Genomic DNA, 119,374 nt, shown 5'->3' with positions numbered 1-119,374 from the left:
CAGTTTGTGCCTGTGTATTGGCGCACCCCCGTCTGGCTGTGCACTCGTGCACGGAGGTCACTTACGCATGCGCACACACGAGGGGGAGCGGGGAAAGGCATAATTATACTAATACTTGAACATGCAGCCACACTCGGCTCTTTATGGACGCTTAACTCCTTTTTATTTGTTCAGCTCATTTGACACCAATGTAATTAGGGGCCCCCTGAGACAGATGAAGGGCAGACAAGCAGGGGATAAGTCCATCCAAAAATAGAAAACGAAATGTCTGCCCTATATGTTTCAATTGGTAGGCTCAGAAAGAGTCCTGTGATAGTAGCATGCACCACTTAGAGCTCACTTGTCACGAACTACACATAAAACATTTTTTTTAAAAACATACCTTCAGAATAAATATTTTTTTATTTTGTTTATTTTCATTTTTCAAAATAACAAGGTGATGAAAAACGTGTTCAGAGACATCATCGTTTGAAAATATATATCACACAAAATTACACTAACAATTGAAAAAAATACAGCGCCCCTGGGCACCCTCTCATCTATCATTCATATTTACAGACTCATTCCACTAAACCATACTCACACATTCGGCTCATCCATCCGCATTCGCACAATCCAAGGACCTCACAGCCTATCGCAGACAATTACACTGAGGTTGTCCTGTAATATCCTCTCAGCAGCTTGCTGGGGGGAGATATGGTCTTTTTCACAGGACAGATATTCACCACGCCAACGCGCGTTTCGGTGCCAAGCCCGATCTGCGGCGGCACCTTCATCAGGGCATGTATGCGAAGGGGGGGGCCACCACGGGGCAATTCAATTTATTGGAGCCGTGCCAGCTCTTGAATTTTGAGTGGCACCGGCTGAACACTCTTCGTACTTTTGGTGAAAAACCGTCTATTTAGTTGAACAGTAATGCACATTCATGGACGCTCTACGAGCCCTACGATACACGGGCTAATTTCTTATAACACCTTCCAGCTGTTAATGCAGTAAAAACAGGCACTGTTCGGGCGTATTTCTGGCTTTATAGTTTTTCTTTCCCAGCGGTCGACCGTCGTCGCGTACACAGAGGGTGTGAGAACCCAGTCGGAGCGGGCCAACTTCATTCAAACCCGAGGATCTTCGGGTAATCTTTTCCGCATCCGATATAATGTCCGTGGCCGTGGTAGTCCGGGCGTTCAGCTCATTTGACGTCACATGCTCCTGCGGCGGCGGCGGCGGCGGGGGGGGGTTTGATTATTAATTAATTTATTTATTTATTTATGCATTTTTCTATAGTGCGGACTTTACCCGAAGGCGTCAGAGCGCTTCACAAAAGGAACAGAACTGATACATGAGAACATTACACAGGAACCGATTACAAAATTAGATGTTACATTACATACGGTAAAAGTGACAATTGTGAGCAAATAAAACACATGAGGTAGTAAAAATTGTGAGCAACCAAAAATACATGAGGTAATAAAGAGTGCACAAGAGGAAAAAGTGACAAGTGTGCAGGATATAAGAGAAAACAAGGTATAGTTAGAGGTATAATACTGCAATATGAGCTAGACACTCAGGCACAAGAACAGACGTTAAATAGGCAAAGGAGGCCCTTGTGCAAGTATCTAAGGCAGGTAGCAAACCGTGTGTTACAAGGGCCAAGTGGTGTGTGCATGTTACACAAGGGCACCAAACACAAGTATATGGAAAATACTGCATAACAAAGGCAGGCATTCCAACCACAAGAACACACTGGGAAGGCACTTCCATCGTCATGGAGAGTAGAGTTTTCAGTAGTGGGAAGTCTTCCTTCAAATAACAAAGAGGACGTGAATTACTTTTGGAGGTGTCTCTGGAGGAGGAGAACTTTGAGGTCCCTTTTGAAGGCCTGGGAGGGGGCAGTGGTCCGGAGCTGAGGTGGAAAGGAGTTCCAGATTCTCACTGCGTTGCCTGAGAAGGATTGGGCCATCGTTCTTTCCTTCTTGAAAGTGGGAGGTTCAAGCAGTAGGATCTCCGCATTGCGTGAAGGTCTAGCGCCTCCAGAGAGTTTCAGTTTATTCGCCAGGTAGCGAGGAGAGGAGGAGTGCAAGGCTTTGTGGGTGATATAAGCGGTCTTGTAGAAAGCTCTAGCCTCGAAGGGATGCCAGCGGAGGGTGGATAACATCGGTGTGATGTGATCGCTTCTTTTGGCCCCATAGATGAACCGAGCTGCTGAGTGGAAAACAGACGTAAGTGGAGACAGGTGAGATTTGGGGAGGCCAGTAAGAAGAGAATTGCAGTAGTCTAGTCTGGAGAGGACCAGCGATTGTACCAGGGTTATAAGGTCCTGCTCCGGGAAGAAGCGACGGATTCCCCAAAGAAGGCGCAGTTGGTATCGAGCAGATTTTGCAATGGAATTGATGTGGGGAGTTAGATTGAGTTTTTTGTCTAGTATGACACCAAGGGATTTTGCGTTGTCAACAATGATGGGTTTATTGTTTAGTAGATTCATCTGATCCATCCACGATTGAACCGGGAGGAGAGAGTGAGGAGGAGAAGAGGAGGAATTCAGTTTTGGAGGGATTCAGAATCAGTTGATGCGTTGACACCCAGTTTTGAATGGAGTCGAGAGTCGAACTTAGGATGGAGAGGTCATGAGTGGAGGCAACCTTGAGGTAGAGTTGAGTGTCGTCTGCATAGAGATGATAGTGAATCCCGGATTTGCTTAGGAGATTTCCCAGTGGTTCTAAATAGAGATTGAACAAAGTGGGTGCAAGAATAGAGCCTTGGGGGACACCTTGACCTACCGCCACAGGAGAAGAAAGACTGTTCTCTATTTTGATCATATGAGATCTGTCCGAGAGGAACGATGCAAACCATTTAAGCACAGTGCCCTCCATGCCCATTCTCTGTTGAAGAATATTGAGGAGGGTATTGTGATTGACAGTGTCAAAGGCTGCAGACAGGTCAAGGAGAATTAGAAGAGTTAAGGTTAAGGTTTCGAGTATCTCAGAAGCCGGTTAGCGTATCTAGCATCAGAAAGGGAGATTTGAGGACTTTTCCATCCGTTTTATCATTTATTTATTTGTTATTATTTATTTATTTATTTATGCATTTTTATATAGCGCGGACTTTACCCGAAGGCGTCAGATCGCTTCACAATAGGAACAGAAATGAAACATAATGAGAAACATTACACAAGAACAGATTACAAAAGCATACGTTACGTTACATAAGGTAATAGTGACAATTGTGAGCAAACAAAATACATGAGGTAGTAAAAATTGTGAGCAACCAAAAATACATGAGGTAGTAAAAAGTGCACAAGAGGAAAAAGTGACAAGTGTGCAGTTACAAGAGAAAACAAAGTATAATTTGAGGTATAATACTGCAATAGGTGCTAGACACTCAGGCACCAAAACAAGCGTTACGTAGGCAAAGGTGGCACTTGTGCAAGTATCAAAGGTAACAAGCACTGGCGTTGCCAATAGGTCTCGCAGTAGGAAAGTTGGAGCTATTACAATTGCAAATAACAATGCCTTTTATTTTTGTTTTCATTTTAAAAACATAAAGGGCTTTGTCATTTACAAAACCAATAGCTCCAACTTTCCTACTGCGAGACCTATTGGCAAAGAGTGCAACCGAGGTTACTGAATTTTATTCACAATTTGAGTTTATAATTGATATGTATGTTTCCTTAATTGTGCAACACTTGTTTATGAAGGGCATCATGCGCAACTACATATATTAGTTCTGTTACATATGTATTTGTTTAGGAGACCCAATTGTCTAATAACAAGGAGTTACTGTTTAAACTTATCAACTATTGCTTTACAGACGTTTAAATTTATGTAAGTAAAACGTGATCAACATTTCTAATCTTGTCTGGTAACCCTACTATGGTAAACAAAAATCCTAATATCGTCCCCATGCCTTACATACGCACGTATCAAGAGTAGCTCGTGCTGTATTATCCCTAATGAAAGTAAACAGCATTTGTAAAGTGAAAGTTAAGAACAGGCTACTAAGAGAGCAATGCTTCTTGCTAAATGAATGTGTCTATGTTAACTCTGGGATTACAAAAGATCACGATAACATGTTTGTCACTTGAAGTATGTGTTGTTGTGGTATACGGTGTCCAAAATGTCAAACATGAGGGTTTCTGTTCAAGGCACGGTGAAAGTCTGGCCTTACTATGGGACTGTGCACTTTTTTGCATAGCAAACTTCGTGAGCAACAGAAAGAGCGACCTTTTTGGCGTTTTATATTTTGATGTAGCTGTTGTTTCAGAGCGTTGGGAATCAGGGGTCGCATGCATCTCTGGGACCAGTGAGGCCAGCAGGAAATGCACTGAGTTTTGTGTACTTGTTAGTTATGTTTATTGTTTGTGCTCAAGATCGCAAACTGTCGGGAGACTTCCGGCTTTGCCACCCAGGACAGGCGGGATGTACACAAGTGTGAAGAGGTGTCAGTGTCACTGGCTGTAACTTAACTATCGACACAAACAAACTTGGTAGTGCGTAACCTAGAAGCCGTGGGAGCCTCGAGTCAACAACCGGATGAGGCATAGAACACAACACCATCTGTGGCCAGCTCAGTGAGGAGAGCTGCAAACTGCCATACCAGGGACGGTAAATACACACCAGATATCATACCATGGACTGTACCCAATCAGAAGGAGATGCCATATGAGGATGAATGCAGGCAGAGGATACACAGGAAGGGGGGAGAATCCGGAAGAAAGAGTCGAGAGAAGAGAGACGGGGAATGGGGTAGACGTGGTATGGGGAAGAAAGTGGCTAAAGGAAGGAACGGCATTAGAGTGCATAGAAAAAAAAGTACGGCCGGCCAGCCATGATTAATTAGGGGAGGAGAAGCCGCAGAGCGCACGCTGGGCGAAGCCCTTTGATGTGCTGTGCGGCCGTAAATGCAATTAGGAGGGAGGGAGGCTGATGCGGCAGCCTGTGGTTCGACTGCACTTGTTTTTTCAGCCATTTCTTTTTGACTGGACAATCTGATTCCTGCAAACTTATTAAATTATATACTGCAGTTGAAGTCTAAGTACTGTAGTAAACACCATCCCTTGTTTTAGAAAACAGACATGTGTAATGACCTGAGGGCCATCTTATGACAACTCTACACATGTGGACTTTTTACATTTGTTTTCACCACCTGACTTTGCCAGCTGAGTACCGCAGTTTGGCTGTTGTCCACTCTATGTACATTTGGGGATTTTAATAAAATGGATTTGTTTACCGGTAATATAACTATACTTGGTATTCTCCTTGTTTCCATTTTTCTTCAGAGCGGGGCCTCATTACCTGAGCGAGTGCCAGGCGAGGTGAGGCCACTCCCAAGCAGATTTTGGGTGAGTGATTACTTAGAATAAATGCCAATGAGCAATGTCTCGCTGGAGGTTTGATGTAAGCCTACAACTTGTTTCTCTCTTTTACTCCATGTGTGTGTGTATATATGGTTGTGTTTATTTCAGGAGAGGTGCTTTGATATCCATGACACGTGGAGCCACAACTCAACAAACATCTGAGTCGGTAGGTCATCCTTGCATGGTATGTAATTTTTCACTTTACATTTTTTTGAGTACTAGTTGCAGTAGTGTTTTAACCATAGGTCCTGAAGAAAGCCATTCACGGCTGAAACATGTCGACCAGTTAAGATCAGTTAACTTACCATCAGGATAGCAGTATTTGCTGGAATTCTATCCACACTCTGCTTTTTAACCCTTGTCACCATGGTGACCGCCAGAATAAAAGTTACATTCAGGCACCATGTTAGTCAATTTTAATACACTTTTTTCACTAGCACTCACTTTTTGAGCACTGCAACAACCCTGCCCACAGTCTCTACTTTTCTGGCTTTTTTCATCACTGGTGGATCCGGTACTAGTAAATACTCACAATACTGTAAGTGAGTTTACCAGTGGATACCAGTCTGCTATTTCTACATCCCAGATGATGACATTCCGCCAATGGGTGGGCTGATGGGGTTTCTTCTCTCACTGCCTGTTAGTCTTTCTATATATACACACACGGTTCAGAGGAAATTTGACACTTTCCTGTCCACATAGACCAATAGCACCCTCTTGTGTTTTTTGTACTAGTTAGATTTGGGGATATGGTGCTCTTTGGTCAATAATCCTATTTCCCCTATAGACCCCCCTTCATTTCTGTGTTTTTGTTATTTTTATATATAACCTTGTGTGGAGTTTCCTTTGTGGTGGGTCCGGGGTGTTGTTGCTGGGGTGCGTGCGCAAATACTTAACTTACATCGCCTCCAAGTTTAGCCTTGCTGCTCGCGCCACGTTACCTAGAGGGTGAGCAGGGGTTATCTTGGCGTGTAACTCCCTTGCCCTGACTTGGGAGTGGTGGTCTCTGACTGACTTTGCCGAAAGCCCTGGCCAGCCAGGGATCCCATTTCTAACACCGGGTCTACCGCCTATCGACCTTTGGGCTAGCCGTATTTCACCCTCACCTCCTGATAGTAGAGTGATACATCCCCTTCACATCTGAGGGCTCTTCACCTCCAGTTCTAAGAGGCCGAGTAGTATTCATACCAGCACACCACCTCTTCACAAAAACTGTTCAACCAGGCCCACCAGGAAGATCCACCGTTCACTGCTCCCCCCTTGATCCTCGGGAAGGAACCACTATAAGTCACAGCATGGTTCATTTATCCACAGTTTTAGGGGCCCCCATCGTCTCTACGCAGGCCTAACAGACCGGTTACCATACTCCAGGAGACCTCCCCTATGTGCACGGGTAGGTATCCACACAGCTATTTTCTGCCAGGAATGGTTATCAGGCTCCACCTTGACCTCCTCTGGTCAGCCCGCACCTTAGTGGCAGGCCACCTCCCGTGGCTCCATGCTACTTCAGCCTGGATTCCAAAACCTCCTGTTGGGCGGTATCTTATCTTCCCGGGGTGTTTCATCCAGCTACTACCCAGGATTTACACCCAGGCCTCTCTACTGGGCCCCTTTCATGTTGCGGCAAGGCGATCCGGCCTCCCGAGATCGGAGCGTCACTACGCCTCCATCTGTCTCACTGTCCAAGGGAGGGGTGGGCCGAATGCAGCCCCCCCCCCACAGCATACACTTGTGGCGCTGTACCTCCAGCCTCCTGGTCCGGCCCCAGTCACTCCTCACTTCATGCGAGACAGGCAGATTCCAGGGCTCCGCTAGGCCCAAAGGCCGAGGCCTTGAATTATAGCCGCTGCCAGCGCCTCTGGCAGGATTGCGCCGCACCCCAAGAGCGCCTCCTACCGCCATTGCTCAAGCTCCACCGCACCTCCCTGCCCACCAGTAACGCTCTGGCGGGTCGCAGCACCGCAGAGGGGCACGAGATATCCCACCCGGTGGCCACAGTCAGCCGACTCAGGCCAGGGCCGCCATTTTCTGTGAACGGAGCTTCTAGGCTCAGGCTTCGTCTGCCAGCCACCACGCATCAGGGGGCAAATCTGCTTCTGAGATACAGAAGGGGGGTCTGAGATGCTATGCCCCCAGCCTCCAGCTCTCTGCACTCAGTTTCGGATGGATTAAAGGTCGATAAACAGCCATGGAAGGGCCGGAGCACGCTTTGGCAGCAGTCATCGCTGTAGGCTGCAAGCCACGCCCCCTAACCTCTCCTCTTTAAAAGCCACTTTTAAGGATGCAATAGATGATGCAATTGATTCAAGCATGTTGTACTGGAAAGTTCAAGCTCAAATGTGATGGATATGCAAAAATAGACCAAAAAGAGTATGTGGTATGCAATGGACTGCAAAATGGTAGTAGTGCACATCAATCACTGTAAGTCAAGTGCGAACACATGTCCTATCCTCACCACTGACAACCAATATTAGAAAGGGGGGACTCTAGTTGTCAATGGTTTGCACCTTGTCCAAGTAGGAACCCTTCCTTCTAATCAGGACAAGAGAGTTACACTCCTAAAATAACCCCTGCTCACCCCCTTGCTAGCTTGGCATGAGCAGTCAAACTTATCTTAGAGGCAGTGTGTAAAGCATTTGCACATAACCTAAAGTAATAATGTGTAAGCACTAGAAAAGGACACCACAGCAGTTTAGAAAAATATCCAATATTAAATAAATACTCAAAACAAGACCAAAAACTATAAAAATCCACAGTGCAGTTCTTAGAAATCTTCAGTTATCATCATAACCCTGAAATAAAGTTCCTTGAAGTTGATGGCTCCATCCAGGGCTATCACGGTGTCGTGAAGAAACAAACCCAAACAGTTCTGGCTGAACGCGGCGTTGAAGGTCAGCTACGGTGTCTGGGAGACCTGCAAAACAGTACCTTTAGAAGGGCATTGGCAACCTCTTGTTAAGCTTCCAAAAGCACGGCGTCCTCAGGCATTGGTTCCAGAGGTCAGGTCAGGAGTCGTCGGGCCCTTGAAGATACACGCATTGCAGATTCAACTCCTCGCGGTTGAAGTCAGGAGCGGTAGCGTCTTTGGGCGTCCGGTGCAGCGGTGTGAAATGCAGTGGCGTACGATGCCCTTAGGTTGGAGTCCGAGCAGCTTCTGGATGGTGGCATCAGACGGGGGCCTCCACGGACCTCATCCTCCTCGGGAATCTGAACTTCCACCTCGAGAACAAAGACGACCCCCACTCCACCACCCTTATTGACAACCTAGCCAACCTCGGACTCAGACAACTCGTTACAACACCCACCCACTCCGCCGGTCACACGCTTGACGCCATCTTCTCCGCAATCCCCAACATCTCCTTCAACCATACCACCGAACTCCACAACCAAGCACAGCACAACCAAGCACAGCATAACCAAGCATAGCGTAATAAAGCACAACAAAACATAGCATAACAAAACATAGCATAACAAAAAATAGCATAACAAAAAATAGCATAACAAAACACAACAAAACATAGCATAGCATAACAAAACATAGCATAGCATAACAAAACATAGCATAGCATAACAAAACATAGCATAGCATAACAAAACACAGCATAGCATAACAAAATACAGCATAGCATAGCATAACAAAACACAACATAGCATAGCATAACAAAACACAACATAGCATAGCATAACAAAACACAACATAGCATAGGATAGCAAAACTAAACAGAGCATAGCATAACAAAACAAAGCACAGGATAGCAAAACAAAACATAGCCTAACCAAACATGGCATAACAAAACATGGCATAACAAAACATAGCATAGCAAAACATATAATAGCATAGCAAAACATAGCATATCAAACACAACAAAACATAGCATAGCAAAACAAAGCATAGCATAGCAAAACATAGCATAGCATAACAAAGCATAACAAAGCATAGCATAGCATAACAAAACATAGCATAGCATAACAAAACATAGCATAACAAAACATAGCATAACAAAACATAGCATAACAAACATAGCATAGCAAAACAAAGCATAGCAAAACAAAGCATAGCATAGCAAAACAAAACAACACAACATAGCATAGCATAACAAAGCATATCATAACAAACACAACAAAGCATTGCATAGCATAACAAAACAAAGCATAGGATAGCAAAAAAACATAGCATAGCATAACAAAACAAAGCATAGAATAGCAAAACAAAACATTGCATAGCATAACAAAACATAGCATAACATAACAAAACATAGCATAGCATAACAAAACAAAACATATCATAGCCTGGCAAAACATAGCATACCAAACACAACAAAACATAGCATAACAAAACATAGAAAAACAAAGCATAACACACACAACCACACAAACACAACCACACAGACACAACCACGCACACAGAACCACAACCACACACACAACCACAACCACACACACAACTATCTATCTATCTATCTATCGCCCTCACTCTGTCTATCGATCTATCGCCCTCACTCTATCTGTCTATCGATCTATCGCCCTCACTCTGTCTATCTATCGCCCTCACTCTATCTATCGGCCTCAGTCTATCTATCTAATCGCCCTCACTCTATCTGTCTATCTCTCGCCCTCACTCTATCTATCGGCCTCACTCTATCTAATCGCCCTCACTCTATCTATCTATCGCCTTCACTCTATCTATCGCCCTCACTCTATCTATCGCCCTCACTCTATCTATCGCCCTCACTCTATCTATCGCCCTCACTCTATCTATCGCCCTAACTCTATCTATCTATCTATCGCCCTCACTCTATTTATCTAATCGCCCTCACTCTATCTATCTATCAATCTATCAATCTATCTATTGCCCTCACTCTATCTATCTATCTATCGCCCTCACTCTATCGCCCTCACTCTATCTATCTATCGCCCTCACTCTATCTATCTTTCTATCTATCTATCGCCCTCATTCTATCTATTTATTTAGATACTGATCGCCATCACTCTATCTATCTGTCTAGCTATCTATCGCCCTCACTCCTATCTATCTATCTATCTATCTATCTATCTATCTATCTATCTATCTATCTATCTATCTATCTATCTCGCTCACTCAATCTCTCTATCGCCCTCTATCTATCGCCCTCCCTCTATCTATCTATCGCCCTCACTCTATCGCATCACCACAGCATCACTCAGCACCACCACAGCATCACTAAGGGGCACAACAACATCACTATGCGCTACCACAGGATCATTGAATGCCACAGCATCACTAGTCGCCACCACAACATCTCTCAGCCCCACCACAGCATCAATCTGTGCAACCATTTACCAACAACTGGGTCAAATATGATCTCTCAATGTTTCAAGCTTTATTACAAATGCCACAAAAAGAGGTTAGTATTTCACTTCTGTTCTTGGATTTTCGTCACAATAAAATACACTGAACATATTACAAAAAGTTATTTACAAAAGTTTAAGCTATTGCCATTATAAATTACAATAACTTTTATTTAAGTATTAATTATTAAAAAAATTAAAAGCCATTGTTATTTGTAATATCAATAAATCTAAGTCACGTGAATACAACACATATTGCATTACAAATGCTATAGGTGTCACAAGTTATAACTATTGGCATTGTAAATGACAAAGCTATTATTTTTGCTATTTTCAAAACCAACACATATATAAAAAATGTGTCATTTACAATACCAATAGCTCAAACTTTCCTAATGCGAGACCTTATGCATTGCAAATGCTTGTCTGTATTTGGCATTTAGTCGGTTTATTGGAAGTAAACCAAGACTCTTGCCTCAGAATGTATTTATTGTTGAAGTGAATGCTTACAAATTAAATCCTCGTTTCCCTGTGACTTAGGAATATAAGGTCACCTCCCTGGGCACCATAGAGATGTATGAGTGGGAGTCCCACAGGTGAGGGCCAGTCTCTCCCCTGAAAGTGTAGTTATCCTCTTCTCCACCGGATGTGATTTCACGCTATAGATTAGTGATGTCAATGATATTTTGAAACCCTGAACGCCAGATCTCTGCAACCCGCCCTTTCACCGCTTGCCTCTCCATTCAGATCCTCCTAGTTATCAAGCCAGATAGACATCCACCCATTCATCCACCACCATTTCACTCATCCTTTCATCCACACAACCACCTTTCCATCCACCACGCATAGAATCACATACATCCACCTATTCAGCTCCCCGCCCACCTGCCCAGGTATCACATCCCCTACCCAGGCGTCCTTAAACGAGAGAAAAGCTCCAAGTGTCAGGCATTTGGTTGTAGAAGTTACTCGTGGGGGAAGGGGCCTAAGCACTTTGAGCCCAATGGGCGTTGCACAGCGTGTGGTTGTGTTTAGTGCACGACCAGCACGTGCCGTGTGCACGTGGCTTGTGTTTTGGGAGGTCAGGCTGTGGATGGGGAGGGGGTGGCCCCCAGCTGTTCCTGGGACTTCAACCGCTGCCGTGGGGAGTTTCAAATCAAAGAACATATTATATAGTGCGCATGCGTGCAAGGACACGCATGCGCACTAAAACGGCAGAACACCGGGGAGCTTAAAAATACCTGTATGAAGCCAAAAGTACATTGTGCGGTTGCGTAGGATAGTGCGCATGCGCACACACGAGGGGGGAGCGCATACAGACGGGGAGCAGGGAACCACGGAAAACCGGCACGTTTGTGAGACAAACGTATGCGTGGCTACTGTCACGTGGATCCCAATAACCGTTTTAGCCTTGTTGTGAAGGACGCGATACTCTAGCCCTTACGCGTTGTGCAAGAGCAGAGACTACTTTGGCATCCATCTTTGTGAGGGAGGCGGCCTGTTATTTCGGTGAGAAGACCAACCTTTCAGCGGCCATCTTTTTGTGTGACGCCTGCCTCCCCGGCCGCCATCTTAGCATGAGGAGCGCGGCCGCTCATCTACCACCCAAGAAGCCATTGTTATGCGGGGCGTGCGACGCTGCGACCGGTTACCGTTAGACAGAAATGAAGGACTTCGACATCATATCAGATAAATGCGCCGGTTATGGGCGCTCCTGGAAACGCACGCACGTGAGTGTGGACTATCTGTGGATCAGGCTTCATGGGGGTATAAATGGGGAAGTGGGGGTGATAAAGATAAGAGATGAAAAGTGACTCCCGGTTCTCTTCTCCTGTGACGATCTGCTGTTCTCTTCCACCCCGCCTACATCTTTAACTCCCTGTTCTCTTCTCATGTGCTGATCTGCAGCTCTCATCCACCCACCCCCTTCTTTAACTTCCTGTTCTCTTCTCTCGTGCTGATCTGCTGTTCTCTTCCACCCCACCTCCTTCTCTTCTCCCGTGCTGTTCTGCTGCTCTCTTCCACCCCACCTCCTTCTTTAACTCCCTGTTCTCTTCTGCTGTGCTAATCTACTGCTCTCTTCCACCTCACCTCCTTCTCTAACTCCCTGTTCTCTTCTCTTCTCCTGTGCTGATCTGTTGCTCTCTTCCACCTCACCTCCTTCTCTAACTCCCTGTTCTCTTCTCTTCTCCTGTGCTGATCTGCTGCTCTCTTCCACCCCACCTCCTTCTTTAACTCCCTGGTCTCTTCTCCTGCGCTGATCTGCTGCTCTCTTCCACCCGCCTCCTTCTTTAACTCCCTGGTCTCTTCTCCTGTGCTGATCTGCTGCTCTCATCCACCCCACCTCCTTCTTTAACTCCCTGGTCTCTTCTCCTGCGCTGATCTGCTGCTCTCTTCCACCCGCCTCCTTCTCTAACTCCCTGTTCTCTTCTCTTCTCCTGTGCTGATCTGTTGCTCTCTTCCACCTCGCCTCCTCCTTTAACTCCCTGTTAACTTCTGCTGATCTGCTACTCTCTTCCACCCACCTCCTTCTTTAACTCCATGTTCTCTTATGCTGTGCTGATCTGTTCCTCTCTTCCACCCGCCTCCTTCTCTAACTCCCTGTTCTCTTCTCCTGTGCTGATATGCTGTTCTCTTCCAACCGCCTCTTTCTCTAACTCCCTGTTCTCTTCTCCTGTGCTGATATGCTGTTCTCTTCCAACCGCCTCTTTCTCTAACTCCCTGTTCTCTTCTCAAGAGCTGATCTACTGCTCTCGTCCACCCGCCTTCTTCTTTAACTACGTTCTCTTCTGCTGTGCTGTTATGCTGCTCTCTCCCACCCACCTCCTTCTCCAACTCCCTGTTCACTTCTCTTCTCCAAGGCTGATCTGCTGCTATCTTCAACCCGCCTCCTTCTCTGCCTCCCTGTTCTCTTCTCCCGTGCTATTCTGCTGCTCTCTTCCACCCCACCTCCTTCTTTAACTCCCTGTTCTCTTCTCCTTTGCTGATCTGCTGCTCTCTTCCACCCCACCTCCTTCTTCAACTCCCTGTTCTCTTCTCATGTGCTGATCTGCGGCTCTCATCCACCCACCTCCTTCTTTAACTACCTGTTCTCTTCTCTCTTGCTGATCTGCTGTTCTCTTCCACCCCACCTCCTTCTCTACCTCCCTGTTCGCTTCTCCCGTGCTGATTTGCTGTTCCTTTCCACCGCCTCCTTCTCTAACTCCCTGTTTTCTTCTCCCGTGTTGATCTGCTGCTCTCTTCCAACTGCCTCCTTCTTTAACTCCCTGTTCTCTTCTGCTGTGCTGATCTGCTGCTCTCTTCCACATGCATCCTTCTCTAACCGCGCACACACACATACAACTACACACACAACACCACACACACAATCGCACACATAACCACATACACAACCACACACACAATCACACCCAACCACACACACACAACCACACATACAACTACACACACATACAACCACACGTACAAACACACACACACACACACAACCACACACATCTATCTATCGCCCTCACTCTATCTATCTATCGCCCTAACTCTATCTGTCGCCCTCACTCTATCTATCCGTCACCCTCACTCTATCTGTCGCACTCACTCTGTCTGTCGCCCTCACTCTATCTGTCTCCATCACTCTATCTATCTGTCGCCCTCACTCTATCTATCTGTCGCCCTCACTCTATCTATCTATCGCCCTCACTCTATCTATCGCCCTCACTCACTCTATCTATCTATGGCCCTCATTCTATCTAACTATCTATTGGCCTCACTCTATCTATCTATCATCCTCACTCTATCTATCTATCTATCTATCTATCTATCTATCTATCTATCTATCTATCTATCTATCTATCTATCTATCTATCTATCTATCTATCTATCTATCGCCCTCACTCTATCTATCTATGTATCGCCCTCACTCTATCTATTGCCCTCACTCTATCGCCCTCACTCTATCTATCTATCTCACTCTATCTATCTATCTATCTCTCTATCGCCCTCACTCTATCTATCTCATTCTGTACTCCACCACTTGGTCTTCTAAAAGTACAGCCCTGCCATCTTACATGCCTTCTCCAAAGGTGCCAGGATACAGGAATCCTGCAATGATCTATCATCTCCAATGTTGCCTTCAGAGGTTTCTGGGAGAGGGGATCTTTTAAGTGGATGCAGTTTGTTTTTATACCTGACCCACTCCACAGTGTCAGAAATGAGGCCAAATTAAATGCAGGGGTGCAGGTTGTCAGCTGGTCGCCATGCCTGCTTCCAGCAGGCAGGTCATAGCTGCTGAGTCCGCCAGTGGTGCCAGTCAGCAGTTATTATGGACTGCATGGCCATACGATGGGGGTTTCAGGCCAGTGGTGGATTGGATATGTGTATAGCCGTGCTGTCCTTGTGGTCCTGTCTTTTGCTGTGCTCTGCCTGTTTAGCAGAACACAGCACCACTGTTTGTAGATGGACATTTCTGAGAGTTTTCATTTCTATTACCTACAAACATAGCACCTATATTAGTAGACTGCAAGTACAACCCCTGAGTTTGGTTGTGCTATTGAATGGTCAAAGATCCTCTGTTCAATGGTACTCATTTTATCGACCTTAGAAGGATGAAAAGCTATGTAAACTCATGTGGAATGAAACAAGTGAACATGTGAGTATAGGAGAGCAAACACAGATCCTTGGAGTAGGCACATTAGTTCCTTTGGCCACCAGTGTAATACATACCTGTTACCATACCACATGTCCCAGTAAGATAACGGTGTTCGGACAGTGTAGTGACACACACAGTAGAGTGTTTTACTGCTACTGCCTGTCTTCAGAGCAGCCTGTGACCGAAAAGGGGGCTCTCTGTAAGCTCACTGACTCCTAGCAGTCACTGCAAACCATCCCGAGTGCTCGGGTGGCAGCTATATCAGCTATATAAATATTCCATTGCCACTAGTTGACCCCGTAATACTCCGGTCCTAATGGAGCAGAGCCTTTGAAAGTCAGCAGGATAGTATGATATTGACAGAGCTCTCCCTGCCAGTGCACCTCCCTGAGCCCGGTGCAGCTGACCTGCTGTGGCTGCCATTAATAAATACAATTGATGCCTCATCGTTCTGAGCTGCCTGTGCCCTCTGCCTTTAGTTTACTGTGTCGCTGAACTGTGCAGCCGCTGCCTGGCTCCCTTCTGCTCTGTTTTCAGCTGCATGCCTTGGCTGGCAGCTATGGGGTTAACGCTGCTCAAGCAGGAGTAGTGTTCGCCGCCGGATCTTGAAAGCGCGTGCGTGCAAAAACACGCATGCGCACTAAACGGCCAGCAGAGTGGGGAGCTTCAAAATACAGGCAGCCAAGACATGGGCTTTCCACGCATGCGCATAATTATGCGCATGCGTGGAAACGCGGGGGGTGTAAAGACAGATGGGGTGGCTCTATCGATAGTACACCGGTGTACTATCGATAGAGCCACCCCATCTGGCTTTACACCCCCCGCGTTTCCACGCATGCGCATAATTATGCGCATGCGTGGAAACCCCATGTCTTGGCTGCATGTATTTTGAAGCTCCCCACTCTACTGCCCGTGTACTGCGCATGCGTGTGATTACACGCATGCGCTTTCAAGATCCAGCGACGAACACTCCTCCTGCTCGAGCAGCGATAACCCCATCGCTGCCAGCCAAGGCTGCCGCTGAAAACAGAGCAGAAGGGAGCCAGGCAGCGGCTGCACAGCTCTCAGACACAGTAAAATAAAGGCAGAGATCACAGGCAGCTCAGAACGATTAAAGCATTAATTGTATTTATTAATAGCAGCCACAGCAGGTCAGCTGCACCGGGCTCAGGGAGGTGCACTGGCAGGGAGAGCTCTGTCAATATCTAGTTCATAAGCTTTTATTCGATTTGCACATACAAATCATACAAGCATAATAAAATACATAGTTCATAATATTAATATACAGTATTCACACAGATAATACAAAAAGGAGAGTAGGAGACATATGAAAAAAGCTAGTGGGCAACAGTTAAAAAAGTTTTTTTTTTTTTTAAAACAACTGACTAATACAACGATATAAAATGTTCATATGTGTACAGACAGGAAATCAAAAGATTTATCATAACAAGTAGAGTTTCCTGGCAGCTGTACTTTCCGGCATAACAAATCTGGGCCACTTGGTCTGGCATGGAAGGGTAAGTTTAGAGTAAAAAGAGGGACCATATAATACATGCTGTGGACATCGACATATAAAATTATTCCATATTTACAAAACTGTTTTAAAACTTTTGTGTACAGACAGGGATGTATAAGGTAATAGCAACACTATACAATTCCTGGCAGCTGTACATCTCAAGTACAGACAGGTAAGTATAAGAAAATTTACAGTACTATACTTTTCCTGGCAGCTGTACATTTCAAAATATAAGTAGCCAAAAAGAAACAAATATCCTCATTCTCCAATGAGGATAGTAGTGTCAGTGCAGTCTTTGTGGAACGGGTATTGTACTTTATAAAAATAGGCTTGAGGTATTTTACCCTAAGGAAATGGAAAAATTTACAAAAAAGTAAAAATTGGCAGCAACTCTGGCGTGAAGTACTATCACACGGACCGGGTGTCTCAGATCTAACTTTCTGGTTTGGGAACGCAACAAGATGGTGGACAATACCCAGTCTGACACGGGTTAATACAAATTGGTGAGAGGGACGAGTCACGTTCACAAGGTAAGATTGAAGCCCCGGAGTTAGTTTCAGGTCCTTATAAAACTTTACGGTGGCTAGCTTACCGTATACTTTATCTCGCTCTGCCTTTTTGAAGTTTAAGAACGTGGACTTAATTTCTTTTTTAGGGATAGAGACTGCTTGCTCAGGATCAAGTAACACATCAATATTAAATAAAAAGTGATACCAGAAATGAATGTATCTCAACCACTGTATACGTGAATAGTGGTCCAAACCTATACAGTCAAGAATAATATCTTGAGTGAATCGAGTCTCTGGCTTAGCCCAAATAGAACGCCACAGTAAGAGTGGCCGAACGGCTGCTAAGTCAGATATAAACTCGATTCCAACCTCATCATGAATCAATTGAGTAGAGGCGGAGGGAGGGACACATAACAATCTCTTTAAAAACTTATTTTCATCCATTTGAAGGGATGGGCCTTCACTGTGGCCCCATACACCAGCCCCGTACAGTGCAGAAGAGACACAACGAACTTTGTATATATTAATCATGTCTGGGATGCTTCTCGAACCAAGTTTAGTGGCAAATCGGAATATGCTGCTGGTGGTCCGTAGCATTTTCAGTCTGATGGTATCAAATTCAGAAATCCAAGTCTCACTGTTGTTATATGTGATTCCCAAATAGCAAAAAGTTTTAACATGTGTCATTTTATCTTTGTCCAGGAAGAAAGTATACTTCGTCTTTTTTGCCGCCTGGCCGCATGACATGACATACGTCTTAGATTTATTCACACAGAGCCTCCTTTTTTGAATAAACAACATAAAACTATCGATTAAACGCTGGAGGCCAATCTGTGTGCGAGATAAAAGAACAGCGCCGTCCGCATAAAGTAAAAGTGGGACAGGTTTTCCTCCAATCAAAGGGGCGTCTGCTGGAATGTCAACCAGGGTACGGTCAACTCCATTAATGAAGAGGGAAAATAAAAGAGGGGCCAAAACACATCCCTGGCGGATGCCCCGTGAGACTTTGAAGAAAGGGGTGCATTCGCCTAGGGTACCATAGCGGACTTTACAGGAGAGTTTTTCATAAAGTCTGGCTAAAAAATGGACAATTTCCCTCGGTGCCCCAGAGTCTAGCAAAACCTCCCAAAGAATAGCATGGTTAACTAAATCAAACGCGCTGCTCAAATCAGCAAAACATAAAAAAAGGTTACCATTTTTGGCCACAGTATATTTGTTGATTAAAAGGTCCAGATTTACACATTGTTCCGAAGTGCCCATGCCTTTCCGGAAACCATATTGAACTCTAGTTAAAATATTTGATTCAGTTGCCCAAGTTTCTAACCTTTTAAGCAGAATCCTACTCATAACCTTTACTGAGGCATCCAACAAAGATATCGGCCGGTAATTGGAGGCCTCGGATTTGCTACCTTTCTTGTGTAGGGGAATAATAACAGATTGGCCCCAGGAGGGAGGGAAATTAGCTTCTGCCGCGCAGTTAAAGATCCTCACCAGAATGGGGACCCACAAATACGGTTCAGCTTTTAATAGGTCAAGCGGGACCCCATCGGGGCCTGGAGCTTTTCCTCCTTTGCTATCGGAGAGCCCTTCATGACCTTCTTCTAGTGTTACTCCCAAAGGGAGGGGTGGCCAAGATGTAGTCTCAAAAGACGGTGACTCGAGGGGTAACCCTTCTGGGTTGAAAATGTTGGAAAAGTGGATAATCCAATCGTTGCATGCAACATAAGATGTTAATTCCGGAGTGCCGTCTTTGTTGAGAAAAGGGCAATTAATTGTTTCCCAATACAGTTTGCAGTTTTTAGTCACGGCTGCTTCCTTTAGCTTGTCCCAAGCCTCACTCTGTAAGACCTTTTTCCTGTTGTTAATTGCCGTTTTATAGTTGGACCTAAGTTGTTTTATTCCCTCGCTATCGCGTGGTTTAGTGCCTAATGTCTTCTTAAGTTCCCGGAGGGCAAGTATACAGGGTTTGTCAAACCACCCCTGCTTCAGACCTCTGTTGGATGCCGGGGCCCTAGTAAAAATACCTTCAATAATACTATTGATGGTAATAAAATGTGACAATAGGGAATCAGGGTTAATTTCATTATTTAGACAGGAACTAATTTGAGTTTTACAGCTGGTTATAACCTCCTTCTGTTTGGCCTTGGAGTTAATTCCAGTCCATCTGATCCTTAGACCGTTCGGTCTAATGGGTACTAGGTCGGTAGAACACTGTTCACCTGACACTAAGGAAGTACCATGCCCTAGGAGGGTGATACAAATGCTGTTATGGTCACTGAGACTTTCTTCTTTAACATATAAATTGGAAAAGTCTCCACTACTAGACAACAGAATATGATCTATAAATGACCCCGCATCCCTTCCCATAAAGGTAGGACACGTAACTGCCTGGATGTTTTTGTTACAGTTTAACAGGGTCAGGTCTAGCGTGGTTAACATATTGTTTAATATAGAACCATAGTTACAGTGTGGAAAGTGGAGGAAATCCTCCCTCTCTCCCAATCCCCCCCATTGGTTATGCATAGCTGTTCCAAGACCACAAGGGTTCCCATTGGACAAATAACAAGGCTGTAGGTTAAAGTCCCCTGCCCAAATAACCTCTGCCTTTCTTTTCGAAATTCCCACAACCCTAACGATTTCTTTTTCAAGGGGTGGTAAAATATCTCCTCTGGTGGCATCGAAGATATTGTTGTAAAAGTTTACTATAACTAGATCAATACCTTTTCTGCACTCAACCCTCACTACCTGGCTGTGGGAGCCAACTGTCGTACTGCTTCTAACTATACAGTTACTCAACTTATTGGACAGGAGCAACAGGAGGCCCCCCTTGGCCCTGCCTGAGCTGGATTTAATAGCTTTAAGGCAATGCGATGAGTATCCTTCGATGTTAATATGGTCCAGACACCAGGTTTCCTGGAGTAGGATTAAATCAAATCCCTCCCCAATAAACCTGGACCAAAAGGGTGAATCTATTTTTCTAGCAATGCCAGCGATGTTCCAGGAAATAAGAGTAAGACCAACAGGCTTACTTGTGTCACCGGTAGCCGTCTCCGGCTGGGTAGCACAAGATAAGATTGGACTGACTTCCTGAATGCTTACAACTGGGCCTGGTCTAGGGGCGTCAGTAGATATACTCGCATCAGGACTGTTACAATAGGCTCCTTTACAAGAATGAGTATTTGGAGTGATACTAGTATGGTTATATAAAGGGGAGGAATCTGTGGGACTTCCCTCTTTTTCCATAACATATCGTCTGCCCGCCAAATCAGCAATGGGTATGCAGACCGGCGTACAAATTGCTGAAGCTTTGTCCTTAACAGATAACTGGTGATCATAGGGTAACCCAAGCTGCTTGGTAACAGGCTGACTAGGGAGTAATGGAGCACTATGTCAGTCAACCATCTCCAGACAGTCATACCTGTTGCTAGTATGAATGCCTTGCCATCCGTTCCCCGTGGATTGACCTTTATTGGGATACCAGGGACGCGATGGCCAGTCCCTATTCCTGTTCTTTTGTGTCAACCAGGGGCCACCATAATTCCAGGGTTGTTCATGGGGGATTACCCAATTGGGAGCTAGTATTGGAGCATGAAAATTTAATAATGGTGGATAGAAAAACGAGAGCCTATGGGTATCAATTCCTCCTTTCTTCTCCAGCTCTGGCCAAGAACAGATATGATTCACCGAGGATGCGTCTACGCAAGTGACAATGACGCAATCCCCCTGAATACTCTTAGGACTTGCCCCCACCCATGGAACCCTACGGACAGAAGATATTCTGCAGGTATTAGCAGGCTGTAATGGCCTGTTGATGCTAAGCCATTGAAGGATTTTATTCAAAAGGGACCAGGAAGGTTCATCGTTACCTGCTGGGAGTTCCGGGACTCCCGTTAGGATTACCGTGAATGGAGAAACCTCCGGTGGAAGATGTACCGGACTTTTTGGCCTGGGCCCCCTCTTGGCATCTGTATGGTGTGGTTTTTGAGTGACCACGGGTTTATCTTGGGGCAGCTGCAGTGACCCCTGTGCTATGGTGACATTAGCAACTGGGGGTATAACTGCAGGGGTAGATTGAATAGAGTTTTGCTGACTAGTTGTAAGTGGCTGAGATAAAGGCTGTGGTATAGGTGTAGCGTTAGATTTAGAAAGTACACTCTTATTCGGGGCAGAGACTAAGGTAGTGGTGGAAAGCTCGTTAGTTTTTGCCTGTGCCATGGATGTAACCAGCGGTCTGGATAAATTAACCGGAGTGGACCCTAAGCTAGTTGTAGTTGGTACCCCTCCTGTTTTAATAATACCCACCCCGGACTGATTGGGTATTTTGGAGAGGAGAGTAGCAAGTTGCTTTTCTATTGCCATAATGCTCTTCTCTAAAGGTTGAAGATGGTGTTTTAATAGATCCCTGAAACTAGCAAGGAGTTGTGATGTGTCACTGTCTGGCGGGCTGGATTCACCTTCCGAAACATTAACTAAATTAGAACCTTGTGGGGCTTGTAGGACCGATGCTACGGAGTTATTACTGAGAAGGGCAGTTTTAGATGGTGGGACACTAGGCCCATTATTAATGCTGATGATATTGGGGTTTGATTTAGTACTCCCCTTCTTATACTCATCAGGCTGCTTCGGAACAGCACCTTCTCTGACCCCTCTTAGCTTATTGACCTGTGCTAGATCCTGAGCCGGATCTTCAGATAGAATATGCTCAAGGTCAGGAGTTGTCTCGAGATTCTCCGTTAGGTCCAGTTCCGATGACAAGTTGGTAGCTGATAAATCTACTGCACTAGGGATAGAATGTACTTGTGCTGTGGTGCCGGATTGTATTAAAATAGGAATTGGGGTAACTGATGGTAACGGTGTTAGGGCAGTCGCTATAAGGCCCAGAGAGGATCTCCGGGCAATCGCAAGGTCCTGAGAGACCCTTCGTTCTAAAACAGCGATATTCTGATTAATGGCCTCAGTTGTTTTAGAGATGAATAAATCGATAGGGCCAGTAAATGAAGCAGCTTTAGAGGCGGTTTTACTTCTTGTGCCCCTAGTCATGATTATAACAATTTTGTTCTCCTAGTTGAACAATCAAAAGACCAAAGTCAATAGATGGAAGACAGTACCTTTGGGGCTCAGCCCGGGGAGTGAGACGAAAGGGGGGTGGCCCAGCCCAGCCTGGATCTGTCTGGAACGGGCTGAAACGGGCCCGCCCTTGGCCCGGGCTTCTCCCGGCGTCCCGCGAGACGGGGGTTACAGCAGCTTTATGCGCCGCCTGGCGCGTGATTGACGCAGGAAGCGTCTCCGAGGATGCTGGGAGTTGTAGTGCGGTAGGAGCAACCAGCGCCGCACTCCGCTCGGCGGCCGGACCCGATGATGGAGCTGGGGTCTGGCGGCGGGAGGCGGGCGGTCTAGGGCGCAGAGTAACGAGGGTTACACTCTCCTTTCAACAGGGTGACCAAGCAAAGTGAGCAACAAACAGCGGTAAGCCTCTTGGTAATTCCCCCCCTCGACCGGGGTTACAGCAGCTTTATGCGCCGCCTGGCGCGTGATTGACGCAGGAAGCGTCTCCGAGGATGCTGGGAGTTGTAGTGCGGTAGGAGCAACCAGCGCCGCACTCCGCTCGGCGGCCGGACCCGATGATGGAGCTGGGGTCTGGCGGCGGGAGGCGGGCGGTCTAGGGCGCAGAGTAACGAGGGTTACACTCTCCTTTCAACAGGGTGACCAAGCAAAGTGAGCAACAAACAGCGGTAAGCCTCTTGGTAATTCCCCCCCTCGACCGGGGTTACAGCAGCTTTATGCGCCGCCTGGCGCGTGATTGACGCAGGAAGCGTCTCCGAGGATGCTGGGAGTTGTAGTGCGGTAGGAGCAACCAGCGCCGCACTCCGCTCGGCGGCCGGACCCGATGATGGAGCTGGGGTCTGGCGGCGGGAGGCGGGCGGTCTAGGGCGTAGAGTAACGAGGGTTACACTCTCCTTTCAACAGGGTGACCAAGCAAAGTGAGCAACAAACAGCGGTAAGCCTCTTGGTAATTCCCCCCCTCGACCGGGGTTACAGCAGCTTTATGCGCCGCCTGGCGCGTGATTGACGCAGGAAGCGTCTCCGAGGATGCTGGGAGTTGTAGTGCGGTAGGAGCAACCAGCGCCGCACTCCGCTCGGCGGCCGGACCCGATGATGGAGCTGGGGTCTGGCGGCGGGAGGCGGGCGGTCTAGGGCGCAGAGTAACGAGGGTTACACTCTCCTTTCAACAGGGTGACCAAGCAAAGTGAGCAACAAACAGCGGTAAGCCTCTTGGTAATTCCCCCCCTCGACCGGGGTTACAGCAGCTTTATGCGCCGCCTGGCGCGTGATTGACGCAGGAAGCGTCTCCGAGGATGCTGGGAGTTGTAGTGCGGTAGGAGCAACCAGCGCCGCACTCCGCTCGGCGGCCGGACCCGATGATGGAGCTGGGGTCTGGCGGCGGGAGGCGGGCGGTCTAGGGCGCAGAGTAACGAGGGTTACACTCTCCTTTCAACAGGGTGACCAAGCAAAGTGAGCAACAAACAGCGGTAAGCCTCTTGGTAATTCCCCCCCTCGACCGGGGTTACAGCAGCTTTATGCGCCGCCTGGCGCGTGATTGACGCAGGAAGCGTCTCCGAGGATGCTGGGAGTTGTAGTGCGGTAGGAGCAACCAGCGCCGCACTCCGCTCGGCGGCCGGACCCGATGATGGAGCTGGGGTCTGGCGGCGGGAGGCGGGCGGTCTAGGGCGCAGAGTAACGAGGGTTACACTCTCCTTTCAACAGGGTGACCAAGCAAAGTGAGCAACAAACAGCGGTAAGCCTCTTGGTAATTCCCCCCTCGACCGGGGTTACAGCAGCTTTATGCGCCGCCTGGCGCGTGATTGACGCAGGAAGCGTCTCCGAGGATGCTGGGAGTTGTAGTGCGGTAGGAGCAACCAGCGCCGCACTCCGCTCGGCGGCCGGACCCGATGATGGAGCTGGGGTCTGGCGGCGGGAGGCGGGCGGTCTAGGGCGCAGAGTAACGAGGGTTACACTCTCCTTTCAACAGGGTGACCAAGCAAAGTGAGCAACAAACAGCGGTAAGCCTCTTGGTAATATCCTGCTGACTTTCAAAGGCTCTGTTCCATTAGGACCGGAGTATTACGGGGTCAACTGGTGGCAATGGAATATTGATATAGCTGATATAGCTGCCACCCGAGCACTCAGCATGGTTTGCAGTGACTGCTAGGAGTCAGTGAGCTTACAGAGAGCCCCCTTTTCGGTCACAGGCTGCTCTGAAGACAGGCAGTAGCAGTAAAACACACTACTGTGTGTGTCACTACACTGTCCGAACACCGTTATCTTACTCGGACATGTGGTATGGTAACAGTTATGTATTACACTGGTGGCCAAAGGAGCTATTGTGCCTACTCCAAGGATCTGTGTTTGCTCTCCTATACTCACATGTTCACTTGTTTGATTCCACATGAGTTTACATAGCTTTTCATCCTTCTAAGGTCGATAAAATGAGTACCATTGAACAGAGGATCTTTGACCATTCAATAGCACAACTAAACTTTGGGGGTTGTACTTGCAGTCTACTAATATAGGTGCTATGTTTGTAGGTAATAGAAATGAAAACTCTCGGAAAAGTCCATCTGCAAACAGTGGTGCTGTGTTCTGCTAAACAGGCAGAGCACAGCAAAAGACAGGACCACAAGGACAGCACGGCTATACAAATATCCAATCCACCACTGGCCTGAAACCCCCATCGTATGGCCATGCAGTCTATAATAACTGCTGACTGGCACCACTGGCAGACTCAGCAGCTATGACCTGCCTGCTGGAAGCAGGCATGGCGATCAGCTGACAACCTGCACCCCTGCATTTAATTTGGCCTCATTTCTGACACTGTGGAGTGGGTCAGGTATAAAAACAAATTGCATCCACTTAAAAGATCCCCTCTCCCAGAAACCTCTGAAGGCAACATTGGAGATGATAGATCATTGCAGGATTCCTGTATCCTGGCACCTTTGGAGAAGGCATGTAAGATGGCAGGGCTGTACTTTTAGAAGACCAGGTGGTGGAGTACAGAATGAGATAGATAGAGTGAGGGCGATAGAGAGATAGATAGATAGATAGATAGATAGATAGAGTGAGATAGATGGATACAGTGAGGGCGATAGATAGAGTGAGGGCAATAGATAGAGTGAGGGCGATACATAGATAGATAGAGTGAGGGCGATAGATAGATAGATAGATAGATAGATAGATAGATAGATAGAGTGAGGGTGATAGATAGATAGAGTGAGGGCGATAGATAGATAGATAGATAGATAGATAGATAGATAGATAGATAGATAGATAGATAGATAGATAGATAGATAGATAGATAGATAGATAGATAGATAGATAGATAGATAGATAGATAGATAGATAGATAGAATGAGGGCCATAGATACATAGAGTGAGTGAGGGCGATAGATAGAGTGAGGGCGACAGATAGATAGAGTGAGGGCGACAGATAGATAGAGTGAGGGCGATAGATAGATAGAGTGATGGCGACAGATAGAGTGAGGGGGACAGACAGAGTGAGGGCGACAGATAGATAGAGTGAGGGTGACGGATTGATAGAGTGAGGGCGACAGATAGAGTTAGGGCGATAGATAGATAGAGTGAGGGCGATAGATAGATGTGTGTGGTTGTGTGTGTGTGTGTGTGTGTTTGTACGTGTGGTTGTATGTGTGTGTAGTTGTATGTGTGTGTAGTTGTATGTGTGGTTGGGTGTGATTGTGTGTGTGTGGTTATGTGTGCTGTTGTGTGTGTGGTGTTGTGTGTGTGTAGTTGTATGTGTGTGTGCGCGGTTAGAGAAGGATGCATGTGGAAGAGAGCAGCAGATCAGCACAGCAGAAGAGAACAGGGAGTTAAAGAAGGAGGCAGTTGGAAGAGAGCAGCAGATCAACACAGGAGAAGAAAACAGGGAGTTAGAGAAGGAGGCGGTGGAAAGGAACAGCAGATCAGCACGGGAGAAGCGAACAGGGAGGTAGAGAAGGAGGTGGGGTGGAAGAGAACAGCAGATCAGCAAGAGAGAAGAGAACAGGGAGTTGAAGAAGGAGGTGGGGTGGAAGAGAGCAGCAGAATAGCACGGGAGAAGAGAACAGGGAGGCAGAGAAGGAGGCGGGTTGAAGATAGCAGCAGATCAGCTCTGGAGAAGAGAAGTGAACAGGGAGTTGGAGAAGGAGGTGGGTGGGAGAGAGCAGCATAACAGCACAGCAGAAGAGAACGTAGTTAAAGAAGAAGGCGGGTGGACGAGAGCAGTAGATCAGCACAGGAGAAGAGAACAGGGAGTTAGAGAAAGAGGCGGTTGGAACAGAACAGCTGATTAGCACAGGAGCAGAAAACTGAGTTAAAGAAGGAGGCGGGTGGAAGAGAGCAGCAGATCAGCGCAGGAGAAGAGAACAGGGAGTTAAAGAAGGAGGCGGGTGGAAGAGAGCAGCAGATCAGCACGAGAAAAGAGAAGAGAACAAGGAGTTAGATAAGGAGGTGGGTGGAAGAGAGGAACAGATCAGCACAGGAGAAGAGAAGAGAACAGGGAGTTAGAGAAGGAGGTGAGGTGGAAGAGAGCAGCAGAACAGCACGGGAGAAGAGAACAGGGAGTTAAAGAAGGAGGTGGGGTGGAAGAGAGCAGCAGAACAGCACGGGAGAAGAGAACAGGGAGGTAGAGAAGGAGGTGGGGTGGAAGAGAACAGCAGATCAGCACGAGAGAAGAGAACAGGAAGTTAAAGAAGGGGGTGGGTGGATGAGAGCTGCAGATCAGCACATGAGAAGAGAACAGGGAGTTAAAGATGTAGGCGGGGTGGAAGAGAACAGCAGATCGTCACAGGAGAAGAGAACCAGGAGTCACTTTTCATTTCTTATCTTTATCACCCCCCCTTCCCCATGTATACCCCCATGAAGCCTGATCCACAGATAGTCCACACTCACGTGCGTGCGTTTCCAGGAGCGCCCATAACCGGCGCATTTATCTGATATGATGTCGAAGTCCTTCATTTCTGTCTAACGGTAACCGGTCGCAGCGTCGCACGCCCCGCATAACAATGGCTTCTTGGGTGGTAGACGAGCGGCCGCGCTCCCCATGCTAAGATGGCGGCCGGGGAGGCAGGCGTCACACAAAAAGATGGCCGCTGAAAGGTTGGTCTTCTCACCGAAATAACAGGCCGCATCCCTCACAAAGATGCCAAAGTAGTCTCTGCTCTTGCACAACGCGTAAGGGCTAGAGTATCGCGTCCTTCACAACAAGGCTAAAACGGTTATTGGGATCCACGTGACAGTAGCCACGCATACGTTTGTCTCACAAACGTGCCGGTTTTCCGTGATTCCCTGCTCCCCGGCTGTATGCGCTCCCCCCTCGTGTGTGCGCATGCGCACTATCCTACGCAACCGCACAATGTACTTTTGGCTTCATACAGGTATTTTTAAGCTCCCCGGTGTTCTGCCGTTTTAGTGCGCATGCGTGTTTTTGCACGCATGCGCACTATATAATATGTTCTTTGATTTGAAACTCCCCACGGCAGCGGTTGAAGTCCCAGGAACAGCTGGGGGCCACCCCCTCCCCATCCACAGCCTGACCTCCCAAAACACAAGCCACGTGCACACGGCACGTGCTTGTCGTGCACTAAACACAACCACACGCTGTGCAACGCCCATTGGGCTCAAAGTGCTTCAGCCCCTTCCCCCACGAGTAACTTCTACAACCAAATGCCTGACACTTGGAGCTTTTCTCTCGTTTAAGGACGCCTGGGTAGGGGATGTGATACCTGGGCAGGTGGGCGGGGAGCTGAATAGGTGGATGTATGTGATTCTATGCGTGGTGGATGGAAAGGTGGTTGTGTGGATGAAAGGATGAGTGAAATGGTGGTGGATGAATGGGTGGATGTCTATCTGGCTTGATAACTAGGAGGATCTGAATGGAGAGGCAAGCGGTGAAAGGGCGGGTTGCAGAGATCTGGCGTTCAGGGTTTCAAAATATCATTGACATCACTAATCTATAGCGTGAAATCACATCCGGTGGAGAAGAGGATAACTACACTTTCAGGGGAGAGACTGGCCCTCACCTGTGGGACTCCCACTCATACATCTCTATGGTGCCCAGGGAGGTGACCTTATATTCCTAAGTCACAGGGAAACGAGGATTTAATTTGTAAGCATTCACTTCAACAATAAATACATTCTGAGGCAAGAGTCTTGGTTTACTTCCAATAAACCGACTAAATGCCAAATACAGAAAAAACAGCACCTTCAGTGGCAATGGGTCACCTTGTTGCAAACACACAGAGGCCACAAGCCAGCGTGAATGGCGAATACGCCGCACTTCAGGCCTTGGGGGCCGTTAGGCCTCTGGCCTCACAGTTTCTTCAGTTACCCATCCAGCGGTGCACAAACACGCCTCCCCACGAATTCATCCATCAATTCATGCTCCAAGCACCCACAGTCAACCATCCATCCATGCATTCATCCATCCACCCCTCACACAACCATCCCCAACCCAGCATCCATCCATCCCCAACCCAGCATCCATCCATCCCCAACCCAGCATCCATCCATCCCCAACCCAGCATCCACCCATCTCCAACCCAGCATCCAATTAACTCCAACCCAGCACTCTGAAATAAAAAAGCGACAAAGACTCCCATCTATCCAGTGGCTATTGCAGCATGATAACAATCAGCGCAACTGCCTGCCTGTAGCTGTCAATACATAGCCCCTGCAGGGCGCACCAGTAGGAGACCTCTGATGTTGGTGGTTGGGGTCTCCCACGGATGCTGAGGGCCCCCCTGACATTGAGAGTGTGTGCCTCGGAATATACCCTGACTCTGGGAGATTCAGCACGGGCCGACCTGAACCCAGCTGCCTGACCCTAAGATGGCGGCCATTGTGCCCAGGGTTCATTGCGCCCAGGTACCTGGGACTTGCCTGACTCTAAAATGGCGCCCAGACTTCAATTTATGACTATGAGACCCCATCTAAGCTTGGAGACCGTTTACTCTACCGTCTTGGGCCCCCACGAGGTTTTTTCACTCCCACTGATGATCTGCCAGATCTGACCCGCTTCCCAGCTCCCTGCCCCCCCCCCTCCTTCCCTCTTTCCTCTTTCCTCTCCTGGGGACTGGTTTCTTCTGTCTTGGACTTTTGCAACTCTAACTATTGTAACCATGTGCCCTTTACCAAAGCACTCCTTCTCCCCTTGTTGAGAAGGGATCTAACATTTATACCCTGGAGTATGTAGGTAAAGACACTCGGGATCCAGACTCTTCTCCTGCTACACCTCGGCGACGGGAACTTATACTCGGCTGGGTTATTGTCTCATTACCCCTGAGCTGGCACGGCAGGTTAGGGAGGTTTCCTATCTGGCGTGGTATGTATCTGACCACTCCCCGCTTCTGGTGTGCCTGGCGAGGGGCCGCTGTGGAGCTTATACAGGCAGTTTATTTGCTGGCGGTGTCCATCATGGCAATGAAAGTGACCATGCCCCAGCATATTTTTAATAAAGCACTAAAAAGAATACATAATCACACTCTAATAATTTATTTTTCAAATGTTTTCAAAATAATTTTCACTGAAGTACAATATTGTGTTCTGGATATCAAAAAATAGAATTTAGAATAATCACCACAAAATCTGATATTACAGTAAACAAGTTGTAAAAATAGTTTGAATATATCAAAAAATAATAAATGTGAGCACCACAAACACCGATATTACAGTAAAGAAGTTGTAAAAATATTTCCAATGTATCAGAAAAAATAAAATGAGCACCTCAAACAACGATATTACAGTAAACAAGTTGTGAAAATAGTTTCAATGTATCAGAATAACTCATTTCACTTCACTGAGAAGGTTTCTTTACTTCTCTCACAGTTCTGCAAACTGAGAACACAGTTGAGATCTTGGTCATTATCAGTGTAAGCATCTGTTCTTGGAATGTAGAGCTGTGGATTCACATGTGCCCTCCCACCTCCCCCGACACCTGTGGTTGTTGCAGTTGTTATTATTTACTTAACCTACGCATTGACAACTCTGTACTACACTTATATACTGCATTCTCAACCTCTTGCGGGAAAACAGTCTAACAATGGAATTGATGCCCATGCGCACTATCAACAAAAGAAGGAGTCACCTAACCTCGTGACTGGAAAGACTTCTTCAAAGAAAAACTACTTTTGAACATCCGTAACCAAAACTAGATGGCACAATTATGCAAATCATGTGATCTACAGCTCACATGCGAACACATCTTTACCGACGGTAAGTAACTTGTTCATTAAATACATTTGCTACATTTGAAAACTTCTTGATGTAACAAGGATGTTGCATCTTTTCGAATGCATTCAATATGTATCCATCTGCAGCATTGTTTACATAGTGCCTGTTGGAAAGATAGTAAAAAAAATATTTATTCACTTTGCATTGTAAACAGGTAAACATGTTTTTTTTTCATTTGTAAACTGAAATTAGTTTTCAGAGTTTGTGATAAAAATCTGTAAGAAACTGCACTTATTTGAAATGGTCAACCATAGTTTGTGACTGATATCTAAAGCAACTTTCACATAAAGTCACTTGGTTCATACTTACAAGGTCCCCAGTGCCAGTGCTCTTTCCTAGCATGGTAAATGCATACTTGTTCCACATTTCACACTGTCCCCAGTCAGTGGCAACAAGCTCAGAACCTACTTCCACCAGAAAATCAGATCCCTCTACGTTCCTCCAACCTTGCAGTAGCCAAAACCACGCGCGTCCACAGAGCCAGAGCAGGAGCAAGATCCTTCTCCCACATCGCAGCCAAGACATGGAACAACCTACCACAAGACCTCAGACACGCCCCCTCTTTGAACACCTTCAGAAAGACCCTCAACAGTCGCCTGGCACAGCACTAAGCCGGAGAGCCACAGTTAGGGGGACAGAGCACACAAGCTCAAAGAGGCCCTATCACCCGCAGGACACGGGGCAGCCAGCACAGGTGTGTGCTGATTTGCGTTGGGGCGAGTGAAGAGATTGTCGGCCCTGAGGACCTCCGGAGAAGGCTCTTCCTGGGTACTACGAGAGTGAGGGGCTGAGGTGGCCGGGGTCTGGAGTAGGCGCGGTGTCAGGCTGGAGACAAGGGCTGGGCACAGTGAAGCTGGGGCCCCCCGCAGAGGTGGCACTGTAGCTGCAAAGAGCAGTGCCGAGCCCAGGGCCCAGCAGAGCAACACAGCGGAGAGACGCCCAGCCACAAGTAACTGCCGATCCCGTGCCCAGATACATTGGGCCATTCAAAGGCGCAGCGCTGCAAGCAGAGACTGGCTAGAGCTAACGAGAGCAGCAAGTGGGGTGGCAAGGGTACCCCATGACGCCGTGATAGCACCTTAGAGGAGCAAGGGGCACCAAAAGCAGCGGGGGGTCGGAGGCAGCAAGGGCCAGCTCTGCCTGGGGAACGACATGGACATGGGTGCAGCACTAGAAAATGTCCTCACGCATTCAGGCTCCTCCCCTCCCCCCCCATAGACATGGGTTGGCTTCATAGGCTCAGGTCCATACTGGTAATGGAGCGCATCACTGCTACCTTGAACAACTCCACTGACACCTTCCAGAAAATTTGGAGCCCATTCCTACACCTTCTCTCAGCTCAATTTCACGAAATTACCCTGCCTCAATATCTGAGGATGCTGCGTCTGCCGCAGCTATGAAAGGACCTGCCCACAGCCTAAGGAAATGGTTGAGGGCTCTGGGACCATTGTAAAGGTACTCAATGAAGACCGTTCAGGGGATGCCGGATGGAGAGGGGGTTGTGGGGTTTTGGTTCTCAACAGGGGCAGCAAATAGCACGATGGACTCTGTTTGGGATCTCTTAGTGCTTTCTTCTTTTTGGACTGTCGGTTACCGCTATGCCTAGCCTTGCTAAGAGGCTGTCTTTGCAATGTATGAGTCACTGTATTACGATGATACAATTGCCCCTGTGGGGTTCTTTGTTTTTAGGAAAACAAATAAATACATTTAAAATTAAACGGAAATTTGAAAGTATCTTTAGCCAGACCTCTACAATTGTTCCTAATAAAAATAATTGCGTATATTTACCATAATGTTTTCCTGACCTACGTCGGAAGTTATTTCGTTGCAGACACCGCAGAAATCTTCGACAGAATCTAAATGTAATATTGAGGTAGATCAGCACATCTTAGCAGGAAAAGTAAAAAACGTAAACTTATCTCTGGGCATCTGGTACATGTTTCTAAGTTTATTCCTGAGACTTGATATTGCTGTGACAGAGTCACAACTGTTAAAAACTCTATTGGCAAGAAAAATGACCTTTTAACATACTCAAAAACATAATTGCTATACCGTACTATATGTAATACTATGTACAAAATGTATGCTGTGTACTTTTAAAAACGTTGAAGAAATAAAAATAGCTACCAAAATCATCAAAACATTCTGTTGACCCAAAGGCATGACACATTTATAAACATTGAGACATGAAATGTTAAACTCAAACCTGATGACTCCATTAGATCCATTGCAATTTTGAATCTAAAATCCTCCATAAATGTAGAATTTATTAAAATCTCTGGAACTGGCTTTTGACTGATGTAAAAATCTGCAAACTGAGAACACAGTTGAAAGCCGCGCTTGGGGGGCTCAGTGACTGCGAAGGCTGGTTCTGGATAACTTAGTGTTGGCACTGCTTTGACTGCTCGTTTTTAGAGCTAATTGAATAGAAATCAGTGGCGTTATTTTTAACTACTGATTTGAGAGACTTGAGACTGTTTTTGTTCTGAGAACTGCCTATTTACAAGTACCACCATTAAGATGAAGCGCAACATATTGTTAACAAAGTGATTATCGTGCAAATGCCTGATTTACTTGCTGAAACTAGATAAAGTTATATATTTTTATAAAAATACTTACCTGTGTGGTCTCAGTTTGTGGTGGATTGGGGATTATTGTTGTGTTAAGTGCAAATGTTATCCACATTGCCTCTGTTTAGCCTAGACTGCTCGCGCCATGCTACCTAGAGGGTGAGCAGGGGTTATCTCAGAGGGTTATTCCTTCACCCTGACTAGAAGCAAGGGTCCCTACTTGGTCTAAGGTACTTACCTCTTCCAACTAGAGACCCCGGGTTCTAACATTGGTAAGCAAGTATTTCTATATCTGCAAAGTGTTGATTCAGACAGTGGCCCATGTGGCCCTGTCTTGTAAATAATCCCTTGTGAATATTGCTGTGCCAGTTTGCACAATGTACATGTGTGATTTCTATCGGATATGTTTTGACAATACAAAAGTTATTTTAATATAACCTTGTGTGGAGTCTCTTTTGTGGTGTACCTAGTATGTTGTTGCTGTTGTGCGCTGACGCAAATGCTTTACACATCGCCTCCGAGTTTAGCCTAGACTGCTCGTGCCAAGCTACCTAGAGGGTGAGCAGGGGTTATCTTGGCGTGTGACTTCCTTGCCCTGACTAGAATGGTGGTTTCTGCCTGGCTTTGGCATCAGCCTTAGCCTACCAGAAATAGCCGGTTCTAATCTGCCGTTCCAGGCCTCCATATGATCCAGCCACCACTGCATCTCCGACTTCGCTTCCTCCGAGAGAGGAATGTGGTCAGAATAACGAAGGCCCCACTGAAGATGCAGAATCTTCAGACACTGCAAAGCACGGTAGTGCAGTGGAGCCGGAAAAATCGCCTGCAGGGAAGACGCCAAAAGACCGACAACTCGTGCTAACGATTTCAATGACACTGTCGGACTCGAGATAACGGAATTCAATTCCCGTTTGATGGATCGAATCTTCTGACGAGGCAACAGAAGTTGACAAGTGAGGGAGTTGATCTGGAACCCCAAGAAATCTATCACTTGAGTAGGATGCAGTACGGATTTGGGAACATTCACTAAAAACCCGAGGGACTGAAGAAGGTCGACAGTCCACTCCAGATAAATCATCAGCTTGACAGGGCAATCCGCCAGAAGGAGGATGTCGTCCAAATAGATGATCAAGCGGACTCCGCGACTGCGAAGTGACTCCACAACTGGACGTAACAGTTTCGTGAAGCACCATGGTGCTGACGAAAGGCCGAAGGGTAGAACCCGATATTGGTACCACGTCCCGAGCCACTGAAATTGCAGAAAGCGGCAATGGGGAGGGAAAATTGGAACAGAGAGGTAAGCATCCTTGAGGTCCAGACGGACCATCCAATCCCGTTCCCGCAGGAGATCCCTCAACAGATGGATGCCCTCCATCTTGAAGTGACGGTAAACCACTCCCGCATTGAACTCCTTCAGATTGAGAACTAACCTCGATCCCCCTCCCTTCTTCTCCACCAGGAAGATAGAGCTGGCAAAACCCTGAGGGTGACGCACGGTCGGCACAATCGCCCCTTTCAATTCCAGAGACTTGAGTTCCTCTGTGACGAACTCCTGACTTTGTTTTGAGAAAGAAAGGGGAAAAGGAGTATGGGACTGACCGATTGGCTGATAGAACTCGAGTTTGAAGCCCTGAACTGTCTCCAGCACCCATGCATCGCTGGAGATTGATCGCCAATTGTCTAGAAAAAGGCGAATCCTGCCCCCCAGAACAACACTGCATGCAGGAAGAATTCTTACCTGAAGTGGCGGAATCGTGATAACCGCCGGAGGAGCCACCGGAACGTCCTTTTTTATATTGGCCACAGCCTTTTCTTGAGGGGTAGAAATTGGAACGCTGGGTGTAGCCCGAATCCTGCTGGCTTCCTCGCTGGGACTGACACCCCCTTTGGGAGGGTTGCTGATGACCACGGTCGGAGGAACGTCCCCTACTTCTTCCGGCCCTGGTGAAAACTGGACGGTAGGTCCAGCGAAGAGAAGCCTGGGCCTTATCCAGGCCACTAAATGTGTTGACAAAATTGGTCAGTTCCTTTAAAAATGGCTGGCCGAAAAGCAAACCCTGGGCAGCAGGGCCCGATTCAGAGGGTGCAAGTTCTGCTAGCTTAGGGTCTAGCTTGAGCAGAATGGAACGGCGCCGCTCGCTAGAGAGCGCACAGTTGGCATTGCCCATCTGGCAAATGGCGCGCTGAGCCCATTCAATGAGTTCATCGGGGTCCACCATCCTGGAGGTACTCTTAGCAAGAAAGCCAAGATCCAAAATCTTGGTGAGTGGCCCCAAGAGATCCAGGACCTTGTCCTGGCAGGCACGCCAGGACCTGTCAAGACCCTTCTTTGGATCCTTCGCAAATTTTCGTAAATAAGTTATCATGGTGGGATCCACCTCAGGAGTGTCTGCTAGGTGATCCGCCAGATGAGGCCGGGGGCATTCGGAACGGAGGCGGGCACGTACCTCCTTCTCGAATGGCTAACGGATGTGTTGTTGAACCTATTCCGTCACTGCCGGGGACGGTAGCCATGCAGTGGACTGGGGATGAACAATGTCCGCAGGCTCGAAAGTGAGCACTGGAGGGTGAGATGGTGCGTCAACAAAATGCTCCTTATACTTTTTCTTCTTTGGAGGAGGAGGAGCGGGATCAGAAGACGAAGAGGATTGCTGATCATCACTCTCGACATCCTCCACAATAGTAGGAGGCTTGGCAGAAGCCAGAGACTGCGCCAACTTTCTGAAGTCCGAAGCATGTGGATTACTTGGAGAAGAAGATGAAGACTTTTTGGCCGCAGGGACCCAACCCTGCTGTTGGGCATACTTGGTCAAGTGCCGCTTCAGAGGCGTAATTGCGCGTACAAGCGCCTTGTTCATGGAGTGTTGCACTCCTCTATCAAGAGCCTCCACAAGATCCTGCTCCAGGGAGTCAGGAGCCTCTTCCTCAAACTCACCTTCCTCATCATAATAATAATCAGTCATGATGCACGTGAAACGTGAAATATGCCCACAGAATGAGGAAGGAAAACAATAGTGAAATGCCAAAGGCAAAAGTCACAGGGGAGTGAAAAAACCCTCACAGCAAGCTGAAACAGGTGAAAAAACACTGCCAAATCACATTAAAGAGTGGAGGGAGGGCTTGCTGTCATACAAAAACGTCACTCTAGGCAAAGCCTATGCGTATTATTACAACCGGGGACTTCTGTCAGACTCCGGCGTCAACGGGGTTAAAGCTGGAGGCCGTGGGCGTTAACGCCGCAAGGACGTCCTTCTAGATAAACTCCGGTGAGAGAAAACACACGGAGCGCCGGAAATGAATGTGCGCGCATGCGCGAACACCGGCTGCCGTCCAGGAAGCAGGACAGCTCGCGCGAGCAGCGCGAGGCAGTCGAAACCCCAAACTCCACTCCACACAACAAAAGGGCACCGGCACAAAGCGTCCAGCCCTCGGGAGGAGAAGCACTCGCTCCCAACCGCGTCACGCCGCCCGAGGAATGTGGAACCTGGAAATAAAGAAACGCGGCGAAAAGCGCAAGCAGAGCGCTAAGTACAAGGCACATAAATGCAGTAACAAAGCAAATTAAGCAACTACAACAGTAAGGTAAGGGAAGTAGCACTTAACTGGCTGCGGAGCAGCAAAGAAAAAGGAAGTGGGATTGTCTACATACCTATTTATAGTGCAGACTCTATGGTTATCACCCAAGTGTTTCTGGGTAATGTGGTTTTTACATGGCTGCTGGGCATTTCTAAATAAAGAAATGTGACTAGCATAATCGGAGCCTCCTGTTCTGAAATAGAATGAGTTAGTAAGAGGTCACATTAGTTGTAATTGGTGTGCATCAATATGACATCACATCTGGTTGACAGCACATGTAGGTGCTAAAACGCCCATGGTTCAACATAAGCATAAATGTGGAAAACATTTAGCAGCACAAAACAAATTTAGGTGCTAAATCACACTTGGTGCAAAGTAAACATGGTAATATTCCATTTAGAAATAAATTCCCTAAAAATGTTCAAAACCAACCTGGTTCAACAGGAGTGTGGAATACTTCTATGTGCACAAAGACGCCTTGATTGCAGGACATGGGCATGTTGCTTCATTCTACATGCACTGGCCATTGGAAGCGCTCAAAAAGGCAAACTACCACCTATTAGCCAACTGAAAACTGTAAGACCGAACTATTCCTCTGCTCAGTCATTGTTCCTCGTGCACTCGGAGCTGCGCATGCTCAGTCATTGTTCCTCGTGCACTCGGAGCTGCGCATGCTCAGTCATTGTTCTTCGTGAACTGCGAGCTGCGCATGCTCAGAGCGCAGAGCGCTTCGAAGGCTGTTCGAACGCGGGCAGGCGCTGCAGAGCTGCCGAGGACACACACTCAGGTGGATATTAAGAGTTGTATCAAAGAAAGCAGAGATAAGTGGATGGCTTCCAGGCGCTTTGGGTGCTGAGAGCGAGAGGGGAGCGCCTGGAGGCGGCTGATGACGTCAGTATAAGGGGGGGGCGGAGTGGAGATGTGCGTGGGCATCACGTGTCTGCATAGAAGGGAGGTGTGTGCCTATTTTATTTGAAAAGTTTTATATAGCGCTGGCTCGACCCAGAGGTATCAGAGCGCTTTACATGATCAGGATAGGATAAGGCAAACATGGTATAAAAAGCACAATAACAAAGTAAAAAAACAAAACATAATTACTAAATTAAGGAGAGATGAAACAGGATTGAAGCAATATAATACAGGTAATATAGGTAGAGTGGAATTACAGGAAGAGGGCCATATATTACTGAGACAAATACGCTACGGTGAAAAGAGATCAGGAGTCGGGCACAGGTTAGGATCCCCAATGGTAGTTAAGGAGGTGGGTTTTGAGGTCTTTTTTGAAGCTGGCGTACGAGGGGTTGCAGCGCAGGTTTTTCCGGAGGGTATTCCAGATATTAGGGGCATTTCCAGAGAAGGAGCGAGATTGTGTGGTTTCCTTTTTATGCAGAGGAGGGATTAGGATCAGGACGTTGGTGCTTCTCAGAGGACGAGTGGTACCAGCGATGAGGAGTTTCTTGGAGAGGTACTGCGGAGTGTCTTGGTGGAGTGCTTTATGAGTGATGAATGCCGTTTTGTAAGCTGATCTCCCTTCTATAGGGAGCTATTTAAGAGATTTGAGAGCTGGGGAGATATGATCGAAGCGTTCGCAGTCTGTGATGAGCCTGGCTGCAAGGTTGAGCACAGCTTTAATTGGAGCAAGGTGGATATTACAAAGTGAACACACCACAAGAAAGTTCAACTTCTTTATTGAGGTATGAATCAACGACATCCATAGCCCTGCCAGTCAGGTACAACTGCAGGAGTGCATCTTAGAATGTTGGCAGTGCCAAGGGTCAGCCCAACAGGGGCAAAAGGGGAGGGGGGAAACGGAAGGTACCAGACTGACATTTAAGTAATTACAACAGTGGACCTTGGGGATTCCGTTGAGGATGGCGTTGCCATAGTAAATACGTGCATGTGAGGTACCCTGGAGCAGCAATGTGAGGAGGCCTGGGGCACTTGTACCCTGGAAGGGCATGCGAGGAGGCCTGGTGCCCTTGTACCTTGGAGTGGCATGCGAGGAGGCCTGAGGCCCTTGTACCCTGGAGGGGCACGTGAGGAGGCCTGGGGCCCTTGTTCCCTGGAGGACATGTGAGGCGGCCTGGGGCCCTTCTACCCTGGAGGAGCATGTTAGGGGGCCTGGCGCCCTTGTACCCTGGAGGGGCATGTGAGGAGGCCTGATGTCCTTGTACCCTGTAGTGGCATGTGAGGAGGCCTGGGGCCCTTGTACCCTGGATGGGCATTTGAGGAGGCCTGGGGCCCTTGTACCCTGGAGGGGGATGTGAGTAGGCCTGGGGCCCTTGTACCCTGGAGGGGCATGTGAGGAGGCCTGGGGCCCTTGTACCCTGGAGGGGCATGTGACTAGGCCTGGGGCCCGTGTACCCCCGAGTGGCATGTGAGGAACCCATGGAACTGACTGGTGATTGCTTGCCTATGGTGCAATAACAGGAGGACTCCAAACAGCAGAAAGCGTCATTTAGAGGTGGCAGGTAATGGGAAACCCCCGGAAACTGATGGCTTTATAATCTGTCTACCACTCAGCACTCCCCCAACCCATCCTCATTCAGAGGTTGGGTACATCTCTGTGTTCAAAGCTGAATCTACAGTAGCTCCACCATCATAGAAGCTTTGCGGGAGGCCTGTGGGGCATCAGCTGCTGCATTACATAGGAATGGAAATCAAATCTGCTCTGGTTTGCATCCATAATGCAGTACATGGTGGTGCTGGTCATTCTAAAATGATCTACAGCTGCTGACTTTGGCATTGGGAACAAGGTTCGAGTCTCGGCGCTGCCGGCTCAAAATCCTGTGATTTTGGGCAAATCAGTTCATCTCCATGTGCCCAACAAAAAAATGAATTTGTCCTTGTAATGTAACTGGTCGGGTTTGCACCATATAAATACCTGCAAAAGAAAGCATGGGCTGGGCGAAAAGTCCCAGTGTGTTTGGAACACTGGCTGAATAGCATCAAAGAGAGAAGAGGATGTAGCCTAACGGTTAGGGCGGTGGACTTCAAATCTGGGAAATCGGGGTCGAGTCTTGGCAACGACACTCAACATCCTGTGATTCTGGGCAAATCACTTAATCGCCCCGTGCCTAACAAAAATGAATGTGTCCTCATGTAACGCAACTGGTGCTCGTGTAAAGTGCTGCGATACCTGATTTCAGGTCAAGTTCGTGCGACATAAAACTTTGAGAAAGAAAGAAATAAGGCCCTGCCTAAAACCTCCTTCACTCTGGGGTCTCCTGAAAAAGCCAACCAGATCTCCACAGTGAGCGCCCTGGCACAGTAGTGCAGTTGAGTGACTTGTGAGCCTGCCAGCACTGCTTTACCGCACACTGCAAGCCATGAGCCTATGGGAGCACAGCGCACGACACTGGCGGTGCTCTGCCACACTTGGTGCTGTCAGTGACATCTGAGACACAAGTAACAAGAGATTTCAGTGCAGTAATGCGGATTACCACACTGAAATGCATTAGTGTAACACCTGATGTATGGTACTTGGCTGGACTGTATGTGGAAAAATAAAAAAATATATAAAACAGGCCTCGAAGGGACAGCAGCAGAATCTCCAGTGAGCTGATGTGAAATGTCACCCTAGTGAGAATGGTGTCCGAACTTACACATTCACTCAATCTTCCACCTATGCATTCCTGGTAGGAGCTAAACACCTCTTCTAGACCTATGACTGTAACCTATATGTCACTGATGCCTTAACAACTCATGTTTTGTGAGCAATGAAATGACAGGATGCCTGTGGGTTCCACTGGTGGGATTGAGGTACACAAAACAAAAAGACTAAAGGAGAAAATAACGTGGAGGAGGCTGCATACTCCCAGCAGAGACCTGCTGTTACGATATGCATCCACCGGGCTGAGGATTACCCATGGTGCCCCATAAGGAAACTGAAATCTCACGCTGTCGTGCTTGTGTTGGCCCCAAAATGTGCAGGGGCACCACCGACGTGTTTCAGAAGTGTTGTGGGGGGCCTTCGGAGGTGGCAGCAGATTCTCAGATGTTTTGAGAAATTGATGTCTCTAAGTTTCCTGGGCCGTGTGCCCAGGATCCCAGGAGAGGGTTACCATGATTGTATGCACTCCTTGACCTTATGCGTTTGTGCTCAGGCTCTAGAGTGTGGAGATCTCTTGTAGTTGGTCCCATGACCAACCGTGTCTGGTGGCTCAGTGGACTAAAGCAGCCACTGCAGGGGCCTGTGTTCGACCTCATGTTCACAAGTTCAAATCCCAGCGGGTCCACACAGCCTTTCATCCATCTGAGGTCGATAAAATTAGTAACATTGAGTTGGGGAACAATAAACATCTGTTATTCAGCGCCAAGAAACCTACGGGTAGTTGTGCACTTTACAAATACACCTGTTATGTTATGACTGCAGTGACATTTTAAGTTTTTTTATTTTTAAGATTTTTATTTTAAAAGTTGTCACCGGTATACCCAGCTTTACGCCCACAATCCTGAGGCCGGCAGCTTGTCAATGTGTAGCGTTCTACACAGCTTCTTAGCCCACATCCCAGAGGCAGGGCAGCGTCACAATTAAGAATCGTTGCTCCCATCTTTCGTGTCAGGAGCGTACTCTGTGCACCAGTAATAGGAAGCATTACACAAATTTTATAACAAAGAGATGTCAACTCTGCCCACCACTATCAGTACTCCCACTTCGTTCTTCAGCCTATGACCATGGAGCCTATCCATCGTGGCCCAGCTAAACCTCTTCCCTCCTAATAGTTCTCCCCGCTATCGTCTAATTACCATCTAAGTCACCTGTGCTGTCCATCAATCCAAACACCTCCCATCGCCCCGCAAGTTATGTGTACCCAGTGTTGAAAGAGGACGCCGTCTACTGATAGACGGGGAAAACAGTCCCATCTTCAATCTCTGTTGTTGTCTCTATTGTGGTATCCTCCCCCTTACTGTTCAAATATGTTGTGTATAGCCCCCAGAAGTTCTCCGGGCCAACTCCTGGGGGGAAGCAGTTCGCTGAAGGTTTCTGACTGCATGCAGCAATAAAGAATATCTTGTGACCACTGGGACATTGTGGGTAGGGGGCCCCTCATCCAGAACATAGCTTCTCTGCGTTTTGCCATCAATAAGCCCATGTCCACCAGTCTGCGAATTGCCATTCGGCAGTGCTTTGGAATATCCCACTAGTGCCACGGCCGGGCCGATGGGAACCTCCGAACCCACTATTGCGCTCAATTCACAAAATACCTTTCCCCAGTTCCACGCCAAGTGCAGGAAATCTGCTGCCGGAGAGTGACATCGATCACACTTCGCCTCCTTTCTCAGCTCGTATCTGTGCAGCCTTTCCGGTGTGTAATACACTCTGTTGTTACAGCAATAGGACCACATGGCGTTGTCTATCGTCACGTCCAGATCGCGCTGCCAGGCCAGTCTCGCCTTCGTATGCTGGTTTGCTCTGTGGGACATTGCCAACTTATAAATATTGGAGACAAGTTTCCGAGGAGATTTGGTTTTAATGAGGTACGTCAGTTCCCGCACCTCCGGGGGTTCGTCCATGTCATCCCCTAATTGTTGATGCAGTCCCATGCGCACTCTGTGAAACTGGAAACGTTGCAATATTGTAGGGGCTTCCACTGTGGCCGAGATCTCGTCCCACGTCTTTGCAATACTACCCAAGAACAAGTCACCGGCTTTATGTTTGGCTAACGCGTGCAATGCTTGTGTGACCCCCCCGTCTCTACAGGGGGCTAGCCAGACCATCCATTGTACTGGCATTTTCGGGGAGTATAATAATGCCCCCGCTTGCTGCTGTAATAGCCAAAGCCACACATGCCTTGTTGTGTTGAGAGAATCAAGTATCCCTGTTCTACGATCTACTGGTTCCAAGATAACAGCTGGTAGTGGGAGAGGGTCAGCGAATAACCTCTCAAGCCGGAGGTATGGAACGTCTTCCGCTCCATGTATCTGCGCTCCCTGTGCGGCTCTGTAGTAGAGCTCCAAATCAGGCGCTCCAAGCCCTCCCAAGTGGTACGGAAGGGTAAGCACACGCCATTGCACCCGCACCTGCCTGCCTGCCTGCCCAAGCCAGTCGTATTAATGATTTGATAAGTCTGACGAAAAAGGAGCATGGCAACACTATCTGGATGTTTACAAACAGAAATAAGAACCTGGGCAACACTATCATCTACATGATCAAGACCCTGCCTATGAGAGACAGCAGCAGGTTTCAACGTCGTCCTCTAGTTTGGCTACCGCCGTACCATAATTCTCACGGAACACTATGTCCGAATCAGTGTGTAACCTGATGCCCAGGTATCTCACAGAGTCATCAGTCCATTGTAGAGGGTATTCCATCTCGAATTGTTTAGTGGCTATGGTGAGCGGAAAGGCTATTGATTTAGACCAATTGACCATGTAAATGTAAATGTAAATGTAATGTAAATGTAAATTGATACTTGTATAGCGCACTACTCACCCGCAAGGGTCTCAAGGCGCTTGTACGAATACCGCTGTGGAACCCATCCTGGCTTTCCCTGTGAGGTGTCCACTCCTGGGCACCCCCAAGGTGGAGGCCAGGCATCCTTAGCGTTGTTGGGGCCGTTGTGGAGATTAGGCAAGCTATTGCCCAGAGTTGCAGAGCGGGACTCCATGATTGGAATAGGCACCGAGGCGAGAATTATCAGGTCCGTGGAATTTTGAGCCCAAGACCCGCCGAGGCGGAGAATTGAACCCTGGTCCCGGGCTAGACCTCTGCATCAGGGTCTGCCGCTCTAACCATTGAGCCACACTTCTCCACTTTTAACCCCAACAATGCTCCGAAGTGTACCACCTCTCTGAGGACCGGGGACAAATTACTTTCTGGGTCCCTCACATATAGCAATGTGTTGTCCGCATACGTAGAGATTACAATGCTATAGGTCGGAAATTGAACACCTCTATGACCGTGATATTCACGTAACGCACATGCCAGAGGTTCAGCGACTAAGGCGTACAGCGTCGGAGACAAGTCCCTCTGGAGATAGGGATGGTTCCTGTAACCAGATTACCCAGCCGTATTCGGGCTGGTGTTGCATTATACAACACTCTTATCAATTGCAAAAAAACAGGACCTAGTCCCATTCTTGTCAGCACTTGCCACATAAAAGGCCACTCCGCAGAGTCGAAAGCCTTCTCCATATCTAAGAATATCGCAATGGCCTTCGTGTCCCATCGGACATGCTGCATAGTGCTGAATACCGTCCGTAAGTTGTAGGTAAGGTTCCTGTCCGGGATAAACCCTGCCTGTTCTGGTGCAGCCAGCTCTGGGGCTAGCAGGGCCAGGCGGTTGGCCAGTACTTTGGCGAACAACTTGGTGTCTACATTTAGCAGAGACAGCGGCCAATAAGAGCCGCACTCCTCCAGGGGCTTACCCGGCTTCGGAATAGCCACTAGTATCGCTTCTCTCATGGTTTGCGGCATCATACCTGTCACACAAAGGTCGTCGAACAACGTAGTTATATGGGGGAGGAGTATGTCAATGAAAGCCTTGTAAAAACCGACCGTAAGACCATCCGTCCCTGGGGCTCTAGCCGACCGCATCACCGCAAGTGCTTCCATGATCTCATCCCTTTCGATGGGGAGCATGAGGAACTCTCTATGTGTATCGGAGAGGAAGGGCAACTTAATGTGCTCCAGATAATCTAAAAGTTTGTCATCCATGTTCGACGAGCGGGATGCGTACAGCTCCGAATAGTATTGTTTGAACCTTTGTGCAATGTCCCCATCTTCCGTAAGGTCGCCCCCTTCTGAGCGGATTGCAGTTATCAAAGTTTTACTGCGTCTGGATTTTAGCATATTGGCTAGCACCGATCCCGGCCTGTCACCCTCCCCATACATGCATGCCGTGGCATATTTCCCCCTATGCTTCACTTTGCTATCCGCCGCTTCCTGATACTCCTTCAGCAAGCCGTTCATTGCATCTGCTACCTTCTCTTCGTTCCCTGCCAACTGTCGTGTCTCCAGATCCCCTATTTCACATTCCAAGGTCGTTAACCTCTGTTGAATGGAGCAGAGCACCCCACTTCCCCCCTCAAATTTAGTTAACTGTGGAGGTGTTTACAATCGCAGGCAGCGGTCGCTCTTTATACTCTTAACTGCCAAACACAGGTATTGTCTCAACCCGATCTCTGCCCACCGCTTTATAGCGCCTGCAGCTCACAACATAGGCTTCCCACAGCCATTTGTGGCCTGTCGCTGTTATACCTCTGATCCTCACCAGTGGCGCACATTCAAAATTACTACCCTGAGATTGCGTTGCAGCTAAGGTATGATCCCTGAGTTAATCTCTTAAAGCAGTGCACTAAATCTCAGCGGGCGCTCCCAGCGCGATTACATAGATAATAAAGGCCACCAACACCAGACTACTGTCACCAGCATGTTCAATAACAACATATTTCCCTGTGCCCCCCTCCCCCCGCCCCCACAATACTTATCAGCGCCGTGTGAATCAATGAGTCTCAGTCCTGCTCTTCCAACGAACCACCAGCTGCCTCATCCAGAAGTTGTCATTCCGGGCTCCGTCTGTGTTCTTTGGGCCAGTCTCTCATGGCCTTCTGGAGAGCCTTCGGGTCAGTAAAAACGTGAGAGCACCCCTGTTTGTTTACCCGTAGTTTGGCTGGGTACAGCATGGCGTAGTCCAGGCCCAGGTCCCGCAGCTGTTTTTTCTTGGTTGCAAATTGTCTCCGTGCCTCCTGCACTATTGCGGTAAAATCTGGAAAAAGTGATATAGACGATCCCTCATATGTTAGCTCTTGCTTGTCCCTCGCCGTCCGCAAAGCAGCATCTCTGTCTCAGTAGTTCAACTGCTTCGCTATTATCGGGCACGGCGGGGCTCCGGTACCAGTCGGAGAATGTTGAAGAATACCTCTGCCCCCAGAAGGCTCACCAACAGCTTCTCCACGAATTGTTCCATGTTTCTAGTTTGTGTCAATTCCGGCAGCCCCGTGATCCTTAGATGGCAGCGTCTCGAGCGGGCTTCCAAATCCTCTGCCTTATCTTGTAATACTCGTATGACCCTCCCAAGCTGTTTATGGCCAGTATCTAGCATGGATTGTGCGTCCTCCACTTCTGTGAGTCTCCGTTCAGACATGTCTAACCTCTCAGCATGTTTGTCCAGCCTATTTCCCATTCTGTACAAGTAAAGGTACCAGCAAGGGTTTTATTTCTAATCAAAAGATTTCAGCAACAAAGGTCTATATTAATAGGACTCTTGGACTGAAAATATCAGTTGCTGCCGTTGTTTTATCTCACCCAGTTGTTAGTGAGTGAACCTCAAAAGCTACCACACTAGCTCTAAGGAAGCAAAACAATTCAAAAATAAGAAGCAACACAAACATTCATATTTCAAAAGACTTATTATTTATATCTTTGAATAAAAATTGTCTATTGTAAGGGTACACAATCAACTAGATTAATGCCAGATCTTTGGTATAAGGAAACAGACATTCATTCCATTTATACAAAAGATAAAAAATCCAGTCTGTATGATTAATAACTGTGACTTCTTGTTAAAATAAACAGTAAATCAGATGAAAATAAATGTTATTAAATGCAGACATGGACTGGTATGTCGACGTTTCGGTCTTTTGCGGTATTATCCCAAGACCATCATCAGGACGAAGGGTTTATATGGTATAGTTGACCCCTAGAAGATGACATAACATAACATTAACATGCTATCTCCATATGTGTTGCTAACATGATAAAATCTTACACGCTATTACATTTAATATATACACGTTCCAAATCAAATGGGCATATTGTCTCTAAAGACATAGTTTAAAAACCTATATTGATGTTGGTGTGGCGACAAAAATAACTGACATTTTTGGTTTAAGTTTGGTCAAACAAAGCTCTATTGTTTTAAATAAGATCAATTGTTTAAACTCAATTGTTTAAACTCAATATTCTACTCACTTGTAGAAATTATTACACTGTGTGACTTTATGGAATAGATCAATTGTAGTCGTTGGTGTCACACTATAAAAAGGAACAGAGGTAAATTCATTTGAGATCAAGGACTGAAACTAATCACTAATCTGTTTCTTGTAAAAGCAAATTTATAGACTTATTGCCCTTGGAGATCACAAATATCTCTCTTTTACAGCGTTATGTCACAAGTACAAGGCCGGGTTATAATTCTTATAACGGAATCGAAGTTCAACTGTGAAAATGGATGAACAACGAGGATTTAGTGGAAACATCAAATGTGTATTATGATTCATGTTTTGGTTTCAATTGTTTCTATCTTCATAGTATACGGAGAAATATCTACCAACCGGTGTTACCACGTTAACTTCATACGGTTGCTCAAGATGTGCAAATGTTGCGTTATATCATATGGTTGAATTGTTAAATGTTCGGATGGGTACGTCATACAATCAATGCACCACATCCTCGTTTGGTTTGATCTAGTAATTGTTACTCATTGATGGCATTAAGGCTATATCAACCAACTGATTTGGACATCATGTAGTCGCTTATGGCGTAAAAACACTACATTATTTCATACTGCCAGACTATCTCATTGAAGTTCATTGGGAAGAGGCGATATTATTTCTAACCAAGTCGATGTAAAATCTAGTTTCTATGCTGAGGCTTGAAAATAATTCCCCATTGCATAAAAGCGCTGCGTTGTGATATATAGACAAATGATCAAGTCGATTTATATTTCATGTCTTCAAATCCTTGTATCACAGCTCTGTACTCACAATAACAAGGTTTCCTAGTTAGGCTAAGAAATCTTTGCTTAACTGGAGAGAAACGAGAGAAATCACTCCAGAAATCGATAAGCTATGTAGATTTACGAAACACAATGAACTTCCATAGGGGAAGACTGTAATTACATCTAGTTCTACACAAAACCGCACGTCGTACTTACTTCTGAAGCTTGAAATGGAACGAAACGGAAAACGCTGCCACCGTAATCTCTGGTAGGGGGTTATCAACTAACTATACATGTGACGCCATTTTTATACTTCACTTCTGCGTTATGAGTAACGGTTACTTCAGTGACAGATATATCGAATGCTGTGTGGCAAAAGAAAACGGTGGCCATCTTAAAACGACAAATGGGCAAGTTGCTGAAATTAGGACAAGCCATGATGTTTTTGGCGTAAACTTAGTGACATCAGCCGAGAAATCTGTTACATACTGACTAACAGTTTAATTTAAAAAAAGGGGGGGGGCGTTCTTATAATTCAATATACTGACATGAATTCGGACATGCTTGTATGTATTGAAGAAATTAATTTGAACATGCAATATAAAGAAAAAGACATGTTTGTAATTGAATCTTGATGAACTAGTGCAAGTTACGATATGATTACATTCTCGTGTACTTGCGCCAGTTACAACATGTTTGCATGTACTATCGAAAGGATTTCGGAACTTTGAAGACGCCATTTTGGAGTGTCTCATTCTTATAGGTATATATAACCTTGCTCAGGGAACCTAACTGATTTTGAAGGGGTATTTCAATTGTTCATAGAAAGTTTGTAAGGCTAAAACCCTGTCCATATCAAAGACTGTTCTCATGAATATAATGATAATTAAACACCCAGAAATGTATATACATATAGTCGAGACACGTCTATCGCTAATAAAGCGTGTACAATCTAACTGTGTGATTAATAACCCTATCGCTTTTTGCGTTGATACACTCTATTAGGTGAATATATGTCCCTATTGTAACAATTAAAAGTTATAATCAAAATAATACTGTCCCATACAGATGCGCGCTCTTTTCAACATTATTAGATAAATCTTATGTACATACAAGTAAGGTTCATAGTTACATTTTTGGAGCGAAAGGGAGTTCTCATGTAATAAGATTTACAAACAACAAATGACATTGTGGATCTAGGTCAAACAAGCAAGTGTGTGCCATTCTGTGGAAGAATTCAGACCGTTTTTTATGCTATTTGTAGATTCAATCCATTGATTTTCTCTCAAAGTCAGGAGCTTGTCTATATTTTGTTGTCTAATGGTAGGTTTTACCACCTCTATGACCCACCATTTCATCTCTCTCTCAGTGTGTTTGAGATGTAGAAAATGCTCAACCAAAGGGGCATTCTCAATTTTACACCTGATCCTGGATTGGTGTTGTAGAACTCTTTGTTTTATCATCTGGGTAGTCTTTCCAATATATGTCAGGCCACACGGGCACTGTATACAGTACACAACATTTTGTGTCCGACAGTTTGAAAAATTCTTGATCTTAGTGGTCTTACCATTCAATTCAAATGACTTGATGTTAGAGGTAGTGCCACAGGCCATACATTTGTTACATTTGAAATGCCCTGTGAGAGGAGCAAGCTGCCTCATGTTGTCTACAAGATTTAAGTTTTTTGTTTCATAGGCATGTACTATCCTATCGCGAAGATTACGGCCACGTTTGAATGTAAAGAGTGGTTTCTCTTTCAGTTCAGGAAGCTCTGCTAGAAGTGACCAGTGTTTGATGATTATTTTTTTCAACTGGTTACTGATCGTGCCAAATGTTGTTACACAGACTAAAGGATTACTTTCTTTTTTAGTTCCGTTTGTGAGTAACAAATCTCGGTTGTTATACCACGCTCTCTTGAGGGAGTGTTTGAGGAGTTTGTTTGGATATCCTCTGTCGGACAATTTTTTTTTCAGTATCTTGGCTTCTCTGAAATAATCAGTTTTCTTTGTACAATTCCTCTGTAGGCGGAGAAATTGACCAAAGGGTAGACCATCCCGCAATGCCTTGGGGTGATGGCTACTGTATTTTAAAAGTGTGTTTCTGGCGGTAGGTTTTATATAGAGAGTTGTGTATAGGGTGTTATCATCATTAACTCTTATTGTTATGTCCAAGAAATTCATTTCGTGATTGTTGCTTCCTAAAGTGAATTTCAGATTGGAATTTCTTTCATTAAGCCATGTATGGAAAACGGCAAGAAGATCTTTACTGCCTCTCCAGATGTCCAGCACGTCATCTATGTACCTAAGCCAACATGAAATGTTGGCCAGGAATGGATTTAACCCCTTGCATGCTAATGACAAGGCCAGCTCGTCATGCAGTACCAGTGGACCTGTGCTAATGACGAGCTGACCTTGTCATGAACAAGCCATTTTCTACTTCTTCAGCACACAGCGGGAAAACGCGGTAGCACTGTAGTGGTTAAGGGGTGATGAATGTATCTCTTCTCAAACTCTGAGACATAGATATTCGCTATGTCTGGGGCATATATTGCCCCCATCGCTACTCCTTTAAGTTGTTGGAAGTAACTTTTTTCGAAGAGAAAGAAATTCTCGCATAAGGAGATCCTAATGCATTCAAGTATTAAGTCAGTGGGTACATCATGTGGTCTACTGCGAGAGTCTAGAAGATCCCTTAGTATAGTTAAAGCCTCTTGTTGGGGAATGTTGGTATAGAGGCTTTCTATATCCATCGTTAGCAAATGCTCTTCCTCTGGATTGAAGATGTAGTTCTCTAGTTTGTTTATGACTGATGTTGTATCTCTAATATACGTTTCTGACTCTACTGCCATCGGTCGAATGAAATAGTAGGCATATTGAGCCAAGGGTTTGAGAATCGAATTGCAACCAGACCCTATTGGCCTCCCCGGCGCTTTGGTGGCATTTTTATGCACCTTGGGGAGGATGTATATGGCCGGCACAGTGGGAGCCTTGTTTACCAGGAAGAGTGCTTCTTTTTCACTAAGCCAACCACCCTTCAGGCCTGTCTGGGTGAGACATGATATCTCATGTTCCAGTCTTGAGGTGGGATTACTGGGGAGTTGTTTGTAATTATCTGTCACTGAGAGCTGTTTTAAGAGCTCATTTCTGTATGCCGTTTTGTCCCAGAGAATAATTCCCCCTCCCTTATCAGCAGGTTTTATAAGGGTATCTGATAGGGATTCAAGGTTCCTCAAAGCCATTCTGTCCATCCGATATGAGAGGGTGTCGATTTTGGTGCCCAGCGAGGTGATACTGCTCTGTAGGCCTTTTTCCTTGGATAGCAGCATGCTCCGGATATCTGGTTCGTCCTCAATATGAGTAGGAGTCTTAGGGGCTTCTCCTGTCGCAGTGTCCTGTGACTTAGAGCGTTTTTGCGCAAACATAAGCTTGGATTGCATCCTGTCCATCCCATGACCTTTTCCAAGTATGTGAATCGTAGTAGGGCTGTCTACGATGTTCCCTCAGAGGACAGATCAGCAGCAGACCTGATTGAGGTCCGCAACAACTGCAGGCACCGGTTTCGCCGCAATCCAGTATTGGATAGAAGCGGCCCGCTGCACCAGCGCATTATCTTGCATCCAGCTTGGGGGACTATGTATGTTGGGGGACTATGTATGTCGCTGCTTAGGCGTCCACCAGTTCCCAGATCCCGACGTCGCCGGTGACCGTCCTATTGCACTAACTCTAGTGCCTTCTTGCCCCTGGGTTTCTCGCAGGTGCCTGCCCCTAAGCAACCTCCCAGTCACACTCCTTACTGCGTTCTTGGCTCTTCTTGGCTCTGCACTATTAGACGTGTTAGTGGTAGGCCTGCAGGAGTGTACAGCTGTGGCTTCTCCCTAGCCGGTGCTGCAACAGTGTTCCCACAGGGGACCAGCTGAGCCTGCCGTACTCTCTCGCTGAAAGTTTTGTTTTGCGCCACAGCACTGACTTTCTTCCCTGAAGGGCGATACGGGGCCACGGTTATAGACCACATCTTACTGCCTCCTTTCCCAGCACTGAGTAGCCGCCTGCGGCCAATTGGCAGTCCCACGCCACCGCGGAGGGCCGTTAAGCTTTGCGTCTTCCGGTCTCTGTCCCCTCAGTGTAAGTGCCTCTCTGGGGATGGCTTCACCTAGTAAGGCTACATGCAGCCCCAGCGGCTATCTTCTTAAGCAGTGCCCTGTCCTCAGCGCAAGTCAGGTGGGTGCTGCAGCAGCCCTATTCTTCTCATACCCCAGCCCAGGGCACTCTTTGGGAAGCAAGTCGCTATCAGCAATCTGCTGTTGCACGTGTGTATACCTTTCCTTGCCTCACGCTGTAATCAGCTGTAAGGGGAAGCCACTAGGTAGTGCCCTCGTGATGACTGCCTCTGTGTACCTTCATTTGTCTATTCTGCTCTCATGCAGCTTGATTGTCTCCGCACCGCAGCCTTCTCCTGTGCTCTCGATGCCCGGGAGTGTTGTGCCAATCACTGAGGGGGTCAGAGCTCGGGGCACAGGATACCGGTCACTCTTGCCGTTCTGCCGCCGCACGCTCACTGACGTTGCTCTACCTGCACTGCGAGGGAGCCTGGGGATCAGCGATCTGGAGGTCCGGCAGCAGCTCAACTTTCCACTGCGCTTCCTCCTGGGGCACTATTCTGCGCTTCCGATGTCCCGGCAGTGGGCGTCGGAGCACTGTGTCCAGGTACCAGTCTCTGCGGACTACCGCCGCACACTCGCAGATGTCGCTCCGCCCCACACTGCAACTGAGGCTGGGGATCGGCGGCCCAGCGGATCTTCAAGCTAGCACGGCGGTATTACGTTGGGCACAGGGGCGGGGGAGCACGGGAACCGCTCATCACTTTGCGGCTGTGTTCCAGCCTTCTGCTTGAATTAGCTATATAATAGCAGCGAGCTGCCGGATTAATGAAGGATAGATGTCCGGTGTTGCGGAGCTCAAGACTCAGGCAGCCATTCCAGTCTCGAGCAAGCTCTGCCCCCGAACGGCAGTGACATTCTAACACAAGTAAAACAAAGATTCAGACACATGGTTTAAATTGAGATGCTTTATTGATAATGTTGGTGATGAACAAATGCAATGAATTTCATTATATTGAATGCATTACATGTAGTTACTATTCCTATTGGTTTTAATGGTTGAACAATGTAGACTCATAACTTGATTGATCAGTCTTTTTTGTAAATGTAAATGTAAATGTAAATGTATTTCGATTTATATAGCGCACGAATCACCCAGGGGTCTCAAGGCGCTTGCTTAGGGAACCCTTCCTGGTATTCCCCTGTGAGATACCCCGGCAGCGTATCCACAAGGTGAAAGCCAGGCATCCCGCCGCGAGGGGCCGTAGTGGAGATTAAGCAAGCTATTGCCCAGAGTCGCAGAGTGTGACCCCGTGAGTCGAGTAGGCACCGGAGCGAGAATTGTCGAGTCCGTGGAATTTTGAGCCCGAGACGGGGAATCGAACCCTGGTCCATGGCCGATCTCAGCTTCCGGGTCTGCCGCCTCTAACCACTGAGCCACGCTTTTTGTCTTGAGTAAATCAGAGAAAGGGATTTCGTAATAAGCAGGTCCGGACTTCAGTGATGATCATATTCAATTCTTTATTAGTCGATCCAAAACAGAAAAAATCCAAATGTACATGTAATTACTTTTTTAGCCAACGCGTTTCGTCTCGAAAACGAGACTTCTTCAGGGCTAAGCATAAAACATAGACTAATTACACACCCAAAATATATGTACAAAGCTATTTACAAAAACATGAAATGCATTTTATCTGCTTCTAACGTTTATCCAAAAAGATCTTGTATAATACAATTCATTTCACAAAACAATACATACTATAAATAACTAGGATGTGCACATTGTGGTTTTAATTCTAGAAAAATTTTCTATTTGGGATTTTTTCATATTGCCTACCAAATATCAACAAATTAGTTCGTAGAAATATTCCTTCCTCCCAAATCGTTCGCAATGCAGCTTTGTTCTTTTCTCCAAATTTAATATGAATTTTTTAAATATTTCTTCGAAAAGATAAACTAACTTGGACTAGCTTAAATTGCCTTTTGAAAGTTAATGACAAGTCTGCTTTTTAATCTTGTAAATAGCTTTGTAAATTAGCTTGTTGTTCATATCAAAAAGCTACATTGAAGGCATAAGTGCAGTCTCATCGTCATGGGGTGACTTTAAGTAGACTAGTAGGAAAATATAGGTATCCTAGAAAAGTAGATTAAACATTGCAAGACAATCTAAACATCACTCTTGTTGGTATTTTCTCTATTAAGCAGAACTTCATGATGTTTGTCCCTGGTTTACCACTTTTCATGTAGATTTATTTGCTTCCATAATTGCTCATATTGTTTGTTGTTATATTTAGAATATTTTTAGAGTAAACTTAAATGAGGATTGTGTAAAAATAAAAGTAAGGCTCGTATAGCGGGACGTCTTACTCCGTGTTGTGTACCCTGTCTTAGAATAAACTGTATTTTGCGGAGGAGCTATAATCGATGATAATCCTGTTTATTCACCCTTTGATGTGTGCAAAGAATTTCCAATCTTTCTTCCACATAGGTTACTTGTGTTGAAGAAACAGGTATTTTATATAGATTCTTTCAAATGATTTGTATTTGATTTGTCTCATGAAACACTTATTCTACTTTTCTGTCAATCTAACAGGTCACAAAACAGCAGTCCTACAGGAAACCGATAAACAAATTTGTGTATCTTTTAGAAGTTTGGACACCTTCTTGTTGTGATCCAAGAAGCTTCTTCCCAGGCACCAGGTAATGCAAACTAATTTGCTGCATTTTAAGGTAAAAAATATGAACTAAAACTTGGAAACCTTAACTGATTACAGATTGCCCATCAGTGTGATTACTGTAAAGAGGAATTCAAGAGCAAATATTACTTGTGTACGTCCGGTCTTACACCAGCTAGACAATCAATATCCACCTGTTGGTCTTGGCCCTTCTGGCAGGTTCACCCCTGAACTTTTTGCATTGCACTCTGAGATAATTATAGTGATTTCTGGTCTTTGCACACTTTAGCACTGTGGCGCAGTGTAAAGTGCGTGTGCTCTCTGAGTACGTGTGTGAGATTGGCCAGCCCTCCCATAGGAATGCATGGGGAATGTGTGTGTCCATGTTAGTTCCTGATGTGTGGGGAGTGCAGGCTCGAGTTTGGTATGTGCGAAGTCGTGAGATTGAATGCTGCGTGATGATGTGTGCGACATTCATGTGTCTAGTGTGGAAGTGCCACTTCTAGAAGTTGGCCTGTCTGTGCCCCGTTGGTGAATGAGAGATCTGCATGTTAATGGCCGGTGAGAAGTGCACCTGGGACCTGAATAGGGCTGGGATTTCCCCACACAATGCTGGCTCCGCCCCCTGTGGTGAGTCTGATGTCCCTGACCCATCCTGTGAATAGGCAGAGGGGCTGAGAAAAACAAAGAGCTCAGGAACCAGTTGTATCTGGTTCGCCCCTTGCCTGCACCTTTAGACAAAGGAATTGTGTGTATAAAAAGAGGCTGTGACCTCTTGTAAAATGTTCTTGTTTCCTGACTTGAATCTACCAGGGGCTTGCTGCTGCTGGGGCCCAGGGAAAGGCTAGGTTTTGGCGCAGTGGCACCACCTGGACCTAAATGTGATTTTTGCGCTAAACGCTGCTTTATGTGCAGATGCTTTGGGTATTAGGAAATGTACTGTGTGTAGTATGTTTTGCTCACCCTGTGTTCTGGTACCTCATGAATGCATCATGTACAAAGTTGCTTACCTACACCACTGAATGTGTTTTCATGCATCATGTGTCTTACCTACTATACCTCTGAATGTGTTTTCATGTTTAGGAGGTTGTTCTTCCTAGTATAGTTATACTAGTGTGTTCATGGTTCCCTGCATGATATTTTCCTAAGATGGTTAGGGTTGCGTAGGTGGTACTTACCTTTTGCCAGTGGTTACTGGTTGTGTGCTACATTTGTTATTTGGTGCTACAGTTATGATATGCTCTATGTGCTAATTCTATTTCTACAAAGTGCTAGTTCTACCAAGTGCTTAGTCCTGACAGTGGTCCGTGTGGCCCTGTCCTGTGTACATATAATCCCTTGTAAATATTGCCCGTGCCAGTTGGCACAATGTACATTCTGTGATTCTGATTCTGATGTGTTCTGATAATACAAAGGCTATTTTTATATAACCTTTTGTGGAGTTCCTTTTGTGGGGGGCCTAGGATGTTGTTGCTGGTGGGTGCGTGCGCAAATGCTTTACACATCACCTCTGAGATAAGCCTGACTGCTCGTGCCAAGCTACCAAGAGGGTGAGCAGGGATTATCTTGGCGGGTGACTTCCTTGCCCTGACTTAGAATGGTGGTTTATGCCTGACTTTGGCACAAGCCTTAGCCAACCAGAAATCCCATTTCTAGCATTGTTGGTCAGCGGTGGGAAATGGACTTGTGTTTGCGCAGTACCACAGCGATAACTGGCTCCACTACAAAAGTCTGCATTTTAGATAGTCACATGGAAAAGGATTATTGTTTTTAAGTTGGTTCTAAAAAATGTAATTTCTTTGGAAATGTATGTCTTGTACACTGTGAGTTAGGTGTCCCTAGCTCGGGAGGGTAGATCATCCCCTAAGTGCAGTATGAGTTTTCTGGATTCACCAGTAGGGTGGGATCCAGTGGTGGCAGCATAAGTGTGTCCAGTGCATGTGTTCCCCATCCCGTTCCCAGGGTAATGGTACCTGCGTCACTTGGTGGTCAGGTTGAGAAATCAGGGGTGGTACCAGTCTTGAGAGGTCTTACCAGTCTTGAGAGGGGTCTTGAGAGGGGTTTGGGGATGAATGTGTGAAGCGCTGGATGAATGTGAACGTCCCATTTCCCGTTCCCGGAGTAATGGTACCTGTGTCACGTGTGGTCAGGTTGAGAAATCAGGGGTGGTAGAAACTGCCTTACCAGTCTGGGGGGGAGTGTGTGTGGATGAATGGTGTAAGTTCTCAGGGATGGGGAGCTTGCTGAATACTTTGGTTTGGACTACTGTTTTAGCTCAGACACTTAGGTTCCTTGTGTTAAACTTTTCCCAAGAACGTCTGCAGAAATGGAGCCTGCTTTTGATTTCTGTGGTCTGTTAAGATACAGTATGTTGGAGTTGGTAAGGTTCTGGGAGGAGAGAGACATAGGGGATGGAGTGATTCCAAAAGGAGTGGCTGAGGTGTCTTCCAGCTCAGCGTGGTAGGAAGAGGTTCAGTGTAGCCCAGCTAAGTCCCGGTGTAGGGGCTCACGTCCTGTCTCAGAGGAGAAGGAGTGGGTGGGACTGCATGTCTCCAGGTGCCCGAAACCCAGTCTCAGGGCCTGGATTGGTTCTGAAGGGAACATCAGGTTCAGGTCGGGGGCCAAGGCTGTACCAATAGGTCATTTGAGGAGGATCTTCCAGAGTGTCTGGAGGACGTGGAACCTCCTGTAAGCAGGGTTTCACTAGTTCTGGTGTCTGGCAGTACCGCTCCATTTGGGTGGGTGCAGAAGTCCAGATGGAAGGGTGCGAGGGGGAGACCCCCCAGTGGAAGAACCAGTGGGTCAGGGCCCAGCCAGAAGAGATGTGTAAGTGACCATGGTGATGCCACTTCTGTCCTGAGTGACAGGCAGACTTGCACACGACACATTAGTTATGTGTCACCCTCAAGGAAGTCCTGGTCCGCCAGGCATCTGACCAAAGGGTACGTCCCTCGGTTGGGGAGCCAGTAGCCGGTGTTTCCAGATCTGGACATAAGGGTAACTGTAAGTAGTGTCCTGAAGTTACAAGAAGGAACTTCTGCCTGAAGAAAAGGAACCGGGTAAGCTGTATGGTAAGCTGTATGGAGGAGTACTGTCCTTGACCTGTGGGATTGGCCTGCAGTGGTTGCCTCTCTGCTGAAGGAGGAGAGATAGTCTTAGACTTTATTTCAAACTTGTAGAAGTCCTGGTGCACCCGGCGTCTAACCAAAGGTTAGCGTCCCTAGGTTGGGGAGCCAGGTTCGGGTGTTTGCCTGTCCTGGACGGCAGGGCGACTGTAGCCAGCGTCCTGGCCGGTTTGTCTTCTAGGGGTACCACTCCGGTTGGGAGGGTGCAGAACTCTGGAAGCGGGTCAGAGTGAGTCTGACCCCTGTGCAGCCGGTGAATTTTGATCCCAGGTGGTAGTCCAGTTGAGGGAGAGAGGTCCTAAACTGGTGGGAGAGTTGTGTTCTGGAGGGTGCTTCTCCTGGTAGAGTGCGCAACCCCAGAAGTAGGGGTAGGGTGGGGCATTCTTGCCCGTGACCTCTGGTCAGCCTGAGGGTGCGGACCCCAGGTTGAAGGATCAGTGGTAGTTTGGAACTACACTGAAAAAGGGAGTGAAGAATGGCTACTGTATGCCAGGGGTTACCACCCCCCACTCTGTGGATAGACAAGCACCAGTGGTATCTGGGTGGTCTAGGGCCTGATCCTAGCCGTGGACAACTAAGGTATACCGGTGGGTTAGCCTGGTTGGGCCTGAATTTTTTTTGTGTGTGCTTGTTTTTGTGGAACAACGTGGCGTAGAACCGGAGGGTGTCCCTGCAGTGCGGGCCCGCATCCGTGTTTTATCGCCCAAAGCAGGGAAGTCCATCACAGTGGTGATTGGTCTGCCCTGCGTTTTGGCTGGAAGGGGGTTGTGTTGGACTTAGCCCTTCTGGCAGGTTCACCCCTGAACATTTTGCATTGCACTCTGAGATAAATATAGCGATTTCTAGTCTTTGCGCACTTGAGCACTGTGGCGCAGTGTAAAGTGTGTGTGCTCTCTGAGTGCGTGTGTGAGATTGGCCTGCCCTCCCATAGGAATGCATGGGGAATGTGTGTGTCCATGTTAGTTCCTGATGTGTAGGGAGTGCAGGCTCGAGTTTGGTATGTGCGAACTCGTGAGATTGAATGCTGCACGATGATGTGTGCGACATTCATGTGTCTAGTGTGGAAGTGCCACTTCTAGAAGTTGGCCTGTCTTTGCAGTGACTGTCTGGCTTGTGATTGGCTGGAGCTGGCTGGTGTGCCTGGCTCCAGGAGTCAGGATGGGTCTGCCCCGGTGATGAATGGGAGATCTGCATGTTGATGGCCGGAGAGGAGTGCACCTGGGACCTGATTAGGGCTAGGCTTTCCCCACACAATGCTGGCTCCGGCCCCTGTGGTGAGTCTGATGTCCCTGTGAATAGGTAGAGGGGCTGAGCAAAACAAAGTGCTCAGGAACCAGTTGTATCTGGTTCGCCCCTTGCCTGCACCTTTAGACAAAGGAATTGTGTGTATAAAAAGAGGCTGTGACCTCTTGTAAAATGTTCTTGTTTCCTGACTTGAATCTACCAGGGGCATGCTTCTGCTGGGGCCCAGGGGAAGGCTTGCCTCCCTGGGCCCTGCCCAGCCCCTGGATGCCTGGAGGACTCTTCTACTTTTTGGATTCCTGACAGAAGGGGCTTTGCTGATGGAGGGGCCCAGGAGGGACCACCATGGGGGCTGTCTCCTTGCTGGAGTACCCTGTGTGCTGGGCCCTGGGCCCTGCTTTGCCTCCTTGACCTCCAGGACCTGTTTCTTTGCTGTTGCCCTTGCCCCAGGACGTGATGCTGCCTGTGGGCGCCCTGGGAGCGCGGGGCTCCTTTCCCCCTGTTGCCGTGTGCGAGGGAATCCCGAGCGTAGGGATTCCCCCTGTGGCCCCTTCATCGCAGGTGCCCACCCTGCATTATGCTTGTTATGGTATTTTATATTTACGGGTGCCCACCCCGTTTATGTGCTCCTTAGCGTGTGCCCACCCCGTTTCTACGTTTATTTTTTAAACCGAGAGTGCTCACCCCTCATTTTGTCCCTGTTAAATCACCGCCGCGGCCGGGCCGCAGAAAGGGAAGTCAGGCGGCCGGGCGCCTGGAGCGGGGCGGGACTTCCGCTTGCTTCAGGAAGTCCTGCCCGCCACCGCGCCGCGATTGGCTGCCCGCCCCGCTGCAGAGACGGGAAGAGCAGCGTGGCCGAGTCATGGCCTCCAGTGGCCCGGGGCTCCCGTGAATTAGGGAGAGCCCCGTAGCCGCCAGCAGAACGCCACACCAGAGTTGCGGGGCTCCCAGGGAGCCCTGGTAAAGGAGAGCTCTGCAGCCTAAGTCCCCGCGGAACGGAGCAGAGGAGCCCAGCACTACCTAGCAATAATTTCAGTCTCCAATATAACCGACACTAGGGAAGAATAGGAAAAAGGAGGGGGGTTGCAGATATAATACACCAAGACTTAAAATTCTCAGTACTTACCCCATGGACCTACCACAAGTACGGAACCTAGTGATTAAACTAGAGTCTGATTCTGCCCCTCTAGTCTGTGTCATACTCTATAGACCACTACAGAGCATGCCACAGTTCCTACAGTCCCTGAGCGAACAGATGACATATCTCATAACAAATCATGCGAAAATACTACTCATTGGTGATCTCAATGACCCAGCAGGTGGACCTCATTGAGTTGAATTAAATTTACCTACTTATGGGGCTAAACCTCAACCAGCACATCACCTCCGCTACACACATTAAAGGGCATATATTAGACCAGGTATGGTCCACAAACCTGACTATGACAAATTTAGGTGTAACTCCTTGTATCTGGTCAGATCACCATCTAATTAAATTCTCCATAAATAACCTTGCCAAACTTAAAATTCCCAAAACTGACCGTGGATACTGTAGGAGCTGGAAGACCATCGACAAATGTCAATTTCTCGAAACCCTGGCCAATACAATCCCCATCACCCAATCTCCTATAGATGAGAGTGAGAAAAACTTGTCGGACTAGCTCTTGATGGCCAGCAATAAGCATGTCCCTCTTAGGAAAATCCAACTAGCACGTTGCACGAAGCTCAGAAATGGTTTTCCATTGACATAAAAGAATTAAAACTTGCTCTACGCCAAGCAGAAAGGATCGTCGAGCAGCTGAGCAGCAGACCGAGCGGATTGAGCGGCAGACCCGGAGCAGACCAGAAGGACGAGGAAAGACTAGCGGAATTCTCACGGAGGGAAAGTCGTCGCTGCCCTGCTACTGAGTAAGCCGTGTGGGAAGGCTGCCTATTTTACCGCGGAAATACAACACACTGACAGAGGACAGAGGACGGAGGAAGACGGTCGAGAGTGAGACTCCCTTGAGACTGTCCCTCATCTCGCCGTGGCGCTGGCACAGGTGAGCCTCAGGCGCAGCCTCAAGCGCGGCAAGGAGCAGGAGTAGCGGGAGGCCCCTGGTGTGGTGAGAGTTTTCTTGGCAGGAGCGGCCGAGGGCTTTCCCCCGCGATCAGCGGTCTCCACAGGTTCCGCCACTCTCGTCACCACTCTACCCCTCCATCGTCTGACTAATCCAGAGTGGGCCGCAGGACTACGAGCCTCATTTGCTCACCTTGCTCCTCGTATCCTGCCTCTCTCTCCAGTGCGGTCATGCCAGTGTGCAGCCTGAGGGGGCGGTGGACCGAGTGGAGGTTTTTGGTCATCCAATGCGATAGGGGGGGCGCAAAAGCAGTGCAGCAGTTGCAAGTTGCAAAGCACTGAGTGGGGAAGAAAACAATTATAACAGCTAAAAATAGCTAATAAATACCTAAACAAACAAACAATGGTTACAAGGAGTCAGCCGCTTTTAACCTGCTTTTGACCTGCTGTGGGGAAGAAAACAATCATAACAGCTAAAAACATCTAAACAAACAAACAATGCTGCTGGCAGTAGCTTTAGCAGAGGAGTAGTATCAGTATAACAGAAGTACCTTCAGCAGCTGAAGGTCCTTCAGGAGTATAGATTACAGCTCACAGATTGTGGATTGTGGACTGGGGACGCAATACGTTATACACAACTCCGCGGCAGCCCCGAATAGTGTATCTAAAACATCAACCGCAAGGCAAGTCAAGGCAAGCTAAAGGTGCTCTCGATAGCCGCCATGAGATCAGGGAGAGAGCGAGTGACACTCCCACTAACAAAGAGGAAAAGGAAACCTCAAGGTCCAATGGTAAAGAATAACAACAAAGCCAGACCAGAAGGTGGGGTGCACCTCTAATTGCGCCGGTGTACAGAATGTTTGTCAAATCAACCAGTATACCAAACAAATTCAACTTTCTAAAAAATCCAGCAGACGTAATGTTATCTTCCCTCGTGCAATCGAACGATGGGGACAAGCGCTTACCAGACCCGATTTTACCCTCTATACACGTTGGGGGTTTCTACTTGAGAAAATACCAAACCAACTTAGAACCCATAACAACAGCTGGCCCCCGGCAGATGCATGATCATTCGGACCACAAAGAACAAAATGATGAACAAAATGATGAGTCCTGGGTCTCAATTAAGGACCATGAACCAGCAATAAATGAATATCTATCAGACTCGTCCGAATGTCCTGCTAAAGACACGTCACCAAATAAGCAAGGTCAGTTCTACCACAGCTTGGCCCAACAACCAATTGAGGTAGAGGTCAAAATCATCAAGCCGGCCTCAAACGTTACCCCACATGAGAATCAACATAGGGCACTAGTCCCTAACACACAGAAAACAACTGACATAGCAGTGTCTCAGAGCATACAGAATATTGTAATAAACGAGGGATCAAGAGTTTCAAATCATGACGCTGATGGCGCTGAAGCCAATTGCAACAATTGAACTCAGTTGTGAGTTGTACTACTGTAACACACTCAAAAGAATCCACAGGATTTCATACTAAAAATACAATCAAAGTAAATCACTGGAAGGATAACAATAGAACACACAAAAGGGGAAATTCGGAGAAATTTATATTTACTCAAAAAATATTATTGGGGAGGCAGATTCAAAAATTAAATAAATCAAATAGTTATGAACAGAGATGAACAAAGATAAATCTGCAATTCACAACAATAAACATCAACTCCTAATGGATTGAGCAAAACAACCAAAATTAATTGATAAAGAATGGTCGTCTGTTAGTGCTAAAGCAACGTGACTGGAGATGATGGAGGTGTTGACGTTTCGGTCTAAAGGGCAGTTGTCGTGTAGACCATCATCAGGACAGAATATTTCATTGCTGAAGATACTCCCTATGTTAAAACAATGAATGTAGATTACTCATATAGTATGTACAAAATAATAAAAGCATACATCTAAAAACAATTGTGTGTCAAATACATATTAGATGTCTAAGCTATACAAAACAATATACCCCTTCCTGGTATTGTTTTGAACAAAATCATTTAGACACTTCATTCAAACAGTTTTCATCAAAACTTATAAAGTTATTAAACAAATACTTAAGATATTGAAAAAATTAGCAAGACATGGTTCATAACATATCATATAGCTTGTCTCTGAACAATTAACTTAATAAACATGAAAAATTTACATTTGGGCAGCACGGAAACCAGAATGTAAAAGTACCTCATAGAGGTAGGAGAAACATAGTGCATTTCATGTTGTATATTTAATCTCTGAGAACTTAACTAGCAAAACATGAACTATTAACATTTGAGCACCATTGAAAAAAGAAAAACATCTTAAATACTCAAACTTAAGATCTTAATCATTACAAGAATTGCCAACGCTGACATAATAGCACATAAAACCAGTGAGCACAAACTACTGCAGGTGGACCTAAACCTGAGCTTACTACAGAGGGAACAAGCTGTGGTAGTATCGCAGTCAACAGGGACTGAAGAATATTCCCTAGTTAAAAGGATAAAATGGAACAATACCCAAGTAAAGCGGTTCAATGTTAGGAAAAAAAAAAACCCCACAAGAAATGGGCCAGGGGAATCCGCCCACAATGGAAAACTGGAAACAGTGGATTTGATACTTAAAAGCTAAATTGGTCAACAACTTCAAGGTCAGCCCACCGGGCCACAAAATGTTTACCTCGCGGTTTAGATATAACAACACAAATCTAACTACACTGTCTTGTACGCTAAAAAGGGCAAAGAGAATACACAACACCAGAGGAACACAGGAAACAAGGGAGAAATGTATAGACTTATCCAAGAAGAAGAGACACTTATTATGGTCGCTCAAACAGGAAAAACTAGAGCAAGACTGGGTAATAATACACGAGCTCGCAAAACCCCACAAACAACAACAACTTTGGCAATACATTGCGAACCTGGAGAATGGAAAAATGGATAGGCGCAATTCGGTCCACGCCGATGCTTGGATAAGGCATGTTGCCTCAATCTACACAGAGAAACCAGCTACTACAGTTGATGAAAAATATGAGGCACAACTCGCACCTGGAGAAGACACAGACACGGAGGCCACCATGGGATCACTTGGTAAAGAACAAGATGGTAACTCAGTTAAACAGGTGATAAAAAGGATAAGAAGAGACGGGGCTCCTGGGCCCAATGGCCTCCCAGGGGCCATCTTTAGAGAAGATCCAGTTTACTGGAGTAGAATTCTCTCTAAACTGTTCACTGAATGTAGACTAAAAGCAAAGGTACTAGACTCATGGCGAGGGTCCTTCTTGCACCCTATCTTTAAGAAGGGGAACAATACAGACCCAAAAAACTACAGACTCATTGTCCTTCTGGACATTGAAGTGAAAGCCTACGCTAGTACTCTACTGAAGGAACTAAACGAATGGATCAAAGAGAATGAAATCCTTCCCCACTATCAGACAGGCTTCCGTAAGGGCTGCTCTACAATTGATAACATTGTGGCCATGTTATATTTGAGCCAGCAAGCCAACAGCAAAAATAATAAACCAATTTTCGCATGCTTTGTCGACTACTCAGCTGCCTTCGGCGGGGTATCCCGACATAAGCTATGGGAAAAACTGAGCAACTGGCATATCCCAGCAGGACTCCTTAACGCCATCATTTCATTATATAGTCAGACCTGGATCCAAGTAAAGCTAGCAGATAACACTATAACAAAGAAGTGCCCAACAAATCGTGGACTAAAACAAGGATGCGTACTCGGCCCCATGCTGTTTAATTTATACACAGCAGATCTGGGGAAGAAGCTTTTGAACGCTAGTTTGGTGACCCCAAAAATCGGGAGAAATAAACTGCAAAATGTACAATATGCAGAGGATTTAGTGGTAATGGACCACACAAAAATCGGGCTGCAAAGAGGTCTGGAATCCCTAAATAAGTACAACAAAATCAATGAACTCATAATAAATGCTCAAAAAACGAAAGTTATCATCTTTGGCCACTTCCCCAAAAAAGCCTTACTGAAATGGCATGTGGGGAAGGAAATTATCAATATCACGCGTTCATACAACTACCTCGGATGTTGGCTAAGTGAAACTGGCAAAACAACATCACACACGCGCAAAATGAAGGCAGAGCACAGGCAACAATTTTCTCAATATGCAAACTAAACAAGCTTATGCAGAGTCCGACGTCAGCACCTATCAGAAAAGTATTACAAGCCAAGATCAGGGCAACCGCAGGGTACGCTCAACAGGCATTCCCAGGAAAAATGGAGGCAATGTTGGACAAAGTGCAGTGCCAGGCCTATAAACGCATCTTTAAACTTCCCAAACACACTCGTAACAGCTTAATTCGTTTGGAGTTCGGCCTAAAGGAACAAAGTAAGGAATGCTTGGGAATACATGCAAAATACTTCTATCAAATTATAAAAGCCCCAGCCGGTAGTTTAAAAAGTATGCTCAAGCCAATTTACGGAGAGACCATCAACCCGTGGCAAAGTTACAAGGATAAAGCAGTGGAAACCTTGGGACTGGCAATTGAAAATTGGAAGAACGCACCAATAGACTATCTGGCGATTAAAAATGCAATAAATAAACAATATTTTCACCTGTCACATATAAATGACCTAGCAGAATTCGTAACAGGAAGAGGGCCACCCGGATTGTCAACATCATATATTGGGCATAAAACCCAGCCCTATCTCAGTCAAGCACTTGGAATGAAAGCACTTAAAAACATCATATGGGCCAGATTAGTGCCCCTTCAAATAAAAGAGCTAAACCCCGGGTGGAGGTCCCTTGAACAGAAAATAAGATGCAGACTCTGTAACTATAAACACGAATCTCTGCTACACATGATTTGCTGCTGTCCTGCGATGCTTTTGCCCCGACAGATCCTTTTAAAACAAATTTGGTTACGACATGGGTTTCGAACAGTAAAAGAAGCCGTTTCGGTACTTTTCTCCTGCACTGTTCCATCGGACCTGGCCAGGTTTGGGAAATACATGGCTGAACTTCGAAATAGGCTTATGGAAGACGAGGGGTTAGGCAAGATAAAAGCCAACTCAGTTTAATAAGCCAACTTGCCCTATTAATCAGACGATGAAGATATCATTTTAGTAATTATCAAATGTACAGATATACATATTTAAACATTTATTGTCTTTTACATACTGTTTTGAGAGTGTTGTTTACAAATGTCTTCTTTTAGAATTTTTTTTTCTTCTTTTGTTCTATTTATGTCTTGTTTTGCTAGTTCTCGTCTTTTTAATCCTTCTTTTAACTGGCATACAAGATGTATTGCAAATGATTTTAATATAAAAATAAAATTTTCATTCATTCATTCATTAATGGTCCAAAATGCAGGATTACTTTATTGTACTCAAATTGTTACAACAAAGTCATGGTCAAGGGCATATTAACAGACTCTTTTCTCATTTTGTCAGGAGTAAGTCAAGGATTCCCCTTTGCCCCCACTCCAGTTTGTTTTTTCCATCAAACCCTTTATTGCAACTCTCAGGGTTGATAAGTTGCTTAGTGGGATTCCTGTCCCACGAAGAATGGGGTGTTCTGTCACTACTTCTGCCTGTATGGATAAGATGTCTGTTTTTTGTTCTGATAACATTTCAATTCAACAGGTTTGTGGTATTGCAGTAGGTTTTATTTTGCATTCTCATCACAAATTAGAAAGAAGACATGATAGATTAGGGCCTTAGGTGCGAGATCGCATCAAAGTTCTTGGTCTGTGTTTTTAGGTCTCGCCTAAGCAATCCCATTAGGGATGCTGGCGAGATTATAGTAAGGCTTTCAAAAGTGTACCCAAACTGCGGATCGGGTACAGTGCATGTAAGCCCGGCGCGTGCACATCGCACACCATCGGCTTCAGACTTCAAAGGAAGCCGCTCACCCGCACCCGCCACACAATGTCGCTCCCCCTACCCCACCACGCAATGCAGAGAACTTGTTGTTATTAATTTGTGTGTGACTTCGGCATCAGACTTCAAAGGAAGCCGCTCCCCCGCCTCACCACGCAATGCCGCAAGCTTGTAGTTATTACTTTGTGTGTGCCTTTTTTCTTTTTTTTTTTAAGCGCGAGGACGCTGCCATTAATTCGTTTTGGCTCCCCTTTTCTGTCGTGGCTTCAGCCCGCGCCCCCACCACGCAATGCCGAGAGCTTGTTGTTATTACTTTGTGTGTGCCTTTTTTCTTTTTTTTATAAGCGCGAGGACGCGTTGCCATTCATTCCTTTTGGCTCCCCTTTTCCATCGTGGCTTCAGCCCAAGGACAAGCTCCTCCTAATTAAGCGTTTCCTGACTGCACGATTCCCCATTATCGAAAGACTCTGCCTTCGCCTCGAACTCTGGGATCAAGCGTTCAATTTTCAGTACGAGAAGACGCTGATATCCCTCCCGTGTTTTTTCTTTTTTTGTGTGGCTTCTTGAATCCCAGTAACTCAGAGCGAGGTTGCGCTACACGTCTTTCAGTTCTCTTTTAGTAGTTACAGCTGGGCTTTACTGGAACTCCGTGATCACACTCTAAAGCGCTCTCCTGGAAATAAGTCGGACATTTCCTCCAAGCGCATAAGTGAAAGCATATGGATTTTTTAAATTAAGCTTTCTTCAATCAGCACTACCTATTTTTTTTTGTTTGGAACTCCTGTATTGTCAGCTGTGCTGCCAAGTTATTCAAACCCTGGAGGCAGATGTATGCCTGTTTCTGTATGGCAAGCCTGCTCCACACCTTTTGCAGGATGATTTGAATTTTGCCTTCCATTTATTTTTCCAGGGGACCTCTCTGCAAGGGGAATGCTACATAAACCCTAGGTGGGTATTGGAGAGTACACAGCCTACACTCACTTACCTATGTATAGAATAATATCTCACAGTTGTGGCTTTATCCCGAGGTCACGCACCTCCTAATTAAGTGTTTCCTGACTGCACGAATCCCCATTATTGATAGACTCTGCCTTCGCCTCGGACTCTAGGATCAGGAGTTCAGTTTTCAGCACGAGAAGACGCTGATATCCTTCCCATTGCTTTTCTGAGGGCAGCTTTACGAAGTTTCTGAACTCTGCATTACTCGCTGTCACTTTACCCGACATTATATAAATATTGCCGGAACATGACATCATATCCAGTGCATCAGCTTGCACATTGGCTTTGGTAGCTGTCCAATCCTTGCTCGCACACTGATCTGGATGCTGACGGGACTGCCTGCCTTTTCGTGTGCTACCCAACTACCTTTAAAGTGCCCTGATGGCCTCTGTACACATCGGTGGAACATCACTTTTATGCCTGCATACTCCTCTGCATGGCTGGCAGCTGCATCTGCCCTCCCCACACAGTGCCATGATGACCTCCCACACAATGCCGTGATTGGGACCTGCATGGAGCCATGGCCGGCCCCCTGCTGGCTTTATCTTTCTCTCCTCTGCACAGAACCCAGCCGTGAGCAGCACAGAGAATATCTGCCAGCATAGTGAATGACAACCCTGCAAAGGGCTAGACAGTGCTAAACGACATCGGACCGAGCCTCGTCTGTTCTCCACAGAGAGCCACCATTGCCCTGCTAGGAGCCTACCCTGCATTTCATCCTGTACCCCTGCCTGCACAGAGCCCATCTGCTGTCCTGTCCCTTATTTTCGGTCTCATGCTCCTGCTCCTCATGCATTCTCTCAGTATTGTACGTGTCTGAAGAGTTGTCACACTACTGCTTTTCCTTGCTGAAACGGGATACCGCTTTTAGTTATTTTGATCTCTGTTGGGCTTGCACAAAATCTTGCTGTACTGGTGATATATTTGCTGATGTGTTCCGTGTGATTACACTGGGTGTATTTATCACTTGCCATAATTCTGAGCTCTTCATTTTGCGGTGATTAACATCGGAGCCTATATTTTCAAATAATTTAGGTTCATAAATTCAGATCTTTTGGGAAGTGAGTTTTGTTTTTAAAATTTGTGCTAAGTTATATGCTTTGCGTCATTCACGGGACATTGCATGGACAAAGAGCAGGTGGAAGGCAGAGCTCGAAGATGACAGATCACAGCACAAGGACTAAATAGACCAGAAAAATACATCCCCTGATATCTCTGGTCCCTTGGAGTAGTCAGTTTAGAACTGTCACTGTTTGATCTTTCATAGCTTCTCGTGTGATCACCTCCAGAGCTCACTGACTTTTCGTATCCCCCATCACTCTCACTCTATCTATCGCCCTCACTCTATCTATCGCCCTCACTCTATTATCTATCTATCGCCCTCACTCTATCTATCTGTCGCCCTCTATCTATCTATCTGACGCCCTCTATCTATCTATCTATCTATCTATCTATCTATCTATCTATCTATCTATCTATCTATCTATCTATCTATCTATCTATCTATCTATCTATCTATCTATCTATCTATCTATCTATCTATCTATCTATCTATCTATCTATCTATCTATCTATCTATCTATCTATCTATCTATCTATCTATCTATCGCCCTCACTCTATCTATCTGTCGCTCTCTATCTATCTATCTATCTATCTATCTATCTATCTATCTATCTATCTATCTATCTATCACCCTCACTCTATCTATCTATCACCCTCACTCTATCTATCTATCACCCTCACTTTATCTATCTATCTATCTATCTATCTATCTATCTATCTATCTATCTATCTATCTATCTATCTATCTATCTATCTATCTATCTATCTATCTATCTATCTATCTATCTATCTATCTATTTATCTATCTATCTATCTATCTACCTATCACCCTCACTCTATCTATCTATCTATCTATCTATCTATCTATCTATCTATCTATCTATCTATCTATCTATCTATCTATCTACCTATCACCCTCACTCTATCTATCTATCAATCTATCTGTCTATCTATCTATCTATCTATCTATCTATCTATCTATCTATCTATCTATCTATCTATCTATCTATCTATCTATCTATCTATCTATCTATCTATCTATCTATCTATCTATCTATCTATCTATCTATCTATCTATCTATCTATCTATCTATCTATCTATCTATCTATCTATCTATCTATCTATCTATCTATCTATCTGTCTGTCTGTCTGTCTGTCTGTCTATCTATCTATCTATCTATCTATCTATCTATCTATCTATCTATCTATCTATCTATCTATCTATCTATCTATCTATCACCCTCACTCTATCTATCTATCTATCTATCTATCTATCTATCTATCTATCTATCTATCTATCTATCTATCTATCTATCTATCTATCTATCTATCTATCTATCTATCTATCTATCTATCTATCTATCTATCTATCTATCTATCTATCTATCTATCTATCTATCTATCTAGCTATCTATCTATCGCATGGGAGACTTAAATATTCACCCATGTAACATGGATTGCCGCGTGGAATATGAGGATTTTCCCCCCTACCTCTCTATCCCGCATTTTGAACACACATCACGTGGAGAGGCTCTGGAATCACTCTTAGCCATTTCTAATCTTTATGAATTTTATAGTAGTAACACATGCTCAAGGACACCAACATATGTGGGTAATAACACTGGCACAATTGTGGATTATATTTTTTTATCGTCCAGTATCATGTCTGAAGTGTTCAGTTATAAGGTAGTAACTTCAGTTTTTAGTGATCATAACCCACTAATTTTAGAGATTGTATCTCAGGGAGTTTTGGGAAAAAGAGAAATTGAAGTTTCATGTGTGACTGATTTAGTTTTGGGGGATCAGAATCGTAGACTGAAATGGGACCAAGTAACCCCAATTACCTTTATACAGGATACCCTGGCGAAGGTTGAGAATGAGGTTGCAATCTGCTTAGATAAAAATAACTCTGCTATTACTTTGATAGAAGCATTTAATGATATTTGCCGCCAGGTAAACACAGACCTGACTGTAAAGAAAAAGGCCCAAATACATAGGGGCCCAAAATGGTTCGATTCAAATTGCTCCAAGGCTCACTCAGATCTCCTGAAAGCTCTAAAAAATAAACCAAGAGACAAAGAACAGATAGCATTACTGAGAAAAAACTATAATTATGCTACTAGGCTGAGGAAATCTGAGATTAAAAAGGAGGCCTGGAACAATTTATTGTCGCCCGAAATACAGAGAGACAGTTCTAGATTTTGGGCGATAATAAATCACCCATTTTTTGTGGGTTTAGAGAAAAAGAGAGCAGATTGCACCATACCCGATGAACAGTGGGTTACACACTTCAGTAATATCTACAGCTGCCCAGTAGCTATTATCCCCCCTTTTAATGTCGAGGAGGTAAAAAAAGCGATCAGTGACACACACTCTAAAAAGGCACCGGGCCCTGATGGGGTTCCCGCAGATTTCTTTAAGAGTGCCCCTGATTTAAGTGCCAAAATTCTCCCTAATGTTTTTAACTCTACAAGAGATTTTATTTTTCCTATTAGCTGGTCTAAGTCTACCATAATACCAATATTTAAAACGGGACAAAGATCAGACCCGGCCTGTTATAGGCCAATCTCCCTCATTGACTCCAGTGTTAAAATCATGGGGAGAGTCCTTTTAGGAAGACTGACCCAGCTTTTAGAAGGGAAGGGTGCCTTATCACATGCACAATATGGTTTTAGAGCCAAAAGAGGAACTCTAGATCAGTGTCTAAATTTAGAGCTGATCGTAAATAAATATGTAATTGCCAAGGGGGGGTCTCTATACATGGCCTTTATGGACCTCTCATCAGCTTTTGACCTGGTTAACAGGGCTAAGCTGTGGGGGGTCCTTTTGTCCATGGGCATTGATGCTCCCTTGGTGAGATACCTGGCAGAGTTACACAGAGACCTTAAGACCTCGGTCAGAGTGACCAAGGAAGGAAGATGCACTTGTCACTTTAAGTCAGAGAGGGGGGTTAGGCAAGGTTGTATCCTTGCCCCCCTCCTCTTTACTCTTTATATAAATGACCTCGAGGCAGTCCTGGCAAATTCCCATGCTGATATCCCGCGTGCAGGTGAGATAAAGATACCTGTCCTCCTGTACGCGGATGACGCCGTCCTCTTAGCACGCTCTGGAGTGGCATTAAACAAACTCCTTTTATCCTTTGGGGATTTCATGTCCTCTTTGGACATGAAAACTAATGTAGAAAAATCCCATATAATGATAGCAGGAGCCGCAGGCAGGAAAAGAAAGACTAAAACTTTTTTCTGTGCTGGAAAAGAGGTTAGGAGAGTCCCATCCTTTCCTTACCTAGGAGTGACCCTTGATGAAAAGGGCACGTGGGGCCCCCAGCTTTTGGTTAAAAGCAACGCTGTAGCAAGAGCGGCTGCTGGGTTGCTTGGATTCGCTAAAAGACTTGGAGCCCGTCCCATGGAAAGCATTATAAAGGTCTATAAAGCCAAATGTCTGTCGGTTGCTCAATACGGCTCTGTTATTTGGGGGTACACAAATCATGAACTCGATAAAATCCAGAAGGTAGAAAATAAATTTTTGAGAACTCTGCTTTCTGTCCCTCAATCGACTTCTACATACATAATACATACAGAACTTGGATTGGGATATATTACCGACATTTTAAAATCATCCCCAGTTATAGGGTGGTTGAAAGTTTGGCTCAACCAGGAGCTCACTTTAAATCACAACATTCTTAGAGATTGTTTTGCCCTGGATAGAGCACATAACATTCCGTGGTTAAAATACGTTCAGACGCAATTAACTCTAGTTGGCCAACCCAAACTTTTTTCTTCTCCACATTTGATAAAGCAGGAAGACATAAAAATAGTTAAAAATCTCCTGGCAAATCACTATGTTGTGGAGAGGGAAGCCACAGAGTTGAATAAATCTACTGTTAGGAAACATTGTATGTTAACATCTGCTCCAGGTATGGAACCATATCTTTTTTTGGTAAACAAACCATACCACCGTTTCCTTCTAACTAGATTTCGTCTTGACCTGATCCCTTTCATTCTGGGCAATTTTAAAAAGTGGACTAGACCTGAAAATGCTGAACCATGTAATTGTGATTATTTTTCATTCCAGGACACGACTCACTTTATCTTGTTCTGCGGCCATTATAAAGACATTAGGAAAAAATATTTGCTGCCTATATTGTGCAATCAGGGTTTTACACAGGTAAAACCAGCCATGATGTTCCTGCAACTTCTTCCGAACTTAAAAGTAGCATTCCATGTTGCTAGTTTTTTGGTTGCAGGCGTACGTATAAATAAGCATCGCTTGAGTATTAGGCACCTCGTACCAGATTAATGTTTATCCTCTGTATTTTATTGATTTTATTCTTTTTAATATTGATGTATAACTTATATTGTAAAAAGTGTTTCTTAAGGGTTTTTGAACAAAATATGATCTATTATGTGTCTTGATGAAATGTTGCTATGTATTTTTGCTCGCTCTTTTATGATTTTTAATAATCGAATAAAGATATTTGACTGACTGACTGACTATCTATCGCCATCAGTCTATCTATCTATGTATCTTTCGCCATCACTCTATCTATCGCCCTCACTCTATCTATCTATTGCCCTCACTCTATCTATCTATCGCCCTCACTCTATCTATCTATCTATCTATCTATCTATCTATCTATCTATCTATCTATCTATCTATCTATCTATCTATCTATCTATCTATCTATCTATCTATCTATCTATCTATCTATCTAACAATCTAGCTACCTATCACCCTCACTCTATCTATCTATCTAACGATCTATCTATCTATCGCCCTCACTCTATCTATCTATCTATCTATCTATCTATCTATCTATCTATCTATCTATCTATCTATCTATCTATCTATCTATCTATCTATCTATCTATCTATCTATCTATCTATCTATCCATCTATCGCCCTCACTCTATCTATCTATCTATCTATCTATCTCTCGCACTTGCTCTATCTATCTATCTATCTATCTATCTATCTATCTATCACCCTCAATCTATCTATCTATCGCCCTCACTTTATCTATCTATCTATCTGTCTATCTATCTACCTATCACCCTCACTCTATCTATCTATCTATCTATCTATCTATCTATCTATCTATCTATCTATCTATCTATCTATCTATCTATCTATCTATCTATCTATCTATCTATCTATCTACCTACCTATCACCCTCACTCTATCTATCTATCTATCTATCTATCTATCTATCTATCTATCTATCTATCTATCTATCTATCTATCTATCTATCTATCTATCTATCTATCTATCTATCTATCTATCTATCTATCTATCTATCTATCACCCTCACTCTATCTATCTATCGCCCTCACTCTATCGATGTATCTATCTATCTATCTATCTATCGCCATCAGTCTATCTATCTGTGTATCTATCGCCATCACTCTATCTATCGCCCTCACTCTATTTATCTATCTATCGCCCTCACTCTATCTATCTATCACCCTCACTCTATCTATCTATCTATCTATCTATCTATCTATCTATCTATCTATCTATCTATCTATCTATCTATCTATCTATCTATCTATCTATCTATCTATCTATCTATCTATCTATCTATCTATCTATCTACCTATCTATCTATCTATCTATCGGCCTCACTCTATCTATCTATCTAGCTACCTATCACCCTCTATCTATCTATCTATCTATCTATCTATCTATCTATCTATCTATCTATCTATCTATCTATCTATCTATCTATCTATCTATCTACCTATCACCCTCACTCTATCTATCTATCAATCTATCTGTCTATCTATCTATCTATCTATCTATCTATCTATCTATCTATCTATCTATCTATCTATCTATCTATCTATCTATCTATCTATCTATCTATCTATCTATCTATCTATCTATCTATCTATCTATCTATCTATCTATCTATCTATCTATCTATCTATCTATCTATCTATCGCCCTCTATCTATCTATCGCCCTCTATCTATCTATCTATCTATCTATCTATCTATCTATCTATCTATCTATCTATCTATCTATCTATCTATCTATCTATCTATCTATCTATCTATCTATCTATCTATCTATCTATCTATCTATCTATCTATCTATCTATCTATCTAGCTATCTATCTATCGCATGGGAGACTTAAATATTCACCCATGTAACATGGATTGCCGCGTGGAATATGAGGATTTTCCCCCCTACCTCTCTATCCCGCATTTTGAACACACATCACGTGGAGAGGCTCTGGAATCACTCTTAGCCATTTCTAATCTTTATGAATTTTATAGTAGTAACACATGCTCAAGGACACCAACATATGTGGGTAATAACACTGGCACAATTGTGGATTATATTTTTTTATCATCCAGTATCATGTCTGAAGTGTTCAGTTATAAGGTAGTAACTTCAGTTTTTAGTGATCATAACCCACTAATTTTAGAGATTGTATCTCAGGGAGTTTTGGGAAAAAGAGAAATTGAAGTTTCATGTGTGACTGATTTAGTTTTGGGGGATCAGAATCGTAGACTGAAATGGGACCAAGTAACCCCAATTACCTTTATACAGGATACCCTGGCGAAGGTTGAGAATGAGGTTGCAATCTGCTTAGATAAAAATAACTCTGCTATTACTTTGATAGAAGCATTTAATGATATTTGCCGCCAGGTAAACACAGACCTGACTGTAAAGAAAAAGGACCAAATACATAGGGGCCCAAAATGGTTCGATTCAAATTGCTCCAAGGCTCACTCAGATCTCCTGAAAGCTCTAAAAAATAAACCAAGAGACAAAGAACAGATAGCCTTACTGAGAAAAAACTATAATTATGCTACTAGGCTGAGGAAATCTGAGATTAAAAAGGAGGCCTGGAACAATTTATTGTCGCCCGAAATACAGAGAGACAGTTCTAGATTTTGGGCGATAATAAATCACCCATTTTTTGTGGGTTTAGAGAAAAAGAGAGCAGATTGCACCATACCCGATGAACAGTGGGTTACACACTTCAGTAATATCTACAGCTGCCCAGTAGCTATTATCCCCCCTTTTAATGTCGAGGAGGTAAAAAAAGCGATCAGTGACACACACTCTAAAAAGGCACCGGGCCCTGATGGGGTTCCCGCAGATTTCTTTAAGAGTGCCCCTGATTTAAGTGCCAAAATTCTCACTAATGTTTTTAACTCTACAAGAGATTTTATTTTTCCTATTAGCTGGTCTAAGTCTACCATAATACCAATATTTAAAACGGGACAAAGATCAGACCCGGCCTGTTATAGGCCAATCTCCCTCATTGACTCCAGTGTTAAAATCATGGGGAGAGTCCTTTTAGGAAGACTGACCCAGCTTTTAGAAGGGAAGGGTGCCTTATCAAATGCACAATATGGTTTTAGAGCCAAAAGAGGAACTCTAGATCAGTGTCTAAATTTAGAGCTGATCGTAAATAAATATGTAATTGCCAAGGGGGGGTCTCTATACATGGCCTTTATGGACCTCTCATCAGCTTTTGACCTGGTTAACAGGGCTAAGCTGTGGGGGGTCCTTTTGTCCATGGGCATTGATGCTCCCTTGGTGAGATACCTGGCAGAGTTACACAGAGACCTTAAGACCTCGGTCAGAGTGACCAAGGAAGGAAGATGCACTTGTCACTTTAAGTCAGAGAGGGGGGTTAGGCAAGGTTGTATCCTTGCCCCCCTCCTCTTTACTCTTTATATAAATGACCTCGAGGCAGTCCTGGCAAATTCCCATGCTGATATCCCGCGTGCAGATGAGATAAAGATACCTGTCCTCCTGTACGCGGATGACGCCGTCCTCTTAGCACGCTCTGGAGTGGCATTAAACAAACTCCTTTTATCCTTTGGGGATTTCATGTCCTCTTTGGACATGAAAACTAATGTAGAAAAATCCCATATAATGATAGCAGGAGCCGCAGGCAGGAAAAGAAAGACTAAAACTTTTTTCTGTGCTGGAAAAGAGGTTAGGAGAGTCCCATCCTTTCCTTACCTAGGAGTGACCCTTGATGAAAAGGGCACGTGGGGCCCCCAGCTTTTGGTTAAAAGCAACGCTGTAGCAAGAGCGGCTGCTGGGTTGCTTGGATTCGCTAAAAGACTTGGAGCCCGTCCCATGGAAAGCATTATAAAGGTCTATAAAGCCAAATGTCTGTCGGTTGCTCAATACGGCTCTGTTATTTGGGGGTACACAAATCATGAACTCGATAAAATCCAGAAGGTAGAAAATAAATTTTTGAGAACTCTGCTTTCTGTCCCTCAATCGACTTCTACATACATAATACATACAGAACTTGGATTGGGATATATTACCGACATTTTAAAATCATCCCCAGTTATAGGGTGGTTGAAAGTTTGGCTCAACCAGGAGCTCACTTTAAATCACAACATTCTTAGAGATTGTTTTGCCCTGGATAGAGCACATAACATTCCGTGGTTAAAATACGTTCAGACGCAATTAACTCTAGTTGGCCAACCCAAACTTTTTTCTTCTCCACATTTGATAAAGCAGGAAGACATAAAAATAGTTAAAAATCTCCTGGCAAATCACTATGTTGTGGAGAGGGAAGCCACAGAGTTGAATAAATCTACTGTTAGGAAACATTGTATGTTAACATCTGCTCCAGGTATGGAACCATATCTTTTTTTGGTAAACAAACCATACCACCGTTTCCTTCTAACTAGATTTCGTCTTGACCTGATCCCTTTCATTCTGGGCAATTTTAAAAAGTGGACTAGACCTGAAAATGCTGAACCATGTAATTGTGATTATTTTTCATTCCAGGACACGACTCACTTTATCTTGTTCTGCGGCCATTATAAAGACATTAGGAAAAAATATTTGCTGCCTATATTGTGCAATCAGGGTTTTACACAGGTAAAACCAGCCATGATGTTCCTGCAACTTCTTCCGAACTTAAAAGTAGCATTCCATGTTGCTAGTTTTTTGGTTGCAGGCGTACGTATAAATAAGCATCGCTTGAGTATTAGGCACCTCGTACCAGATTAATGTTTATCCTCTGTATTTTATTGATTTTATTCTTTTTAATATTGATGTATAACTTATATTGTAAAAAGTGTTTCTTAAGGGTTTTTTAACAAAATATGATCTATTATGTGTCTTGATGAAATGTTGCTTTGTATTTTTGCTCGCTCTTTTATGATTTTTAATAATCGAATAAAGATATTTGACTGACTGACTGACTATCTATCGCCATCAGTCTATCTATCTATGTATCTTTCGCCATCACTCTATCTATCACCCTCACTCTATCTATCTATTGCCCTCACTCTATCTATCTATCGCCCTCACTCTATCTATCTATCTATCTATCTATCTATCTATCTATCTATCTATCTATCTATCTATCTATCTATCTATCTATCTATCTATCACCCTCACTCTATCTATCTATCTAACAATCTAGCTACCTATCACCCTCACTCTATCTATCTATCTAACGATCTATCTATCTATCGCCCTCACTCTATCTATCTATCTATCTATCTATCTATCTATCTATCTATCTATCTATCTATCTATCTATCTATCTATCTATCTATCTATCTATCTATCTATCTATCTATCTATCTATCTATCTATCTATCTATCTATCTATCTATCTATCTATCTATCTATCTATCTATCTATCTATCTATCTATCTATCTATCTATCTATCTATCTATCTCTCTATCTATCTATCTATCTATCTATCTATCTATCTATCTATCTATCTATCTATCTATCTATCTATCCATCTATCGCCCTCACTCTATCTATCTATCTATCTATCTATCTCTCGCACTTGCTCTATCTATCTATCTATCTATCTATCTATCTATCTATCTATCTATCTATCTATCTATCTATCTATCACCCTCAATCTATCTATCTATCGCCCTCACTTTATCTATCTATCTATCTGTCTATCTATCTACCTATCACCCTCACTCTATCTATCTATCTATCTATCTATCTATCTATCTATCTATCTATCTATCTATCAATCTATCTATCTATCTATCTATCTACCTACCTATCACCCTCACTCTATCTATCTATCTATCTATCTATCTATCTATCTATCTATCTATCTATCTATCTATCTATCTATCTATCTATCTATCTATCTATCTATCTATCTATCTATCTATCTATCTATCTATCTATCTATCACCCTCACTCTATCTATCTATCGCCCTCACTCTATCGATGTATCTATCTATCTATCTATCGCCATCAGTCTATCTATCTGTGTATCTATCGCCATCACTCTATCTATCGCCCTCACTCTATTTATCTATCTATCGCCCTCACTCTATCTATCTATCACCCTCACTCTATCTATCTATCTATCTATCTATCTATCTATCTATCTATCTATCTATCTATCTATCTATCTATCTATCTATCTATCTATCTATCTATCTATCTATCTATCTATCTATCTATCTATCTATCTATCTATCTATCTATCTATCTATCTATCTATCTATCTATCTATCTATCTATCTATCTATCTATCTACCTATCTATCTATCTATCTATCGGCCTCACTCTATCTATCTATCTAGCTACCTATCACCCTCTATCTATCTATCTATCTATCTATCTATCTATCTATCTATCTATCTATCTATCTATCTATCTATCTATCTATCTATCTATCTATCTATCTATCTATCTATCTATCTATCTATCTATCTATCTCCCTCACTCTATCTATCTATCTATCTATCCATCTATCGCCCTCACTCTATCTATCTATCGCCCTCGCTCTATCTATCTATCTATCTATCTATCTATCTATCTATCTATCACCCTCACTCTATCGATCTATCTATCTATCTATCTATCTATCTATCTATCTATCTATCTATCTATCTATCTATCTATCTATCTATCTATCTATCTATCGCCCTCACTCTATCTATCTATCGCCCTCACTCTATCTATCTATCTATCTATCTATCTATCTATCTATCTATCTATCTATCTATCTATCTATCTATCTATCTATCTATCTATCTATCTATCTATCTATAGCCCTCACTCTGTCTATCTATCGCCCTCACTCTATCTATCGCCCTCACTCTATCTATCTATCTATCTATCTATCTATCTATCTATCTATCTATTGCCCTCACTCTATCTATCTATCGCCCTCACTCTATCTATCGCCATCAGTCTATCTATGTATCTATCGCCATCACTCTATCTGTCTATCGCCCTTACTCTATCTATCGCCCTCACTCTATCTGTCTATCTATCTATCGCCCTCACTCTATCTATCTATCTGTCGTCCTCTCTCTATCTATCTATTTATCGCCCTCCCTCTATCTATCTATCGCCCTCCCTCTATCTATCTATCGCCCTCCCTCTATCTATCGCATCATCACAGCATCACTCAGAACCAACCCAGCATAACTCAGGGGCACCACAACATCACTACTAACTACCACAGAATCACTGAATGCCACAGCATCACCCGTTGCCACCACAACATCACTCAGCGCCACCACAGCATCAATCTGTGCAACCATTCAACAACAACTAGTTCAAATATGTTCTCTCAATGTTTCAAGCTTCATTACAAATGTCACAAAAAGATGATAATATTTCACATCTGTTCTTGGATTTTTGTCACAATAAAATACACTGAATATAATCTTCACAAAAGTTATTTACAAACGTTTAAGCTATTGCCATTATAAATTACAATAACTTCTATTTAAGTATTATTAAAAAAAATAAAAGCCATTGTTATTTGTAATATCAATACATCTAAGTCACGTAAATACAACACATATTGCATTACAAATGCTATAGGTGTCACATTTGTGAAAGTTACAACTATTGGCATTGTAAATGACAAAGCTATTAATCTCGTTATTTTCCAAACCAACACATAAATAACAAATGTTTCATTTACAATACCAATAGCTCAAACTTTCCTAATGCGAGACCTATTGCATTGCAAATGTTTGTTTCCTCTTGTATCCCCTCCACTATCCTTCAAAATCCGAATAACTGACTAACCTATGCACCACTTTAATTACTTTCATATTTCACTATATTAATTCAACACTAATCCTATAAGGATCTCGGAGTAGCGTGCTACTTGCCGTAGAAGACTTCGACCACTCGTCAGGGGTAGTAAGCGCAATATAAATGCAATTACAATACAATACAATGTGTGTCTATTATCTTGGATAAGTACATATAAGAAATGGTGCCTGTGTAATTCCGTTTGTGCATGCACAAGCACTCATTCACGCATTAGTGAAATTATGCTACCACTGGTCCACTAGTTTTGGTTCCATCATCAAGCCTTTTTTAGGTTGAGCCAATAGCGGCAGCGCGCATGTGCTACTCGCTTTGTAAGGCATGCAGTAATGGAGTGTGGAGTGGAAGCTCGGCCCACTCTCCCCCCATGTTTTTAATTGGCTTGTGTAATTTTCTTTCATAAATGATGCCATCTGATTGATTATGAGGCTTGTTAGTCCCTCATTATGGCCATGTCGTCACTCCTACATGGGGGAAGAGACAATGCTACATGGGGTAAGAGAACAGGTATCAGTGATGCATAAGCGCTTACACAGTGACCAACATGCTACATACATTCATATAATAATCACCTGTATGTGCACTCTCTTCACTGAGTTAAGTCTTGCAGGGTAATTAGGCCATGCAATCAGTCCCTCTAGGGGCTCTCATTCTATCCTTGTGCTTTCAAAGTAGTAGTTTCTCATTACAAGTCATTACACACTGTAAAATAATAATATAATCATAACAGAAAATAACAGGATGGCCCTCAGCCCTTAACAGGAGGTGTGCACGCCAAACGAACATAACAAAAAAAGCAACAAAAGAGTATGCTAGATGTGCGTTCACAACACAGTAGGGCAGAGATTGTCCCAAAAAGAGAAAGGTCCAAAGGTCTCTGCTATTGCCAAACAGACTGCTTTACTCTGTTTACATTTGTGATTACAGAAGCGTTAGTGCACATTTCAAAGCACACAACTTGTCTTTCTGAGCACTGGTCAAAATACACTAGGAGCCCTGTTCCGATGCGGTTTGGAAATCTTCCAGACCGAATCGGTTTGGGAATGGTTTCTGACCGACTCTGATCAGGAGAGTCCAACCGACCGAGTACGATGCATCCGGATCCTTCCAGTTACGATTTGGTTGGACTCATATTGACTTCAATGGGAGCCTATGTTCCGACCAAATGCTTAGGCTCCCATTGAAGAAAGGGGTGGATAAAACAAAATCGGGCACCCTGTGGTGGACACCCCCTGGTGCCTGCCACACTATACATGACTGGTAAGGGGGACCCATGGGTACCCCACAGACCCGATTGGGAAGGCTCAGAGTGCAGGGGGACCCGCTTCAGGCCCCCAAAGTCTGATTCCGACTGCTGATTCTAGTCGGACAGCACAATTCAGAAAGGCTGTCCATCATCATAATCGGTCGGTCGGAAACGCTGCCCATATAGACGTATGATTCTGCTCCATACGGTTCGGTCATTCCAAATGGCATCCGGTTAGGATTGGAATCTTCCTGATGCCTAACTGCATCGTACTCTGTCGGTCGGAAAGACACATTCCCAATCCAAATCTGACGGAGCAAATGCTGTTAGGAGGCCTTCCAAACCACAATGGAATTGGCCCCAATGACTCTATGAGCACAAAGTTCAAACACACAACAAGTCTCTGTGAGCACACTCCACTTAGCTGTTGGCCAGGGAGGCCTTATTCCATAATCTGTTCTGGCTGCCACAGGAGGCTGCAAGGAGTGGAGCACAGGAATTCCCTGTGGGCGTTTCCAGAAAAGGGAGCTGATCAGCACCAGACCCTGCAGGAAGGAAGCTGAGGAATTCCCTTGCGACCATTGCTAGGAGTCAGCTGTTTGACAAGGAAGGAACCGAAACAAAGCTAAGTACCACCAGCTTGTCAGGCAGCAGTGGACAACAACTGCCACACTCACAGGTAGGGGTTACCTAGCAACAGGAGGAAGCAGCCGGCAGGAAATGTGCAGGAGGTTACCTTTCAACAAACAAGCAGTGGTGACAACACCTCAGTAGCCAAAACAAGCATTGGCGATGCTAAAACAATATATCTGTCAAACAAGCTTTGGCAATTTTACAATATGTATGGCACTCATGGACTTCCTATATCTATGACCCTTACGTTGGAACCAAGACCACCATAGGAGTTGACAGATTGCACAGGAATGAGACAATGCGGGGGATTCCCAGCTATATGTATCATCATAAGGTGCTTAAAGTACATTTTCCCAATATCTTTATATAATGAATTGATCGCTTCCCTGCGGCTTAAGGCCTTCAAGGTTAAATATGTGGTATGGAATTTTGAATCTAGATTTTGGGAGAAAATTCTACAGAAACAGGGATATTTCTCCTGATTCATTATATCATTCCCCGATTTCCAGCAATACATATTTTTTTCCTTACTTACATCAGCTTATCTGATGTTACTTTTCTGAACATTCATCTTAACGTAATGTTTCAAAGTATATTTACATAAAACACTTAGATTTCTTTGGCGTGAGATCCAAAAAGATTAAGTCATCGGGATACAAAAAAGAATAACACTTAACATTTTCCAATTTGGTGGGAAATTGTTAAACGAAATTGATTAGGTGAATCACATTGTCAGGTTGGGTCATAGTTTGAATATGATTTCCAGACAAGCAATCTCTAGGCGTTTGGGTCACAAAGCGTTTTCAAGACGTAAGAGAAAGAAGTTACAGTTATCTTGGAGACAAATAGTAGCTCAGCAATTTATTTAGTTTATTTTTGTGGCTGCGTGGAATTTCAAGATGGCGACCATAGTCCCAGTATTCAGATTGACATTTGTGTTAGAGCGTTTCTTCAATCATTATTTTGTATTTTAGCTGCTGCGCTGAACCTTAATATGGTGGCCGTAATTGTGGAACTGAGTTTAGCGCTCTAGTGTTTGAGCGTCTAAGGAGATCCTTTACATTGTGCGCGAGCGTTAGAAGCTCTGCGCACTTCAATCCCGCATCGGAGAAATCAGCTGGGAGTCACCAGAGCTCACACTTTTCAGTCAGGATTATCGGCGAAAATATCAGTTTCTTACTCGGAAGTTGCAGAGAGATTCAGAAGAGATTTAGAGTGGAATTCCAGCATTAGAAACGATCGTCGAGAAAATTCAGGTACTATTCATCTATTTTAAAAGGAAAAAACAGTTCAGAACTTTGTATTCTCAGAAGTTAGTCAATTTTCATTGAAATGAATCAACTAACTAGAGACTTGAAAAGACACAGAGATTCAGTTTGAGACTTCATACTTGATAAATAATAGAACCAGCATTTGGGCATCTTATTTATCAGCGCAAGAACATCAAAGGATAATTTAAACATCAAAGAACTATTATTTTATTTTATTCATTTATTAAAGTCCATGAGTACTAAGTATGGGCGAATCCGTGGTCTGGGAATTTGCGCGAAATGGCAAAAAAAGTGTGCGAATTTGCGGATTTTCCCTTGAAATTGCGGATTTTTTTGTTGCCATTTGCAATAATGTGATGTTGTGTATCCTAGTGTGTGTGTGGTAGGGCCAAATAGGCACGGCTACCATGCGAGTTCACATGCCATGAGGAGATAGCAGACTTCTGGTCACAGGAACTACACAGGGATGGCACTCGAGAAACACATGGATGCAAAGACCTCCTCAAGGATTACAGCTCATTTTCGATGGCAGATATGGGGATAAAGGACATTTGCCCAGCCTTGACCTTGCTCACAAATTTTTAGGGCCGATTACTACGTTACTGAATTTGAGCTTCAACTCGGGCACCTGCTTTATTGATATCTATAAGTGCTTCCTGTTGAGGTTTAATTTTTGTGACCGGAGCATCGTGCCAGAATGAATCCCGCTCTGCGTGTTTGTCCACGAAGATGCCACCGTTTTTTGCAATACCTCTACTCAACTGGAGTTCTTTCTACTGGCTTATCAGTAAGTGCTACCTCGTTGGGTAAATGTATAGTGCTTTTACTACACTGCAGCTGCGTAAAGGGCCAGAAGATGTGTCTCCAGTGATCATGTGTGCCTGTAACTTTGATCCCTTGAGTGAGCTGGGCATAAAAAAAAAGAAAAATCCTCCCGCTCGCTAATTTGCGAATTATCGGCAATTTTGGGAGATTCGCGGATCGCGAAATTGCCGAAAATCCGCAAATTTCGCGAGCATAGCGGATTTTTGGCCCATGCTTAATGAGTACAAATATATTCATAAATCTAACAAATAACATAATTTCTGTCAAAGAGAAAGTCATTCACAGCAAAGGCAAAAAGAAAAGACAGTACAATCATCAAAATTACACATCAGTCCCGGATATCCGTAACCTATAATTACAAAACTAAACGCAGCTAGTCTTGTTATAGCTGCTACTGTCTGGCAAACACAAATACAATCATCCTAACTAAGAGATAAAGATATAATGAAGGCACAAGACAATACGTTTATGCGTCCATGTAATTCATAACTGCCCCCCATATCTGGCGACCTAGTTTCCTTTTCCGTCTACCCTTCACGGCATATAAACTATATTCCAAATTAAAAATTGACAGAAATCTTGCCCGCCATAACTCAAAAGATGGGGGGTCATTTTGTAGCCACATTGATGCGATACAGAGCCTTGCAACGGCAGTAGCAAGAAAAATCAAATATACAAAATGTATGGGTAAAATATCAACTGTCGATCCTTTTTCAACCCCCAACAGAACCTGAGTGGCAGATAATCATATAGGTACCCCCGAAATCTCAGCCTGAAATTTCTCTATATGCCTGGAAAACGTGGATAAGTGCTTGCATGAATAAAATACGTATACAATATCAGCTGCTTCGGTCCCACAGCGAAAACACTAGCCCCATTTACACAACCCCACGCGGACAATTTGGCTGGCATGTAATATAAATTAAATACTGTTTTAAAATGTTGGGCGTGCAGATTTGCTGACATGAATAATTGCCCTGCCAGCTCTAAGGAAGTCTCCAGTTGAATACCCTGACACCCCAATCAGTTGTCCCATTTATGATTTTGAGCTTCCAAGTCGTTATCTAATGCATCTAACATTAAAGCATACTGTGTGCCGATCCGTGATCCTCTCCGAACTGCCTCAACAAGGGGATTAGTTTGAATTCTCCATCGGGCTTTTAAAAAGTAATCACGAATTTGTAAATATTTAAAAAAGTCAGCCCGAGGTAAATGAAATTGATCACTTAATTGATCGAAAGATTTCATGTCATTTACCAGAAATAGATCACCAACTGTACACACCCCTTTGTCCCTCCATTTCCACATTTTCCGGTCATAGAATACTGATGGAAAAGAGTAGTTATTGTTAATGGCGTATACCAAGATATCTTCTCCATCCCATACTTTTTTTTAACCACTGTCCATACTTTGTAAGCAGCAATAATGAGCTTGAACCGAGTACGCTTATATTAGCTCCCATCCACGTTAATAAACAGTCGATTGTGGGCGTCACTACCTAGCAACATTTGATAGATGGAGGGGGATTCCGCACTAATTGCTGATTCAATGCCAGTCAAAAGTATACTCATACGCTGTATCATACATACGTAATAGTACAACGTAAAATCTGGAACAGCCCAGCCCCCCTGTTACCTGGATAGGACCATGTACCGCATTGCTCTGTGCTCTTTGCCCTGAGACCATATAAATCTGGCACATATTGTTTGCAACAAAGCAAGACTACTACTTGGGATCTCTAAAGGGACTGCCGTAAAAAACTATAAGATTTTCGGCAAGATCAGCATTTTAAGAACATTGCATCTTCCCACCATAGTTAGATGAAGGCACTCACAGCGATCCAATTGTTTCCGAGTCTCTGATACCAGCCGCTCCCAATTAGATTCTACCAATGCCCTCAGACAGACCTGGATCCTGATCCCCTAATAGAACACTTCTTCCAATACCCTTGGATCCACAAATGCATGTATGTTAGTGCATACAATTTGTGTCTTTGTGGAGTTCAGTTTATAGCCAGAAGCCGCCCCGTACTGTACCGCCAGTTGCTCTATTTCAGGCATAGCCATTGCTGGATTTTTTGTTACAACTGCTACGTCATCGGCATAGGCGAGTATACGAAATTGATCTTGCTGCAATCTAACTGAAGTTATCCTGGGGATGTCCTTGTTCCCCTTTACTATTTTCCTTCTATATTGATCCTTTTTTTAAATGTTAGAAGAAAGAACTATTTAACTGAAGACAAAGAAATATCTAAGATAGAAAAGGACAGGAAGATTATATACATGAGATATGATTTAATTCTCAAAACAAAAGACTGAATATTTAAAAAACTATTGTAGGTGAAAATATATATATATATTTATACTCACCAACAAGTCGACTTGATCTTTTATGGACAAGTACTGCATCTAAAAAAGAAGAGTAAAAAAGGACAGAAAAAGACAATCAAAATAAAACACTTCAACTACAGCATATTAAAGGACTATTCACAGAGAGAAACTAAAACCACTGATTAAGCAGGTAATAGTTTATAAGAATAAAATAGAAACTAGAGCAGGAGAAGTAGTTAAAAGAAAGAATCTGTAACCTTGTGTTTTTGTTGTTACAGGAACTGAAAACCATTAGAGGGTGATCAGCAAGTAATCTTACAGTGGCAGTCTCTTTTATTTCCCATTCCCCTTTCCCTTTCTTTACTGCTAGTTGAATATATTTCGATTGCAGTGAAGTGGAGGAATTGGGAAGAATTCTTCAGAGATAAAGAATCAAGATCAATTCTTCTGACCCTGTGGAGTCAAGACTCAGGTACTTGGTCGATAACTGACACACATATATAAAAGGAAAAAGTAAGGGAGTTAAAATATATCCTTGCTTAAGTTCATAATCATGTAAATCACCATGGGGTGACCCAGTATCCCTCAGAACCTGGGCAATACAATGTAATATAAACAATGGTTCTGTCGGGTATGTAACCTGATTACTTCAAAGTATGATTTGAATCATTCACAGTTCAATTAGTCATATGGTTACTTAAGACAGTGCTCCAAATTAGGAGCTTACTCACAATGCAAATCCAAACCAAAAGAGTTCAGGGTAACCATCCGTTTTTAATCTATGAATTAATTTTCATTCATCAACACCCTGTTTGTACATGAAGATTATTCAATCAAGACTTATTTACAATTTATAAATACTTTTTACAAGACGGCGCATTAAAGAATTGAGTGAATAAAATGTGACATAAAGTGCAATAGTGACATTCAAACGTGATTATTAACAAGTGAGTGAAGAAGGGAAAGGAAGGGAAGCAAAAGTCTTTTTTGGCCAGTTCCAGTATTCAATTATGATTATTCCAGTAATACACTTAAGTTGGCTTTTGTAAACTGGATATCCTGTATTTGTCCAACAATTTCAATATTGTCGACGTTTCGGCCCTTTGGACGCCTTAGTTGTGGGTCTAGGGTGGGTCTTCTTCAGGACATGGGGCAGTGGTGTAGCGCCGAAGGGCCTTCGTTGGTTTGGCCCTGAGATATTGCTGAGGAAGGTATGGAATTTCAGGCGTATTGGACTTTTCAAATCCAGTGATAGGGAATAGTGATTCCCGCCGTGGTTTCTGCATGGAACATCCTAGAGCCCAAAAAGATTCCAAGGCACATTGGGATTAAGATCGCCGTATTACTGGTACGATCTTGTAAAGTAGACACAGTCCCCTAATCTGCATCCCTACACGAGACCTGCTTTCATCCGCTCGCTCCTACAAGATGTGTTCGGCAATCCAGTATATTAGTTCATAATCAGTCATAATTACATCGGACACTGCTTAAGCATTAGAGCCATGTTTGTAAACATAATTAGAAGATGGGGATTCCGTCATACCCCTTTTAATCCTTAATCACCAAGTATTTGTGGTCTGACAGTAAGCACTCAAATGAATGTCTCGTAGTTAATTATATGCACTGGATTCACGGTACTGACTAAAGTCTCCAATAACTCTGAAAACTCTGTTAGAAATGAGGAACTCCTATTCTCTCCTGTGAAGCCAGAACATTAATAGAACAACGTAGCTGGTAGCTGCTCAATAGCGCCTGATCCAAAATAACCTTCAGAACAATAATTACGCATTGTATCGCACTGTCAACAAAGCGCGTAACTAGGTAATGGTAGTGTTAGAAATGGGATCTCTGGTTGGCTAAGGCTTGCGCCAGAGCCAGGCAGAGACCACCACTCTAGTCAGGGCTTGGGAGTTACACACCAAAGATAACCCCTGCTCACCCCCATGGTAGCTTGGCACGAGCAGTCAGGCTTATCCCGGAGGCCATGTGTAAAGCATTTGCGCACGCACACAACAGCAACAACATTCCAGAAATGAATGAAAGGAAAGTGGGGTTTGTAAAGCGCATTACTACCCGAAGGCCTCGTAGCACAACATTCCAGGCACACCACAAAAGGAACTCCACACAAGGTTATATCAAAAATAGCCTTTGTATTGTCAATACACATTAGAATAGTAGCGATACAAAAGGGGATGATGGACAAAGCGCTTGAGCAAATCAAACACTCACCCCCAGTCAACTGATCTGGGTTTAATCCATCACCATTCTTTAGCTCACTCTAACACCCCAGTTCAGACATGGACATATGCAAATCAGTCTGTCCCTGTGCATCATGGGAACAGTCCAGCCAGAACTGCCAAGCCTTGTCTTCCCTGGACCGGAAACAAGCATCCTGGGACCACGTTAAGAAAACCCTCAGACAGTGCAATTACTCTAATTGATTCCTGCAAATTAACATTTCTTATAACAAATGTGTGTGTCTTATATGTGGTCGCCAAATGATTTGTTATCTGGTTTTAGATTGATTATACTCGAACTTTGTGAGAAAAAACAATATATATATATATATATATATATATATATACATTGTTTGATATTAAACTTGATATTCAAGGATTGTTTTGGTGGTACATTTGATGACTGGTGTATATTAGTGTGTGACGGTGTAAGAGGTGATGAACAATAGAGGTAATAGAATCTAGTTTTCCAAGAGAATTTATTTGTGACGATTAAGTCTTACATGGAATCCTGTCTCTTGGATCAACAGGGCCTCTTTCTATTACATTGACGTAAAGTAGTTCTAATCCGCCTGTTCCTTGACTAGATATAATCAGAGTCTCAGATCTCTAGAGTTACACTATGTTGAAGATACTCAGATTACCTGTCTAGCCTATTCCAGACTCTCTGATACTATAAAGGACTCCCTTGCAGCATACGCTTATGTTTCCTGCCATTATTGTGATGCTCTGTCTTGCATGGTCCATTCACTAGAAAAGGCTCCAAATTGTATTTTTGTTAACCTGTGTGAGAATAGGAAGCATTCTCTGGATAAGAAAGGAGGCATTGTGTTGCTATGTATTTAACATTGTATCCTGTCGTAGGGAGAGTGTCTCACTCAATGAACAAGGAACCTTCTCTGGTGTCTTGGTTGCTCTTTTAGTCCGCACTCCACGATAGAAGGGGATCATTGAAGGATCGTATACCCTTACTCTGTCTACTACATCTTCACATTGAAAGTGTAATCTAGAATTTCATTAGCGCATTTGTCTTTATGAACAATTACATTTTCGTGATGGACTCTGCATTTAAGCTTATCCAGTGTGTTTTTATTTTTAAATCTTTTTCTTATAGATGAAACAAATGCAATAATGATCGAAAAAGGTGAAGGCAGTAAACATTACTTGTTTAGGAAGTGATGGAAAAACAATATGCCTCGAGATCACTTACCATGAAGGCTAATGCCGTGCCAAAGTATTTTTCTACAGCTGAAAACCCGTACTGTCCAATGAGGTCTGCACTTGGCACTTAGGGATCAGCTGATGTACATACAAGACATAACACACTGAACAAACTGAAGCAAGTCTGATGAGATGCTTATTATGAAGGAAGAGCTAACCTAGTATAGGAAAGAAAACAAATAAGAGAAACCGTGTGAATATATAGAAGATGACAACACAATGTGGCAAAACATATAGAACAAATGGAGATCTAGAAGTATATCAGAAAATCCACACTGGGGAGAAACCATATCAATGTACAGAGTGTGACAAAGCATTTATAACTAATGGAAAGCTAAAACAACATAAACAAATCCACTCTGGGGAGAAACCATATCAATGTACAGAGTGTGACAAAGTATTCATAACACATGGAGAGTTAAAACAACATAAACAAATCCACTCTGGGGAGAAACCATATCAATGTGCACAGTGTGGCAAAGCATTTATAACCAATGGAGAACAGAAGCAACATCAGAAAATCCACACTGGGGAGAAACCATATCAATGTACAGAGTGTGACAAAGCATTCATAACAAATGGAGAGCTAAAACGACATATAAAAATCCATACTGAGGAGAAACCATATCAATGTTCACAGTGTGGCAAAGCATTCATAACTAATCCTGAGCTAATACAACATCAGAAAATCCATACTGGGGAGAAACCATATCAATGTACAGAGTGTGACAAAGCATTCATAACAAATGGAGAGCTAAAACGACATATAAAAATCCATACTGAGGAGAAACCATATCAATGTACAGAGTGTGACAAAGCATTCATAAGAAATGAAGGGCTAAAACGACATAAAAAAATCCATACTGGGAAGAAAGCATATCAATGTACAGAGTGTGGCAAAGCATTTATAAGAAATGAAGGGCTAAAACGACATGAAAAGATCCATACTGGGGAGAAACCATATCAATGTACAGAGTGTGACAAAGCATTTATAAGAAAGTGGCACCTAAATCAACATCTGAAAATCCACACTGGGGAGAAACCGTATGAATGTACAGAATGCAACAAAGCATTTATAAGAAATCTAGAGCTAAAACGACATCAGAAAATCCACACTGGGGAGAAACCATATCAATGTGCACAGTGTTCCAAAGCATTCATAACTAATCCTGAGCTAACACAACATCAGAAAATCCATACTGGGGAGAAACCATATCAATGTACAGAGTGTGACAAAGCATTCATAAGAAATGGAGGACGAAAACGACATATAAAAATCCATACTGAGGAGAAACCATATCAATGTTCGCAGTGTGGCAAAGCATTCATAAGAAATGGAGGGCTAAAACGACACAAAAAAATCCATATTGGGGAGAAACCATATCAATGTACAGAGTGTAGCAAAGCATTTATAACCAATGGAGAACAGAAGCAACATCAAAAAATCCATGCTGGGGAGAAACCATATCAATGTACAGAGTGTGACAAAGCATTTATAAGAAAGTGGCAGCTAAATCAACATCTGAAAATCCACACTCGGGAGAAACCGTATGAATGTACAGAATGCAACAAAGCATTCATAAGAAATCTAGAGCTAAAATGACATCAGAAAATCCACACTGGGGAGAAACCATATCAATGTGCACAGTGTGGCAAAGCATTCATAACTAATCCTGAGCTAACACAACATCAGAAAATCCATACTGGGGAGAAACCATATCAATGTACAGAGTGTGACAAAGCATTCATAAGAAATGGAGCGCTAAAACGACATATAAAAATCCATACTGAGGAGAAACCATATCAATGTTCACAGTGTGGCAAAGCATTCATAAGAAATGGAGGGCTAAAGCGACACAAAAAAATCCATACTGGGGAGAAACCATATCAATGTTCAGAGTGTGGCAAAGCATTTATAACCAATGGAGAACAGAAGCAACATCAGAAAATCCATGCTGGGGAGAAACCATATCAATGTACAGAGTGTGACAAAGCATTTATAAGAAAGTGGCAGCTAAATCAACATCTGAAAATCCACACTCGGGAGAAACCGTATGAATGTACAGAATGCAACAAAGCATTTATAAGAAATCTAGAGCTAAAACGACATCAGAAAATCCACACTGGGGAGAAACCATATCAATGTGCACAGTGTGGCAAAGCATTCATAACTAATCCTGAGCTAATACAACATCAGAAAATCCATACTGGGGAGAAACCATATCAATGTACAGAGTGTGACAAATCATTCATAACAAATGGAGAGCTAAAACGACATATAAAAATCCATACTGAGGAGAAACCATATCAATGTTCACAGTGTGGCAAAGCATTCATAACTAATCCTGAGCTAAAACAACATCAGAAAATCCATACTGGGGAGAGAGCATATCAATGTACAGAGTGTGACAAAGCATTCATCAGAAATGAAGGGCTAAAACGACATAAAAAAATCCATACTTGGGAGAAAGCATATCAATGTACAGAGTGTGGCAAAGCATTCATAAGAAATGAAGGGCTAAAACGACATGAAAAAATCCATACTGGGGAGAAACCATATCAATGTACAGAGTGTGACAAAGCATTTATAATAAAGTGGCATCTAAATCAACATCAGAAAATCCACACTGGGGAAAAACCATATGAATGTACAGAATGCAACAAAGCATTTATAAGAAATCGAGAGCTAAAACGACATCAGAAAATCCACACTGGGGAGAAACCATATCATTGTGCACAGTGTGTCAAGGCATTTATAACTAATGGAGAGCTAAAAGTACATCAGAAAATCCACACTAGGGAGAAACCATATAAATGTACAGAGTGTGACAAAGCATTCATAAGAAAGTGGCAGCTAAAACAACATCAGAAAATCCATACTGGGCAGAACCCATATCAATGTTCATAGTGTGGCAAAGAATTCATAAGAAGTGGAGACTGAAGCAACATCAGAAAATCCATACTGGGGAGAAACCATATCAATGTACAGAGTGTGACAAAGCATTCATAACAAATTGAGAGCTAAAAGGACATAAAAAAATCCATACTGGGTAGAAACCATATCAATCTACAGAGTGTGGCAAAGCATTTATAACCAATGGAGAACAGAAGCAACATCAGAAAATCCATGCTGGGGAAAAACCGTATGAATGTACAGAGTGTCACAAAGCATTCATAGGAAAGTGGCAACTAAATCGACATCAGAAAATCCATACTGGGGAGAAACCATATCAATGTACAGAGTGTGGCAAACATTAGGTACAAATGGAAAGCTAAAACGACATCAGAAAATCCATACTGAGGATAAATCATATCAATGTGCAGAGTGTGACAAAGCATTAAGTACAAATGGAGTGTTAAAACAACATATAGGCGACATTGGGGAGAAACAATATCAATGTACAGAGTGAGGCAAAGCATTGTTAATAAATGGAGATCTGAAGCGACATCAGAAAATCTATTTGGGAAAAACCGAATGAATGTACGGAGTGTGACAAAGCATTTTTAACAAATAGAGAGATAAAAACAACATCCGAAAGTCCATACTGGAGAGAAACCATATCAATGTACAGAATGTGACATGGGATTTGTTAGAAAGCAAAATTTAATTTAACATTGGAAAGTTCACACAGGCGAGAAACCATATCAATGTATTGACTTTCACAAAACATTCATGACAAATGGCGATCTAAAATGACATTAGAAAATCCACATGGAGAGAAATGCTATGTACATACAGAATGTATTAGAGTCTTAAATAGGAAGAATAAGCTAATACAGCATCAACAAATTTACACTAGGGAGTAACCATGTTAATTCACAGAATGCAACAAGGGATTTGCTACAAAACAAAATTTAATATGACTTTAGAATGCTCACATTGAAGAGAAACTATATAAATGTTTTGAACGTGAGAGTGCATTCATAAGAAATGGAGAGCTAACACAATATGAAACGTCCCTACTTAAGACTACACTGAATGTGACAAGGCATTTATTAGCAAGGGAGAGTTAAAACAACATCAGAAAGTCTCCTCTGGGAAAATCTGTATGAATTAGCAAAATGCAACAGTGGTCTTAATGACATAACCGTGTGAATGTAAAGAAAGTGACAAGGCATTTATTAGAAGGACACGGTTAATATAACATCAGAAGTTTGGAGTTCTGGACTTTTTTTGGTTCCGTCCAGAGGTGTCAGGGACAACACCCGAAGACCCCGGAGTTCAACCTGTCTTGGTACACAAACAAACAGAAACACGGGCTTCTCGATGGTGGCGTCAAAGACCAAAGGTTTATTACTGCAGGGACACAGAAGTCACAGAAACTACACATGGGCAGTATCTAGGAGCCTGTTCGATTTGTACAAAGAGGATTGCTCCTTATATACTAAATATTGGGCTTCAGGCAAATTCTTTACATGTTACCACAGTTCTAAACATTCGTGTTTTATACAGTAAATATTTGGCGTTGCACAGGAATCGTCAACAGTATCTGATGTCAAAACATTACAAATGAGGGGTTCCCACTAGTCCATCATAATCCCATGTCAATTCTTTATTCAAGACCCGGACCGCCTCATCGTAAATTTCGTTACCTCCCCCTAATAAAGGCCCAGAAGGAAAGGAGCAGAGCCAGGTGTAGAAGATAGAAAGACAGGATAAGAAATGTTTGTGGGTCGTAAATGGGCACGGTTACCAGCTTCGGCCGCCTAATCATGATCAGGCCAACGAACACAAGAACCAGTATAGCAGGACTGGCCTCAGGCTGGGGAGGCAGTTCTTGCCGAGTCATGCTGCTACAGCGTTGCTGGCCTAAGGTGCACGTGTCACTAGCAAGGTGAATTGCCGGTTAAAGCCTACGTGTCCTTAAATGAAAAGGGGTCATTGCGTGTCCATTGACTATGTGAGGGCAAGGAATACAAAATGGCTTCCGTGATCTAAGATGGATGCCATGGGTAAATCACAAATGTGTTGGTAACAGGAGTGCTCTTGCTCGTAGCATAGCGAAAACACCAGGATATACTAGATGGATCATTTGCGGTTCACCGATATCAAAATTATGTATTTACGACAGTGTTACAAACACGAGTAAAAATCGTCACGGAACCTCAGACCCTCCTTTTGCCCTTACATAGGCAATTACTCAGTCTATATCAGAGTCAGAGTCCATTTCTATGCTCATTAGGTCAGCGACATGTCGTTGTATCATCATCCTGCCTCGTGCCTTTTCTCCTAATGCAGGTGGTTTCCTGAAACAGGTTGCAGCGCAGAGACTACACAGAGCGGGACCACACTGGATAATAAGACAGCACGAGAACAGAAATACTAGGATGACACCAATAACCATCAGAACCTTCCATCCCCACGCTGATACCAGAGTCCAAAACCACTCCATGAAGGACCAGTTTCCCTTATCTACGTGTATAGAGTCGGAAATCTTATGTAGCTTAGAGATCGCTTCATAGACTGTTGGAGCATTATTTGGAATAAAGACACAGCAGCTCGATTGGATCATTCTGCATACCCCACCTCGATCTGCAAGTATTACATCTAGAACCATACGGTTCTGCAACGTCATGAGACGATCCGCCTGAAGCTCAGCTGTTAAGTTACTAAGGGCACCTGCAGTTTCCGTAATAGTAGATTCAACTACCCGTGTTAGTCGGCGAAGATTTCTACTATTGGCCATAGGCCCCCAAAACGGAAGAAAACCCTTGAAGAAGTCTCCAGCTTCTTGACCAGCGGTATCTTCCTTGCTGAAGACACCTCTTGCTACTCTGGTTTTGTGATAATCTGAAGAAGCAGTGTATGTCGGAGGTAACAATCGAGCAATATAACATGAACCTGAAAAGTCAGCAGGCAGCCATGTATATGCTCTGTCCTGACAAATGAAGTAGGTACCCCTAGCAGTCAGAAAGGCAGGGGAGGAGTCAGACGGAAATACGTAAGTCTCAACGCACTCACTCTTCCCTAGCTGAGCTCTCGGATTTCTCCCATTTCCTTGCAAACAGACCTGACCTCGGTGAGGCACGACCCAAACTGAAGTGGAGCTTTTACGCTTGCTTTCTCCCAAACTAAGGCGATACTCTGTAGAGTTCCAACTCAGATACACCAGTAATTCATCTCTAGGATAAGATGGGGTATTATTGACGTCTTTAATCATATCAATAATTCCCTGGACTAAAGCTTTGTTGGCTGAGTTGTATTTAGTGGACCGTGGTGGACGCGGAGGATAGGTCTCAAGGGCATATGAAAAAATGGTCTGAAAAGCCTGAAATGATCCATTATAGCTGAAAGGCAAGACTAGATAGGGAATGCCTTTATCCATAGTGTGAGGTATCAAGCCACACACCCAGCAGTTTGTAGTATTAACTATCAGTTGGTGTTGATGCAAGAGCTGTACAAATGTATTATTAATAAATTCTGAGCGTCGAGCTTGTTCGTGTTCAGGAAATGAGTGAAAAGAATGCATAGAAGAAACCGTAGAAGTAGTAGGATCAAGGGGAGGTACTGTAGCTATTGGCACAAAAATCAAATGTACGCCAAAGACGATTCCACCCACCAGCGTCATCAAAACAGTTAAAAATGTAACCGCACATTGCATTAGAAAGCATTTGCTGTGTAGTATTCTGTACAGTCTATTTCTGCGAACATAAATTACATTTTCTCGTTGTAGCTCAGGAAGCTCCATCTTCTACGACCGTTCGCGACCACTGATGATGTGTACGTAGATGAAAATGCCTCTATCAGCCCTGGGAGTTCCCAGAACTAACAGAAAGATCGACCTTGTGTCAGACCCCTGCAGATTCAACTAGGCACACAGCCACGACCCTACGGCTACCCAGACGGCAAGGCAATTTTAAAACAAAAAGAGACGATACAAAGTATTAGCAAACTTCCTGGCTGGAGGCAATGTATAGTAAATTCAAATCTGAAAATAGGCAGTTTCCTGCTTTATTTGTCCATATTGCGAGAACGTAAGTTGTATCTCAGTTTTGCAGGAGCTGTCTGATCTGGAAACAATGTATTTTCAGCTGACGTGGCAATGTTCACGTTCGCAGATGACAAATGTTCTTTTGGTGCAGATGACAAATGTTCAGGGTTCAAAAGAGCCGTTTCAGGAGGAGAGTCAGAATTTGGTGAGTCCGTGATTAGTTCTGCATCGCTGAAAGGTATGAACCTGGGGACTTGTTCCGTTTCAGAGGCACCGATTCCTTTCTTTACCCAGTTGTCGTAAGGAAGTGGCAGAGGCACACGTTTAGCATGAGTCGTATGGATCCAATTTCTTCTTCCGGCCACACGAATAGCAGTTCTCGTTGCTAGCAGGACTTGGAACGGGCCAATAAATCTGGGCTGAAGATTTTTCGTTCTTGCAAAATTTCGGATGACCACCTGATCACCCGGTTTCAGCTGATGGCCTGGACTCTCCGATGGCTTTGGCAATGCGTCGAAAACCTGTTGGTGAATAAGACTCAATTTAGCAGTCAAGTCGAAAAGGTAATCAATTAACATTGGGTATTCCAGCTGCTTAAATTCTTTCGGTCTAGGTACCCCCCAAACATTTGCAGGACGACCGAAAACTATTTCGTAGGGACTAAGCCCTACTCTAGAATGTACAGTTGCTCTTGTTGATAGCAAAGCCAAAGGCAATGCGTCTGGCCAGGACAAACCCGTGGATGCTTGTATCTTAGCGAGTTTCAGTTTAAGGGTGCCATTGTAACCCTCGACTAAACCCGCGGACTGGGGATGATTCGCACTATGAAATTTTTGCCTAATCCCTAGGCCGGCACACACACTCTGCATAACTTTCCCTACGAACTCACTTCCGTTATCTGACCATACAATCCGTGGCATTCCGTATCGGGGGAAGTATTCTTTAAGAAGAATTTTGGCAGTGGATAAGGCAGTATTGTCCTTTAGTGGGTATGCTTCGATCCATCTGGAAAAAGCACAAACTACCACTAGGACGTATTTCAGGTTATTACAACGGTCCATGTGAATGAAGTCTAGCTGGATCACTTCAAAGGGGCAGGAAGGAGGAGCGAAGTGACCTGCAGGTGTGGGGATTCCCTTGCCAGGATTATGCATCAAGCATACCATACAATTCCTCACCACTCTCTCTGCACACCTACTAATCCCGTCATTCTTCCAGACCGGAGCCAACATCTTACAAATCCCTTTTGAACTGATGTGCGCTGTTCCATGTGCCATCGTCACTACTGCAAGCACATACGCATCAGGCAACATCCAACGCTGTTGTTCCGACAAGTCAATCCAACACCCACTCGAGTCCAATTTACCCGTGCTCTCTCTCCATGCACGTTTTTCCTCCTCAGTCGCCTCTTTCTGAATTTCTTTCACGCTTTCCACTGTGTCTTCACACATTCCAGACTCAGAAATCCATCTTGTAGACGTTGCAACATACATTCTACTCATCATATTTCTAGCTGTCTGTTTTGCAGTCTCATCAGCAAAAGCATTCCCACGACCAACATCATCCGTGATTGCTTTATGAGCACTGCATTTCACAATCGCAACTTCAGTAGGCAAGGTTAGAGATTCCAATAAGTCATTAACTAGCTGACCATGTTGAATCTTAGTCCCATGGGACGTAATGAAACCTCTTTCTTTCCACAAACGGCCAAAACTATGGGCCACGCCGAACGCGTACTGACTATCTGTGAACACGTTCACTCTCTTTCCCTTAGCTAAAACGCACGCTCTTGTTAGCGCGATCAATTCTGCAGCCTGGGCAGAATTCTGACTCACTCTTGCAGTCTCCACAATCGTACTCAAAGTCGTTACTGCATAAGCAGCAGTCACATCACCATTCTCCAATTTGAAGCAAGACCCATCAACATACAACGTGCCATCTGGATCTGACAACGGAGTATTTTTTAGATCGATTCGTCCTTTTGTTTCTTCCTCAGTTCTGAAACAACAGTCGTGTGGTTCGGAATCACTCGACTCTTGGCTAGTCGGCAACAATGTTGCTGGATTCAATACATTGCATCTTTTGATCTGAATATGACTAGCTAATAGTGTCAGTTCATAGCCTGATAATCTAGCACTGGTAAGGTGTTGCGTCTTGGTTCGGTTCATGAGTGTATCCACAGCATGAGGAACCATGACTACTAGCATGTTGTTCATTACTAAACCAGCAGATTGTCGAATGGAAGCTGCAGCTGCGGCTGTAGCTCTCAAGCAACTAGGCAATGCTCTAGCTACTGGATCTAATGTTGATGAAAAATACGCACAAGGGCGTTGTTTATCACCAAATTTCTGCGTCAAAACACTCAATGCACAACCTTCTCTCTCGTGGACATAGAGCGTGAATGGCTTACTGTAGTCGGGTGTACCCAATACAGGTGCTGAACACAGTGCATTTCGTAACTCAGAGAAACTCTGCTGACATTCAACAGACCATGGTACCGGACTTGGAACACCTTTCTTAGTCAAGGCTACTAATGGTTTTGCTAAAAGAGAAAAATTTGGGATCCATTGCCTACAATAGGAGGTAATACCCAAAAAGGCACGCACTTCTCTCTGCGTGCTAGGAACATTCATCTGGGTAATTGCTTTTATTCTCTCTGGGGTCAACTTCCTTCCCTCCTTTGACAAGAGATGACCTAGGTAGGTCACTTCTTGGCAGCAGTATTGCATTTTTGAAGGTGACACCTTATGATTCAAATCTGATAAGTGATGCAATAAAGAAATCGTAGCTGTTTTGCAAGTTTCCTTGTCATCGGCAGCCACTAGAAGATCATCGACATACTGTACTAAAGCAGAACCACTAGGAAGTACGAAGGAATCCAACTGGCTTTTTAATGCTTGACTGTAAATGGATGGGCTTTCACAATAACCTTGTGGAGCGCGTTTAAATCTAAAACTTCGTCCTCCTAGAGAGAAACCGAAGATATCTCTGCTTTCCTCGGCTATCGGAATGCTGAAAAAGGCATTTTTCAAGTCGACAACCGAAAACCATGCTGCTGTAGCAGGAATCAACGTTAACAATGCAGTAATGTCTGGAACCACAGGAAACTGTGGGATCACAATTTTATTAACCTCTCTAAGATCAATTACGAACCTATATACTGGAGGCTTTGTAGGGTCAGTTCGTTTCAAAATAGGCAGTACAGGACTATTACAGACATTACCTCTAGTCTCTTCTACAACATCTTTCTTGATCAGGTCTTGTACTATCAGTAGGAGCGCACGCTCACCTTCACTAGAGATTCTGTATTGTGGAATTCGTGGAAGTTTGACATTTGCTTTCAAAGTTACTACATAGGGTGGAATTTCCAAGAGACCTACATCATTAGGACCAGTCGCCCAAAGAGTATCAGGGAGTGAACGCAGCTCTGGTGGGAGCGCATCCATCGACAAGTACATCGGGGAGATGATTCTTTTACCCAACGTAAGCTGTACTCCTGCTGGAGAACAGTACAATGTCGCGTACAGGCGTTTTAACAAGTCTAAACCAAGCAGATTTTCGTTACAACCTGTCGTCAAAATCAGGGGTGCTTTCAATTGACGTGGTCCAACAGAAATAGACAAAGGACTAGAAACAGGGTTGTGAACAGGGGCGCCCGAAAAACCTACTGAAACGTTTGTTGAGCCAGACAAAGGTGCGCCAGGGAGTTTCGCATGTATGATAGAACTTTTTGCTGCACCAGTATCCAACAGAAACGGTTCGACTATACCTGATGTTGCTACCGTGACATAAGGCCCACTCTGATCTACTGGTACTGATACTACTCCCTCTCTTTGTCCATGGCTGTCCTAGTATTCACTTTGCTGACCTTCCTCACTAGCTTCATAATAGTCTTCAACATGATACTGTGGAGACCTATTCTGTTGGGCAGATTGTCCATTACGCTGGTCGAAATAATTAGAGGGGCGATCACTTGTCTGTGGAGGCATAGCACCTCGTCCTCGACCTCTAGAGTTTTGCATAGAACTACCACGACCTCTCTGAGCGGCCGCATCATTATTTTGCGCCCGAACTGGACACTCACTTTTGTAATGACCTTCCTTTTTGCAATAAGCACATTGATTCCACTGGTATTGTGGCCTTTGAAAGTTATAATCCGTTCTTTGATATGACCCTTGCTGCATATTAGTTTGATTCGTGCGAGGCGGATAAGCTTGTTGTAAAAGTACTTTAGTTTTTAAATCTTTCGTCTTTTTATCTGATTTTTCCTTCTCTTCTTTATCCCTATTTTCGTAGTATTGAGCAGTCGCAAGTATTTGCGCAGTCGTAGAGACAGCCCACGCACTTTCAGAATTCTTTAATTTACTACTAAGTTCTGGCAACAGATTGTGCACAAATTTATCGACAAATAATCTCTGGCCCCCTTCTGTGCTCATATCCTGACCACTATGATCCACGAAAGTCTCCTCGAATCTTGTGAAAAAGTCGGAGACGCTTTCGTCTTTCTTTTGTTTGCACGCGGACAATTTGTCCCAGTTAACGCGTAATGCAGGCATTAAGGTTTTCATTAAATCTATTATTCTACCAGGCAAATTAGCAATTAAAGGTTCAGGTTTGGAACCACCTATTTGTTGACCATCTGCTGCAATTATAGCTGCCCAATCACCACCTAGGGCAACTGGATGATTCTCTTTACGAATTTTAGCCCAAATTGGTTGCGGTACTACGTTACCAAATAGCAGATCTATGTCAGCAAGATTCAATACACAAGCGTCAACTGTTTGAGCCAACTCTTTGTAGTATCCTGCAGGATTTTTACGCGGATCTGGCAAAGCCTGTTTTACTGCTAATACTTCAGCTCGCTTCCATGGAATATGTATCCATACTCTCTGGAATTGGGCCGGAGCGGCTGCAATACCAAGCGGTGCATTAGCTTGCACAGCTTCACGCCAAATTGGTGGAACCTCTCTCATTGGATATTGACGATTTCGTTTCGTACTACGTTTCTCTAACTCTCTCGGTGAAAGAAGGGATGAGTCGGACCTATAACTTAGAACCAGTTCCATCGCTTCTTTTATATTTTGTCCAACTATCATACCTGTAGCAAACTCTTTCTGAACATTAATTAATTCTCCTAAATTTGATTCAGGGTCATCCTCTTCCAATTCCTCACGTAGAAGGAAACACATTTCATCGAACACATATCGTTGTGTCGGTTCGTTCCATTGCATAAATGTATCTAATACATTTTGTACATTATATCTTCCAACTTTCGAAACCCATCTAAGAGCAGTGTAATCTAGTATTCCTCTTTCTTCAGTACTGGGAAGCTGACTACGTCTCTGCACAGAGTCAGAGGTAGGAGTCTTAATCAGAGTTTTATAGAAGGGAGATAGAATATTAGAGACAGAATCAGTGATTCTTCGACGAACAGAAAGCGGAGTCATAATATTAGCAGAGGCAGAAAATAGAGTAGCAGTTGGAACAGATAGATTAGGAACAGTAGGAGTAGCAGGCAAGATAGCTTGTGAACTAGCAGGTGTGAGTGATACAGCCATAGGTAAAGAGGTCGGCAACCCTGGAAGAGGGGTTGTCAAAGGAACATTAATATTGACCACAGGAGGTACAGGAACTTGATTCAGGGGAGCGGGAACAGGGACACCAGGTTGTCCAGCAACCGGTAATTGAACATTCGGTATAGGCGGAGCCGTAGCACCCTGTGCATACGGTGGGGGTGATCGTAACAAGTAAGACAACAGGGGATCCTTTTCAGGGTCCTCTACTATCTTAGCCGTACTCGATGGCAAAGCAGGATAGCACTTGTCTATCGCTAAATTACGCTCTCTATCGGCCACCTCCATCGCTTTCTCAGACTCGTTGAGTTGCAGCTGCCTAGCAGACTGTTCTAAAGTCAACTCTTGCTCTTTCTGTTCTTTCTTCAGCTTTTTAATTTCTCTCTGTTTAGATTCTTTTCGCCAATAACGGAAAGAATCAAACATTGCCGGCCGGGCTTTCTTCTTAAACAACCTTCTTTCTAAATTATCGAGAACTTCAGGTTCGAAACTACCATGTAGTGGCCAACTAAGGACACCGTCTTTCTCTGTGTAGCGGATCCATACCTCATTATAAGAGATAGGGCCCACACCAAATTTGCAATATAGATCATAAAGGGGAGTTCCAATCGGAGGAACCAAACACGAGTCCTCCAACCGGGAATCACTGTTGCAACTAAAACAAGACAACATACAATTTTTCCGACTTACCATTTTATAATCCGGAACACAAGACAAACAAGACACAAACAGAAAAGATGCGCACTCGAACCACGAACTTAGGCCTACCAGAACTGACAAATGTATCGATACCTGAACTGAACAGAATGATTATCGTAACCAGAATAACCAGTGATAATCTTACAGAACTGAACTGAACTGAGAACTAAAAGGATTATCCAAATAGGAGCAATCCTCACAAAATATTTAACTAGCAACCACTGAATACTTAACTGAGGCACTGAAGACGTCACCAAGGAGAAACCCGTCACGTTTCGCCGTACTGAGGACTGTACCTCGGGTCCAAGACAGGGCGACGGTCAAGGCAACAGAGCACTGCAGCCGTCTGAACGGGAACCCTCGTGGAAGAGGACGTCGGGGCCACTTTTGCGATATGCCGGGATCGATGAAGTGGGGCGCCTCCCTCTGAAATCTTCACACGAAGCTCCTCGAATTCTTCAGGCTTTTGGACCGGTACCGAATGACGTCGCCCCGAGTTGGGCGCCAAATGGAGTTCTGGACTTTTTTTGGTTCCGTCCAGAGGTGTCAGGGACAACACCCGAAGACCCCGGAGTTCAACCTGTCTTGGTACACAAACAAACAGAAACACGGGCTTCTCGATGGTGGCGTCAAAGACCAAAGGTTTATTACTGCAGGGACACAGAAGTCACAGAAACTACACATGGGCAGTATCTAGGAGCCTGTTCGATTTGTACAAAGAGGATTGCTCCTTATATACTAAATATTGGGCTTCAGGCAAATTCTTTACATGTTACCACAGTTCTAAACATTCGTGTTTTATACAGTAAATATTTGGCGTTGCACAGGAATCGTCAACAGTATCTGATGTCAAAACATTACAAATGAGGGGTTCCCACTAGTCCATCATAATCCCATGTCAATTCTTTATTCAAGACCCGGACCGCCTCATCGTAAATTTCGTTACCTCCCCCTAATAAAGGCCCAGAAGGAAAGGAGCAGAGCCAGGTGTAGAAGATAGAAAGACAGGATAAGAAATGTTTGTGGGTCGTAAATGGGCACGGTTACCAGCTTCGGCCGCCTAATCATGATCAGGCCAACGAACACAAGAACCAGTATAGCAGGACTGGCCTCAGGCTGGGGAGGCAGTTCTTGCCGAGTCATGCTGCTACAGCGTTGCTGGCCTAAGGTGCACGTGTCACTAGCAAGGTGAATTGCCGGTTAAAGCCTACGTGTCCTTAAATGAAAAGGGGTCATTGCGTGTCCATTGACTATGTGAGGGCAAGGAATACAAAATGGCTTCCGTGATCTAAGATGGATGCCATGGGTAAATCACAAATGTGTTGGTAACAGGAGTGCTCTTGCTCGTAGCATAGCGAAAACACCAGGATATACTAGATGGATCATTTGCGGTTCACCGATATCAAAATTATGTATTTACGACAGTGTTACAAACACGAGTAAAAATCGTCACGGAACCTCAAGTTCCACATAGAAGTAAAACCATATGCATGCACTTACCACTTACTGAGACAAGGCATTGTTTAAAAAACCCACACCTGCTCGCAGTGTTATGTTTCATACAGATACCCCAATATAGGCTCAGGTAATTACTGAACCTTTTACCTATATCTTCCCTGCCATTACACTACATAAGGTTCTTGGTAGTGACATTATACCTAGTTACGGTTCTGCTTACAGGATGTGTTTTTTTTTTTTTTAAACTAGCCTCATCCATTATGCATGAGGATTCTTGGAATCTCAGCAAGACTACCATCTCCTGCATAATATCTATGTATAAGGGTTATTCCTTCTGTCATCCTAGTCCGACATAACACAGTAAGGTAGATCCCCTGAGGGTACCACTTTGGGCATATAAACACCATATCTTTCCTGAGGCAGAGGAAGGCGAAGAAGGACTTTCATACTGACACACTGATGCGAGAAGCTGAGGTTCCTGCAGGCAGACACTTCAGATCGCAGTGGTGTGACATCCCTCGCAGTGTGTCCATCTTCAGACCAAGACAGGGTCACACAGTCTCTCATTTCAGGTAATGGGGTTGGCTTTATCCTAGGGGGATTCTTGGCTCTACACCTCCATAAATGTTAGGTACACGTAGGTACATCAAGATAGTGTTGCATTGTAGGAGTAGGCATTTATTACTGTCATGTATTTTATATTCTGGTCTGTATTCATTGTTCTAGCACAATGGTAGGGATCTACCATCCTTTTACTCTATTAGTGCTCATAATCATTTAGATCTGTTTGTCTTATGGTTGTTTCAGCACACCTATTTTACAGCAGAATGACGCTGGTTCAATAAATTCTTATTGAAAAAGGTCCCCACTGTTTATTCTGTGCATTACTCTGAAACAAAAGTGAGCACGAGTAACTGAGAGAAAAGTACTGCACTGTTTCCACGATCCCTGATGGGACAGAGTTGTTATGTTCAATTGTGGCTAAAAACTATTCTCTCTTTGGTAAGAAGGGTTTATAGTGGCACTGTGAGCTAGCTGGTATACAGGCTAACATACCAGGTGGGGGTGTCTGGAATATGCTGGACACCAATCCCACAGTGTATGTTGTCTGAACGTGCAGAACCTATATATGTTTATAGGAACTACACGACAACGGAGGAAGCAAGAAAGAAAAAAAAGAAAAAGATGGCGGACTGAAGACGCCGCCGAGAGGTCACTCCTCCAGGCACCCTGCGCTCTGAAAGATACTGGTGTCTTTTCACCGATTTTAAATCGCTGATAATCGATGATAATTGCCCTTTGATCTACGAAGCTCTGTGGAAACATATCTAAATCAATATAAGCGCTCTTAATCACACAGACAGTCGATCCGGTTCGAGGCAAAGTGGTGGAGAGTCGGGCTCTTCACTTCACTGACCTACTGAGACCGCGGCTCCGGTGCACTCCGGTGGGGGCTTGTCGGACCGCTGGGCTGTGCTTGTTAGACCGCTGTGCTGCCGCGGCTGTTCCTTATCGCCGCTTCCCCTGTTTTTCCTCATCGCTCTTCCATTCCAGTCTGTTGAGGCAGTGGAGACTGTGTGTACTCAGGGGCGTGCTGAGGCAATCAATCAAGCTGACAGCGCTCGGTTGGTGAGGGCTGGCTGTCGGCTCCCGGAGAGGAGAGAGGCTCACCTGCTGCTTGCGGAAGAGAAAGTAACAGCGCAACTGTGCGGTGAGGAAAACAATTGCCCAGATGACACGAAAGTATCCTGTGCGGCAAAATAGAATGGAGTAAGACGCTCCTCCAGGGGATAATACAGAGGAAACGACTTTGGTTTTTAAGCCTATTAAACCAATATCGCCAGCGGTAGTAGCGAGGATGCCGCGCTCTACTTTAAAAACTCCTTCAAAAACTCCTGAGAACTCGGCTGCTGTAGAGAAACGGACCGGTAAGCCACAGCCTACTCTTCCACACTCTTTACCTCTCACTACCCCATCTGCACTCTCTAAAGATAAAACACTGTTGCAAAACTCAAAAACTAATGATAAGAAAAGAAAGCTAGAATCAGATGGTGCAGGGTGCCCTTTATCTTTATCTCTGACTGTTGCTGCTACTGATACAGTCACTTACAAAACAATGGGAGCTGCTATATCTAACGACGCTGCTACATCCAATGAAAATTTAAGTGTGGGTGAGGTTCCGAGATTCTGAACCCATTCAATAAAGGTTGCTGTATCGTGACGATTTTGGTATCAGCGGACCGAAAATGGCGAGTGTAATATGTACGAGTGTTTTCGTCATGTTCGAGTGATGGATTCACTATGAAATATGGGATTCCATTCTGAACCCTTGGGATCCATTTTGTGTACGGCAGCCATTTTGTGGTTGCCCTCACATAGGCCGATGACTGCGGCCGAACGAGTTCTTGGGACACGTACACCTTTAGCTGACTCTTGTGTGACCTGGGCACGCTGACTCCGTTGCCTGAGGCTAAACTTGTTAGGCCAGTTCTTTTCCCAGTAGCTGATCAAGATTACGGATGAAGGCACAGGACATCATAAACCTTTATTACACACAACTATGTCTTATCTTACTTACACCTGTCTCTGCTCCTTTCTTTATAGCCTGTTTACGATGGAGATGTGCCCGTTTTTATTATGGGTTTGTTTGACCTGTCTGATGAAGAATGTTGGGTTCGACCAATAATTAATGGTGGGCTGGACAATGAAATGTGGGTTTGTCATGCAATGCTTTTTGTCATGTACACATGGGATTGGTTGACTGTAAATGAGGAATGTTTGCCTGAAGCACAATATTTGGTATAAAAAGGGTTGACTGGCTTTGTAGAGTTGAGCAGTCTCCTACGACTATACGTCATTGTACTTCGTGGACCTCTGTTACTGGTTGCAGCCAATAAATTTGATCTTTGACGCCACTAAGAAGTGTCCCGTATCTCTGTATGCCGAGACAGGGGAATCCGGAGACTTCGGGCGTTATCCCTGGCGCCGCTGGGTTCTAAAACCCGGTTCTTCACTAGGCGCCCAACGTGGGGAGACTTCAGCGGTACCGGTTCAAGCCTGAAGATCGTGAGGAGCTTCGTGTGAAATTCTGGAGGAAGGCCAGCCACTTCATCGACCCCTGAATGTCGTCGTGGTCCGAAAGTCTTTGCTGCGAGGTTCCCCGCTTTCCGACGGCTACGAAGGACTGCTGCCCTGACTGTCGCCCTGTCTTGAGCCCTTAAACGATTTGTAGAGCGAGACGATAGACGGGTCTTCTGGTGACGTCATCGATACCTCAGTTAAGTATGAGTGGAGCGTCTCCCAGTCCTTAGTTTTTGGGTATCCCCTTGGGATCTTTGATTTGGAACTTGCAAGTACCAAAGCCGAGGGATTCGTGTATTCACGAGACTATCGTATTCGATAATCCTTTGAAGTTTGAGGCTAGACTAGAGAGCGAAGATGCCTGGTCTTAGCAGACTTGGAAATTTGTTTTGTTGTGGTCGAAATAGGGATTCCCGATTGGAGGATTCGTGTCCGGTTCCTCCAATTGGAACTCCAACGTATGAGCTCTATGTGAAGCATGGTGTGGGTCCCATCACGTATAATGAAGTGTGGATCCGCTACACGAGGAAGGACGGTGTCTTAAAGTGGCCCCAATATGGTAGTTACGACACCGAGATTTTAGATAATCTAGAGGTTAGACTTTTTAAGAAGAAAGCCCGGCCGGCGATGTTTGACTCTTTCCGCCTATGGCGAAAGGAAGCCAAACAGAGGGAAATTAAATTAGCGAAGAGAATTAAAAGAGAAAAGGGTATCTCGATAATGCAAGCTGCTATACAGTTAAAAGATAACGAAGAAGAACAGTCGAGTGAGCAGTTGCACAGGCAACGTAAAATGGCGATTGATAGGTGTTATCCAGCTCTGCCTCTTCTTCAGCAAGATGCAGCGAAGGAACTTGAGAAAGATCCTTTAATGTCACATTTGTTGAGTTCGCCACCCCCTTATATGCAGAGTGCTACAGCACCTCCGCAACCTTTAGTTGCGCAACCTCTGGTTGTTTTGCCTCCGGTTATTCCACAGCCGCAAGCTCCTCTTCAGTTGGCTCCTATTTCTATGACGCAGCCTCCTCAAGGGCCGCCGACTTTGCTACCTGCTCCGTCTTTAATTCCTACGACTTTGCCTCCTGTATTGTCTACTTTTTCTGATATTCCTTCTGATACTGCTTCTGCGTCTGCTTTGTCACATCCTGTTTTTCCTCCTGTTCTTTTGTCGACTTCTTCTGTCCGACAGAGAATGACTGATACTGTTACTGGTCTTTTATCTCCTTTCTTTGGGTCATTGAGTATGACCCCTGATTCCAGAGAGCGGGAAGTATTGGATCATTTGGCGCGTAAATGGGTTACTCGTCCTTTAAGATACGATGTAGAGTCTGTTAAGGATGTCTTCCGTCAATGGGAAGCACCGAAGCAGAGATATGTTTTCGATAAGATGTGTACTTTCCTTCGTGAGGAATGGGAAGATGGTGATTTGGGACAGACTCCGTCTGAGTTGTTCCGTGTACAGTCCGTGTTTGCAAAGGGAACTATAGTGGGTTCCGATGTTGAGAGAGCAGTTGCGACGTTGTTGTCGTTTAGGAGAGAGGATCCTTCTCAGTCGTTGTTTGAGCCTGATCCTTCTGTTAGGAGAAAGGTGCGACAATATCCAATGAGAGAGGTTCCTCCAGTATGGAAGGAAGAAGTTCAGGCTGATGTAGGTCGTAATATTGATGCTGTACCAGCTCATTTTCAGCGTGTTTGGGTACATGTTCCATGGAAGCGAGCTGAAGTTTTGGCTCTTAAGCAGACTTTACCTGACCCCGTAAAAATCCTGCAGGGTACTATAAGGAATTATCACAGACTGCAGACTCCTGTATTATGAATCTAGCTGATATAGATATGTTGTTTGGGAATGTTGTCCCACAGCCTTTATGGGGATTGATTCGTCATACGGATCATGCGCAAGAGTTGGGTGATACATGGGTTAATATTGCGGCTGCAGATGGCAGACAAGTTGGTGGTGCTAAACCTGAGCCTTTAGTAGCAGAACTCCCTGGTAAGATCGTTACTTATATGAAGACTTTAATGCCTGCTATGCGAGTAAATTGGGATAAATTGTCTGCATGTAAGCAGAAGAAAGATGAAAGTGTGTCTGATTTCTTCACCAGGTTTGAAGAGACGTTTATCGACCATAGTGGTCAAGACATGAGTACGGCAGGTGGTCAACGGTTGTTTGTTGACAAGTTTGTGCATAATTTGCTTCCCGAGTTGTGTAAGAAGTTGAAGGATTCAGAGAGTTCTTGGGCCGTTTCTTCTTCAGCACAGATACTAGCTACTGCACAGTATTACGAAAATAGGGATAAGGACGAGAAGGATAGAGCCGACAAGAAGACTAAAGAGTTGAAGACGAAGGTGCTTTTACAGCAGGCGTATCCGCCTCGTAGTGGCCAGCGTGATTATCAGCAACCTCAGCAGTTTCAGAGAAACTCGCAAAGGTGCGAGTCTTCTCAACAACGTTTTCCTGTGGGCCCTAATCAGTGTGCATATTGTAAGGAAGAGGGTCATTTCAAGAGTAGTTGCCCGGTTTTGTTACAGCGCACGCATGGTGTTTCTGGCATAAGAGGTCGGGGTGTTCCGCAAGCTTCTAGAGGTAGGGGACGTGGAGGGTTCCCCCAGAACGCGCGCTCCTTTCCTCCACAAAATACGATGAATTGTTTTGATCAGCAAAATAATGCATCTGGTAGGACGACTCAGTACTATGCTGACGACTACTATGTCGAAGGTGAGCACGTGGACGGTAATGATTGCTAGGACAGCCATAGACAAAGAGAGGGAGTAGTTTCAGTTTCAGTAGATCAGAGTGGACCTTTTGTTGAGGTGATTACATCAGGTGTGTCAGAGCCTTTTCTGTTGGATACTGGTGCTACGAAGAGTTCTATTATGTACTCTAAACTCCGTGGCGCACCTTTGTCTGGCTTAACGAATGTTTCAGTAGGTTTTTCTGGCACCCCAGTTAGGAACCCGATTTCTAGTCCCTTGTCTCTTTCTGTTGGACCTTATGAATTGGAAGCACCCCTCATTTTGACAACAGGTTGTGGTGAGAATTTGTTGGGATTAGATCTATTGAAGAGATTGTATGCGACGCTACAGTGTTTGCCTTCGGGAGTACAACTTACATTAGGTAAGAGAGTGATCTCTCCGATGTATTTGTCGAGAGACCGAATCCCAGTTGAATTGTCTTCTCTTCCTAATACTCTTTGGGCTACTGGTCCTAATGATGTGGGTCTCTTGAAGATTCCGCCATATGTTGTGACCTTGAAAGCGAATGTTAGAATGCCACGTATTCCACAGTACAGGATTTCAAGTGATGGTGAAAGGGCGTTGTTAGCGATCATTTATGACCTGATTGAGAAAGATGTGATTGAGGAAACGAGAGGTAATGTGTGCAATAGTCCGGTTCTGCCCGTTCTGAAACGTACTGATTCTTCGCAACCGCCTGTATATAGGTTCGTGATTGATCTTAGAGAGGTTAACAAAATCGTCGTGCCACAATTTCCTGTTGTTCCGGATATTACTGCCTTACTGACTATGATTCCAGCTTCGGCTGCCTGGTTTTCGGTGATTGATTTGAAGAATGCTTTCTTCAGCATCCCAATTGCCGAGGAGAGTAGGGATATTTTCGGCTCCTGTTTAGGAGGTCGAAGTTTCCGGTTCAAGCGCGCTCCTCAAGGCTATTGTGAGAGTCCGTCGATATATAGTCAGGCTTTGAAAACACAGCTTGATACGATTGTCTTACCTGATGGTGCTGCTCTTGTTCAGTACGTCGACGATTTGCTAGTGGCTACCGATACTGAGGAGATTTGTAAAGAAGCTACTTTGTCATTGTTGCGTCATTTTTCTGACTTTCATCATAAAGTGTCTCTTTCGAAGTTGCAATATTGTCGACAAGAAGTGACCTACTTAGGTCATCTGTTATCGAAGGAGGGAAGAAGATTGACCCCAGAACGAATCCAAGCGATTGCGAAAATGAGTGTGCCAACCACACAGAGAGAAGTGCGTGCTTTCTTGGGTATTACGTCATACTGTAGACAGTGGATCCCAAACTTTTCACTTCTTGCAAAACCTTTGATAGCTCTTACTGTTAAGGATACTCCGAATCCTATTCCTTGAAATGACGAATGTGAAAAGAGCTTTTCTGAATTACGCGATGGGTTGTGTTCGGCTCCTGTGTTGGGTACTCCTGACTACAGTAAGCCCTTTACACTCTATGTCCACGAGAGAGAGGGATGTGCGTTGTCGGTTTTGGCACAACAGTTTGGTGATAAGCAGCGCCCATGTGCGTATTTCACGTCGACTTTGGATCCGGTAGCTAGAGCGTTGCCGAGTTGCTTGAGAGCGACAGCGGCAGCGGCTGTTTCTATTCGACAGTCTGCTGGTTTGGTGATGGATAATACGTTGATTGTGATGGTTCCACATGCAGTGGATACCTTGTTAAATAGAACCAAGACACAGCACTTAACTAGTGCTCGATTGTCAGGTTACGAGTTGACACTCCTAGCGAGTCATGTGCACATAAAGAGATGCAATACGTTGAATCCAGCTACGTTGTTGACGACTTCAGTGGAGACAGCTGTTTCTGAAGAGCATGATTGTTTTCTGAGGACAGAGGAAGAAACGAAAGGGAGAAAAGACCTTAAGGATACTCCTCTTGCGGAATGTGATGGTACCTTATAATAATAATAATAATAATAATAATAATAATAATAAGGCATTTGTAAAGCGCATGGCTGCACAGCTGTGTATCCCCGCGCTAACTGCTAACAAAAAAAAACTCCCGAACAGCCCACCGGAAAAGAAGTGCAGAAAAGAATTATTGGGGAAAAAGATAAGTTTTTAATTTAGCTCTGAAAAGAGTTTCTGACGGCTCCATTCTCAAATGAACAGGGAGGGCGTTCCAGTATTTTGCTCCAAGGAATCGAAAGGAGCGGCCACCCAATTTCGCTTTGTGGATCCGGGGAAGTTTAAATTGTGACATACCCGAGGATCTAAGGTTTCTAGTTGGGCGATGGATAGTAAGAAGATTTCTTAGATAGGTAGGTCCCTTGTTATGTGCAATTTTATGGGCATAGCAAAGACTCTTGAATCTGATTCTTTCTCCAACCGGAAGCCAGTGTAGTTTGGACAAGGCCGCTTTGGAAGATGTTCTTCTTGGTAGACCCAATACCATGCGGGCGGCGGCATTTTGAATACATTGAAGCTGATGCAATTGCTTTTGGTTCAGGCCTAATAGGAGGACATTTCCGTAGTCCAAGTGAGGTGTTATAAGTGCATGCACAATGGTTTTTCTTGCTTCAATGGGGATAAGATCGATGGTTTTTCGCAGGATTTTTAATGTGCCCATACATTTACCTATTATTTTGTTGACTTGGGATTTTCCCGAAAGATCCGAGTCAATCATAATCCCTAGGTTTTTGACTTTTTCAACTGGGTGGGGGCAGTCGCCCAGAGTAGTAGGCCACCAAGCCTGGGACCATATAGAGGTTTTGTTTCCTACCACTAGCACCTCCGTTTTATCACCATTTAAACGGAGGCAGTTGTTATCCATCCAAGTGGCGACCGCAGCCATGCAGCTAGAAAAATTGATGGCAAATTTCTCGCTATCAGGAGTGAGCTTGAACATGAGCTGGGTGTCGTCAGCATAGCTGACAATGCCCACCCCAAAGTTCTCTACGACTCGAGCCAGGGGCTCCATATAGATATTGAACAGGGTGGGGCTCAAACTAGAGCCCTGTGGAACCCCGTAGCTGACGTCGCGAGAATATGACTTGAAGGGTGGGCAATGTATCTGGAATGATCTTTTGGAGAGGAAAGATTTGAACCACGCCAGAGCATGATTCTTCACTCCCATATCCGAAAGACGAGACAGCAGCGTGTCATGTAGCACAGTATCAAAAGCTGCGCTTAAGTCTAACATGACCAATGCTGCTGTCTCACCCTCATCTACCATCTTGCGAATACATTCCGTGGAATAGAGAACAGCTGATTCCGTGGAATATCCAGGTCTAAAACCTGATTGTGTGGAATGAAGTACGTTTTCTTCTTCTAAAAAAGCCATAAGTTGTTTGTTGACTATTTTTTCTAAAATTTTAGCGCATTGTGGCAAGAGGGAGATGGGTCTGAGATTTTGATATTGAGTGACTGGAATATTAGGCTTTTTTTTTAGAGGAATGACTTGTGCTGTCTTCCAAGCCTCTGGAACGTAGCACTCTTGGAAGGACAGGGTGATCATGTGTCTAATTTGATCAATTAGAACGTTGTTCATGATGTCTTTACTTTTTGCAAAAGGGCACACGTCATTAGGGGATCCTGAATGGATACTCTTAATAATGCTGATCAGTTTTTCTTTGTCGGGTGTAGTAAAACAAGTGAGAGTGGTCTTTTGTATAAAGGGTGGTTCTTTTTCGGCTATAAAGGGTTTTGGAAAAGTAGCGTGTATTTTCTCAACTTTTTCAACAAAGAAATCAGCTATTTGTTCACATATGTCATTTGAGTATGTGTCCTGCGTGTCTAGAGTGGTAGTATCTGTAAGTTCCTTATAAATGCTAAATAGTTCTTTCATGGGATTGGTTGCCTCTTCAATTCTTGTCTGGTAGAAAGAACTTTTTTCTTCTCTAACCATTTTCTGGTATGATTTTAACTCCAGTTTATAAATTTCCTTAAGTCCAGGAGAGTAGTTTTTTCTCCACTTGCGTTCTGTCGCTTTACAGTGTGTTTTTGCAATTTTTAGTTTTTCTGTGTACCAGGGTTCAGATTTGGTTCTTCTGACAGGGGGTTTGGAAGTCCACGGGGCGATTATATCTAGTGCCTTACTCAGCCATATTTCATAATTCTTCCAGGTATCTTGTAAGGAAAGTCCTATAGGCGGGGGGTGTTTCTGTAATTCGCTGGTCAAGCGTTCCGGGGTATAGTTTTTCCAATTTCGACGTTTTGTATACAACGGTTTGTTGGGAGTCAACTTAGTCTTATTAATAAGGATATTAAAAGTGATTACATGGTGGTCGGACCATATTATGGGGACCGGGGGGGACATTTCAATATCTTCCCAGGTGGCAAAAACAGGGTCAAGGAGGTGACCCTTTTGATGCGTAGGGGAGGTTGATAACAATGTTATTCCTATCGCGTGTAGAGCAGTCTTAAGTATTTGAGCTTCTTTAGCCTTATTATCTTCAAAGTGAAGATTCAAATCACCCAAGATCATAAAGTTATTGTGTTTTATGGCTAGTTGGGTAGCTGATTCTATGAGCTGATTGCAGAAAGGAGTTGCATTGCCAGGGGGGCGATATATAAGGAGACCAGTGACGGTCATCGACGAAGTCATTTTTATGGAAAAAATCCCACACTCACTGTTTATGATGACTATGTTAGTGAGTGTGCACTCTAGTTCCTTTTTGCAAATCAGTGCAATTCCACCCCCTCGTTGTTTGGGTCTGTCGATTCTTAGAAGGCTATAACTCAAAGGTATTGTCTCCAAGATATCGGGGGATGAAGATTCCTCTAACCATGTTTCTGTGAGAAACATCACATCATAGTCTTGTTTCTGTAATATATCTCGTATTTCCGTTTTATGTTTTACCACGGATCTACAGTTTAGCAATAGCATTTTTAATTTGGGCATAGAGGCCTTATTGGGCATAGTAGTGCTAAATGAGTAGTTGCAAATATTACAATGTGACGGGATCCTATTGGGGTCAATGGAGTGTAAACAGGGTTTATTGGCGATCTTACCCAATTCAAATAAAGTCGCGCTAGGATAGTGGATTCTCAGCTGGTCCATCATCTTGTCAGACCCCAGATTTATGGCAGTGGATCCTGGATGTCCTGCCCCGTGCCCCGTCTGGTCACGGACGGGCGCAGACGGGCAGGACTCTGGCTTGACTCCGGCGCGCGATCGGCGCTCTCGCAATGCGCGTCCGCTGCGCGGAGCCATGGAGGTATGATTTTAAGCGCTCGGTAGCGCGACGTGCAGCGCGAGCCCTCAGAAATATGGCCGCTGCCTGACTCTCGAACTAGCTTAGTCCCGCCTGATACCGGTCATAAAATCGACCGCGCCCCCAGGGCAGGCAAGTAAGATGTCTCTCAGTAGACATCTTATGGGTGGGACCTTATGGGTGGATGGTTCGTGTTTCAAGCTTCCGAATGGTGATACGACTGCGGCATATGCTGTTACGACTTTGCATACGATTGTTGAAGCTGCACGTATCCCATATAATTCAGCTCAAGCAGCAGAGTTGATTGCTTTAACGAGAGCGTGTGTGTTGTCAAAAGGGAAGCGAGCGACTGTGTACATCGATAGCCAGTATGCGTTTGGTGTGGCTCACAGCTTTGGTCGTTTGTGGAAGGAACGTGGGTTCCTTTCATCGCATGGTATGAAGAAACAGCATGGTCAGTTGGTGAATGAGCTTCTGGAGTCACCGACCTTGCCGTTGCAAGTTGCGATTGTGAAATGCAGTGCACATAAGAAGGTTACAGATGATGTTGGTCGTGGTAATGCGTTTGCAGATGAAGTTGCGAAAGATGTGGCGAGAGATGTGATGAGTCGAATGTATGTTACGGGTCCGGCGAGATGGGTTCCGGATAGAGGAATGTTTGAAGATACGATAGAGAGTGTGAAGTCAATTCAAGCTGAAGCTACAGAGAAAGAGTTGAGCGTATGGAGAGAGAGTAAGGGTAGATTGGATTCAAATGGTTGTTGGGTTGAATTGTCAGAGCATCAGCGATGGTTGTTACCCGAGGCGTACGTGCTTGCAGTGGTTACAATGGCGCATGGAATGGCTCATATCAGTGCTAAAGGGATTTGTAAGTTGTTGGCTCCAGTATGGCAACATGCTGGAATTCCTAAGTGTGCAGAGAATGTGGTCAAGAATTGTATGGTTTGTTTGCAATACAATCCTGGTAAGGGAACTCCAACTCCAGCTGGTCATTTTAAGCCTCCGACATATCCGTTTGAGGTTCTGCAGTTATATTTCATCCACATGGAGAGATGCAACAACCTGAAATATGTGCTCGTGGTTGTTTGTGCTTTTTCGAGATGGGTTGAAGCATATCCCCTGAAAGATAATACTGCCTTGTCCACAGCTAAAGCCCTTGTCAAAGAGTTTTTTCCTAGGTATGGTTTGCCGAAAATGGTCTGGAGTGATAATGGGAGTGAATTTGTGGGTCAAGTGATGAAGAGAGTGTGTGAAGGGTTAGGGATCCGTCAGAAATTCCATGCTGCAATCACCCCCAATCAGCTGGTCTAGTTGAGTGCTATAATGGCACCCTCAAACTGAAGATTGCTAAGATACAAGCGAGCTCTTGGCTTAAATGGCCTGACGCTTTGCCATTAGCACTTTTGTCGACAAGGATGACTGTGCATTCACGAGTGGGACTTAGTCCCTATGAAATCGTTTTTGGTCGCCCGGCAAACATATGGGGAGTGCCGAGGCCGACAAAATTTAGCGAGATTGAACACCCTGTACTGCTTGACTACTTGTATGATTTGACGGCTAAATTGCGTGTTTTACACCAACAGGTTCACGATACTTTGCCTCAGGCTTCTGAAGATTCGGGACATTCTATTACTCCTGGATTTTTGTGAAGAATTTCCAGCGAACGAAGAACGATTAGCCCCGCTGGATTGTCCCCTACTTGGTCCTGTTATCGACAAGATCCGCAGTGCGAGTGCAAGGAAAGAAGAACTGGATCCACGGCGTACATTGTAAGAGGGCCCCTTTGCCTCTGCCGTATGATCGGTGGGTCCAGGAGGGCATTCCTGATTCTGAAACTGACAGTGTGCCTCGTTTCCTGCCTTTTAGCGACGCACGTTTAATGGGGACAAGTTCTGAGCGTGAAAGCGACGATCTTCTGCAAGGAGCTGTGCCATCGTCAGTTCGATTGGACACTACTGAGCCTGACCTTTTATTTCATGATGTAACATTGCCTGAGAAGAGCCGTTATAATTTGAGATCGAGAATTATGGACAAATAAAATTAAATTCCTTTTTCTTTGCTATTTTTGAAAGTTCAGCTCTCCCATCTGAGAAACTGTTTTGACTGATTTTTGTTTTTCAAACCGCCATCCAGGTTCAGTTGTAGGGTCGCGGTGTCAAGTCTTTGGAGTGCAAGCCGAAGACACAAGGTCGACGGTTCTGGTTGGTCCTTGGACGTTCCCTGGACTGACAGACGCATTCCTTAGCACGGAACACCCTACCTCCGCGAGTAGCACGGTTAGAGGATGGAGTTTTTCGAGATGGAGAGACCTGTTGAAGAAATGAATTTTAGAGGCAAAATATGTAAAATAATGAGTAGAAAATGTTTTTTAATATTGTGTCTTTTCATGTTGCTTAGCTTAATGATGTTTTTAATGGGATATGTAATATTCTCTTTTCAAGTGACGTTTGCACCCACTATACAACCCATACCTTCTTCTACTGTTTCTTCGCATTCTTTTCATCCTCTGCCCGAACATGAGTCCGTTAGGAGATTGGAATTCGTTAATAACTCTTTTGTTCAGCTTCTGCACCAGCACCAGCTAGTAGTCAACACAACTAACTGTTGGGTGTGTGGTCTTATGCCCCATACTACTGATAAAGGTATTCCTTACCTGGTCCTGCCATTTAGCTATAATGGTTCTGTGTGGGCATACAGAACCATGTTCATCTACGCTCGTGAAGTCTACCCCCTACATTCTGTGAAAGACAATCCAAAGAATAGTGCTCTAGTTAAGGGAATAGTTGATATGATTAGAGGAATAGATTCCTATGAGACTATCCCGAAAGATGAGACACTAGCGTACATTGGATGGAACATGACTGGATATGGAGCAAGTCTGAGTGAGAAACAGCGAGCTAAAAGATCTTCTCCGATTTGGATTGTACCCCATCAGGGTCATCTATGTCTGCAAGGTAATGGCAAGAATCCAAGAGCTCAGTTAGGGAAGAGTATCTGCACTGATACGTATGTTTTGCGTCCCATACTTCCCCATCGTTCCTAGCAGTTAAGGGTACCTATTTTGTCTGTTACGATAGAGCGTACACGTGGTTGCCCCCTGATTTCTCGGGCACGTCTCGTTCCTGTTGCCTCCTACGTATATAACTGCGGCAGATTACCACAAGATAAGAGTTGTTAGAAGTGTCTTCAGTAAGGAAGATACTGCAGGACAAGAATTGGGAGATTTCTTGAAGGGTTTTCTGCCGTTTTGGGGACCTATGGTTAACAGCAGGAACATACAACAATTGACAAGAGTGGTTGAGTCCACCGTAGTTGAAACTGCCGGTGCCCTTAGTAACTTGACTGCTGAGCT

At 44.4% G+C, this 119,374-nt stretch overlaps 1 pseudogene across 1 annotated transcript; it reads left to right on the top strand.

The window, feature by feature from the left end:
* The first annotated feature begins 5,262 nt into the window (after positions 1 to 5,262).
* On the top strand, positions 5,263 to 94,508 carry LOC144764046 (uncharacterized; annotated as a pseudogene). Its single transcript, XR_013596302.1, has 4 exons — positions 5,263 to 5,335; positions 5,459 to 5,516; positions 54,131 to 54,237; positions 90,252 to 94,508. The product of XR_013596302.1 is annotated as an uncharacterized LOC144764046 (transcript).
* The last annotated feature ends 24,866 nt before the right edge of the window (positions 94,509 to 119,374 follow it).

This window comes from Lissotriton helveticus, chromosome 6, assembly GCF_964261635.1.
Source record: "Lissotriton helveticus chromosome 6, aLisHel1.1, whole genome shotgun sequence".
Classification (NCBI taxonomy): Eukaryota; Metazoa; Chordata; class Amphibia; order Caudata; family Salamandridae; genus Lissotriton; species Lissotriton helveticus.
Note: the sequence above shows the minus strand (reverse complement) of the source record. Positions and strands in the feature narration are given on the sequence as shown.